Raw genomic sequence first — 101,728 nt, forward strand, 5'->3', positions numbered from 1 at the left:
TGCTCTTATCCGTGGTTTCATGATAAACATGAAATGTTTCTTGTAATTAATTAAAGCGGCATCAGTATTAAAACACTCGACCTGTGTCTTTCTCGTCTTCATTTTATGCGTAAGTTGTGTCCTCGGCCAGCGCTCAAAAGGTACTCTTTTAGAAAAGTCACATAGGAAAGAACCTGGGCACTAAAACCAAACTACCGAACGACCGATCCGCTCTCAACCCCAGTCCCCTTGCATCGGGACTGTGACTGTGTGATAATCGTCGGGTGTGCATCACCATTCCGCTCGAAAGGGAACATATACTACACATGATCTTAGCCAAAAAGGCCGAGAAGCGAATCGTTCTCCAAGTTGACGATTAGCGACCATTGCCAATTTGCCATTCTGACGAGCCGTGGCTGCAGAGATACCCGGATGTGACGTCAACTATAGTGTTCTTCGAAGATCGCCCGCAATATACCAGTATGCCGTTGTAGTTGCTGTGCAACAGGAAGTTGACGTATAAGGTAAGAAGTTACAAGTAAAACAATAGAATAGAAAATGTTATTTGCGAATAAAGAAACCAGAGGTGCCGAGACCCCAGGAACAATTATATTATCGAGCCTTGTACACTTTATATACACTTCATATCACCTTTTTTCCGGCACCCTTCGATACTGTCCAGGGACGCTCAATTAAAGCCGCCCCGACCCCACCCCTTCTCAACAGGCTTGATCGAAGCCACATTTAACGTGAGCATATATCTTGTTGTGGTGGCTATTATTAGCATATCTTTTCTGCATTTGACTTTCTTATTAAATGGTACCGGCACCTCTCTCTCTATCTGTAAACAAATTAAAGCAAATTTAACAATCTAAATCTCAAAAACGAAAACATCAACAACAACAACCAAATGTAGATAACTGTAAAATCTTTAAGAATGAGGAGCTCCATGTATGGCCGACATCTCACTGGTGACTACTTCATGTCATCTGTCTGACACACCGAGCAGATAAAGTCCCCGTTAAAGTAAATTAATCACTTTTAAAAGTATCCAATGTCACAAAAAACAAATCAAAATCAAACTGTTCGTCAAAAGAGGAATTATTCTGAAGTTAAAACAAATATTTAGGCATGTATCCCCTCCGTCGCCCTGTGATTTTTCCTTCTTGTTTAACAACTTATTAGGAGGGAACCGGTATATATTTTGAATGATTTCGGTTCCAAACTTGAGACCGGCTTGATCATGTTGAATTCTTTGAAAACGATCATTCATTCAAAATCCTAATATTTAATGCATTTCCACCTCTCGTCGCCCTACCCCGACCATCGGTTGCTCGTGGACTCTGCTAGGTGATGCCATGAGTAACAATTAATTTTTAGCCGGGAAGGACATTGATCATATCGTCTTTAAAATATCAAGGAAAAATAATGTAACCAATATTGCTTGCGTTGGTGACGTTACATACGTCTTTGGTGACGTCAAAGAAAACAATGATTACCATGATAAACAATAAAACCAAAACTAACACCTCGATCACTGCACATTATTGTAGGACATTGAATTAATGCAGTATACATATACACATACCCAATATATATATACAGTGTTATACATTTAAAGTGTCACATCGAACTCAAGGTACCAGACAATCTATAGGTTATCAATAGCCTAGTCACAATGCTTAACTGTATGTACAATATTTCTCTCGTGCTGGCTGTTAAGTCTATTACTCACACGTAAATCACATGACAAGAGCAATAACGCTTGGTACCCAAACATGGTACAGACTTTCTACAACTGAGAGCTAAGTGTCGCTACAGAATCAGGCATTTTCCTGATTCTGAACATGTTAAGTCGTTTGAAACTCGGATTTGTGTAAGCGTAAATGAATGGGTTAATAGCACTACCCAAGTAGGCGAACAACCGAAAAAAGAATCCGAGGATCACAATCGTCTTCCAATTAGCCGGCGATGTGGGAAGGGAGTGCTCTCTGCAGGATAACCACGTCTGGTAACCCTGGATTGGCGCCCAACTGAAGAAAAAGATCAGAATAATCACAAGGACCATGCGCGCGAGTTTGCGCGTTTGATCATCACTGCGACCAGAGTCAATGTTGGCGGTGCGCTTCAGTTTGTATCTTCCCCTTCTAAAGGTTAGAATGATTTTGCTGTAGCAAAATACAATCACAGAGAATGGCAGTAGGAAGATGAAGACCAACTTGAGGGCGGCAAATATCTTGGTTTCGACTCCTATGGGGGTAGGCTCGTAGCCGGTATTTTTCATGTAAAGTATGCCACAGGCCACCGGAATATACAGCAGCACAGACACTGAAACCAACAAAGATATAAAAAATAATAAAATAATAATTGTGGTTACGTCACTCTTGGTCATATAGTATATGGTATATGACTGCAAATTTCAGTGCGTTTTAATTGCTACAAAGTTTCGGAGGGTATCTTTGTTGGTAAATCTTCCCTAACTTCACATTAGTTTCTGATATTGACAGGCGCGGATCCAGAGGGGGGGTCCAGGGGGTCCGGACCCCCCCTGCTCTTGGCCCAAAAAAAAAGAGAAAAAAAAAGAGAAAAAAAAGAGAGAGGTGCTTTGCATGGCTAAATTGAAGGGGGTTCCCTGTTGTACTTAAATATCCAAGAATTTCACAATGGATAGAGGGAAACCCACTCCCTTTAGACCCTAGGATCACTGGAGGCCAAACCCCTCACCCTTCCAGAATCCTGGATCCGGCCCTGCATCAAACAGTGGTGACGGAACGGGAGGGGGATTGGGGGCTAAAGGCATTATGATTTTTGTATCATCTCAACTCATCTGATATGTATTACCATATTTCATAGATTGTTTTTTTCTCATCAATTGAGAAATTGCAGACATGAGATCCATATTTTCAGGCTAGGTACATGCAGCTTAGAATACTCGGGAAGTGCCGTTTCCGGCAATCTGGGGGGTTTGTAAAGCCAAAAATTTTCTGGTACGCTCCGCGCCAACCGATGGTGGCGCTCCGCTTAGATAGTCTTACGTTCAGGCGCGGCTGGACCAGTCAGACCCTCCCCCCTGTCACAAATCCTGCATCCGCCCCTGATTGAGGTTAATTAAAACCTTCCATCAAGAATAATGTTATTTGGAAACATAAATGTAAAGACATTTAAGAGTTGTGGATCAATACGTCCTTTTAAATTTGATGATAAGGAGAGTAGCGATGGGAGTGAGGTATAGATGAACAGTGATACCGTAGAAGCGATGTTGTATTATTTGTTTTACCTCAGCTTCCCCCTAACACCCATCCCTCCCCCTCCCCATCAATTCCCATGTGATTGTATACCCACATATTTAAACAAGGTATTTGTGTAAGGAATAGGATATACTTACATATCCAAGCTGCACCACAGCACATCCATACTCTACGTACGGTCCACTCTGCCTTGGCTTTGAGGGGGAGGACTACCATGGTGTACCGCGATATAGACATGATGGCTAAGATCAGGGCAGTGGCCTGTATGCAAATCTAAGTAAGACAGAAACAAGGTCACGTGTCAATTCTATGGAAATACTAAAAAATACCTATGTGGTAAAGTTACTGAGAACTATACATACCATAATGTTAGTAAAGTATAAATTATGAATATTGAAGAATCAAGCCAAATCTTGATATAAAGTTTTGAACGAGGCAATTTCTCTGACGTCACAGTGTCGACTAAAATATATAATGCTGTAGTAGGAATTGCTATGCACGAATATAAACTTAAAATGACGTCATGATGACGTAACATTGTTTAATCAAACTATGTTTATTTTTCATGGAACGTACACAATTTCTTTATAATCTACTTAGCTGGCTCACTAATCGAAAGTGGTTAGTTTGAAAGTTTAACCTCAGAGGGTAGCCCAATGTTTGTTTCTTTGCTGGCATCCTTGCTTTTTGTTATTCTTAGCCCTGGAATACTTTCAATAAACCATTAGCTACATTAAATATGTTTCACTATAGCTCGACATTCTGACTAACCCATTTTGACATTTTTGCAGCGTTCAACAGTTTAGCAGGATATGTAATTCTTGTTGAAGACACAAGGGAAGTTCCCTAATAATGTTATCTGAAGTCGAAACGTTATAAAACAGTGTAAAAAGGAACAAGGAAACAGGAAACAGGGTAAAAAGGTCACATTACATCCAAGAGCTCAGTGATTCCTGTAATCTAGTGACCATGCAGAGACGATATGATTGCTTGGGGGATGTCCCACCAGTAGTCTTAAGTTCGCACACATGTAACATTAATAGCTCTTTTCAGCTTGAATGTATATCTCGAGTATATATCTCTGCACCTCCACGTCGCTTCCGGTAAGAGGAGTAGCACCACCTCATACGAACTCCCTTATCAAATAATATATGTCAGTTTAGAGTGTCATCTTTTTTCTTTTTGGGAGAGACATTTTTTTTATAATGATTAATTCGTGACAATGACAAATACATGGAAATAATGAAATGATTAACCATAACTTATATAGGGGTGTGGGTAGGGTGGGATGGTGCGGGTGGGGGGGGGGGCACATTGTAACTCAGCAGGGAGCTGAGCAACAATTCTTTTGAAAATTTAACTTTTTAACTCATTAACTCTCATTCTAAGGAAATCCTGAGTTTATGAGAACACTGCTGATGGGGATTTAATATTGACACAAACCTGCCGTATATACTTGTAAGTGAAACGATCCTTATGTTGCAATAGCTACCACTTCCTATATTATCAAGTATATTGACATGAAATCATTTTTGACATTATTCTCTCATACAAATATTGATTTTGTTGACCTTTTTCTTAGCGTGGTTTCTGTTTTTGTTTATACCATCAACTTGGAAATTTTGATCGTTACACGGATTATCTAAACAAATAACGAGGTTCGTGTGCATGGTTACGCGTTCTCTCATATTTACAATTAGACGCAGAGACGAACAAACAAACAGTAGTCTATACATCTGACCCTCAAATCGTTAACTTGAATATTAGCGATCGATCTGTATTCACAGGTTGATATTAGCGTCTACTTTTCAAGTAAAAATGGTGTATAATTAAATAAATTTTACTGTAAAATGTAATAAGATGACGCAGATCGAATTTGGTTGACCAGTTAATTAGATAACGAATTATAAATTTGATGGGGGAGGGGGGGGGGAGAGGTGGATACGATAGGTTAAAATAAAGGGGTTTATTCTTAGAGGACGGATTCCGTAAAATTTGTGCGTGACCTTAAAATATGTACAGAATTTAGGAAAAAAAAAATTTTCTACCTTGTTTCATGTGTTCTTTTATCAGTTTTAATATAACCATATAGGGTGAGAAAACCCACTATGACTATTAAATTCGCCTCACGTTGTATTTTGATATCTGTCGTTACTAACGTTACTTCGCAATAACATTTAGTAACACAAGGTTGATCCTATATGGTAATACACGGTTGATCCTACAATAATAATAATACATTATAATAATAATCAGCGATTATTTTTACGGCGCTTAAGCGACCGCAAACGTGAGAGAATCCCGCAAGGGCTTATGGATTACAACTTACATGTCGGGTGGCTTCCAAATCAACATTTGAACTCAAATTTGGATTTTTTTCAATTTAGAAAGTCATTTCAGATGGGGAAAACCGTAGATTGCTCTTGGATGAAAAACTCACCTTACTATGACCCGGCCGGGTATCGAACCCGGAACTACCGGTAATGCAATGTTGATCCTACATTATAAGATAAATACTAGGTAGATCCTAGAAGGTAATCGAATGCATTCAAATGCATGTAGTCTATTTAAATGGAATATTTCGTAGCCTGTCAAAAACCTGGAAATAAACAATGATATTGTCTTGATGACATCATTCAATTCGCTGTTGCCAGATGCATTAATCATTTATCACCAAATTTGATAAATTCAATAGCTTCGCTATAACACATGCAATTGGGGCTCTGGCTTTGACATAAGGAACGAAGTAACTTTGTAGCATCTTTGTAGATGTCGAACACTGCATGGAGTATCATTTTAATGATATTGCCTTCTACCTGACGCACGCATGCAGTAACTCAAGTTTTTTAAAGCTACATTTACAACTTGTGCAACCTAAGAAAATTAACAGCAATGATTCCACAGCGCGTGTAGGGATTTAATGGGCTACAGTTTACGCCTTATACCCAACTTGTTTCTTATTATTTTCATTGAGCTTTCTCCATTCCTTCTAATTACATATACTCCAATCAATATCAGTTGACATTTACTCAATTGCAAAGTGAACCCCCTCCCTCCCATCCCCCTCCCCCTCCCTCCCGTCTCTTCCCGTCTTAGGTGTTCGTAGTGAGGGTGGGGGGGGGGGGCCTTTTTACATTGTAAAGCTTAATTCTGTTGTTTTTTTTTTGCAAGTAAAATGGTTTTAACGAACAGTAAAAATGACTATCGATGGAAAACTTACATGTTGAATGTAATTGATTGCAATCAATGAGACTCGATTTGTGAATATTTTCCACGAAGTGAAGAAATTGATGTTACGTGGTCCAATAAGCACAATGATCAATATCATATCTGCCGCTGCCAGATTTGTGATGAAATAATTCATAGGAGTCCGAAGTGTTTGGAATTTCAAAACCTTAAACAGGACCAATCCATTGGCTGCTATTGCGACATATGCTATCAGAGTAAAGATAATGTTTCCTGCTATATCAGAATAATAGCTCAAGAACGCCAAATTTCGCAAAGCCATTGTATCGTTGTAGAAGGACAAATCGGCATCCATTTTCTTATAAGCTGGCAGGAAATACAGGTACTTATCCAAGTAGTCTCAGGATATGGAGACAAAAATCAAAGATATAAATTGAAACTGCCTAGACTTTTTCAAATAAGCTTATTAATTGTCGCAAGATTCCACACGATCTGTTTGAACGTCGCTAGCGCTACGAATATGTTGACTAATTTTGTTTTGGTGTATCTGATATACGATAAATGAACGCATTTGAAATTCCAACCGTATATGTTGTTTATAATTAAGAGACTCAGCTGATTATGAGTTTATTGGTAAGCTGTACGCAAGAATATACCACTAGGCTATACCGATAGTGCACGACATCTGACGTCATTGTTGCGTAGTGCGCAATATGTGACCAGGCGCGTAGCCAGGAATTTGTCAAGGGAGGGGCGAAACTGTAGATTCGGCATTGCAAACTATCTAAGCGTAGCGCCACCATGTTTGGCGCGAAGCGTACAAGAACATTTTGGCTGAAAATGCCTCCCAGATCGCTGGAAATGGCACTTCCCAGGCCTTGTTAGTTGCATCTTAGCATTTTCTCTTTTGAAAATACTAGCGATATCATAAAAACATTAAAAAAAAAATATATATGCTCAAGGGGGGGGGGGGGCGGCTGCCCCCTTGGCTACGCGCCTGTATGTGACATACACGGCGAAGCGTAATGTACGGGCAACATACTTTGGTTTGAATTATATTTATAACTTACATGAACCAACATGTTATGAAAATTCCGCAGATATATATCGAGGTCAAAATATAGGTTTGGGGAGGATAGGAGATGGGAAGATAGAAGATGTGAGAGAATTCCGTTTAAAGCATTCAGATTTGCACTTTATACTAAATTATATATCTCAGCTAGAACGATGTAAAGAATGTGTGTCTGTTTGGCTTGGTATACGGTACAGGTGAATCCCAAACAAGCATGTTTAAATTATTGTCTTTGTGTAGGCAATACCGACTGGATCAAGTTTTGGCTTTTGTCAATATGTTTTATAATTATTGCTTTGTTCACAAACGATTCGATAACTAGGGATATCGATGCAACACTAATATGCAGACAAATTATAATTTCAGCGTGCACATATAGTATACTGAGCGACAGCTCTATATCGTTATGATAAAGCCAAGGGAGATGAAAATATCAGCTATATTAACAAAATCAAAACATTTCCGTGGTTTCTTTTCCGGAATCCTTGCATAATAATTGCTATTGTATTTTGATTTATTCCGAATTTTCTATAACGAGCTTATATTTGCAGTAATAGCAATACGTCAATGCAAACAGCATAATGGTTTGGTATATTCGTTACAGTACTGATTAAGCTATAGGCTACATCGTACAACACTGATTCGGCTTGCTTCGTAGTTACAAAACTTTGTGATAACTTTGGCCAGAACAACAAAAAAAACCGGAATTAGGCCTATCATTTGTTTTAGTCGATATCCGGAGGTCACTGAGCAGTATTTATAAAGTTGGATATCTATTTCCTTGCTGGAAGGAGGATTGAGGGTATAAAGTAGATATAACGTCACACTGTTTGTATTACAGAATAATCAGCTATATACAACACCGCGTACTTGCCAAAAAATCCGTGCGTTAACTCAAGCTGCTTGGGCAAATCTTATTTCAATCTAGTTTACTTAGTTTTGCATATTTTATCATAAATGTACTTCATACTAGGCCTACTTTTCAAGTCACTACGACATTTCATATCTAAGACTTACAGAAACCATTTACAACCATAACATATACCTGTATATGTTACACATATATATTTGGCAGACTGCGATTAATCCGCAAAAATAGGTTGAGTGTTTAGTACACTCTCACTCTCTCTGAAGCACACAGAAGCAAACCATGTTGAATGTTCTTCACCACATGTGAAGTTTACAGTACGTACATTCGGTGTATGGAACTTCAATTCAAATACTGGGGCTTTTAAAATCTAGTTATAAATTAGAAAGTGACCAAATTTGTCATCGCTGAATTAAAGCATTCAAACTGTAAATAATTATCTGTTTATGTTGTCTCCGGGCGTCCTCGACTTAACAATGACTTTCTTATGCAATGAGCGTGAATTATTTTCTCTATTAATCAAGTAACAGTGTTGCCCCTGTTATTTATACACAACTCTGCGTTTTAAGACGTTGGTCGTACATTAACCCTACCCGTACATTAACGAGATTAATAAAAGAGGTGTTTTAACTTCAATTAGACGCATCCAGATTGTATGTTATGTGTGGTAGTTTATTGAGGCTTTTACATATACGCTGATAGTCGAAGAGCTTAAAATCATTAAAAGACAGTAAAAATTGCTTTAAAGCCTGCACTTTTCTAGGAAATTTAATTACAAATCAGCGAGCCTATCTTGACTGCTGATAAGACGAGTGATTGATGAGGCAGAGTTGAGGGGGATGTGGGTGGGGAGGGATGATGAGAGAGGATGGGCCGCGAGGGATCTTTACTAAAGTCATACTGTCCTTCGCGTAAGACATGTATCTAAGCTAAATATAAAGATATTGTTTCATTACACATACTAACGGGAGAATGGATGTGTGATTGAGTTGTATATCCAACAGAAGAGATTCTCCTTGGAGAGAGGCTGTTGCTACAAAGATCAGAGGTTTTTGTTTGTTTCACTGGTAACCCCTTAATAGGGCCATAAGAAACTTACACATAATGCAATTCGTCGCCTGCAAACCTTGTCATGAACGTTCGTCCCGTGGTTGCCATGGTAAGGTCCAATTTGGTACGAATACACTGTAACCAGTCTTTCATATGCATTTTTCGACACGAGTCGACGCAAATGTTCTCTACTGATTTCAAACATCAAAACTGCAGGTTGATCGCTCGTATGAAATAAATATTGGAAACTTGCGGAATGTGTTTAATTTTGGGATTTAAGAGACGTATCTGTAGTCTATATTGATTTTAGGTTGTTCTATAGAGGACATTACAATGTTGCGTCGGCTAGTACATGTATAAACAGCCGTTAGTCACTTTTAAATGCAAACAGACCGGTGAGTTTGGCGGTGTAAACCCTCAGATCAAAACATGGTCTCATGCATGCTAGTTTTCATCATATGAAAGAAAATACTCATGATTGAAAAGAAAGACATAAACAACTGAACATCAAAACCAGACAATCAAATGTTTGAAATTGAAAATGATTAGCTGGGTACGGTAATTAAAAATGTGTTTTTGAGGAACTCTTTATATATCCAACTCAACATAAACACATCCCTGAAAGAAGTTAGTGCAAAATGTTGGGTTTTTTCAACTATAGTGAAGGATAAAATATTTATGTTAAATTAATTAATTTGCAGAGATAGAGATGGAAGTCCATCGACCCATTGTCATTACAAATGCTCCATTCTATATAGGTACTTACGTGTTGATATAGGCCAATCCTAATGATTGAAAACAATTGACGTGTTAGATCGCATACATTTATAATAATTCGTTCTACATCTGCACTCAAAACTGAGAATTGACCACAGAATAGATTGCTGACCCTTAGTCCGTATACCTCGGAAGACGCCAATCCATTTATCAAACCCAACAAAAGTAGTCTCTGTTCTACACTGTTTTACTTTCCACACTTACTGGTAGACATGGTAATAAACGCATCTGTTTACTGTTTACTAATTTTCGAAAATTGCTTCCGTTCGGGTGATATATCCTGTTTGGTGGTTGTCATGAGTAGATATGTTACGTATAGTGTCACTAGCATCTGAACAAGCCCCCCCCCCTCAACCCCTACCCTTCCCTTCTTCGTCGCGCATGAGAAGTTGTTACTATGCCTACATGTAATCAAGATGTATGCTTGACTACAGACTAACCATGCATATGATATCGAAGTGAATGGTTGCTACCGCAATATGCATGGACACGTGATAGTCAGGTCGAGGTAAACGGAACACGATGGTCGCTAGGTGTGCCGTTTCGCTATTGTATGCACATTACATCCGTGTCGGATACGGCTCATAATTTCCAAGAATTGTACAAATTCATTTCCAAAAATTCCGGATAATTTATTCAGGTTAAGAGTTCATATCACCATAGAGTTGACTTATATCGAATTATTAAAGTTTCGCTGTTAAATCTGAACCGGATTCTCCATCAAACTTCGACTACTCAGTAAAAATGTTCATAATATTAAACTATAACGATGAATGTATGAATGTATGCTCTGACCAATTAACGGTGGACAAAAGCCTATCGTCTCTTGCCTACGATAAAACCACTCAAAATACTAACATATTCAAGTCATGGAAACAAAGATATGTTTACCTATTTTTTCCTTTGACACCGGGATCAAAGTAAGCTGCATAAGACAATGGTATGCTAATTTGGCCATGATATATATATTATTAGATTAAAGCAGGACCTTCGTTGGCAATACTTGGCAGTGGAAAGTACAAAATGTAACACTAGAAATATGACGTTAGATAAGTACGAGGGGCACTGGTGGTATTAGTACCAAATAAACCATGACTTTATAGGAAGTGGCTGAAGGAGCAAAGAATAGGAAGAACGATACATATAACTTTGTGGAACTGGTTATATAGTTGTTTAGGGGTCCCAAGTCTTGGCCGGTGATGTGAGACTGAATATGAAAGATCCAATCGATTTCTGGAATACATGATAATAAACGCATCTGTTTACTGTTTACTAATTTTCGAAAAATTCTTCCGTTCGGGTGATATATCCTGTTTGGTGGTTGTCATGAGTAGATATGTTACGTATAGTGTCACTAGCATCTGAACAAGCCCCCCCCCCCTCAACCCCTACCCTTCCCTTCTTCGTCGCGCATGAGAAGTTGTTACTATGCCTACATGTAATCAAGATGTATGCTTGACTACAGACTAACCATGCATATGATATCGAAGTGAATGGTTGCTACCGCAATATGCATGGACACGTGATAGTCAGGTCGAGGTAAACGGAACACGATGGTCGCTAGGTGTGCCGTTTCGCCATTGTATGCACATTACATCCGAGTCGGATACGGCTCATAATTTCCAAGAATTGTACAAATTCATTTCCAAATATTCCGGATAATTTATTCCGGTTAAGAGTTCATATCACCATAGAGTTGACTTATATCGAATTATTAAAGTTTCGCTGTTAAATCTGAACCGGATTCTCCATCAAACTTCGACTACTCAGTAAAAATGTTCATAATATTAAACTATAACGATGAATGTATGCTCTGACCAATCAACGGTGGACAAAAGCCTATCGTCGTCTCTTGCCTACGATAAAACCACTCAAAATACTAACATATTCAAGTCATGGAAACAAAGATATGTTTACCTAATTTTCCTTTGTTCTGCCTGACACCGGGATCAAAGTAAGCTGCATAGGACAATGGCATGCTAATTTGGCCATGATATATATATATATATATACAAATATATATATATATATATATATATATATTATAAAGCAAATACACGTGTACTCCTAAGGAAATATTATAAGATTAAAGCAGGACCTTCGTCGGCAATACTTGGCAGTGGAAAGTACAAAATGTAACACTAGAAATATGACGTTAGATAAGTACGAGGGGCACTGGTGGTATTAGTACCAAATAAACCATGACTTTATAGGAAGTGGCTGAAGGAGCAAAGAATAGGAAGAACGATACATATAACTTTGTGGAACTGGTTATATAGTTGTTTAGGGGTCCCAAGTCTTGGCCGGTGATGTGAGACGAGACTGAATATGAAAGATCCAATCGATTTCTGGAATACATGATAATAAACGCATCTGTTTACTATTTACTAATTTTCGAAAATTGGTCCGTTTGGGAGATACCTTGTTTGGTACGTGGTTGTCATGAGTCATATATTACGTATGGTGCTGTAACAATGGCCATGGTGAAGAATCGTTCAAAATAATCTTTATTTGTACGGGCTACACTCATTGCTTGTGGGCGCACGGTACTTTGTTAAATATAGGGCCATCATAAAAGCTCTAATAAAACGACTCTTTTTCCTGGAAAACTAAACTTTTGCTGTTAGCCACGCCTCTGCCTATACTCTAAGGTAAAACATGAAAACATTGCATACATGGTATATACTTACATGTTGGATATACTGTATTACAATAAGAGATGCACGGTATGTAAATATCTTCCAAGTCGTAAAAAAGTTGACATCCCGTGGTACTACCAGTACGAATAGCAGAATCAGATCGGCTGCCGCTAGATGAGTGATGAAGTAATTCATAGGAGTCCGAAGTTGTGCGTGTTTCGCAACCATATAAATAACCAATCCATTGGCCACAATACCAACAATCGCAATAAGGGTGAAGAGGATACTTCCAGATAAATCGAAACAGTACGAAAAATACGTCAATCCGCTAAATACCTCTGTATCATTGAAATAGGCAGGTGTGTCAGCCATTTTATAACCTTGATCAGAGTCGTCAGTATCCACTCAAATAGAAACAAAACAATTTAAATAAGCACAAACCGCTGAAATTGAGATGGAGTTTATACCCCGTATATCAACAATATGGTAGAACTTTCGATTGCGAACAAATAAGTAGGAACTATACTCCCAGTCGATCGCTTTCAGTATTCGGAAATGAATGTACAGTTCAACCTATCGTCCTCAACTCATTCACTTCTATATAATCCTGCCGGTACTAACAGATAGTAGCTCAACTATGGTACAGTACGGAAGTTGTTTTGTAGGTCTTTGCAAGAACTGTGACCTCACATGCACCGCGTCATTGTGGTGGATATTGTTGCACTGTAGCTTCAAAGCGCTTCCCCACTTTTACAGTGAAACGGGTAATCAGGTAAAATTCTGGTTGAAAACAGGAATAATTCAGTCAGATTATTCTGACCTATTCAAGCAAAGGATGAGAGATCACACAGGATTTGACCTCTCTTTCATGGTGCGAGCTCTATCAATGAACAATTCTTGGACGTAAAAGATAGTTCTCGCTGTTACACAAGATATATAGAGCTTTGATCAACTGCACCGTTTCCTAGAATATATAGACGTACAAAACTCAACATACCATGTGACCGAGAAGTGGAAAATATCCCTCTCCTTGCTGCAGACAAGGTATAGCTATGGGTATAGCCAGGTATAGCAAAGTATAACTTTATACAACATTTTTCATCTCTCATATTCATAATAAAATGAAGATTTCTAGAAGGGGCTCGGAGACATATATATTCCCCCACTGGGGCCCGAATCTGGCTCTCTCGACGCCACTGCACGTGTCTGCAATAATAGTGCCAAAAGAAATTTCAAGTTTGTCGATATCGATGGAGGACTAAATAATTTGCTACATTTTTTAGTGTTGAACTAAAATCTGCCGCCTAAGATCGATAATTAAATTTATTTGCTTAATGAGTAATAGTGTTTCCGTTTTCGATGAAAACGCTTACCTCATCGCTCGACGGCAGAATGGTCATCATGCATCACCGTATACATGGACTACTTCCGTGATGTTGTATGAACGTATTCAAGTATAATGGTATATCCCTGCGCTACCTTTAGTAACGGACACTGCTGTATTAGTAGAACGGATTTTGTGCATTGTAGTTCCATGATTTGAGTATAGGCCTATAGTCATAGCATATGACTGGATGTAACAAATCCCAGTTAACGAGGTTATAGGTACCGATCGTGTTGCTCCAACTTTTAACCTTTCGCAATTTTGTACAACATGCAGCTAAATAGTGTGTAGTATAACACATGTTAACATGAAGTGAGGAGTGATTTACGATATCTTATCTTTTCGTAAAAATATACCTGAACGGTGAACGTGAAAGTTTTAGGGAAGACTACAGCACATATATCTTTATGTTGATCCCAATTCTACAGTGATTCTATTTGTTCCTGTCATGAATGTTCACTACTGATGTTAATTATAGTTGCGGTATAGATTTACAGCCAGAACCGAATCCAGTCAATGTGTAGGCTTAAACCTAGAAAATCTAGTTAAACAAAAGTGAGACAGAACTGCACAGTTGACAAAGCAGGAATACTGAGTTTTTACATGTGGTACCTGCGATGGTACTGTGATGGTACATGTGATGGTACATTTTTTACATGTGGGGTACCTGGTACCGAGGTCTGGGTAGTCCCATCCTCTCTCCGGCACTGGGTGTTTGTTTGTTTGTGCCGGGTGGAAACAAAATTCATCATGTAGAATTCTTGACTAACAACTGGTTAGCGTCCACTCTGGTCAAATATATTCAATTCAAGTGTTATCGATTTTCTGCAAGGAACATCAAAAGTTCAAAACTGAGACTCGACTCTGACTCGAGTCCATATGGTAGACTCGAATCAACGACATTGGTTTAGACCTACCAAAGGATTCCAGGAGATGCATGCACGGGGTTATCCATCCTCCCCTTCTCCCCCACTCCCCCTAGGGATGCAGAAACGGAATGTAGTCGACGGTACCCAGGATTTTGATACCTGATCACTGGATCTCGCATTCAGTCTTCTCGTTGGTTAGATTTTGCAAAGTATATATGCCTGTTGAGCCTATGTGCATGTATAGTCCTGCCACATCTTAAAGGAATATTGTGCGTCTATTCTGCCTCAATGGTTGTTCGCTCTTTACTGTTCAATTAATCATTCAATAAATCAAGCAATGACATATATAGCGTCAAAATCATACCGATACACAGCGTAGGGCGCTGCATGTGGCAAAAATAATATACTGTTACTACGGAAATGCGGTCTGGCATAGGAGAACGATCAGAACATTAAACTCGCTTTGTAAACTTGTATATAGTCTGCTTTTGATGGAAATTTTGTTCCGTGGTTTGATATTTTGCTTTAATGGCCGCCCATAAAGAAGTTTGATCGAACCATCAATGTAATGCTAGTCCAGCAACAATATAACATGTATACACCCTGGGTTAGGGTTACTTGTTGTTAGTATTGGTTACCTATCTTAACCGAAGCCTGGAATACTTGCTTTTGGAAGTTTTTAGGTAACCTCAGTACAACTTGACCTGAATCCTGCCTTAGCGTCTTTACTTTGCACTATCAGATGGTCTAAGTGAACAACACCCGTATTCCACAGAACTGATTGGAAAGGATCATGTCAGTAGGTATGCTACGCCAAACATAGCTTAGGCTCGGCCTTACGTTACTGTGTGCTAGTTTAAGCCTAAGGCTAGCCTACACTACAGTGTCATAACGTTAAATGTATATGTTCTTTGAATGCAAATAGCCCTGCCACTGTCGAAAACACATTTCTATGAAGGTAATTAAGTGTTTACTGCCTAAGCGGACTAGCAAAGAGTCTACTTAATCTCCGTTCTGGGTGATAGGAAAGTTTTATTTTGGAAACACATCTTTCCGAAACATGCACTAGCTCTGAGTGAGGCATTGGTGATATTAAATCAGTATTCTTCTACATAAATTAAAATAAGCCTACCATATGGCTGATCAGAATAACTGCATTGTTAGAACCTGTTCAAATGTTTACATTACAGTCACCTTGCTGTTCACACAAAATGGATATTTGCAGATGATTTTTGGTTTGAGATTATTATAATTATTTAAGTGTCAAGCCTTTTCTTTCTGTTTTAATTTTAAGCACCGAAACGACCAGACCCTCCTGTGGTTGGGAAGGTTACTCATCACAGCATTGAACTGTATTGGGAAAGTGCAGGTCAGACGAGCGATTCGGGAAAAGGCGATGGCCGACTCCGGTTTTGCTTGCAAGAGGCAGATAAATCTCAGGGATGGGGCAATGTGCACATGTGAGTCTGTAAGATGATATTGAATTTGACTGTAGTCTAAATTTGAATATTTCTGTTGTGTTGAATGTTGAATAAAGTTTAGGCTTCAGGGTCCTTTGTTGATAACTAGACTATTTTCTGATTTCAGTAATCCATTATCTGGTAAACTATTATTTGCAGACTTTTACAAATTATCGGATTACGTAAGCATATTAACGATAAGTTTTGATGCAGGTATTATTCTTTCATCAACAAGAAATAGGGTAGGCCTAATCAAGAAAGATGGTTTGTTGCAGGGCTGGAAAACCTTGCGAACCTTCCGAACCAGGTTCGCGGGAAATCCGCGATGCTCACGGGAAATCCAGCCTGGCTGGAGAAAAAAAAATCAGGGAAAAAAAAACAAAAAAAAAAACGGGATGAAACTTTAAAAAAAACGTGGAGCAAAAAAGTACATCTGTTAAAACAATAAGGAAAATTTCAGAAGAAAAGTTTGAGAAACAAAACAAAAATGTCCAGAGAGCGTGCTCGCAATTTCAGTCACAATAGCCTACAGTATAACGAGTAATGATGTGTCCCCATCCCACTCACAAAGGGAAATGTCAGACGAACACACACGACCCAGCGTGGGAAGGTTGCTGTAATAAATCAGCCAGGAAATGTTTTGAACAATATTGCCATTCCACATTTGTTTATACTTATATTGTATATTAGTTAGTAAACGTTTTCTTTCGTATGAATTTGACTTCAATTCAGTGTTCCCTCTAAGGTGCGGGATTCCCTTCAACTGACTCAGTAATCCCGCAAAGAAAACATTTGTCTGCTGGAAATCCCCGGGCATCGTTTTCTTGCATTCGCGATAAGTTTTATACTCAATGCACAACGTATTCACTTGACTGTAAAAAAAACTCCGAAAATCAGTAGAGAAATTACCAATTGTGTACGAAAAGTAAGTTGGTACACCTTTCAAATTTTACGAAAGATCCAGCAAAACACGAAAAATTCACGCGAAACTGGCATATCGTGCTAAATGCAACTAACGTCATGTAAACAAGGCTCTAGTACACCCATTTATGAATAAACCGTAAGACCACATCTGGTGTTAAGCGGGGGGAAAAGAAAGTATTTTCTAGAATTTCAAAAAATACGGAAAAAATAATATCCTACCATAGTTAAGTGCATAGCAAATAGCCTAACCACCTCGTCGGTTACCGATCTCACGTAACTACAAAAACACAACTAATTGTATTTTGTGAATTTGACGTTTTCTACAAGAACATGGAAATAATATTAAGCATTTAGTTAATCATGCCAAGTGGCCTAAAACATATTTTATTACAAGGTTTACTTTCATAAAGATGGCCATAGCTAGTGGGGCCTCGATGTGCTGCGTGTATCATGGGGAATACTCCATGAGACGTTTCTTGGAAACGTGCCAAAAATGTTAACAAACAGGTGTAAGACAGGGGATGAGCGCGCAGTTGTTTGGTATATACCTGGGAAAATTCGCAGCACATATACAGTAAGTAGCCTACCGTAGTATATAAGTAGGGTTAAACCGTACTGCAGTTGTAAACTGATGTACGTATAGTGTGTGCTATTCATTGTTAGGCAGTCTATAAACGGGGCTTTGCCGAACGTTGTTTGTTTCATAATATCGGAAGTTCTGTTAGTTAAACTTTTTAAAGATTGTAAGGTAGATTAAATCTTTTTTCATTTTATAACATAATATAGCTACTCTAACTTGTCATTTTCAAATTGTCATCAGCTTCATGACAATTTAAATTAAAAAAGTTGTCAGTATTTTGCATCCTCAACTGTGAATTTTTTATCACCAGACACGCAAAAATACCAAACTTTTCCGGGGTCTTTGCCCCCTGAACCCCACAAGGGGTTCCACCCCTTGACCCACCAGGGCCCTAGGGCAGGCCCCTGGACCCCACGCCTTTATGCTCGCACGCTACGCATGCTAGGCGTGTTCGCTGCGCGAACACCAGCGGGAAATCGGAAGTGTGTTCGCTGTAACATAATCATACTCGTAAGAAACTCTTTAATACTTTCTCTGTGGTTCTACACAGACTCTGTAAAACTCGATTTTCAATATACACGATTAAGATAAACGTCAATCCTCTCTGAGTCTCTCTTCCATCGTATTTATATAGTCTTACCAGACATCTAACTTTTACATGATGGCAGCGGTTCAAAGGTTACAACACCAGGAACACGCCGAACGTAAACACTGTCCTGGCTTCATCGACATACGCCAGAAATCAACGATTTTAGAGACGGTATCTCCGTAAGTACCACCGGAACGACAGGCCTAGCGCTATCACTCACAACGACACTACTGTGTATACAATACAACTGGATACGGCGATTCTCTAACGGGTGTCCTAACGATTGCCTCTCATACAAAGTTTGTTTTCGCGCTCATCATTAGTGTGGCGCTATTCCAGAACTCTTTAAGCATCCCATCACAGAGAATTGCCAACACAGATCAACCATGGCAGATAGTGTACCGAAAATGGATTGGAATTCATCGAACCAGGGAGAATCATTCAAGCTGTTCAAACAACGACTTGAGCTCTATTTCCAAATAAAAAAGATAACCGGAGCCGACCAAGTTCCCATTCTGCTTCTTGCTGTTGGGGAGGAAGGCTTACAGCGATACAACAGCTGGACTTTAACAGTTGAAGAATCAAAATGTGCCAGTACCCTTTTTGGAAAATTTATGGCACAGCTAGAACCAGCAGAAAACTTCAGAATTGCACGACTGAAACTACGAAACTACTATCAACAACCCGGGGAAAAGCTTGATGATTTTGTCAACCGTTGCAAGCTACTTTCAAAAAAATGTGATTTCACGAAAGAAGAAGTGGATGAACGTCTAGTGGAGCAAATCATTGCTAGTACTCCAATTTCTGAATTTCAGAAAGAACTCTTGAGTCAGCCAAAAGAATTTACGATCCAAAAAGCCTTAGAGCTAGGTCGTAGATATGAAGCAGCTGCAGCACACATCACTGACATACAAGCTATGCAATCGAAGCCAACTTCTCAAATTGCCACGATCAACAAGAAAGGCACTAGATGCCGGAACTGTGGTGGTGATCACGTCAAAGGTAACTGTCCCGCACGAAACGATCAGTGCAGAGCATGCGGAAAGATGGGCCATTGGGCCAAGTTATGCCTCACAACAAAGTGTAAAAAAGGTGGGCAATCGAAATCAAAGTCAAGACAGTCTCATTCCAGAGGGGCACACAGAAGTCGTTACAACTTTGACTCCCACAGTAAAAACCAGCCACGTACAAACAAACATATCGAGTCCATCCAACAGTTACCGGACAGAGAGGATCAGATCGCAAAGGAGCTGGAATCATTTTCCTTCAGCTCTATCAAGGTGTCATCAATGCACTCTTCTGAAACGAGAAATCAAGTACATGCCAACATTGACATTAAGCTCAACGACAAGCCAGGTGTTCATTCCCTAAACATAAAGGTGGACACAGGCGCAGAAGGAAATACCTTACCCATGAGAATCTACAGAAACATGTATCCTGAACATATTGATCATACAGGAAAACCAACACCGGGTTTTCTAAAGGAGACAAACTGTGTATTAACTGCATACAATTACGAAGTAATCAAATGCTTTGGGACTACAACACTCGAATCTCGTTTCCAAGAGGAATGGCTCCAAACAACATTCTTTGTGGTCGACGTAACGGGTCTAGCAATACTAGGATTGAACTCTTGCAGGGATCTACACCTCATCACCTTGCACTGCGCCATAACAAAGGAACAATCAAACATCAACAGTATTCAAGACCTGAAGCAAGCCTATCCAAATCAGTTTGACAAAATAGGCGAATTCCAAAATGAGCACAAACTTGTCCTAGATCCAAATGTGCCAAGCCACATAGACCCACCAAGAAAAACACCAATCGCTCTCCGAGGAAAGATCAAACAAGAGCTGGACTCAATGGAAAGCCAGAGCATCATCAGACGCATCGAGGAACCAACCGAGTGGGTCAGCTCCCTCACGTACGTCACAAAGCGAGACGGAAGCCTAAGGGTGTGCTTAGACCCAAAGCATCTCAACCAAGCGCTCATAAGACCTATCCACAAGACACCAACGCTTGAAGAATTAAACCACAAGTTCTCAGGTGCAAAGGTGTTTTCGAAACTCGATGCAAAAGCCGGATATTGGGCGGTCAAACTCGATACCGAAAGCCAAAAACTAACAACATTTCAAACGCCTTTCGGGAGATATTGCTTCCAACGCCTACCCTTCGGTCTAACAGTAAGTCAAGACATCTTCCAATTAGAAATGGATAGAATTCTTGAGAGGTGCAACGGAGCATGTGGCATAGCTGATGACATAGTAATATTTGGGAAAACGGACAAGGAACATGATGAAAACTTAATCAACTTCATGGAACAAGCCAAGAAACATGGCTTAGCCCTCAACTCAAACAAGTGTGTCGTCAAAACAAACAGCATTTCCTTTTTTGGAAACGTTTACACCAGCCAGGGTATACACCCAGATCCAGCAAAAGTCGCAGACATTCAGTCCATGACACCTCCAAGTAACAAAACAGAACTCCAACAGTTTCTTGGAATGATGACATACTTGTCCAGTTTTGTAAAGGACTTCAGCAGCAAAACATCCACACTCAGAGATCTACTCAAAGCAAACACAGAGTTTTTGTGGGAAGCTCACCACCAATCCACTTTCAATCAACTGAAGCAGGAAATTTCAGCCTCATCCTTGCTTCTGTACTACGCCTCAGAAGAACCTGTGTATCTACAGTGTGATGCCAGCCTCAAGGGACTCGGGGTGGCGCTTCTTCAAAAGAATGAGGATGGATTTTTGCAGCCAGTGGCATATGCAAGCAAAAGCCTCACACAAACAGAGCAAAGGTATGCCTGCATTGAAAGGGAACTGCTTTCAATTGTTTTTGGTTGTCATCGTTTTCACACCTACCTGTATGGCCGAGAGTTTCACGTGATCACAGATCATAAACCCCTTATCATGATCACCCAAAAGCCACTCATATCAGCGCCGCCACGTCTGCAACGCATGTTGGTAAAACTTCAAGGTTACAATTTCACCATCGAACATCGCCCTGGGACCGACAACCAACTGGCAGATGCTCTGTCAAGGTTTCCCAACCCAAGAGAGTCAACAACCATTGACCTTGACATTCGAGTCGACCTAGTGAGGTTCTCAACAGAGAGGATGGTACAGTTGCAGAGGGAAACACGACAAGAACCACTATTACAACATGACCTGCCAACAAAACCATGGAACACCATTGGTGTTGATCTATTTGAGTTCAGCGACAATCAGTGGTTGATAATAGCCGATTATTACACAAAGTATCCCATCATAAGGAAAATTCCTGGAAACTGTAGTAGTCACGCTGTTATCATTGCCATGAAACAGGTGTTCAGTGAACATGGGATACCAGAAAAGGTTGTCAGCGACAACGGACCTCAGTTTGCCAGCGAACTCTTCAAGCAATTTGCAAGTGCGTGGAGTTTCGACCATGTCACTTCATCTCCAAGGCGACCACAAGGCAACGGATTCATTGAGCGACAGGTCCGTACCGCCAAGTCAATCTTGACAAAGGCCAAACAATCCAACACAGACATCCACATGGCCTTACTAATGTGGAGAACAACTCCTGTCAGTCAGACTCTACCCAGCCCGTCCAAAATGCTAATGGGAAGGACACTTAAGTCAATACTTCCAGGAAAGTCCACAAACCCCAGCCTTAACTCAGAGCACATTAAGGAAGAACTGGAGAAAAGGCAAGATGCACAAAAGAGGCATTTTGACAAACATGCTCTCCCCCAGACACTTCCACCACTTTACCCAGGTCAACACGTCCATGTGCAAAACCAAGACACAGGACACTGGTTCCCTGCCACAGTAAGGAACAAAACTACAGAACCAAGGTCCTACATCATTGAAACTCCCAACGGAAAAGTAGTGCGAAGAAACCGTCAGCACATCAGAGAAGCTGCAGTCTTACCCACATTTCCGTCAACCTCCAATACAACAGACTCATCCCATCAATCAGGCAACGCAGACCCAGCCAAGCATGTGACGTTCTACACACCCGCTGCTGAGGCATCAGGTGACAGAAGTAGATTTGGAAGACTTCTTCGACCACCTCAGAGGTTCTCGCCAGATTGATCACCCTTGTAGACATTAAAAAAACATAGCCTGATGTATATAGTTTTGTTTTATTTGCTAACCATCTTCCATATATATTTCACTCAGCATCATCTTTTCTCGTTAGTAAATTCTTCAACATAACAACAAAAATCTTTTGATTTACCTTGATTCCATCTTAAACTGAAAAAGGGGGATGTAACATAATCATACTCGTAAGAAACTCTTTAATACTTTCTCTGTGGTTCTACACAGACTCTGTAAAACTCGATTTTCAATATACACGATTAAGATAAACGTCAATCCTCTCTGAGTCTCTCTTCCATCGTATTTATATAGTCTTACCAGACATCTAACTTTTACATTCGCGGGAAATTGAACAAGGTTTTCCAACACTGGTTTGTTGGTTCATCAGGAGTCATGGGTTAATTATGTCCAAAAGCTCCATTTGTTTAACTCTTTTCTGAAAATTCAGACCCGTTTCACAACTGACGAAGATCCTGTGGAAATGTTTGAGTTTACCACAGAATGTATAGGTTTAATACATATAGACTGTGTTGTATTTTTCATAAACAGTAACATCTATGTCTCTTATATGTTGCAGTGGTTACTCTTATTCTTATACTGTGACTGGATTGGAGCCCAGCAGTTCATACAAATACAGGCTTCGTGTTACCAGTGACCACGGCAATAGTGAATTTAGTCCAGCCATCACAGTTTGTACAACAAGTGAGTTGACATTGAGACCCCCCCTTCCCCTTTTTCCCCAAATAATAACTGATATTGGTTTATGCTGACCAATAAATATGGAATGTCAATTGATAGAAATTTTGATTGATAAGCAGCTCAAACATTTTTGCATACATTTCATCCTTCCTTGTGTCTTTCTATAAGTCTCAGTTTGTTGCAGTTGTAGATTCAAGGGTCAGGTAAGCCCGCCGCATACTGCCCAAAGTAAAAATAGATGGTTTATGTAGAATTATCTGCTTAATTTCAGAGGAGCCCCCCAGCGGCGAACAACTCCATCGCATCATCAATCTGACCCAAGACATTGATAAACTCAAGAAAATTCTAGAAACTGGGGACAACTTGATCGATGTGCCAGACAAATTTGGATATACTCCACTTATGGTTTGTGCTCAGAAGGGATTGACTAAGTGAGTCTAACATTTCTATAGTAAGACTTAGTCGATCACCCGCATGGATTTGGGTAGTGGGTACATAGATTATATACACACTAAACAGTAATAGTAGGCAGTATGAGCTGGTGAAAAATGCAGCATCTCTGTGTAAAAATTGTATTCTTTTGTTCCTTTTGGGTGCTGATCTAGGAGTGACTTATTCAGACAAGAAATCATAGTTGCTAGGTCAGTTCAAACTAGCACAGTCATTCAATATAGGTCGTATCTTAATAGTATTGTAGACCTTTTAAAATGCTAACAGATTAATTGGGTCGTAACGCTGATTGTCTTTGTATGTGACACCTCTGACTGTAAACACTCCAGAAGGATATCTTAGTTGAAATTTGCACTTTGTAAGAAGATCCCTTTAAGATGGTTTAGGAATTCTCTCTATTTTAGGCAGAGGCCAAAGGTCAACAGAGGTCATCATCTGAAAAGGTTTGCAAAGTAGATATAAGTCTAGTAGGATTCATTGGTTACACCATTTTAAGTCACTATTTTAATTGAATAAGGAGGGAAGAGGGGGAGGTGGAAATACTTCTTCGTAGCATTGCTACAGAACATCCTTTAATTACTTGAGCCAAAAATAAATGTATCGGTATGAATGAACTATATGGACATCGATGAAACCAATCATCTATTTGCAATTAACAACCAGGTTTAAAATGCAATTCTTCATCCTTATAAATCTGACTACCTAACATGTGACTTCTGAGGATTTAATTGATTATATGAGGCTGCGTGAGGCTTGATACCATTCCCGCTATGTCATCAATAGATCAGTTATCCTTCTTTTCATATTGACTGTGTTTCATAGCATCATTGAGGTACTCCTACCCTATGGAGCTGATGTCAATGCCCAGAACAGTAGTGGAAAAGATGCCATGATGTTGGCTTCATTTGCTGGTCATCTTGAGGTTGTCCAGCTGCTGAGAGCCAACGGTGCCCGCTATGACCACCAGGACAAAGGTGGATCAACGTCGTTACACTGGGCAGTAGATGCTGGTCATCTTAAGCTGGTTAAGTGGATGATTAGGGATGGTGCTGCAGTAAGTGAATGAGTTATTATAAGTATGATTTTTTTTATTGGGACTGGTTCCTCAGAAGTTTACTCATGTTTTATGTAATCAATATGATACATTTAATGTCAATTATGGGAAACAATCCAATTTAGGGTGAGATTTCCTTGTTTACCAACTTTGGACATTTTGACTTAAGTGAGATTCCCCCTAGATAGAGACAGTGTTTTAAGGCAGTATTTAGTGTTATTAAGCTTGGCATGATACAGACTAGGTACATACACAGAAAACTGCACACAAGCACTCCTACCCACTTACCGAACACATATGGTAATTGCAAAGGTTACAATTCTCATAAAAACATCAGATGTTAGAAGATTACATAAGTACTCACTAATTTGAAAGGCTCAAAGAGAGTAGTTACACTTTGCTTACTAAACTAACACAAAGCATCTACCACTCAATGTAGGAATGTTAGGAAGCATTTATTCTTGTGAAAAGTATATTGTCAGCTCATAAGTAACCCAATCACTTGGTCACCAGTACCATCACCATGCTAGAGTTTAATATGCTACTTAAGGTGTGCTATGGAATTGTTGAAGGCCCAAGAGTTGATGTTTTCGTAAAAAAACTTGTATTACTTTGTTAATTATTGAGACTCTAAGTTGATGCTTATGTGGTATATCTAACAGTTTATATTGAACTCTTGTATCTATCTCCCTGATTGGAGATGTTACAAACTCAGACCATCTACTGTTATAGATCTTACAATACAACTAATAAACCATCATTAACATATTGATATGAATTTATACCACCAGATTGATGTTGTGGACTTTAGCTCTAAATGGACGCCTTTGATGAGATGCTGCGCTATGTCAGGTCACGTAGAGGTCGCTAGGGAACTCTTCTTTGCTGGTGCTGAAGTAGAAAAGAAGGATAAAGATGGCAAGACTGCCCTCATGGTGAGTCTTAACAGACTAGCATGTACCTTCATCACATCTCCACCAAAAAAGTGCAATAAGCAATTATCTGGCATCTGGTTATGACCTCTTGGCTATAAATGTTGCTATATGAAAGAATTCACCGCCAACTGTTACATTTCTTGTAATGTAATAGCTACAACCTCTGTTTGTATGTATTAGCCTCTTTCCTCACCTGTATAGGTTAGCAACAGGCCACTCATCATATAAACCTGACCCTGCTTTAAAGATCCGTACATTATGATTTATTATCTTAAGACCATTTTAGTTTATTGCCAATGATCTGTTTTCATTTCAAGTTTTCATTTTGTATGTAAGACATAAATATCAAGACACTTATTACAAATGGGGGGGGGGGAGGGGGGGTTGATGAAGAGTTTTGGTTCCAGTTCCTGCTTCAAGGGATCTTAATTGCCTAGAATTTTCATGACATGGTAAAAGGATGATACCTGTTGAGAGTGGAAATATCCAGAAGGGAATTAGAAAAGAATGTCATGTGCTTGCTTTAGTGTTTAGGATTATTGGCTATTTATCAGAACAATTCATTAATAATTTGCAATTACTTAATTTAAAATAGATCGCTGCTTTGAACGGACACAGAGACCTTGTACAGCTGCTGGTGGAGAGGGGAGCAGATCCTTTCATGAGCACAGAATTTGGAATGTCAGCCTTAGATATGGCGAGGTCTTTCGATAAGAAGGTTAGTTCTGTCATTCTGTCTTGTTTCAAAGTTTCGGACGCAGCCACAGGAAAATATTTTAATGGTGCTGTGCTTCCGTTGTAGCCAAATTTCAGCAGGGTAGCATGGAGACAGTTTTGGGATGGATAAAGTACCTCTCCTGCAGGGCTAGGGGGAGTCCTTACACAGCACAATGTCTGGATCAGTGGAATATTTTCAAAATGAAAAGTTTATGTTTTATGATTATGTGATGATTTTTAAATTTTTAAATCTTTTGAAATCTTGCCAGGTTTATAAAAATTGGCCATTCAAAAAAATAGCATACTATGGATGATGCATTGATGTATATCATGGTATATTTTCATATTAGTGACATCTCAGGCAAGTGTGATTCAATGTCTTCACAGCTGATATAGTATTTCTTTAACTTACTTGATAGCACTGGGGTAAGTAAGTAACCTTTTACATTCTTATCAGGTGTAGAGGTCAACTTGTTAAATTTATCTATCTATAATTTGTTTTGGTGAAAACAAACCAAATTTATGAATGAATACTGTCCTAGGAGCTTAGGCTTGCCCCCAAGGCACATAATCAAAAATGTTACCTGTGTAACTTACTTGGAGGGGTTTTTTGTACTACTTCAGCTATCACAGAAGACATGTAGCTTCTCCTTATACAATTATAAGAAAACAAGTTTGAGCAAACACAAGCTTTTTCACTCAAAATAACTCATAAAACTATGATTACTTTTTTTCTTTATGCAGAAAGTTGTCCAATACTTGGAAGGTGTGATGGAAAAATCTCGCAAGGAAAAGAGGAGGGTGACAGGCGATGATTAACTCTGATGGTGATACAAGTGAGGGGAGGTCTATATCAATTGTACTTCAGGTGGATCATCACACATGGGGAATGAGTATCACATAAGGCTGGGGAAGGGGGGAAGCAGTGGTGTTCACTGGATTTCAGAGGGAAGGGGGTCAGGTTCTAATTTCCCATTCACATTCATGGAGTTATAAAAGAGTGGGTGTGGCCCGGGTGTCACTGAAGCGGATTCCCATTGGTCAGTCCATGAAAATAATGGTGCATTCTGAGACATAGTTAGACCATTAATAAGGTCTTTGTAATAAGCTATAAACGTAAGGTTGGGCTAGTTAATACTCTTGATTTTTTTGTTTGATGTTAAAAAAGGGGTGTGTGTAGCAATAGCAGTAGTCTAATTCCTCCGCAGCTGAATGTAAAAAAATGCACCACCTGAACCATTTTTCCCAGACGATAAGAGATGGTATGTGGGCTATGGCCCCACTCCCTTTGCACACACAACTGCGGAGTGAATCATTTACATACAGGGATGTTGGCAATCCACATAATGGGTGGGTCATCTGCATATGGTGGGTCATCCACATAAGGAAAAGTGGGTCATCTACGCATGGAAAAGTGGGTCATCAACATAAGGGAAAGCGGGTTGTTCACATAAGGGTGAGTGGGTTGTCCACATCTGTGGAATATGGATCTCCTGATATCAAATTATTAAATTTAAAAAAGTTCAGAAAACATATGTTGCACTTGTAAATTTCACGTGTCAACAGTTCACTAAGACTCTCTCAATGTATTAACTGATGTGTGTAAAACGCTTTCTAGAAGAATTAACGAAACTTTAGGAAGTGCAGTTTTGCAGATAAAATCCGTCCTATTTTAAAGTTAGAAGTGCCTTTTAAAGGCTTTCCAATGTTTATCGTTTTCTAATTAATTTTAATTCGTTATTAATCGACAAGATTACAACAAAGGTGCAGCTATTTATAATAAATGTTCTTATTTCAGTATTTTCATGATCCCAATTTATTGTGCCCATTCATAAAATATTCTACAGTATTTCAATGTACATAGAAGTATTGATCAAAATCATTTCTTTCATTTTTTCCAACTTTTTCTTTAATCGGGCATCACAACTTCAGAAACTCAGGAATTATATAATATTGCCATTATTTTGTTGATTGGTATGTGTAGTAGAGAAATGACAGTTGAAGCTAAATGTAACTTGGAAAACTGGAAGAATCGAATTCATCCAAAGTTGTTTTTGGAAACAAATCTCATTTAGCAGTTCCACACATTGTGTTAGTTCAGTGTTAGCTCAGACAGAATTTGACCAGGCAAAGTAACACATTCCTTCCAAGGTTAAGTTTCCAAGAGACGTTAGAATTAATGAAAGAATTGATGTATTGTTCTAAAGCAAACATTGGAAGGCTAAATGATATGTTAAAACATATCAACTTCTCAACCTGGCTCACAGTACTCGCTCACAAATGATGAAAATGGAATGTGATCAAAACAAGACATCAATAAAAGAACAAGAGGCCTATTGGAACTTTCTTACCTGTTAAGAATTTATTCACCAACCATCTTATCGAATTCAGGACATTTTATTGCTCACAAATTGAATGTGTGGTAATTTTCTCAGATTGCAACCTTGTGCCTCATTTTATTGCCCCTGGTGTGCTTTTGATGCATAAAGGAAACAGATTATGCTTTCAGGCAACTTTTCTTTCACAAGAGATATGTTATCACCAGTTATTGCCAAATTAAAAGCGCATGAGTAACAGTAGTATTACGTACAACACAGAGGGTCGCATCTCTGATTCTGTTGTTGTTATAAATTACCAAAGTCGATAGCATTAGTATTATTCATTCATTCCATGTATCTATTTTATTAATTCAACATTTGATCTCACCGGTTATTCCATTGTAACCACCAACAAAACCACCTGAATTTTGCAGAAGGCTTTTAAATCTTAACAGCATTAAATTTGTAACCAATGTTTTATTTAATTCAGACTTTGAACATCACCTTGACATCTAAACACACCTTGACCACATTCATGTTTATTTTGATACATGTTTAGCCTTTCGTAGTGATATTTATATTGTTTAGAAATTTAAAATATTATACCAATGAAAAACAATTTACGTCTATTGAAGTTTTTTTGTGTCCAGTTGTGTTATCAACAAAGACCTTCTGTTCATAGATTCTTACTTGCTTTGTTCTTTTCAATAAATTGCAAATCTGGCAAAGGGCTGTTGCATACTGTACCAGTGGATATTTTTGCTATAATTGATTTGAGAGAGAAAACAAACACATATTTGGGCTACTAAAGTGTTGCAATGCTCAGATGTAAATCACAGCAATATCCTGTTTCAGCCCCCCTATTTTCTGCTTTGATTTGTTTGGTAGATTATTATACCGATAGATTATTATACAAACATAAATCTGTTCCTACCTAATGAAACCCAACTTTACGACTACAATGGGGCACTCCTAATTTCCTTAAGTCCATCCATATAATGAATATTTAATCTAATTGAGTATTTGAAAGGAACCTCTAACATACCCTTAATGTGATTAGCTTACACTACTGCATTGGACTTATAACAAAGAGGTCACAGCCAGTTTTTCCTCTGTTTTATTGCCCTGTATGAATCTGATCATAAATTTTCCAGCTAATCACTTTATTAACAAATTTCAAACTACAGACCTCTGCATGTACACTACCAAAATGAAATCAAACCTATTACATAGCATTTTGCAGGCTTAAAAGCCATACCATCATGTAACAATTGTCCATAACATTGTATTTGTAATAACTTGGATGATCAAAGTCACTTTGAAAAAACAAACAATTAATATAATTAGGAAAACAAATTGGAGAACCAAATTACAATTGGGTAGATTAAGGAGGTCACTCATTTTCAACATATTTTTTAATGCACGTTTACAAACTCATGAAGAAATACAGCCTTTATGCAGCCACTTTGCTTACTGCAGTACACCTGGCAGCTTTGACAAGATACCTTGGGCAATATGAGATGAGCAAGTACCAGGCACAAGAAAATTCACTCTACTATACTTTTGAAATTGCTGTAGGTTGATGAGAAAGTAACACAACATGTAGAAAACTCAAATATGTTAACAGTCAAAGTCTGCTGGTGTGGGCTTCAATTTATCAATGTAAAGGTAGTGATGCATCTCAGAATCTGGTATATCTTCCTCATTCAGTTCTGGGCAGCTCAAGTCTCGACCTTTAATACTGTCCCATAGAAGCGAGTTAGCGAGAGGCTGAACAGTCTCAGAGGATTTGTGATGGTTTGTTTTGGGTCTCTTCGGCTTAAAGAGTGTCGTCTCGTTCTCTCCTGGTTCTTCCTCATCCGAATCAGACAGTTGGTTAGATAACTCTTGAGATTCCTGGTATCTAATAATATCGTTTAAATAATTTACAGCTTCCTTAGGCTTCACGTGAGAACTGTCTACCCAAGGTATCTTATCTAGAATGTGTTGAAACATTTTACGTAATTCTGCAAGGCGTTGTGTAATGCTTCTATACATGGCACTCGCTCCTTGAAGTTTGAAATCTTGGATATTAGTTTTGAAACCATTTGGCGTGCTATTCTGCCATGCCATGAATGCGGCTGCAAGGATCAATGGCTCGGGAATGCATCCTGTATGTATTTGTTTATCTTTAGCAAGTTTGATTATTTGAGAAATTACCTTGACCAAATCGGGCTTTTCTACTCCATATTTATTGAGGCATCCCTTGATGCTTTCTTTATCAAATGGATCAAGGGGCTGTATGTGGACATTCAAGATTGTCTTAAGATCATTCATAGCTTTTTGAAAGGCTGGCCCATTTGCTTGGACTACTTCCCAAATATTTTTTACTCCAATATTGACAGAATTTCTCTGACATGCGACATGCAAACAGGCTGCACACAGTCCTCGTTTATAGCCATCTCTCTTCATTATGATCACTTTGGTTGGTTCATTGTATGCTCTTTCAAACAAAAGAGTTGCTCCTTTAACCACCTCTGAGGTCAGTCTCAGTGCATCACCGCCATTCGAAATGATAGTTTTCCATTTTGAAAGGTATTGCTTTGAAGCTCTGTGTCTAAAATCTATCCTTCCTGAGGAGGCCAGATCTGACTGAATTACACCAGATGAGTTACAAAATGCACCTTGTGACTGGGGATCACTTGGATTCTGAAAGGTTGTTTCTTCTGTGCATGCCCCACATTTTGTGCAAACCAAGTGACCCCCATCAGCCTCCAATTCTCCTCCACAGTCTGCACATTTAGCTGCCATTTCCACAGTGAGGGTGCAGGTTCTCACCTGGAGAAGAAAAATAATTGATTTTAAGAGATTCCAATCAGTGACCTGTTGGGAAGGGGAAGGAAAGCTGCTCCCTTCTACTCCCTTCATCTGGCACTACACCAACATGTCAGTTGGAACAAGCAGTTCATTTTATTGAAGGCTACTGGGCTTAACTTTAGAATCCATACCATATGAATGGGAAAGCTTACTTTGAATCGGCAGAATAAGGTTAGGGGTTAGGAATTATGGTTAGGAATTAGGCTAGGGGTAAGGGAGTAGGGTTAGGAAGTATGGATTAGGGTTAGGGGTTAGGAAGTAGGGTCGAATGGTACGGATTCTAAATTAGTACCGGCTATTGCTCTGCTATCTGCTAGAGGTTTGGAATTAATCTAGTCGAGCCCAAACAACTAGGAGTAGAAGTGCATAGCCTAATGTGTTTCTATACCAACTAAGTTTGAGTTAGGCTTCGGCTAGCAATATTAGGTCAGACCATTAACTATAAGGCTAGGTGCAACTCTTACTGTCTTAGAGTAGCTTGACCGTCTACCTACTAAGGTTTTTGCAAAACCAATGTATACATATCTTGAATTAAACCACTGCCTGGGTTACTGTCTTTCATTTGTCGCAGAACCGGTACTAAAGGCCTATCGTAAGGCTAATAATTAAAAGTACAATAGTTAAATATTACAGTATTAGTTTAATATCAACGGTTTGCTAATTTACCTAACGTCGGTGACGTTGGGTTAACGAAACAGAACACTTAAAGTGAATTTTCGTGAAGTGAATCAACTGTCTCCTTAAATGTCCATAGGCGTAGCTTCCTTGCAAACAACGATGCGAGACAACCAGAAAACGTTTTACCCACTTGTAAATAATGTTTGATGTATCGATTTGAAGCTAGCTACAGTATCACAGGCTAGCGGCATAACATTGTTTAAAGCACATTACATGTAGTACCACTACCAGTTGCAGTACAGAGACAGTAGTATTACGGTCAATTACTTATGTGGTGGTAAACTTCGAAATTAATTTATAGTCCACGCAGAAGACACTGTATAACATTTTTGTTTTGCAATTGAAGAGGCTGCAAGAGAGGGTAACGTATTTCCGGGTCATCCTATCAGGGCGATAAATCGATTCGTTAGGCACACTGCCCAGTGGTATGACCCGAAATATCTACAGCCTAGGCCTAACTTAGCCGAGTTAGGGTTTGGGCCCATGCTACCAATAACACTACAGTTAGGCTGTCCCACTTGTGAAACCTTTGGACAAACCAAACCTACAGTAGTTGCTCTGACAATGACATCCATACCTAGCTAGTAACTTACAGAAGTTTTCTCTGACATACATTTATTTTCATTCAGTAGACAATGCTTTGCTATGAACGTGATTCCATGCAGTTGTCAAATATAAGTTTCCACTGTATTCACAATGTTATCAAAAGTGATGTGCATTTTTGATGGGGAGAGCAACAAGAGATACTCTTGAAATGGCTCATAATGAAGCCATCAAATTTGTCTGTTTCGTATGCTAATCCAATGTCCAAAATTTCACATTCGATATTCATGAAAGGACCAATATTTGGGTACAAATACCCACATCATCATGATAATGTGTACATTTAGCCCGCATGTTGTTGCAAGAGATGTTTTGTAGCTGTTCTAATAGCAGACTGTTAGATGTATGTATGATAATAAAAATATATACTCAATACACTGCGAGAATGTGTGTGACCTTGACTATCTTACTGGTTGTTCAGACAAACAAGAGAATATTGGGGAAAGTTAAACTTGGCTTTAATTGACTCATAATAGTTAAATACAAGTTAATGATATGAAGAAATATTATGTAAAGTAATGATATGCGGTATGCTTGTTGTGTTTACTCTGCAGTACAACATATCACCTTGACAATGCCATCCATCGCAGTAGTCCAGGGTGCTAGCAGAGGTATCGGCCTCCAATTTTGTCGCACACTCCTTCAGAGAACTGAAGTGAATGTGATAGCAACGTGCAGATGCCCAGACCAAGCCCTTGATCTGAACTGTCTATACAAAGAACATAAAGAGAGGCTAAATGTGATGAAGATGGATGTAACTCAAGAAGATGCAATTAAAGAGACAGCCGAGATGGTAGAGCAACAATTCAAGAAAGTAGATTTGTTGATAAACTGTGCTGCTATGCTCCATCCTTCAGGAAGAGGAGAAACAAGTTTGAGAGATGTGTCATTTGAGGTAAGAAACTGCACAATAATTTCAGCTCAACATTCACAGAACATTCAGTGGTATCAAAATTTATTACAGAACAAAATTTACCTTAACATAAAGCCTTTGGACTGGCTATTAGGTGTGAATGATAACGTTTAGACAGGATTGCACTATGTTGCCAATTTGTGGCTAAAGGCCCATACAATTCAATAAAACAGATAAACGGTTGTGTCTTTGCCAAAATTTTTGCAAGTTACCCCCCCCCCCCCCAAAAAAAAAAATTGTGCCTTTCAGTCAAGTGTTTTGGTAGTGCACAGTGGCTAATTATCTAATGAGGCAACTAAGTATTTAACTAATGTCCTTCCCAAAAAGGAATTGTTTTGTTCTTTAATAATAGTTCTTCTGTCTTTTTCTTCAGATTATAATGTGTGCCATTGTTAGTTTGTGAGATTTAAATTGTTATTCTCTTCACAGGGTGTTCAGGCAACTCTAGCTACCAACACAATAGGTCCTTTATTAATGGCAAAATACTTTTCACCGATGTTGTCCAAGGGATCTGGCTCTTTTGGCCTTCACAGTTCAAATAAAAAGGAAACCCATAGCGGCATATTAGTGAACATGTCTGCAAGAGTTGGTTCCATATCAGACAACGGTAAGTCATTAATGTCAGAAGAACTTCAAAGAGACACGATAGAATTAGCCTATCGATATCTCTGCAGAAGGAGTTGTCATAGTAACTACTGGTTTGGCCAGCATAGCGTAACATTGATACCTAAAGTACCGCAGTATTGTGCTATTCCATGGAAGAGCTATCCATCGATAACTAAAGTACTGCAGTATTGTGTTATTCCATGGAAGAGCTATCCATCGATAACTAAAGTACTGCAGTATTGTGTTATTCCATGGAAGAGATATCCATCGATAACTAAAGTACTGCAGTATTGTGTTATTCCATGTAAGTGATATCCATCGATAACTAAAGTACTGCAGTATTGTGTTATCCCATGTAAGTGATATCCATCAATAACTAAAGTACTGCAGTATTGTGTTATTTCATGGAAGAGATATCCATCCATATCTAAAGTACTGCATTATTGTGTTATTCCATGGAACAGATATCCATTGATAACTAAAGTAATGCAGTATTGTGTTATTCCTTGGAAGAGATATCCATCCATAACTATAGTATACTGCAGTATTGTGTTATTCAGTGAAATGTTTACTTTTTCTTGTGGTACATTAACAGTTTGCCATCAGAATTATACTGATTGTGACACAATTGACAGGTAGTCAACTATTGTAAACAATTGATTACTTATTGCTTTTGAAACATCTATTGTAAGAATGTTTAAGATTAATCAAACTTGCTTCATTCACTTAATTGCTACACACTAATCACCATCAGGACACCAAATCAGGACTAGAAGTACATCGCTTGAACATTTGTTGCCACACATGTAGAAAGTGAACAGATTCTGTTGTTATAGAAACTGAAAAGTACCAAACAATTAAAAAAAAAACAGGAAATAAGAACAGTGGATTGAAAGTCTAGAATGCCTTCATAAAAGTGGTACCTTTGGATGCGATTAAATCAGTCTACAATCATTCAAACTGTTTGTTCCCTTGACTGTAGAAGCTAAATATGCTTTACTATATTTGTATTGCCATCTCAGTGTCCATAATTAAACTTTGGACCACTAACAGTAGAAATCATCCAAGCCCTCTGAATTTTTAATTAGAAGTCATGGGTTTTGTTCAGTTTCAAATACCATGCCACTGCAAGAAGCAATCATATAGATTATATTATCAAACATAAACATTCCCTGTATTTCAAAGACAGAATTTGACAAATACCTGGAAAAAATTGACATTACTCATTACTTAATTTCTCTCTCAAAACAGATCTCTGTAAACAGGTATCTAACCACAAAATGACATTATATATTGTTTGTCACATGATTAGATTAGGTGTAAATAATTAGATTAGGTGTAAATAATTCAGAAAATCTGTCATGTCATTGAAAATTGAGAATTCTATAAGAGCCCAAATCATGCCTTAACATGGACACGAATTGCTCACAGTATCCCACACTACTGTACCATGTTTCCTGTTACAGGTCTAGGGGGCTGGTACAGCTACAGAATGTCAAAGAGTGCCCTCAACATGGCAACAAGGAACCTGAGCATTGAACTAAGGCGACGGTCAAAGGGGAAAGTTATATGCATCGCGTTACACCCAGGAACAGTAAATACAGACTTATCTCGACCCTATCACCGTAACGTCCCCAAGGAAAAGCTGTTTAGCACTCTGCATTCCGTTGAGTGTATGATGGCAGTCATATCAAAGCTAACGTTGATGGATTCTGGCAAATATTTTGCTTTCGATGGGACAAAAATTCCATTTTGAACATTTGGAAGATGTCATCGGCATTGGAGTGTTTTGACTGAAGCATCAGAATGAGAACTTTATTGAAAACTTCAAATTGGAGATGTGAAGTTTGAAACTTTTGCCTTTGACTGGGACAATTATTTGGAGTTGATACTCTTTCTGTTCTCCATCAATTCTTAGCCTTAGTGTCCTTCTTCTGTCCTTCTTCTGTCCTTCCTCTGTTCTTTTGTCCTTCTTTCTGTTCTTCATCTTCACTCCTCTCTTTCCCCATCCTCTGGTATTTATAAACGAAATGTCAGACAGGAAGAGTTTATTGTATCATTGCATAGCTTAATTTTAGACAGCCCTACCTCCTATAGTTTGCAGCACATTTTAATACAAGTTGAACTAGTTAAAAAAATTGATAGAGAATTGAGAACGAATGAAAGAAACCATTTGGTCTCTAATCTATTCACTAATCAGTGACAATACATTGAACAGAATTGACTTCAGGAAAAAGATTTGTAATAATATTTAGAAGTATTTAACATACACAGGGTACGAGAAATGAGATAGAGATATACTATATAAATATAGCATCATGCCATCTATTGATTTAAGAAATACATTAGTTGCTTAATAGTCATAAATGATTTTCAAACCTTTGATAAAAAATGAACCAAAGATTATGTATACTTCCGTGGTTGAATATGTGTGTGAACTATTTTTTTTCTGCCTGTGATATGACTTCTGTAAACTTTCGTAAATAGATTAATAATTACATAAAAAGTTTAAACCCTGACATAACCTTTTGATTCATCACGTTGTTACTCTGTTTTATCTATCAGAAAATCACAGGCTGATAATTCCGAACATGTACTGTACTCATTAATTAAGACATAACAAATCTTTAGTTATCATTTGTAGCATAAAATCGACATGATACTAAGGTAACTTCATGTGTGAACATTGGATACATTGTCTTCATATAGAATCAACGTTAATCAGATCTAGGTACGTGTAATAACAAATTTGGTGTGTCTTTCTGATCCAGAACAGCATCTCTGGTGGCATCGTTTAGTATGATGTCTCGGACTTCATCTGGTGTAAGGTCTGGGTTTAACCCGAGATGAATGGCAACAACTCCTAAAGCAAAAAGAAAACAATAGCAAAAAATTGTGTAAAACAAAGAAAGTCCATAAATCCTTTATGAAAACATAGAACTATTCACAATGGAGAAACACGGCAGTTTAAACAATAAAGCAAAAGAACATTGTATTTTAGCACCCACCCCCCCCCCTCGCCCTCCGTTTCTTTCCACTGGCGATGTCACTTCCCCACACATCTGCCCCCCAAAGAAATTAAAAATAAAACAAACTGTTAGCAAACTGCTTATACACTAAAGAGCCAGTGTAAGAGAATGTGTAAAAGTAAGTGGGCCTGACATTTCGATCCCGGCAGGATCTTCTTCAGAGGCTGCATGACACTTGTCATTCAGCCTTGTCATTCAGCCTATGAAGAAGATCCTGCTAGGGTCGAAACGTCAGGCCACACATTTACAAGCACAATAATGAACTGTTCAAAAGATTCACAATTAACTCATAATGAGCAGAATAAGGTCGACTGAACCTATTTACCTGCCACGTGTGGTGTTGCCATGCTCGTCCCACTCTTTGAAGTATAAAGGTTATCTCCAAGGTAACTGGCTGATACGATTCTTCTTCCCGGGGCGTAGATGTCCGTACATCCTCCGTAATTGGAGAAATATGCTCGAATATCATCTTCCTGAGACGCCCCAACTGTAATTGACTGCGGTACAGGGATAAAACACAACCAGCATGGTTATTCAAACAGCAATGTGTCCATGGTAACAGATATGCTAATGATGACCTTACATGCATGAACAAGCATTAAAGTATTTAAGGTTGAGTTTCGTATAACTAAACATATACATCACAAAATAGGGATGTAGATGCCTAGAGTCCTAGAAGTGGTATCTTCCCCCCCCCCCGGTATCCCCCCCCCCCCCCTCGGCACATGAAAACTTTGCTTTTAAAATTCAAGGTGATTTCTCATTTTGTATTTTTGTGTTTGTTAATACCCTATGAAAGAGCAAGAATGATCTGGGCTCCAGCAGGGCCTCATCATTGGTACCCCGATGTACCCCAGACTGCAACAGTATACCACAATGCGAAGTAGCCTTCTGCACCTCTACAAGAACTACGTATAGTACTACTTTTCTACGTACCGCCTCATTTCAGTTCTGGTTTAAGTATTGTTCCGTAGGGACACTGTTTGTATTTGCCCAGGTTTACACTCCCTCTTGGAACAAAAAAGGGTATCCCAGAGAAGAAAGTATAATAATATATCGGCCTAGGTAAGTTAGGCCTAGGTAAGTTAGGCCTAGTTTAAATTTGTAGATTTCTCTAGGTATAAAACTTTTTTCTTTTGCAATTCTTTTGCAATGTATTTAGCTTAACAGCTACAGGCTGTTCATTTATGGTAATATTTCTGGTTCTTTCTCATTTGGTTACAGTTAACTTTAGAAGATTGGCTGGTATGATGATGATTGATAATTTATGCAAATTGCAGTTCAAATGTAATCTTTATGCCACCTTTAATGTTACTTCAGGTAATACTACTCTTCTTAAGGACTAATATGCTGCAATATTTGTAGATATTATTATGGCCATGATGGTGATTTACAAAGGTTGTTAAGGAATTAACATGCCTCATAAATCATACCCCTGATCATAGATGCTGATAACGTAACGTGCACCAATAGAAACAAGTAATGTCAAGGCTCAGCCCTTATAGTAATTTTAAATAGGGACGGGCCATCTTGTACTTGAAAAAAATGCTTGAATTTGAAACGGTGCCTACGAGTAAGGTTATGACTATATCGAGGCGACACATTTCTTGCCGAATTAATTACTCCCAACTTAAATTGAACACTAAGGATGTGACGTCAGATAGGTGAACATTTTGGAGTTCTTGAGTATTTAAGGAAGAGAATGCAAGAAAAAAACAATAAGCTTAAAATCAATGGTTTAACGTACCCACGGAGCACGGGCAGGGGATCTGAAGCAAGCATTGTCATCATTGTTCGATGCTGCCGCCACTACTGACACCATGTTGTCATTAAGATATAACACTGCGTCATCTTCGACCCTTGACCCACTTCCGCTCAGTGACATCGACACGACGGCTGGTAGCTGACGGTTTTCAGCCACCCAATCCATACCTAACAAGAGTTATCATAATAATAATGAGAATATCATAGGAACATTACACTATGTAAGTAAATAGAGATTGTAAGTTAGCCTATCCTTCATTATCGCAAATGACTTTTGGCACAAAAATTAAAGTTGTGGAGCGTTTATTTGAGGAATGATCTTTTAAGCATCTCATCAGCGGCTCATCAGTCAAAGTGGCTGGACTACTTACAAACACACATATTACACACACACAAACACTCCATAAGGTCAGTTTCTCTTATTACACCTACCGTTAATAACTCCTGCTTTCGATCCTGAGCCCTGGCATCCCAGTACCCTGACGGAGTGGACAAATGCTTTCTTGGCAACACCATAATTCAAACCTGCAACAGTTCCAGCACAATGCGTGCCGTGGCCCTGACAGTCACCATCTGCGCCCTATACACATGAGAGAAACACTTAGAATAAACTCAAGCGTTGCGTTAATTGGAGGCGAAATATATTCGTAATTGACTACTTGTCATGTATCGGCGATTGGGTTGCAGCAGAAGCTCAGAGGGACAGTGGAGTACGTCACTTTGATTGGAGTGGGCAAAGTTACCTCAAAACGTTTTTTTTTAATATTCTTTGAAACAAAAGGAAAATTCGATTTCCTTAGTTTTTTTCAACAAGAGAGTACCCGGTACTTTATTATAATTTGAAACTTTTAAAAAGAATGCAGTTGTTAAATAAAAGGTGTTTTTTATTAATTGCATAAATGAAAAGGGGTCTTTTTTTTATCACCACAAAAAGGGCACATCAATGGGCACGTTTAAGGGTTTTCACAAACTCAGGAGGTTTCTGGGCCGTCCTTTGTACAGTTCTTGCAAGACCAAAGTTGATATTTTGCTGGCTCAGACACTGTGTTGTATTTCACATTCAAGACTTAAAAGCATTATCCTATGTACTTAAACATAGCAAATTTCATTCACCCCGACGTGTGCGGATAATGAAGGTGTTTCTGTATATTCTTTACGCCTGTGTTTTCATGACTGGGTGTGTAAGAAACAATATGTTGAATGAAGGCTGTCTGCTGCCCTCTAAAGTGCCTTTGATTCTTGTTATTTATGAAAACCGATTTTTGGGGAAGTTACAACTCTTTAGTCAGTGTATTACAGAAAGGCTCAATCATAAGGTCGCCATCTCATTGAGTCGATATTCGATACAAATTAAGGCTAGAAAGATACCCCTTTCAAACGCCACAACCCCCCCCCCCCCCCCAACCATTCGAGGGACTCGTGTAAATTATACCTATCATAACAGTATGTATCTTGATTTGTTTTATTTATTTATTTTAGTTTATTTTTCTCACTTTTACACTATTCCTTATCCTCTAGATAGGCCTAGTTTTGGGCCATGTCAAGTCTTATTAACTACATTTCCATTTTAGATACCTCGAGCTAAACTCGACAGTTACACGCCTACACTGACCGATCAAATATGTAGTATGGACCTCTTACAGGGATAAATGCAATCGTCGGTTACCATGGAAACTCACCGAACTGTTATATTGTAGACAAATGATAGTCACACCTGAGTAGTATATGTGACTATTAACTTTATTTCATCTTCAGGGGCTTCTGTAATTTCCAATTATGAAAATTAACTCATCTCTTGACATGTTCAAACTTACTGACTGCCTAGAGCTCATGTTAACCTTTTGACCTGTATCAACTCCTCCAGAATTTTCAAAATCGACACCTCTGTCTGAAAGTCTTAAAGCGATGTGATTTCTTGGTGATCGTGGCCAACAAGCTATACACGTATACAAAGCGAAGCAAACTACTGCTGCTATTCTGGTATAGGCCCGTAAACGTTGTCGCAAGTAAATAATACTATAGCCTTGCAGTAGGCGCTGCCTGTGAGACCCCCCCCCTCCCCTTCCCCCTTCCCAAGGAACATTATCTTTTACGTTTTTAGTATACTAAATTATCGCTGGTATACTAAGGACGTGATCTCCCTTCCGACTGAAATCTGCCAGGCCGTTGAAAACACTGTCGAAACCTTCAGAGAAAGTGATACATCCAATTCCGACCAACCATATTACTAATGGTTTCTTGTTTCTGTTACCAGTGTATAAATTCAGGGTGTTTGGTTACTTTAAGGTTCCCGGGTAAAATGCCCAATCTCGTCTTTAAACTGACTGATGATTAATGTTCCTAGGGACATATAGCCTAACGTACTATGTAGGGGACCATTTTGATATATAGCACAACATATACTACGTAGGGGATGATATCCCTGCCCCAGACCTATGCCCTGTATACCTAGAAATCAATGATTGGAAACAGCTAATCCGTCCGTCAAATTTCTTTTTGTCAGATTTTGTTGCAATATTTTTTTTTCCTTCCTTTTCCTTTTCTCTTTTTTTTTTCTCATGACAGGTAGGGGTACCTTTCTCCCTTTGATGTTCTTTCTACCGGAGGGTCTTTAGATTTTTTAACTTTTATCATCCTTTGGAGTTTTAAAAGTATCAACCGTTTTGCGTATACCCCCTCGAGAGAGTAGCATAGAAAACACAAATCTTCATCTAATCTGTGCGATTGGTATGGTGTATACATGGAAGGCTTGAACAATTAAGGAAAATGCCGCCATCTCAAATGCTAAAGGGGCGAAACAAGGAAGGGTATGGTGTCGTAGACATCCGAAGACATTTCTCATCAGCACGCAAGGTTAGTGAGTGGATAAATGGGTGGGGAGGGGGTGGGGTCGGGATTATCATTTTTTTTACAAGGAAATTTTGTTGGTAGTCTGCAGCTATCTTTCATTTATATAAACCTTAATAATTTAATTAATTTTATCACGTGACATGCACGACATGTGACGTCAGTAAGAACTTACGACACCATTTTCGATAGCGTCGTGATCTACGAACGCCCTCTTTCCTTCAAACTCTTCGTGAGTTGTACGGATGCCTGTATCAAGCACATACACATGTACCCCAGCTCCATCTCCTGAAAACGGAAAACGAGAGAAATTATAAAGGGTCAACCAGAAGAAAAGAGAGATGAAATTCAATTTTCTCAAGGGAACGATAAGGGGAGGGTTGGGGGGGGGGAGGGGAGGGGAGGGTTGAGGCTACTTGAAGATAGCAATAGTATGCTTCCTACTATTTGAAGATATGTGAACATTAGTTGACTTTCTAGATTATTTGTGGCAATAATGATAGCCTTTTGACCCGAGTTTGTTGTGTTGTGTCTGGTTCACCTTACAATATGCCATTTTATAAACTCATTACCTAAAGTAATTAGACATTATTGTCGTATCATTTAGTACGTTTCATCTCGCAGATCACTGAAGTACCAATTAAATATAATGTTATTAACATATGATAAGGAAATCAATGGTTAATAAATACTGTTTGCCATTTTATTAATACTTACATTAATTAGTCTGCGGTATAATTTACGAAATGATACTCTCTCATTATGTCGAGATATTACTGCAAGTTACAGATTATGTGACTCTTGTCATCTGAGCACACGGAAAGTACAATATCTACCAACCTTACAAATATTCTTAACCCGCCCCCTCACAACACCCCCTCTCCCGTTGATGGTTATTTATATATTCTTTGTGGGGGTGGGGGGGGGAGGTCGGAGTGTATTTCATCTTTGTGTATTATGTGGTTTGTAGAAGTGTCGCCTTTATCAGTTCTAACACATACCACAAGAGTTGTCATTCCCGCTGTTTTGTAGGAACCAACAAACTAGTATCTAACACGCCGGGAAGTAAGTGATATGCCGTATGTGCTGCCCTCTTTATATCTAACTTTTCAAACTAGTTTCTGGAGCCCCCAAATATACCACAGTCCACCGCGCTAAATGCGACCGCAGTTTTGCCTTAGTCGACTCTTTAAGAAGATAGCGCCAACATTTGACGTGTCTTGTTTTTTTCCTTCTCTTTGAACAAGATTTTGAAGTCGACATTTTGACAAGAATCATATTGAGGGATCGAGGAAGAATTAAACGAGTATATGTTTGCCAATGTTCAGGTAAGACCAAGATTTCTTATATGAATAAGTTCAGTGTATGGAAATGGAAACCAGCCGTTTGATAAATTAGATTTGAATGTTTAGGGGGAAAGAAGGTAGAATATAAGGTGTGCGCTGAATTATGATTAAGTCAACTATCTGAAGTCAGAATTTATTACGTTTTAATTAAATATCGCTTTTCAGTTATATAGATAAACAGTAACCTTTGTTTGCATTCGAACATGGCACGTGACTATTAAACTAAAACCTAGACATTTCATTGGGTAAAACGGTATCTTTGTTTATTTCCTGAGCTAATCGCGATCAAAGGAAGCGAATGACATTAGGAAAGATTTTGTAACTTTTTTTGTGGCTGCGTTATGTGAATACTGGATGAGAATTAGAAATTAAGGGAAATAACCAAACATATGTAATTTAATTTATGCAAATGAGAAGAATCGGTCTGCCTTTTAATAATGTGAAGAATTCAGATGAATATACCTTGTCAATAATTAATTAAATAAACGCGAGGAATTTTATTGAAAAATAAATAAACAGACGGAGAAAAATGAAGCAACCTGGAACCGATCTTGTTATTGCAGTGAAAGGTTGTCACATGCATGTAGCAACCACTATCGCATCATTTTAAAATTTATCATTATTTTGTGATTGATCTCGGGAAACCTTTCTAGAAAAATTTAATAACTCCTGGTTTTTACTGACGAAAAACTATCAACCAAACCGACTGATGACGTATTAGGTCACCACATCATCTTGACTGCTGGACACCGGCTACCCACCTCCTCACACCCCCCATGGTGTTATTTTTAGATAAATAGAAAAATAATGTTAGGAGAAATATTGATTGGTTTGAACTGTTGGGTAAACGTTGTAGATTATGTTAATATATAATATGTAAATTTAATATGAATATATTACTTTTAACAAACCAGATCGGCTGGACAGTCTTCGCGAAATATCATTTTTCAGTCTATGAATTGAACTCATAAAGCAAGATTGTTCAACTAAATTTATGATTGTAGCAAATTTAAATATTGTAATTTATTTCTGGTGCTAATCTTTTCAAACTGTATGAGTTATGACAGACCAAAAATTTTCTCCATTTTTTTTGGGGGGGGGGGGGGCTTTTGTGGGACGCTTTTCTCTAGACTGGAATATCGATAGAATAAGAACGGTTTTGTTTTTCCGATAAAAAATTTTACTTTTTAATTTTAACCGATACTCGATACAAGCATATTTTTTAATCTTTTATTAATAAATTAGTCGATTTATTTAATAAACCTGTAATAGGTCTATATTTTTAACAACAGCAAACTATAGTAACACAAGGTTGACAAAATACGTCATTATTTAGATGTTGTTTAGATGTAACTTACAGGACATTGTTACTATCATCAGCGCAATTCACCTATTCGCTCAGAGATCGTTCACGCTGAGATAAAAAGAGTTAGTTTCTGTATTCTCGTGGCGATTCAATTCGTTTGGATATCATGTACACGCTCTTTTCTGTAAACACAAGACATTGATGTAAAATATCATTTTTTTTTCGTGGCTTATCTCACCAATGGGTTTGTATTCGTCGTCCAATGGTAGATACCGCTGATCAATTCTGTCTAATCCCCAGGTTTCCTCCATCCTAACAACTCCATCCTCCTCGATATATTTCACTGCCTCGTGCTCTCGTAACTGAGCGAAAAGAACAATTATCAATAATCAATATTCATATTAATAATAATAATAACACAGAAAAAAAAGTTTTCGATTTTTTATAAATTTTCATGTTTGCTTTTCCATGTAACTTTGATACTGCAAATGACCCCTGGACTTCCAATGAGGTGGAAACGAACCTTAAAAATTTAGTCGGACGAGAATTAATTTACATCAATTTTTTTTAAAATTTTGTGTTTTGTGTTTTAGGGCTATTTATTACTTCTTCATTTTTTATTAAATCCGGCCAATTTTTGTTTAAGCAGTTGCATTTGATAATTTTAACCAACTTAACTCTCTCGTATATTAACTATCTTCTGTCTATTCCTGGTGGTTTTTGTCCGAACGAAATACGGGAGATAATAACAGGTTATTAAGTGGTAATAATTCGTTTTAACCGGGTGCAGCTTGCTTTCCGGTGACCAGTTTTCTTTGTCATGGTGCCTTTATTGTCATATGTATAGTTTTTTTTTTTTAAATTCTTTTTAAGTATATAATGTCCAGATGGGTGACAAACCTGCGACGGCTCACCCATCACTCACTCACAAGAAAATCGTTTGGAGGAGGTTTGGGTGGGTGAACGACCTCCCATTTACGCTGATTGGAGTTTTATTGCTTGAATCCAAGTCACACATATACATAACTAACGAGCGATAACACGATTAGGATCCATCACGGCGGCGTTTATACGCACTGGCATTAGATATTAATAGATACCTTAATGAAACCTCACCGGAACACGAGTCCATTACGCTAATTTACTCCATCAACAATTATTTCACTTTAAACAACACAAGAAAAGGAGTTCAAAAGAAGTTAAGTAGAATAAATTTGGTTTTTAAAGAAAAGGTGTTTTTTTTTAAAAAAAGAATGTATTTCATAGAAACTGAAAGGAAATTTTATTTTAATTCCTCATCTGTTTTCCCTTTTCTGATGGCTGAGGCCTTCCATAAATATTCTCTGACCATCATTTTTTTTGTCGATATAGAAGAAAAAGTCAAACGCAAAAAAAATCAATCATTCCCATTAAATGCCAAAAAAAGAAGGAAGCTATATTTTTCTAGTTTTTGTTGCTCCTTATCGATATTGAAGGATGCAGTTAAATCCAGCAATCACGTGAAAGTTATGGTGATTGATAACTTCAAACTTATGCTACAGCTAACTTCGACATTGTTTTATGACTTATACCCTAATGTACACGTATTGAATTTTACATGTTAATCAAATGGAAATATCTCAAATAACATTTTATCGGGATTTAAACTAAACTGTCGAAAGCAAATCAAGAAATAAAGTCTCCCTCTTTGTCTGTTATTCTTTCAAGCTAGTGCAACATTATATAAATGTCAATATTCAATTATGAATATTCATTTATAGTTATGACTGTAGATAATTTCTAACCAGAGTACCGAGTTTTGCTTGTGGCATTTCTCTTTATGTTAGGCTGATGGCCCTTTAAGCAGAAACCAGTACGAAATGCGTGGCTTTATCCATACCTGAGTGGCAACTCACCCTGTCTACGACTGTTTGCTTTGTAAATGATATTACTAATGGTCACTTTATATAGCTCGTGTTGGTAAGGTCTCCTATAAGTTCATCATTTGACTGCACCCCACATCACCATACACCACCATACACCACCCTACATCACCATACACCACCCTACATCATCTACAACACCACGCACCACCCTACATCACCCTACACCACCCTACATGGCTATGTATAGATTCATCGATATCCACGCGTTTTTACACTTGACCATGTCAAGTTAAAACCCCTGTTCATCGGTAGCGGTCATGTAAGGCTGTGTCACGTGGATAGTTTTATGGAATATCTTCATAAACCAGAAGAATCTTGTTCACTGGTATAGACAATGTATTGCCCATCGTGTATTGACATATTCATTACCTGCATTAGCCAAAAGAACCTTTCGGCGATATGGATCCTGTGTTCACTTACCAAAGGTATCAGATCCTTTCCTATTTCGGCATGGAATCCATTTATTGCTCTTCGGTAGGTCCTCTTCAGGGAGAATGCTGCGCCGTGCGACTTAGCTTGAACTGACATCCTGTTAGCTATAGATGACGCATCGAAGCCGTCCTGTCCAAACGCAAAAACAAATTTCAATCTTCCTTTGGTAAATGAGAAAGCGCATTTTTACCCCTTCCCCACCCCCATTCCCCTACCCCTTTTCGAAAACTGGCTCTCAAGAGCCTGCTGTAACAGGGGATTCTTATACCCTGATACAGAATGGCGTTAGCAACGCCTTAACAATTACCCAGGACAAAATATGTTAATATAATTTATTATTAGGACAGGCAGGTCAGGTAATACTCATGACTTCACCTCAGAGTATCAGTGCAGTTAGCATTTTATAATTTTAATCTCGAAATATTCGTCTGTCAGACTTTGAAAGACGCATAGATTATGTATAATTGAATTCTAATTTGTATGTGTTATAGGTCCATATAAAAAACCTAATAAAAGCTAATGTATTTTGAGAAGATGAATATTGTGGTTTGCAATTTCACTGACCATTATGGTGAAAGAATAATTAATATGACAGGGGTATAGATATTACGATGCCCAAAAAGGCGTAGAACGAAACTTCGGATTGGGTGTGACACACTTGGCTGGGAGTGCAGGGGTCCTGGTTTGGGGGGTATTTGGGTGGGTCCAGGGAAGAAACGACCAGACGCTGCAATAATTACAGATACGCTTCTCACGAAGCAATTTTCAAGGATAAATATACACGAAGGAGTAATGCACCTGAAACGTCTTTTTATAGCAGTGTGGGGGAGGAAATCTCCTAGCCCCACCCCTGTCAACTGGTGGGGTGTTCCCCTTCTACGTGTGTCATTCTCTATGTAGAATTTGTCAAATCTCAAACTACTTCTCACCTTCAAGACGATGATGTACTTGCCATCTATTCTCTCGGCATCTCTGTAGTACGGTGCCAAACCGCTCACTGCCGATACCGTCAATAAAAAACCGATTAAACCGCGCATCGTGTCTGCAATGAGAGAACATACAAGTATTCAAAATCTGAATCGTTTGTGGCCGATGGAATATCCAAAACCGATGAATCTTCTAAATAGTAAAAATAGACTTATTAATATCGGGGAATAATGTACAGATGCTATGAAATATAGAAAGACAAATATTATAGTTATAAAACGATAAAACAGATCTATTTATCCAACCAACCACCCCACCCCTTCAACTCCACCCTCTATCTCTCTTTTACCTTTTCTTAACAAGTTGACCAATATCAAGTATAGGTTATTGTATAATATAATATAACATAGAAATATAATTATTAAAAAGGTGTTTGTGAGCAATTGAGCGTTGTTGAAAAAAAAAAAAAAAAACATTAGAAAACTTAGGATATTGCCTCAATGAAAGTTCTTTATAGCAACATATATAGGCATATGACTGTTCCTTGTTTAACGTAAATTGAAGTAATCTATAGGTTATCGGCCAGATATTGCTTTGAGGTCATAACTATCCATTTTTCATTCCCATAAAGGCCCTTTGGATGGAACTGAAAAAAAGTCATAGAATTTCTTACCATCCAAAACAGTTCCAATAATGAAAACAATCACACTATGTCGACCTATCTCTTATGTTGCACAATATAGGCGTTGTTATATAGGCATTTGTATATGCCTATGTACAGTGTGTAAGGTCGGTATGAGACGTTATCTTTGCTAACGTGAACACGTACTACACCTTATATATAGGAACCTGTCACTTTTATGATCAAAGCTCATTGATCTTTGCACTTTATACAAAAGGCTAGAGGAAGAATCTTTGAAATCTTGATAAAAAATCAAGGATTTGGTTTACCTAAGCTTAATAAACTAATCTGTTTTTGTTTGTTTGTAGAGAGAAATAATTAATCACTGCTAACAATTGAGCTGGGATAACAGCGAGCCAGTAAGATTTTAGTGTTTACACCCATGCATGGGCTAGAGGCTAGCTAACTGTGAAATGATTAACAGACACGTAAGATCGACAACAAAGCTAAAGGAAACAGAAAATCTATGAACCAGTAGAACTATAACTCACAGATTTTAAACGCCCATCGGAATTATAGATAACATCTTCCTCCTCCCTTACCCCTGCCCCCCTTCCCCCCTCGCACCGCTCAACTGGAGAGGGTACGGTGGCGTGTCATTCCCTTCGCCCCTCCCATACCCCCACCTGCCCCTCATCGACCGGTGAGGATTGAGTAACGTGTCAGTCTGGATATCTGGTACTCCGATCACTCTTTTAATCTTTCGGCTCATATTTTGAAACCGTTATAACCAACGGGAGGGATGACTTTGCATAAGAAGCTACTATAAAGCAAACAGATTTGTTCAAGTCATGCGCTATATTTGCATATTAAACTTTATCTTTGATGGCTGATTAAATAAATTTGTATCTTTGAACTTGTAGCCTATATCCAGTAAGTCATAGATCTGTTGGTGTTTTCGGGTCGTTTCTGGTATACTGCTGACCCGAATGATTAGGATAGATTGATTTAGTTTTAGTATGGATTGGAAAGCCAACTGGACGTTCATTCGAAACGCTAGTTGATCGTGACACAATGTTGCTTGCGTTGGTGTCACCATGGAAGCAATACGCACATGGACATCTAAACGTTATCAAATACCAAAAAATACATTGTGCATGTTTACGGATATCGACAGACTTGCTAACCGACGATCAGGAAGAAATAGTCTATATAACTTCTTATATAACTTATATAACAATGACGAATTTGATATTTATATATATAAATATATAAATATATATATATATATATATATATAAATATATTTATATATATATATAATATATTATATATATTTATATTTATATATATTTATATTTATGTGTATGTGTTATGTGTATATATATAAATAAATTGTTATGTGTTATGTGTATATATATAATATATATATATATATAATATATATATATAAATATATATATAAATATATATATGTAATATATTATATGTATTTATATATATTTATGTGTATGTGTTATGTATATATATATATAAATAAATTGTTATGTGTTATGTGTATATATATAACTTGTATTTAAACTGTTTGAGAACTAAATCAATCCTATCTGTATGATGATAAACTGTAAGTTTACATCTATAGCCTGAAATAAACATAATCATACTAAAAATGTTATTTGATCTGTTTCCCCCAAAATTGCAGGCAGTTAATTGAAGTATACGCACGGTTGTATATAGCCTTTATAAGGCAGTATATGCATGTTTTATTATATTATCTGTGATTCATGCTGTAACGCTTTTATATTATGACGTTATATAGATATGTTATGACATTAACGTTCTAAAATTAAGTAAGATATGTCACCTAAATAAAATCAAATCTAATACAACTATACTTAAAGAGAGTCTATCACTATTCCATGACGGATAGCATATAGAACTATATAGGCAGTGAATTACCACAACACAATACATGGCGACAAATCGTATGGGAATTAATCACGTTGACAATGAACGACTCGAGATTGATTGTCAACTAATTACTTTCAAACGACTGTTTGATGACGTCTACGTTTTTATGTGACAGTCTATATAAGCTCTTCATTTCCACCGTCATTGTACATAGCGTCATGATCTTGCCGTCGTTTGTCAGGGTAGAACAGAAACCTCCCGCGCGTGTTTTTTTCGTTTCTTCCTGTTTGTTTGCGATTCATTCACCTGTTTTTCCTTCCACCCTCCGATCCTTGCCCTAAGTCTCCCTTGATCTACTATTTATACAAACAAGACATTTTATCGGTCTCCAAAGTTCATTTTCAACCGTTATTTACGACGACAATATATTTATCAAGATGAGCATTTGTAGTTTTGTTACAGCCGTTTCCTTCATTACTCCCATGAGAATGTTAGAGCGTTCAACCAATGATTTTCTGCTCAATTGACGGGCCTCATATACTACCCGTCCCCGTCAAAAACTACAATGGCCGTTGTCTTAACCGGCTAACTCCCCGGCGTCTTCCCATCACCAGAACGTCGCCACCTCGCTTGCAAATTTCATCACAATTATGATCCAATCAGCTAAACCGTGTTGAAAGCCTATTCCGTGCAATTTCTCCCCTAGGAGTCATTGCGCTAATGGTCCCGTGGGCATGCGTACACCGCATTCGTCCCAGCCATTCCACTGGGCGGCAGCTGTCCTGGTAAGCCAGATGGTTAGCTTATTTAGAGGGAAAAATACCCGGCAGACTGGAACCATTTTTAAGACCTTCTGTAATCGGTAAACAGTTGGTGCAATAACACGTTCCCGATGAGAGGATGTATGTAGCTTACTGGGAATTATCATGTGTCCCATAACGAAGATAGGAGCGAAAAAACGATAAACAAATATTAAACGGGGAAATAATCAAGCGAGCCAAAAAAAAAAAAAAAAGTTATAATAAGCTTTGATTGACGATCGATTTGGTATAGCTTTGACAAAGGATCCCACAACAATTTAGTTAATTATTGAATTCATAACCCCCCCTTCTCGGTTCATTGCCTTTGATTTAGGAAAACATGTTTAACATACCAATTCTAATTAAAGTTCCTACACACATGTTCGTTTCACATTTTAATGTTCTTTTCATTCTCTGACTTAAAGGAACACAATGAAAGCGACTAATAGGTACAAATTGGAAAAAAATCAACATTGTATCAATACATCAGTCGTATATATATATAGTTAGCACGAACAGGTTTTAGTTTGTTGCATTTTTCGCTGGTTGTTTGTCTGTTTCTTGTGCAGTAAGTGTCGAATTAATAAAGAAGATTAATATATGAACAACACTTAACTAACGTTTCATCTATAATTCATTAAATATTGATTATTGTAGTTTGCTTCTTTTTTTGTGTTTTTCGTTCTAATCAACAAACACAAAATTCGTTGAAAGGGTGAAGATAGAATAGTTGGCGCTTATATCATCATGTTTATTCGTGCAGAACTCATCATAACTAAATCACTACTTTGTTGAAGGGTGTGTGCAGGTCGGTCACGTGGTAAGGATAGAGAAAGATGGGTTGCTAGCCGGAAGTAGCGATTAAATTCAGCTGAAGCATCTTATTCGGATTCTCCGTTTCTTTCGGCTTCATTTCAACACAGTTTAATGATTCGTCTCAACGTTAAACAACTTCTACACATAATTTCCTCCGTGTACGAGTGCTTGTGTCATCACGTGATCTCTTTTAAAAAGTGATTATTCAAGTGCATGGGAAGCTACGAATGGTAACTCAAGTATATTTGAGAACAAAAAGTAAGCACCCTAGGATATACCGGTACCGTAAGAAACTGATTCCTGCTTAATTTTGTATCTTCTTTTTGTATGGGGGGGGGGGGGGGCGGGGGGTATTCTTTAAGTACGGTCCTTTAGTTCTCTCATGACGTCATAATGTTATCACAACCGTCAATACTTTGTCTTTTCATTGTTAATTTGATATCAGACAACCAATGATATGTAAACCTGCAATAAGAAGTCAAACAACGATATCTTTATTTAATGCCTATGACACTCCTCTAATGCACAACTACAGACTTCGTCAGTAATTGTTAAATATTTTATATGCGGATAACATTTACGAAGGATTTACATACTTTATTCACAAAGGTTATCTTCAGACAGTATATCCCACTAAAATAATGTGTCAACCCACAATCTAAAAATTTTTGGACTCAAAATGTTTTAGTAAAGCATACTGGTATATATATAGACGCATTCTTCAATTTCGAAAACTAACAGGCGACTTCGCATACTGCTCTGGTCACTGCAACTCCGTATACTAGTTGCAGTGTTATCACATGGACCTTGACCTCATTACCGTCAGTAAGCCAATAACAATTAGCCCACGAAAAGGGGAAATTAAGAAGCAATTTCTATGGTTATTGTAAAGGGCCATTGTCCGGTGGCTATTTTAGACGGTATTCGATTCGGTTACAGTTGGCATACACCGGTATCGCTTTCGAGGGGCTTATCTTTTCTGATACCGTAAATTAATACCTGGATCCTAAGGCGACTCTCTTTGTTGTGAACACCCATATAAATATTTCATATTTAATCCTTCTTTCATGTCATCTCTTAATGACTGTGGGCTATATCAGTCTCCGCTAATCTTCCCTAGCTGCAGCCAGACGCCGACACACACCACTGATACCCACCACCCTCACGTGTCAAGACTCTCTTATCCATAACCATTGGGACCGATCTCTATAGATTTCAAAACAGTTACATTTTTTTTACGGTTTCGTTAATTCAATTGACAATTTGTTCCACAAACAAATTTCGATTGAAGTTTTTCTAATAACATGCCCCAAGCGCCCTGCAGTTTCGTTGTATACAGCTAAGGTTCATATAATCACCATCCGCGAGCGCGAGTGATTCTGTGCACGAGAAGGAAACAAAAACGGATTTAAAATTCCTTAAAGATGAAGTCTCCAAAAAAACAAGGGTATATATAGTTTGAATAATATTTTGTGATCTTCAGCCAAAAGATTTGGACCCTGCTTATCACATCTGCCAGTGCATTTGTTTTTTTTATATTGAATCGATGGTTCCCTTTCGCAGGGACTAGTAGAAAATTTGAAAACAATTCTTCCATTACTCAAACTTATTTAATTTTATGTATAAATGCCGGCCACGAGCCCCGTATCGCGTCAGTACAGTATTTTCTCTGTATAATGTATGTATGTATATGTATGTATATTAGATCCTCCTGCAAGCAGGAACTCACGAAGAAGCCTAATTGGCTTATCAAAGCCGCAAGCTGACCGAAGTCAGTCTCTCACATTCATATTTAACTTCCATGATTATGAATTGTTAATTGTCAACAACTCTGTAACTGGACGACATACATTAATCTGGGAGTGACTCGAACCGGGGACCTTATGCAAATCTTACGAAATTCACTTTCTCTCCTGATAATAAAAATAAAATCATTATAGACAGTATAAAAGGTAGAATAAAGCCACATTCATTGTAAAACTGAAACTATAGGTGATAATTAACCCACTCTTTATGAAAAATTGTTAATGATTATTAAAAACAACAGCCCAACTCGTTATAAACCTGGTATCAAATATGCATGCACAAAGCAATGCCCAACTCGTTTTAAATGTGGTAACAAGTTGTAACAAAATATGATCTGATCCGGTATAGACCTGATACAGCAGACAGGACTTTGAACAGTATAACCCGTATATACTCATTATAACACCGATAACAAGTAGGCCTATACGAAATAGCCAAACTCGTTATAAAACTGGTACCTTAACAAGTATACTCATTATCAAATTGATACCAGTATGATATGTATACCCAAACTCGTTATCACAATATAGGATTTTAAATTATAACCAGTAACTTACGATTTCCATTTAAATTCTGACAGATTTGTCACCTGGCATTGTGATGATTCAATACATGCTGAGACTGCGAACACAGCTTAATGTCATCAATATTAACCCCTCCCCCACACACACATCCATACATACATGCACACATGCTATATATGCTCACGTACATACATGCACCCCTCTTAAGATGTTACGGTAACCTTTCAAATGATTCAACCTATACTCAATACATCACTGATGAGTTATAACGTTAGGCACACGATGCTATTTATTAATCCTGCAGTGCTGAATTATTACATACATGTAGTAGGCGATTGTAAGTTCTGTCTCCCCTGAACCCGTAGGGTTAGCTAATTCTTAAATATTTTTCAAATCATCCCGTTTACAAGAAAAGTTTTCCCATGAAAACAAATGATGTGGACAATAATTTAGTGTGGAAGAGGGGTACACGAGAGACAGTAAAAGAAGGTTAACTTTACCGTAAGTTTTGAAAGACGCCATCAAAGAGATTGCAGTTTGTGGGTGATCCCCCCCCCCCTTGGTCGGACCTTGGCTTCAACGCTATAGTTTCATACGCACCAAGTTAATAAGAATAAACAAAATGTCTTTTTCATTTGTGACGTAGTCATCGCTTTCATGACTTTTAATGTAACAGAAAGAGTTCGTGCATGCTTACAAAATGATGTCACAAACAAATAGCTGAGTTTTGGATATTTCGTTAGGTTTTCATGATTTTTAATGTAACAGAAAGATTTCATGCATGCTTGCAAAATGATGCCACATGCAAATAGCTGAATTTTGGATATTTCGTTAGGTTACTATATTACTGTATATTTTCTGATCATGGTTTCTGCGATTGTCTTTACATTTGATGACGTCACTCACCAGCACAAAATAGCAACCACTGGTATGCATAGCTTTCAAATGTTCCATGCCCCGTATGTAAGGCTGTTTTTTTTAGACTAAGCCAGGGGTCGGAAACGGGACGGGTATAGTCATTTCAATGTCATGTAGCTATTATGAACTGGAGTAACTCAATGTCTTCTAAATAGAACGATGAAGCACAGGTCCCTTTAAAGGGCTCAATTTTCTGGGTAGTTGTCATTAAGATTGACTTATTAACTGTTTACAATCAATAACAGAACATTATAATGAATTTACTTCAGTTAAATCTTGGAGATGTTCACAAACAAGGGCATACGGGATGATCAGTATGTCAAAGGTCACCGTAGTAATAGACTTGATCAGTCGTTGCTTTAAATCTCTACGACAGCCACCTGACCTCGTATAACGGTAGCCGGGTGGAAAAAAAAAACTTTCCTGTACAAAACTTGACAACATACCGGCGGTAGGGTAAGGGTGGGGGACAAGAACATCTCCTCTTTAAGTTAGGGTAAGACAAGCAACTCACCTCTTTAAGTTAGGAATTAACGCTAGAAGCGACTTAAGCGTCCCGCTGAATTTCCCTCACAATAGCGAAAACATGAACAAAGAACCAAGCGGCAGTTGATTCTTTCATAGATTTGGTAAAAGTCCTCCTTAAGTCGGACTCGGTTTGAACTTGCATACATATTGTATTTCTGGGGCCTTTGTCACTCAACACGTCATGTAGAAATTGGAACAAAGCGCCGCTGCTGTTATGCCTTCCGCTCAACTCAATAGGCAAAATTATGATATCAATTCTTAAATATTATAAGTAATGGCCTTAATGATCTCCCTTAGTTAACATAAAAATCGTCGACGAATGTGTTTGTTACTAAGTAATGTTTTTTTTTTTCTTCTTCAATATTTTGTAGATTGTTTTGAAGCTAAATTTTTCAGAATCTTGATCTTCTTACGAAGACCCCAACTGTGTGATAAAACTAACACAAAACAAGACGTAGGCTGTAATATTATAAGTGTGATTATGAAATGGTTGTTTAAAAAATCATTAAATTCACAAAACTTAAATCCACAAATCTCTAAGGCAACAAAAATCGGTCTATTGCCGAAGTTAGTTCTTCATTATAAACCTGCGCATTTATAATTCAAAAGTAACATACATTAGCTTATGCATTACTCACAACGGCACATGTACGATCGCGTGGAATCATTCATTTCTCTTGCCGGGATATATTCTTAGTTTTACATTAGTATTTGAAGAAAGCTTGTTTAAGCTGATTTGGGACTGGCAGTATATATAGGAGGACACTAGGCGTTTCTGCAGGAGGTGATTTAAAGGTGGGGGGGGGGGTGGGGGTAGCGTTTAAAAAATATTCTGTACAACGACAAGCAAATTACATCTAGGTTAAAATGGTGAAAAGGAAATTTAAGAATCAAATTTGACAACAGATAGTGAATAGTGAGGTTTGTCGATGTAGGGGAGATGTAGATATTTTAGTTACGTACACCATAGGGCACTTTCCATTTCTGCGTTGGTAATTTCAACTCACAAGTTCGTAGCTACAGGTATATAATAGATGGAATTGTATGTATACTCACCAAATGTATTTTCTTTCATTGTTATCCCCAATTCGAACATGCTTTTAAATGCCGCAATACTCCCATAAATTATAGTATACGTACGCATGCCAAATAAACAAGTAAATAAATGAATGAATTAATGAATTAATAAATGAATGAATGAATGAATGAATGACCCTATGACGTCATAATGAATAATGGTTTAACTGTATCTATTTTATCGACTCTATTGTTAAACACGCGTCTTTATTGTTTCTTCTGGCTCTGTTGTTTAAATGCCTATATTTTATTTATTGTCAATTGTCTTCATGTCTATACCGGTAGGCTATCTATATATAATCCATAGAAAGTATCTTTATTGTATCTTTTGTCTAATAGTTTAACTGTATCTATATTAGCGACTCTATTGTTAAACACGCGTCTTTATTGTTTCTTCTGGCTCTGTTGTTTAAATATCTCTGTGTTCTCTATTCTATAATTTATGGTGTCTATATTGTCTCCAAACGTTACTATTTTCAAGTATAAGACTATAAAGTTGAATTGTCTGCTGGTTGGTATTGCAGCAGTATATCCCTTTACATCAAATCCAGCAAAATGATGTAACGATATAGACTATTGGGGAGGGGGGGGGGGGGGTTTCATGGTGAGATGTAACCAACTCACAGATCTGAATTAACTTAAATTACTGCGAGTTCGCTTTTATTTATCCATCATCATTGTCCACATTTTTTACCCCGTATTTTTCGATATTCATATTTCCCATTTTACTGGTATGTCTTTTTAGTATTATCATTTTCATATCATTATCAATATCAATAATATGCATATCAATAATATCTATATCAATAATATCAATATCAAGAATATCAATATCAAGAATATCAATATCAATAATAAAAATAATAATTAATTTCCTGTTATCTAGCTTTTTTTCATCTGCCTGCATGCTTGTTGTCACTTGTCAGTCTTCTTTTGGAAGCGGTGTTTAGATTTTTTTCACATATTATTTATTTTTTCTTATTTCTCTTACTCTTTAATTTCCAAAACAAAATAGTATAACATCGGACAGACACATTATATAAACAAATTTTAATAACACAGACATAGCAATTAAGATTATGACTAACTTTAAGGTAAAAATACAAGAAAAAGTTAATTTATACAAATGTGAATATTAAGACTCAAAACAAGCCAAGGCTGAAAACTCACCCAACCACATTGTCTTTCTATTTTCTTCTTCCCGTAGTGTATGAGATGAAACACTTCGTATTGAATTGCTAAGTTCCCGTATATAGGTGTATTACAAGAATTAGTCGAGTTCTGGATTATATTTGTTAAGAAATGCACAATATTTCTTAATTATTCATAGATATTCATGACCTAGATTATCAAAAACAATTCAATATTTTAAGAATAAAACAGTTTGAATGAACAGCCACAGTAAAAGACGGCAACAGAAATCGATGATAAAATTCCGTGTTTTCTTCCCGTCCATAAATGTTTAATAGTTAAAACATGAAGGTATTTATGTTACAGACTATAGCGGAAGTTAAATACTGTATATACGGGGGCAAGTTGCATTTGCTGTCATAGTTTATTCAGAATATCGTATATTCATATAAAAGCATGCAGGTACCTTACTGAGAGCAACACAACTATCCACAAGAAAATATTCATTCTGCTGTATGAAGTTACAGGTTTATAATGTATTATACAGACTGGGCAGAGATGAAGTGTGCTGGTTTATCCATCGATGCTCATATATTAATATGAAGTTACAAACGAACATATTAAAATAGAGATAGTAGCCATCACGCAATATTAAAAAAAAAATACACCATAGATATTTAACGAACAATTTAAAATAGAGATATAAGCCATCACTCAATACTATGTATTAAACAAATAGCACCAGATATTTAACGAACAATGAACGAACAATTTAAAATAGAGATATAAGCCATCACTCAATACTATGTATTAAACAAATAACACCAGATATTTTAACGGAGAATTATGTTAAATCAGAATATTTTGAAATTAAATATCTATATAGAGCAACATGAAATACACATAATGTGTTACTTCTTCACTTACTTTTTAGTTTATAATAAATACTATGAATTAAATATATCACTGAACTACAGACATGCTTAGGACGTTAACATTTCACCAACAAGTTTCACCAACACAACTTCCCTTAGAGAGAAGATGAAAAACTACATTTTTAGAGCATTGTCCTTAAGAGCACAAGCGCCACTGAATGTTAATTTAAAAAATATGCTTGAAAGTTTCCTCGTTTTACATGAAGAAATAAAAACAAACAAATCCAATATCTCTCAAGTATCAAAACAATATTTTTGCCTCAGTTAATTTGTTCGTGGTTTTGGTATTTCTATCACCAATTTATTCGGTTTCGAGGTATAAACTATAGCTATGACTTTCAGTCCCATGCATGACTTTTGGACCGCTCAATATATCGACGTATTTTGCATGAAGCAAAGATGTATATACATATAAAATTAGTATTTATAGCTGTGCAATCATTTCGACCTATATCATTCTCCTTGTAAGTTTACAATAAAATTAAATATTTTCTTTGAAAGAAAAAGTGTTTTTTAATAAAGTGTTTCTATGATCGCCAATATTAATAGAATTAAATAGTCTAATCTTGTTTTTTTATGTTTTCGAACAATTTCAATTTCACGAAATTTGTCTTATTTCTTCATTTTTTGTTTTGTTTTAATAATTTAATTTAAATTGCGCCTTAATGGATTGGTCACATTGATACTTTACTCTCTTAAAATTGTAAAATTAAAAAGGTTTATTTTTCCAATCGATGGAAGAATTTGATTTACTTGGCGTCCTTAATGGATTAGCCTACATAATGTTTTGTCGGGGTGTGAATAGAAACCATAATAGTATCTATTTGTAACATCTTTTTCACATATTTCTACTTTCACGTTGACAAAACCATGAAAAATCCGTAAAACGTTTATTTTCAAGTTAGTAAGGTCAAATAGTTAATTCCAAATGATTATATAAAGAAATGTAATGATATATAGTTTTCAATCTATTTAATTTTAACAACCCATTAAAAACAAAAGTCTAAGTTCATTATTATGTGATGAATTTTTTTTTTTGACGGATGTGGCCGATTGAAAAGTTTGAAATTGTCTAGACTCACTAATATAATTATTTCTAATTATTACAGGAGTCGGTTGGTTCTTTTATATTGTAAGTTATTTCCAAGAAAAATATGGAAGTTACTAAAAGGTAGTCATTGGACATAAAATCACAGTATGGCGCTTGGTCGATTACGATCGAACACCCACCGTTACGAACTTGTGTTTCTAGGATGTGTATAGCTTCTGTCTATTTCGAATGACCGTGTGCGACCACTGTAAGACCTTCCGTTACGATTATAGGCCCGGCAACAGACTACAGTTATAATTCCATGCGGGGTGGTCGATAATTTCCTCGAAGTGAGCCCTTTGTCTCCAAAGGACATTCTGGCGTCGACTTTAATAATGTGTAAATAAAATCTCCAAATTAACAATGTTAAAAGAACTTAGTGTCGTGAAGTCAGCTAGGGAAGCCCCGTGATCTGTTATTGGACCACAGACCACTTCAAAGATGCATGCAAGTCATGGCTTACACCATGGGCGAGAACTCAGGAGAATTTAACTGCATGGTCAGCTTAGGCTGTTTATATTTCAAGCAAGCCCTAACCATCTCCCACTAGTTTAGAATAACCCACTCCCACCCACCCACTTAATTCCTGCCACTTTTTGGTGTCCTATTTATAGTTTTATGTTATTTATTTATTTATTCTTTACCGATGAAAAATAATAGTCTTAAACAGTTGAACAGTTTCTTAATCAAATCAAGATCACGTCCCTTCTCTGTTCCACATGTCTTGTTGGTGGTTAGAGGTGTGTATATTGAAGGAAGGACACTTCTTTTACAACACCAGAATTATGGTTTATTGTGGAAGCTATAAAGTGGTGCATTGTTGGCTGAAGTGAAAAGATATGTTTTTATTTCGACCGTAAATGTTATATATATATATATATATATATATATATATATATATATATAAATATACTTGTAATGAGTTATTGTACATCATGCATACACAATTAGCACTTAGATTTGCTGGCCATCTCAGACTCCTCGCGGCACAGAACTGACATTGTGTAGGTTAGTATACATTAGTGGAGGTATGGCACCTAGCAGAGAGTTGGGAGGTGGGGGTGGGCACAGCATAGGGTGGACTATCCATTGCTGGGTTGCAGGGTAAAATAGAATACCTAAACCGAAACACCGACGGGCTTGGTGGATATATACCTTGACATCCAATGTATTGCTTCATTGACTTATGACGTCATAGGGTCATTACGTAAAGGCAAGAAATGATTAAATAGCCGAAACTCTCATGTCCAAATAAGTCTTGTAATGTTTATAGGGTATTAATTCACGTAGAAACGTCAACGATCATGTGGTCAATGGCGGTCTAAGGTCAACATTGTGTGCTAAGAATTGTGTTGGGAGCTCCTATTAGACCGTACGACCCAGAGGGACTTTAAACTTGGTGTGTGTACCCCTGGACTTTTGAACCTCGTGTTGTGTGTTGTTATAGGGTCAAAGATCAGAGATCAAAGGTCATAATATCCAAAATTGTTCTTTTGGCTGTTATGCACATACTGAAATGACAAAATGACTGAAACTTTCATATCATCCCCATGTTTGAAAAAGAACGTCTATTGTTTACCTTATATTAATGAACGTAAAGTATCAAACGTTAGGTCAGTGAAATCAAAAGTTTCCAAAAAGTGAGAAAAAATAGCACCTTGAGCATGTATGTCACATGGGAAACTGTGCCCCAGTTAATGATGACGTCATATGTCGTCATCGGCCAAAGGCGACATACTGAACAGAATTTTCGGATGAGATCTGTAAATCAGTGGATTTTCTATTCGCTTTATATTTATCGTTTGTTTGTTTGTTGTTGTTTTTGTGAGTGTGCGTTTTTGTAAGCCACAGGAAACGAGCTAAAATCAGACGATTTGCTCTTTTAGTTGAGTTTTAACATTGATAAATTGACTTTCCTTTATTTCATCTAGTCACGAAAACGCAACACTGACAGACACAGTGGTTATGTCGTTTTCATTGTATACTACATACAGTTTAAATATATAGCCTATCATTTCTAATTTTCGAGATGATTTTTTTCAAAGTTACATTGTACTTTTAAACAGAAGTAAACTCGGTTGATATGGAATGGGAACTTGTGGCGGTGGGGACCAGTCGACAAACTATCGATATAAATTTAAATCCAGGACTGTGCAGACTATTGATAAATGCATCAGACTGTATATACCTTATGCTCTCCTATAATACAGTAATATAGTATTTTCTTTATTTGCCATACATGTAAATTAAACACTTAAAATTATCATACAAGTTGAAAATCAAACAAACTGTTTAGATTATTTTTTTGGGATACTAAATCTGGGATTTCCCTTAACGTTGTACTATAAGCACTGGTATGTACTTCTTTATCAACTTTACCGTGACCGACAATCACCCAAAGACGGAAGATTACAAACTTGAAAGCAAATATTCGAAATTTTTTGAAGGCATTCGGCGAGTTACTTTATGACAATTTAAATTTTAATGCGTTGTTTGTAACAAAATCAAACCATCGGAATCTGGTTAAGATGATAGTAATACGCCCGGTAATTGTTAGGTGCAACCTGTAGCGTTGCTAACGAGTTCTACACAAGTCCCTGACGACAGCTCTTTGGCAGTTTCAAAAATTGTATCCGATTCTTAATCGGCAGTGATGTCGGCTTGTTATTCGCAATACCTCTACACAGTAGGATACCAAAGGCTTGGCCTAACCATTCTATAGGCTAAGCCGTTGCCGCATGCGATGCAGGAGAGCCTTCGATGATGGTTTACCTAATTATACCATTTATCGTTTGGCCCTTCTGATCATGCCGCGCACCGACTGTAACAGTGTCCCCTTGTCTCTGCATCCGATTCGGAATTTGAAACTATTCTAATATAGTGTTTTGTAAAGTTCGATTGTCCGGCAAATCAACACGCTATACCAATTAGAGCTAATTTATTCGTAACTCGTGGTAGAACAAGATCTTACTGTGGTAGCGATTCATCAAGAGGCGTCGGAGTGACACTGTCGCACCATTCAAGATGTCACGATCGCACACTGGATGCTCGTGGCTTTAAACTTGATCGGGGTGGGGGGGGGGGGTGGGGAGGGGGAGACGTGAGAGGGGGAAGTTGGGTGTTACGGTGCCTGTTCAGCAAGACCAAATGCGACAGTGGTAGTAATAAATGTGTATATTGTAGGATGTACAGGGTAAGAGCACCATTGTCTATAAAATTATGGCCACTGTGACAGACCAATTGTGTACACAGGACAAGAGAAGATTGGGACCAGTAGTGTAATCAGGATAGAGTGAACAGCGACATGTTGGTTAACGATGTACTTCTTAGGTCCATTGTGACAATGGGAACATAGGACACTACACATAATGTCGGTACACAAAGTCCAGTACGACAGTTGGACGATAATCTGGGTCACGGAAACATCGGCGTCAGTGAGTACATCAAAGACCGAGGGGTAGCGCCCCCTGTCGTATGTCAAGTACGTATTATCATCTTATTACTGAACAGCGGGTTACAGCGAATCCGCCGAACTGATCTTATCCACCAGCAAATACCAATAACAGGAGGTGCATGCTACTATAACTAAAAGCATAACTTACATCTCAGATTTACAATTTCATTAAATATTTTGAATAACACGTCCCATAGACCGTGTGGAAAAACGTGTAAGCATTGACTTTAAGGCACTCATGTTAGAAAAAAGTGTGATTTTTTTTTTTTTTACCACTGACTTAAATATTTAGTTTGGTCATCAATCCAACTAATTCTATTTGCTATACGAAATTTCTCGACCAACCCCCCCCCCCCTCTCCCACCGCCTTCTCTCTCTCTCACCATAAAAAAAGTACGGTACCGTAGGAAAATAAAGGAAGCAAGATAAAATAAATGACATATGAATTATATTATGGGGTAAGAACAGATTTGGTGGTGACTTTGTTTCTAAATGTTACCTGTTATTTGAATATTTGACTCTCATAACAATATAGTACCGGTAGGGTATTAGCCCTATCTTTTAGCCTATTATATTTTGATAACTTCGTAAATTTGGAGACTGTTCGATATCCCTTTACATGTGATGATGATACATGGAAAAACAAAATGTGATTTTGCGACGAAATGTTATACAGAATTTGAATTAAATAATTTTTATGTCGTTAGGCTATAGTTGACGTTAAAAAGTTCATGAAAACATCTCAGAGGTGTTTGCTTAGTTTTAGTATTAAGTTTAAATTTATTTCGATAAATATTCGGTAGGTTTCAGAAATTACCAGAATGATCGGAGATGCAAAAAGTGCTGCTTTCATGTTGTTTATAAGGATTGAATGTCTAGAGGGTTGAGAACTGAAATCAAGTATATACTCTAAATGTTTCGTATATATTGACTAAAGTCAAACTTTTGATTGGTGACTTACTTGACGAACTTCCCGTGATCATCATGTATTGAAGTTTTGTTGCCCAGATATCATGAATATTAAGAATCCATCGATTGCTTAATAGCTATTTTTAAATCGACTTGTTATCTTCTGTTTCTATTGTTGGTCGAGTATCATGCTAAAGAAAGAAACTGGTGACGAAAAAGTAACAATATTGAAGTTACCTTTTACGATTGATCACAAAGTCTAAACCGTAACGATGAATTCACTGCTGGATTTTCTATCTAATAAGTAAACAGTGTAAAGATTGAAAGCTGGTAAACTACCCTTCCCTGATACCACCCCCCACCCCCACCCCACCCCACCGAAGACGTATTTTCGTCCCGCAATTTGCTGAAGGTCGCACCTTCCTTCCACATGCGAAGATGCAAAAGTCATCTATAAACAATCCTCAACGTAAAAGTCGTTCCATTTAGGTTAAAATTCGATTACTTCATTGTTCAAGAGAAGAGAGGGGATAACAGACAAATAACGAGTAGACCAAAACATCTTTACAAACTTTATCGATAATGATACCTTTAAGTCCACGTACAATCGACAATTAATGACACCATAATGTGATTCAATGCCAAGTGAGCAACTCGTGTAATCTCGCAATATAATAGCCCGAAATAATTGAAGTTAACCGTTTACTCAAAACAGATCTCAATTTGTCCCTGATTGGATTGATCTTTTCTTTGATAATGCGTCGATGGAGAGAGCCCAAACAATGCTTGTATATAAGTATACAAAACGCATCGAAAAAAGGAGAAGCGATTTTCACTTTGTAAAAGGGGGACAAGGTTAGCGATTAATTAAAGAGACAAAGAGAAGGCAAATTGTTGTCCATTAAGAAGGCATTACCCTTCACATTCATTCTTGAGAATGAAAAAGATGCGGCTAACTAAAGGGAAAAAGGTTAAGCCGTCTGAAATGATCTTCGTATTGAAATCGAAAGATTCACCCACTTCAGATCACAATTATGGAGGGTATTGTTGGGGTACAAAGGGGGTCTCTGTGTTGCCCTTATTGTTAAACACCGCTCACTATTGAACCAATTAAGCTCGTTAGATAGCGCCGCTGCTTCCTTTAAACTGAAAGATATGTCTTGGCTAATTACTGGATTAAGAGAGGGGGGAATCTTTTCAGGTTATTGCCTGCAGTATGCCGGGAGTTTCGGTCCATTGCATTAACAAAGCTTGCATTCCTAAGACTTCCAATGACGATTACAGCGGACGATAATAGTGTGTCTTTTGGACGACCGTTTGTCCTTATAATCAACTCTATTCAGGGCCAATTAAACTGATATCGTTGAGTATAAAGTACCGCATTCTCTGTCCTCTGCTAACCCAATTGGATTTTGGCGACAAGGGGGAGGCTCAACACACACTGGACAGACTCAGTGGCCTCGAAGATAGAAATGTGCATGCATGCTATACCTTCATTATAATTATATACATTTAATCTGATCACGTGCAGCAGCAGCAGCAGTATCTATATATTCCCTTTTCAAGACACTCGTATTGTACAGACCTGAAGTAACATCACAATGATCACACGACATTGTTTTTTTTTGCAAGTAACAAATATTTGTTTAAGTAGGAAAAAAAAAAAATGATTAAACTACAAAGATGGCAACATGAGCTTTGAACGCTTTTGATTACTTTCGAAGATACATAGAAACGTTTAATGAATTTCTTGATCTCTTTATCAAGCATTACATTTCATATATTTACATACCTATCACACTAACCATCGAATGCATTTAATATGGATAAAACGAGATTTAGGATCTTCGGGATAATATCTGCCAATTGGTAGAATCCAAGAGAGGATGTGATGGTATGGGTGTTCCATCTCGTCAACTTTGTGAACGGTCCATTCGTTCATTTATTCATGGAGTCATCCATTCATCATTTATTCGTTCATCTATTCATTAACCCATTTATTCATGCATCCATTCGTCATTCATTCATTCATTCATTCATTCATTCATTCATCTATTCACCTTTTCCATTTATTATTTTGAGTCATTCATTCATTCATTCGTATATTCATTCATTCCGTTCTCCACCCATCCATCCATCTGTTCATTAATCCAACCATTTATTCATGCATTCATTCATTCATCTATTCATTTTTGCATTTATCATTTGAGTCATTCATTCGTCTATTCATCCATTCATTGAGTCATCCATTCATCATTTATTCATTCATCTATTAATTAACCCATCTATTCATGCAACCATTCTTCATCCATTCTCTCATCTATTCATATTTTCATGTATCATTTGAGTCATTCATTCGTCTATTCATATATTCCGTAGTCCACCCACCCATCCATCTGTTCATTAATCCAACCATTTATTCATTCATCCATTCATTCATTTATTCGTACATCTATTCATTCATTTTTTCATTTATCATTTGAGTCATTCATTCATTCGTCTATTCATTCATTTCGTTCTGCATCCATCCATCTGTTCATTTATCCAACCATTTATTCATTGGGCATAGACGTTGTTCATAATGCTCGTGCATGCCGCACACTTACAGCGATATCTCAATGATAATTTGATTGATTGGTTATCCAATAAACTCTCCTCCTTTCTAACATCGAATGAGAGGATGATCATGGCATACAATTACATGTCTCGGGTTTAAATGCAAACACCGCTCATTTAGTTAATAAAGCAATACTCACGAAATCAAGATATTTGAAACATGGAAAGGTTTTTTTTTTTAGCAGCTATGAGATTTCCTTTGTTTTATTGTTCATTATTACTGTTTCTGTGCTACAATTCAAACTAGTTTGCTGCCACCATTACATCTTTACCCACTCAATACTTGTCCATGAGAATCAATAATCCAGTGGTGTATATAGGAATAAATTATCATTTTCAAACCGACATAAATTGTTCCAACTCTTTGAAGAAGAAAAATGAAAAGGTTTTGACCGACGTCGGATGTCTTCCCCCTAAAAGGAGATTATGAGACTAAAGGAATCAGAATATCGAAGCAAGTTATCCAAATGATTATTTCAAGGTCTCAAGTTATTCCGATGGAAATACTTTGCATAAAGGATGATGATACGTGATTTATCACGCAACAAAAGGATCCTCAATTAAAGGTCACAAGAAGTTAAAATGTTCATCCATTGTCCAAAATCAATTTATCTGGATTAACCTAAAGATCGGATAATGTGTGGCACATTGGCTCTATTATTCTTGTATTTGACGCCAGTTAGTTTCAACTAACAGGAAGTAAATTTATTCACAACGCAAGCTTACATTTCGTATTAGCTTGAGTTATGTGTTGTACTATGTGAGGATGTTATACACATGATACTTTTGAATGGTGTTTTCATTGCTAACGAAATGTCTTCCTATAGCGGAGGCCTTCTTCAGGGGTCAAAAATTGACAGGTTATTTCTGTGTGTCTGTCATGTTACCAGCTGCTGTTGTGTGCATGGAGGTCTTATCCTGACTAGGTAACACTCCCACGGAGACTGTGAGTGGATAAACAACAACAACAACAATAATAATAATAACAACAACAACAACCTGCTGGAACGAGAGCAAAATTGATTTGATTTTCCCCTTCGGCATTTCAGACGAAATGTCTCGGAAATTATAGAAAAAGCTGCCGTAGTTTAATTTTCCATATTGACATATCCAGTGAATAAATGTAGCAACCGACCCATTGCTGTACCTCAGTATATATAAAGTTATCTACGAAGCAGTATCAAGTTATTTACGGTACGTAGTAGTATCAAGTTATTGACATAACCGTATCAAATAATTTACGTAGCAATATCAGGTTATTTGTGTAGCCGTATCAAGTTGTTTGCGTAGCCGTATCAAGTTGTTTGTCGATGGTGGTATCAGGTTATTTCCATTGCAGTATCGAGATACGAGTGTTCGAGCAGTGACAGTTTCTTTTGTAGCAGTATGAAGTTATTCAATAGCAAATTATTTATAATTCCTTGTATTTACCTCACACCCCATTCACATTCATCTTTTGTATTGTGTACCATGGCAATATAGAAACGACACTTATACGTAGGACATGAACTTAGTTATCCCCCACCCCCCCCTCCCCCCCCCCCCCCGCCAGTGATTTCGCTACTCTTGAACTCCGAAAATAATTGAGGTTTAAACTCCGAAAATATATACTTGAAATTAAGACTTGCAAAAGTGAGAACTGGACCTATAGCACACTCTCTTTGTTTCTTCATAAGTGAATAACAATTGCCATACTTGATAATTTTTCAGACAATGGCAGTCGAATTTAATATGACGTCACAGATTGACAAGCAAGAGTTTCTGACGTCATTGATTGGCAGCAAGTCGATCCTACCATGTCAAATATTGTGACCGTGTTGAACCGATAAACAAAACAACCACTCTCTTTCTAATTTACTAGATTTAAACTGTTTCACTTTCTTTATTCATACTCAGATGTGCCGAGTATTGGATTACACGTAAGCACTACAGGGCGTTACTTTAAAATTTAAGTACCGTCCGTATATATAATCATATTTTTTTTCTGTGTGTTTTTTTTACACAATAAGTTATCTGTCGGATCCAATTGCCTCGTAAATATGACTCGAGTCGTTGAATGTCCGCCTCGGCACGCGGTATCCCGCGGAGCTTGCGAAAAAATTGTAACAGTTACAAGTTGACAATCGCTACGGGTTTGGACATGGAGGAGGAGTACACACAGTACACATGACTCTTGTACTACTGCACTGCTACCTCGCGTCCAAAAATACGGTAACGTGATTGGACAATTACCCCAGGCCGAAGCACTATGTAGGTTTCTTTTGCTCGATTTTGAGTGATGGCCTATTGAAAAGTAGCATTCATGCAGCGAATCAAGGCTTTGATCTCCCCGAATCATGGCGCCTTCTTAACAACTAGGGTTGTCTGCGGCTTAGAACACGATGACAAATAGTGACATATTGTTTGTGCTTACAATTAGCCTAGGCTTCAACCCCTCCGGTCATAATATTTGTTAGGGTTCAAAAATAAAATCGACGTGCAGCATTTCCCCCATAGACAATATGACAAATGAAATTATGAATGCGAGAAGTCAAATGATCTGAAGATAAAGCACTACAGACCGAAGAGACCGATATATTTCAAAATGTCTTTGTAACTTTTATTTCGTTATTGTTGTTAATTTTTATTTTTTGTCAACAACAGTTTCAACTTATTGTGCCAAGCTATTAAATTGTTAGTTAATTAAGTAAGTTCAGTATTTGTCTTTAAAAAAAAATGCTTTTGTATCCTAAATATTCCGCCCAATTATTCAATTGAGTAAACAAGTCCAAGTTAGGGCTAAATTAGAGTCACTCTCGGTCACAATCTTGATATTATCCAGTAAACAGATCAGAAACCTTTGTCAATACCGTGAGAAAATCCGTGTTTGTAGAATATTGTCTACATTCCTTTGCGAAATATTTCTTTTACATCGACGAGTCGCCATTGTTGCTAGTCTTTGTAAAAGTCATTTCTGAAGAAAACAAGCAAATTGCAGGGGTATTCCACATAAAACGTGATAATTAATTGGACTTTAAAAACACACTTATATAACTGGCAAATTTGTCTGGGATTAAAGCAACCGTTTGCGTTGTGGCCACGACGTTTCCGAACGTTCTACTGAAATATTACGTCTAAAGAAAGATCCCCCCCCCCCAAAAAAAAACCCCTGTTTCTTCACAAAAAGGATAGGTACCCATTAGTGATTCGTCAATAATTGTACTCGAGTCTAATATTATTCTACCGTCTAAATATTTCTTTCATATTAAAACCAATTTTTAAGACCTAATGCTAATTTGAAACTATCAAAATGTTCAACTTTTCTTTATTCTTTGATTATTGAAAAAAAAGAGTAGAAGAGTCGATGAAACTCAGTGAAACAATGACAAGGTTTGATTCAACGCAAAATTTGTTTTTGATTGAAAATAAAATTATACTATGAACTAAATAAAACTATAGGTCACATAACAACTGCATTGTTAATATACTTCAGCATGCCCTTCTCCCTTGAAATATAATATTTTGTTCTAAATTTGAATATTCATGTTCTTTTAATTCAAGTTTTACAATGATTAAGTCTAATCTTGAAGTGTAATACCATACATGATTCTAAACATTGATATGGAAAGAAACGTAATCGAGATTTTTTTAATACCCCCCCTTCTCCATTTTCCTCCTCATCACCCTCCCGGGCAATCGAAACCTCTCCCTATACGATTTGATCATGTCACTGTGGTCATTCAATAAACTGAAACTTTTGTCAGATTTTTGTTCATCGGTAGGTTGACAAAGTTTTGCACAGAAGTTTTATTGTTTAATTATATAAAAAAATTAAAATTAATTCTAAAACAATATCTTGTAGAATTAGGTGTGTGCTCCTTAAGCCTTACGCATACAGAATGTACACGGTGTTGTCGGGTCATATTTGATGTATTTGTGGTTTGTTTCTTCTAATCAAAGTCACATGTCCCACAGCCCTTTGAATTTTTGTTCCCCCTCCTCTTACCAGGTTGAACACTCTTCCACCACCTCTCGGTCATAGCACATGTCACCACCAACCCCCCCCCCTTCCCTCTCCCATCTCCCGTCTCTTTTCGATGTCACATATCTTGCTGTATAGATACATGTTGTTTTAAACTACATTTTGCCAAACCTTTTGTTGAAACTCAGCGGGTGGTCAGTGAAGTCATTATTGCACATGTTCCATTTGACTTTTTCTTTTATTGAAATCATTCCGGAATGTTTGCTTAGCTGTCGATTGTCGATGTCCTTTGCGTCTACGGGTTTCATCAAAGTTTGATTTCAGCTAATTCTCCCAATATTTATGTTTTGTAATATGATATTGAAGAACAAAACATAACACTTCATAAACCATGAAGTTTTGAGGCTGTCTCCTTTGGTATTTCCAGAAAACTTTAATGATATTTCAATGTCAGTAGTTTACTGGTCAACAAAATCTTTGCGATAAAAGCAAACCACAAAGCAGTCGGGATGCAGTTTTCTATTAGTGGCGCATAATTTGTTTCTTTCTTTCAAACGGAGTACACCTTTAATCGATAATGATAATATAATTTATTCAGGAACTATGAAATATCCGTAATTACCTGTATTAATTTGTGGAAATAATTAAGGATCAACTTCTATCATTTATTGAGGGAAAAAATGACCCCGGATGTCGATCCCGACAGGGTTAGTACTTGAAAATGTCTCCAGTCAAATCCTATATTTAAGCAATAAACCATTTTACAGTATTGTTTAAAAGGACTGTTTTTTCCACATATCAGTTCTTTCATCCAAGTGGTATTCACATTTAACGAAGTTGTCTGAAAACATGGATACTGCTATAGGCATACTAATACTTAATCTATGCGAACTGTGTACATCTCCATTGCTTGGATAATGCAAGTAGTAGGAACCAACATGATAGGGGGGGGGGAGCAAAAGTTGAGACCTAACTAATAAGCCCAGTCATCCACTTTATACCACTCATGCTCCTCCTGGCATTGAACAATTTATTACCTTCGGTATTAAAATTAATACCCAAAGTTACACAGTTACTGTAGTTTATATATGCCCTCACACTGTGTCAGTTTAACATTAAAACTCCGTATTGTCTTTATTTGTGAAGTTTTGAAAGGTGCGGTATAGACCAAGGGTTGTGTTTTGGTAGACAAATCATTAGCACCAAAATTGAAACAAATACGATCATAATTAGAAGAAGTCAAAGATCAAGCTATTTTCTTGTTGCGTTAATTTTCAATATTAGAAAAAAAAGGATAGCATTGTGACGTCACGGGGATTGATAATGCAAAAGTACAATGCCCGGCCCAAAGAAGGAATGCGGTTTTATCCGCGCTAACGTCACTGATAACTTCAGTAAAGTTTGTATCCCTCTATTAATTATTTGGAGTAACATGGTTTGATAGTATTGAGGTACTTCACAAATTTGTCAAAAAGACATGTCAATGCATTCAATTTTTGATTGACACATTCCATGTTTATACGTTATTTCTTAACTTGTCTATAGAAATTAACGTTGTGTTATTAAGTTTGTTTCATTGTAACCAAGCTATGGTACATCCACACATGCGTAATAGGAAGCTCTACAACTAAGGCATATTGTAAAAGACTCCTGATATCGAGCTATATCAATGGTTAAGTCACTACAGAAAACTTTGTTTCCCACAAATTCACTGTAATGTCTTGTTGATAGATAGGGAAAACTGTAAAACAAATTGAAAATTTGCATGCAACAGTATAGCATTGCTCCTGATCCAAATTTACTGGAGTGGAATAATAGCTTATGAAGTAAGGTTTTGTTGTCTTACAGGCTTGAAGAAAGGAGGGGCTAGGGAGTAACCGCCACGGGATCCATTAAGGTGGGGTCCGGCACAATATGGGAAAAAGAAACTTGCACATATTGTTATTTTCATAAGTTTTTAAAGGAAAATGAAGGGTGCAAAAGGGAGCCCCTGTGTCAAATGATTATAAACCCTCTCCTCCTTTTCAGTATTACTGCGGAAGCCGGATGCCCCCACCCTTTACCCCCAACCCCGCTAAATAACGCGATGACAGAATTTTGTAGTACATGAATTATTCGTCGTTCGGCTGATGCACACAGTGACAGACAGCTCAAAGACTCAACTTAAAGAAAAAAGAAAACCAAACAAGTCTCCAAGAATATTTAAATCAAATGAAATGGTTGTAGAGATGTTGTCTTTATTTGATGTGATCTTGGATCTTTCAGTGATATCGACAAGGCATCAACCCTGTTTATATAGAGACAGATGGTTATATTAGTCACACATGCATGTCTGTCTGTCCTTCGCTGGTAAAGATAATTAAAATAGTTTCTTCCCTCATCATCCTACCCCACCTCAACGTCCGATTTTCAACCACTGATGCACCTCGGCTTTACCCATAAAGATCGGCCCCATGTGGGCTTCATCATCAGACTTAACAACTTCACCCATAAAGAGGTTCATCATCATGATAGCCAATTGGTCTACAGTCGTAACAAGCTCAGTCAAATTAACGGTCATAAAAGTTCTTCCCTTCTTTGAACAAATGACTTTTCTTTTCAATTATCATTTGAGGGGGAAACTTTCGTAATGCTCTATCTAATCGGACATGGCGGCGGGGTCCTCTGAGGAACTTCAATCAAAAGGGGCTGAAAACCGATCTAGGCCCGAGACAATGTTACAACAATAGGATAGACACAGAAGGCTGGCAAGATGAATAGAAAAACGGATAATTGCTTTTAGATTGCTGGATCGATCCAACACGCCAATAAGATTTGTCTCCAATGAGTTGTGTCGGCCCTCCTATTCATGCCTTTCGTTATATCGAGACGATACATCTATTTTCACTTGAAGCAATGGTCCTCCTAATTTTCGAAGTACTCACAAACAAACAAACCTAGCCAAGCTTCACGTTGCAAACAATGATACGCACCTATTAGCGAATGTTTCTCCAATGAGATTCCAGACCGTATATAGTCTTATCTTAACTCGTTTAAATATTGTGCACCCCTAAAAAAAAAAGAACAACATTGAACAATAAAAGTCGAATGTAAGTCCTCGTCAATAAAAAGAATAGACGACCGAGAAAAAAATTAACAAAGAAAATGATGATTCCGTCTATGACTTCTAACTTTGGGAAGTTAACAGACTCCGCCCACTTTTTTCCCTTCTTCATTCAAGGTTCCCCTACTACTACTACTACTACACACACAGAATAAAGTAAACGCCAAGCCAGTTATCGTTGGCGACATGGCATAATCGCCACTCGGCTGGGTATACGTACACATACATTGCTCTGATTCGTCGGTATGCTATGTATCTTGAAAGTTGCTTGTGGTTAGCCCGGGTTTCACAGCCGCTTAGCAGAAAATAACCGCTTGAATGACAAGACAACAGCCACGATCGAAGCGACTGAGTTGTTTATGACCGAGAAATGGAATTGTTATCAAACGCTACAACATATGTTTTGGGTTTAACTGTTTAGTTGTAGTCAAGTTCAACGATACAGATCATAAAAAAAAAGGAGAAGGAGATTTTAAAAAAAAACCGATTTATGATTCTTTGTAAAAACTTTCTTCATTTGGATGACCGTCAGATATAATGTTCTTTTATTTTTTGATGGACAACCAATTTTCATGATTTGTTTTTGATTTTGTTTGTTTTGAGCGCATTTCTATTTCTGAGCCAATCAGCGGGACGGATTCTAATACTTAGTACTTTCGATCAACCCTCTTGATTTTTTTTCTGCAACAGGCAAAGGGTTAATATTTGCGTGATTTATCAGTTCGGAGGAAGTTATAAATAAAATACAACCAATTGGAAGCAGTATGATTTTAAGCATTGGTCAGGAACGATTCTTCTGGACGGTTTTGTTTTCATGGAACATTTGCTATTGACTGTTAGATGTTGGATGTTTCCATTTATAAATCTGTTCTTTTAAATAGTATTTGTCGCTTTGTCAAAGGTGTTTGACCCAAGAATATATCTTTAGTTTCTTAGTCACATGGCAAGTGATAATTTAACCATGTACAACTGATTATTGCTATTGCTTGGGTTTTCTTTTCTTTTCTAAAACCCAGGGGAGAACAGCTAAGAAAGCGATAAACATATACCGCTCTTACGCATGATGTCCAATACCTCTTTACCCGTGAGTAGTACATCAGCCTTCTCAAAGCCTCAATCTTCCTGCCTCTCGACAAACATGGTGACCTCAAGCCCATGCGAGGAACAACCGCTACCTGCGACATGTGACTCTTTACACCATCTTCACCATTCACATCACCATCACCACCATCATCATCCACCCTCTCGACCTTTCTGTATGGACTCCCTTCTTTCCCCTGTCACGGTTTCGGTGTCCCCCAGACGGTCCCATCACTCGTCCCCCTCTCACTCCCCTCGGAGTACAGAAACGGCCCAGGTGGACCTGCCAAGGCATCCACCATCCTCTCCATCGGTCGTCAGTACTAAGACTTCAAAGTCGTCTCCTAGTTTCACGGTAGAAGGGATCCTAGCCAAACCGTCCAATTCGGGGAACAAATCGGCAACATCGAGTCCTACTACATGTCCCAACTCATCAACACAGACCTATACGTGGACACCGAACGGGTTCCCGTGGTTGCAAACGCCAAAGCACCATCCAACGACCGACAGTGAGTACCGTTTGTTTTCATTTCTACCCCAAGTAAAGTCATATATGTACCTTGTGTTGAGGGGTATAAGGCTGTAGCCTGCTCCCCGTGCATGTTTTTGGCATTATTTTCACCAGTATACCATATATTTAAATAATAATAATAACAATTTCTTGCCATTTCAAATAAACGCAAGATTGGACTGATCTCTTAATGGGACAGATTGTTTTTTTTTTACCGCGTGATTATCCTACTAAAGTATATTATCACAATAGTAACAAAAAGTGTTCTATTTATTGATAAGCTCCTTTTTTTTTAGAAAAATCAATTAATAGTTAGTAATAACACTACTAATAGCAATAACGTTTCAAATAGTGCTAGGAGTTGTATAAGTGAACATTCTAGAACCAATTTAAAATTTCAACTTATTTCTTATTTATATTTTCTATATGTAGGCTAAGTTAGTGACATATATATATATATATATATATATATGTATTACATTGATAAAACTTGTATATATGTTGTTGTATAATGATCAAGGCCGTAAAATGTCTATAGTTACCCTATCAATGAAGGATTTGGACACATAAAAACTGTTTTGTTTGCATCCTGTGTGTAAACATTTCTTTAAAGCTCGACCAACTGAATTCGTAAAGATTATATGAAAAGACATTGACACTCTTGTACCAGTTTTAAAAACCCTATTGGTAACTTTAAAACGATTGTGAAGCAGGCAAATTGTTTACAGATAACTGAACTTCAAATCTGACTTCTTTGTACATGTAAGCAACAAGCAACGATTTTTTTTTTTGCTTACTGTACATGTTTTATTTGTTCAGACCAAAAATGCTTCGTATGTTTTCTTTCTCCTTGCCTCCCCCTTTGGGAGGGGGGCGGGGGGGGGGTGTTTACGTTCCACTGAAACGTAAAGTAACACTTTAAATAAGGAATTGAAATTCTCCTTACGAAAAGAGGAATCAAAAGCTACCGTATATGTTTCCGTATTTATAAAATACGGCTATTTCTATAATTAAATATCGATTTTAAAAATATGTAAAAGAAATTTTATATTAATTTTTAAATAAATCTTATCTTACAGTGCCACGAACTTAAAATAACATTAACATTTTAAAATCGTCAATAGATTGTGAAGGGATTTTAGAAGGATTTTTTTTTTGTGTAATATTTATTTATTGACCGGTATTCCTTTTTTTTTTGGTCATTTATTTATTTTACGTGTGATGTAACAAATTGCTACTCCATCGTACTCAACCCTTTGCAGTCAGTTTAATTAATTAATTATTGATTTATTCATTAGGTTTGTTATACTTCTTTTCAATGGTTAGTGAATAGAGATTGCGGGAACCTGGCAGGACTAACTTTTCAAATATCGTCCATATTTTGCACCTTAGGAAACACATATAACGTTGAACTGAACGACTCTACCGTATGACATTTTCTACAATGTAATATAAACAATTAAAATTTATATCTTCAATTTGCGAGCTGCAACTTACAGCGAGTTGTGATCATTCTCCCTCGTCTCGACTAGACAATAAAAATAAAGCGATTTATCGTTAATCCTTGTATCGGAAGCTGATCAAACGTCGAAAGTTGATAAAAATCTATATCACATATGAAAATTCTCAACCGGTAGAACTTAACACAATTTGAAAACTTTCAAAATATTGACCGAATTTTTAATATTGTTCAGTTACAACCGTACGGTCATATAACCCCCCCCCCATCCCCTCCCCATTTATTTTTAATCGACTGTTAAGTTTTATACTATCTTGTAAAATATCTATATTTACTTTTTTACATCTCAAGTGGACAATGTATATTAGATATATTTTTCATAGAAAATATATTCACCTAGCACGTCGATTTATTTTATTGGTCGGGGTGTGAGGGGGGGGGAGGGGTTGCTTAGACAATAATATTACTGTGAAGGAGATGTCGAAGCAACAGCTATACTGCCATACCGTGAAATATTAAAACCAGAATTAGTGACCAACACTTTGCTTTCTTGGAGTATAGAAATAAGTACAAGTTAATGATAATTTTATAATTATGATTTTTGTTTTTACTCAGAAGACGTTTTATTCCAATTTAGAAAATCTCAATCTTTCTTTAGACATACATATCTGTTCAGTTTTTTGATATTTTTGGGTCTTTGTTACCCCTTCCCCCTCCCCCGGGCCACTCTCAAAAATAACAAATTTGCACGTGGGCAAATTCGAGGGAAAAAAATGACCAAAAAAATTAAAAGGGTAGGTAACAACCATTAATTACATAAAGTTTGTCTTGTTTTTTGCATGAAAATATACAAGTATATCGCCAATTGGTTTGAACCACTATTAGATTAGATCTTTTAGTTAGGTTCAAATTTCATCCTGTTATATGTTAATAATGTTACTTGGTTTTGACTAAAGTGATGTTAAGGTTCCTCCAAACCAAAAACCGCTTTCCTATGAAACTATACCATGCTAGGTAGCAACCGTTAATTATATCAATTTGTCTTGTTTTTGCATGAAAATACAAGTATATCGCCAATTGGTTTGAACCACTAAATTAGATCTCTTATATAGTTATAGTTATATGTTAATATTTTTACTTGGTTTTGGCTAATGTGACGTTAACGTTCCTCCAAACCAAAAAAAAAACGCTTTACTATGAAACTATACCATGCTTGGTTAAAATCTTTATTGATATAGCTAAACTATAAACGAAATTTTAAAATATCTGTAGAATATGCTTTCGTGACTAAGAAATAGGAGCTTATATAGATCAATATTACCATTTCTATATCTCTACGTATAAATTTATTTCTTTAAAGAAAAAATTGTCAAGCAAAATGGTTGACTTCTAAGAAATGAGGTATGATATGGAATCCAGACTAACTCAACGATGATGAATCATTATTACTTTACAAACTTAATTTTCATACTTTATATCCATCATTAAATCTCACTTCCTTAAAATATTAATAATTCACTTGCTGGTGATTGAAAAACATTTTCAATCACAGCCCCATTACTGATTCCTTAAAAAAAATCTCCGTAATTAATTTGTAAATTTTTATGGTTTAGAAAATTCGTTTTAATAAAACGTAAATTTCTAGTTAATTGGAATTAATCACTAACATAATCAATTAAATATTTGAGAGCCACTTTTTTTTTTGCATTGAAACAGTAATAGTTTGTGGGGTACTTGGTCATTTCGAAATTGCCGCGATGTGAATAGGAAAATTGATTTAGAAAATTTCCACTACTAATTTTTACATTCGCATTACACATGATGCAATATATTTAATGTCCTCTGCACTCCTATAGTTATAATGTTTTTATTTTCTGTAATTATTATTATTATTATTTTGTGTGTTTTTGTTGTATTCGTATCCGTACACCTGAAACAGTTCTCTGTTTACTTTCAAATTGTCTATTTATTTGTATGCTTGTTTCTTATCCCGAGTCGTGGTTACAAAATCACTCGCCACAAAGTTTTGAGAAGAGTAGATTATGTTTCAAATAACGAAACTACTTCATTCTTGAGTTGATCAATATCAATTTATTTATTTAGTTTATTTGATCTGTTTTTGTAATTTTTTTGTACTTATAAAAAACAAGATGGCACTTACAAAGACAAAATTTGACAGAAAATGAAAAAAAGTTGTGGTATCCGCTTAAAATGAACTGCTTGTAACATTATACAGCGAAATAGAAAAAACTGAAGGCGCTATAGCAGGCAAGGTGAAATGGCGTCCGTGTCCCATGAGACTTTCAGACTGCGCGATGCCACGCGTCCAACGCTGTTTGCTTATTAATGGACGAAAGACAACTTTATTCAACGTTCATGGTAAGAAGAAAGCTATAACACGATTAATCGTTTAAATCGTTTATTCGCTAAAAACTTGTAAAAAGGAAAGTAACATACCAAAATTAAATTGAAATAATGATTATTTGATGCCGGCAGTCGTGATATTTTTCTGGGAGATATAACTATCTTTTTGGAACTTTAAAAGTGCGTCTCCAACTTTTTGCATACTTTTCGAAAGTTTCGAAGTTACTTTACGAAGAGGCATTCATAATCATCTCTATGTTGTTGATTTTATTTAAAAAAAAGAATAATTTTGAGCGTCATTTACTGATTTTGAGGACAAGCGTTCCCAAATTGTTTAGGCCAAAAATTAGTAATCCCCGCCCCCCCCCCCAATTTGCAACAAATTATTCCATAAACTCGGGTCTATCAAAATCATAAGTGACCGCAATGGTTTGTGTTGGGGGGGGGGGAGGGGTTGGGGTCAATGGAGATATCTTTGTGCTTCATGGATGTAATGGGGGTAGGAAATGTATTTACACATGCATGGGAGTGGAGAGAGGGGGAGGGGAGGAAGGAGAGTTAATTGTAGGGAAAGAGGTGGGAACGAGAGAAATGGGTTCATTAGGAGAAGAATTAGCCAGGGGTGAATTTATGAATCTGGATGCACTAACCTAATCCGGATTTAGGAATGGAAGAGGAGGGGAGGGGGGGGGGGATGGCTAGCCTATCCATTGACGGGAAACAAAGAGCTAACATCCATATTTTAATATACGATGAATTTGTTCTGCTCAGACATACTAGATATAGGCTAATTAGTAATCAGTCCATTATTTGACTTGTCTTAAAAATATATTGCCTTTGTAACCTGTTATCCATTTATTTGATAGTTTTGATTTCCCAGGGCTTAACGTTATATATCAGCAGTTAATTTTTACTATATTATATCAGCCACCTGGTTATCCATGAGACCGGTAATCACATATTATCCCGTATACCCCAGGATATTTCAGTAAAACGAACACGATCAGTTATGTTATCTGACGTGCACGTTTGTGGCGATTTACAAGCCATTAGCTAAATAATTTCCCAAGTAAATCAAATTTGTCTTCTTACTTAATAATAAATACCGGATTTGAAATTAATAACAATTTTATGGATGAGGCACTTGAAAACACTGATTTGGCATAAATATACCAAAATTGATTAATTTGTGTCCGTTTCTGTCGATTCTCAAGAACGGTGGCAGTGATGGATGGGATGATGGAGGTGGTGCTTGTGAGTTGGGGATGGGGGGTAGGAGGAGGTGCAACCCAGGAATCCCCCTTCCCCCCATAATTAAAAAATAGTTGAATTTTCTCGCCAAGCTTTTAACTGCTGTACAGATCGAATGAATAACGTTGTCTGCTTCCATAACTCTTGAGAGAATATCATTATAAATTAACTTATTAGATATTACACGCACACCAACTGACTGACTAACGAAATGATTAAATATACAGAATAAACTCATATACCCACTTCTGCACTGTATATATTACATACAATTTGCCAAAAATTTGCCCTATCTGCGTTCGTGACGTGGCCATTATGTATTCTGAATTCATGTTGTACTTAAATTAGCAATGACTTAATGTACCATAGCAGACTTAAAATCATTACCGTATTTATTTTTCACCATACGTTGCAAATCTTTCTCCTTTTGTGACGTCACTCTTACGTGTTCTGTATTCATGCTGTATGTAAATTAGTTTTGACTTATGTACCGTTGCAGACTAATGTCTCCAGAATCCCAGACATAATGCATAATATTATTATTATTGTGTTTATTGAGTTGCAACGGAGTATGATTAACATTATCGCTCTTGCTTGAGTTTGGAGAGCTGACAAGATTGAGGGTGAAATTTGTGCTAAGACGAAAGAAAAAAGAAAAGAGGTCGAGGCGAGGTGAGGTGAGGTGAAAATGAAACAAAAGCAAACCCATCCCATAAAATGCGATTAGGAGAGCGTATAGTTGCAAACAATTGTATACGGTATTTGAAGAGACATATAAACGTAAAAAACGATATGTTGCCTTTGATCAGCATTTGCGGCCACTTTACTAAAGCCTGCTTATAGTTTTACTCGAAATAAGATTAAAAATTGATATATCTATAAAACCTTCCATAATCTGTTTTCACCTAATGAATATTAAATAGCTGAAAATAATTCGTCACCCGGATACTATTTATTGGTAGATTTGAAATTATCATACAAAACGGGGGAAAAGGCAAATCCGTCTTCACTTTGTGAAATAAAACGTTACCAATTAAGATAATGCAAGTAAATCATATAATTTAACAATGAAATATTCAAAAGCAACTAACTATTTAATTGACTTAGTTCAAACAGCTTGAAGTGTCGACGCTATTTATCTCGGCATCACACCAAATACACGGACAAACATATGAATGTTATACACGAACAAACTGTTATATTGTCGGTTAACATTAATGTTATACAACAGATGTTTCTTTTCCCAAGAAATTTATTTTCAAAATATATATCATCGTGTAGTGTCGGTCATTAAATGATATTATCTGTGTCTAACCTAATTAGCATATAACATTCAAGGTTGAATCTAATATTGTCATCGACTGATTTTGATTAATTTACGAGAACTTTGAAATACGCCATTTTATGCTAGTCTGTTGATATAATTTAGAGGAGTCGACAGGTCTGGAATTAAACTAAAGTTGTATGATATTATCAATAAAAGTCAACCGATTAATGACAAGAAAACAGAACAACCTTTAAGTGATAAAATCAGTGCTTTTAGTTTATTTTCTGTTGTGTAATATGAGCATATATCACCTCGGTGACGTAACCCATACAGATGTTGTAACCCAAAGAACAGATACAACAGCTAACAAAATGTCAGAACAATCCACAACCCATCAATTATTTCGGAAGGTTAAGAACCCTATCTGCGGTTTCCATTTCACCTCAAAAAGTTAACTTTTGAGATAATTCAACAATTAAAAAGCTAACTGAACCGTAAAATTATCCAATTGGATTTAAAAACAAAGATTATCTCTGGCTTAAATATTTTCAACCAGTCTTTAGTGATGGTTTGTCTAAATTTCCCGTAAAGATGAAAAAGCAAAGAAAAACAAGTGACTAGAGATGATACTAAAAGGCATTGTTTACTGAACAATTGTTTGATTGTTATAATCGAGTTATTGTTTAATATCCTTTTGATCACACCGCATTAAGTGGTATTTATCTCATTATGTGGATTCCTTAGAAAAGGTCAAGTAGTCAGCTGTTTTGAAAAACAACTCAAATTGAGTTTATGTTTTATGCCTTGAATTTAGTAAACGGTTCATGACTAATATCTCATATTTTAATATTTGCCAAAGTTCTTGAGGTTTAATTCCTTGATGAAATGAATGTCTGTTTCTAATAAATATTTTTATTTGAACATATGGTATCAAGAAAGTTCGAATATAGGAGGAATACAATATCTGAATGGAACTTGAAGGAACCAACAGATTTGACAAAAATTTGGTCACGAATTTGATTAAATTTGATGTTTTCGACAACTTAGGTACTCTTCAGAATTCATAAAACAAAGACATGAAGGAGGGGTTGAAATGTTACAGAAATATGTTTTTAATTTTTACAATGATGGAAGTTCACACATTCAGTTGGTCAGTTTATAACCGAAAGATAAACTAATTCCGTGACTTACTTTGGAACTGGGAATGTTCAATGTATCTTAATTGACTTGATAAAAATCTCATTAGGTAAATATAAATTAATAATAACTACAAGAGTGTACTTTGCACAGATTAATTTCTCAATCAATATAATCATTTCTCAACAATCTTTTGTAGAATTCTTACGTTCTGGGCTAAAGTTCTTTGAGTTTCCGTTGTTACCAACCCTTTTCTACAGCTTATTCTGGTCAACAATTTTCTTCAACTGTTTGAATTTATACATAAGTAATACACCGCTTTGAACAGCTCATTAACCTTATTAGTCAATGCATTCACCTTAGCATATCTGCTTTTCCAAAAAATCCATCCAAAATCAGGTCGAACCATTTGATCTTTCGTCTTTTAATTGAGTATTTCCTTAAATTTGGGAAAGAGAAAAAAACAGAAAATAAATCTGTTGCGCTTCTCTGTGTCCCTCAGTAATGCGCTGGAGTTGCTATAGGCATAACATAAGAAAGTGTTGAAGCTTCTTTTTTTTTAAATATAATCGATGGCTTGGAATAAAGGAAAAGGTCTCGTAAACTTTTCGTATATTTAAAGAGGTACGATTCGAGTTAAGAAGAATGATTATCTGATTAAGAGAAATAAATTATCATCTTTTCTTAAATGTTGCACACATAACCCCCCCCCCCCTAATTTTGTTTTAAGATAAATAAAAGTCATGACTTTAGTTCTTTAGATCCAGAAATGCGAACATGACAGTGTTTGCAGTTGTCCCAATTATAACACTTAAGTAATTAATTATCAAATTTTATGAACCAGTTTTCGGCCTGCGTGCATGAAATTTCAAATCAAAGACATATACCAGTAGTTACAAAAACGCGTTTTAAACGCGTTCAGCCACAGTTAAAATTTGGCCTTCGGTCTGTGAATATTTCTGTATTTGTAAATGAGCTGCTCTGACGTCTAAAGAGGGAAAAATTAATCAATCTACACTTTTGAGAGTGTGCACGAGGAAATACAAATCACAATTATAGCAAAAACTGTTTTCACTCTTAAGTTTGTCTCATACCGTCGGAAACTGGGTGTGGGAAGGGGAGGTAAGGGGGAAGGTGAGGTAAGGGGGAAGGTGAGGTAAGGGGGGAGGTGAGGTAAGGGGGTGTAGTTTTGTTCACGGTATGTTTCATTTCTATTTTTGTAGTCATTCGAAAGATCTCCAAGGTGAGACACCAATGTTGTTGAATTTTAAATCGCCAAAGTTGCAACAATTTTAAACTAAAATATCATATTGCAGTTCTTATAAGGTTGACCACTCAGCAACTTACATTTCAGAAAAGGGGTGGGGGGGGGGGGGAGAGGAATAGCGAAACTCGTAAAAGAATTCGGTTTTGCTGTTTGCATGTTTACGACTGTTATGTCAGCTGTTAAAATTGTACGAATGGAATAAAATGATGAATTACTTACTAATAAACTTTCTTCTGGTGGAAACATCTTGCAAGGAGAATGTAAGAGTCATCAATTTAAGTATGTTAACGATACTCAGATGGTTCGGGTCAATTATTCTTCCAAACACAACACAAGTTGGCTTTTACAGTAATCCGTTAAACCTAAAATGATACCGAGTATCAAACTATTAATCCCCTTTTTAAGCTACTAATCTGAATTGTATAACGAGATCAGAGAGATCAATGGACGGAAACGAAGAATTGAGAAGGTGGCAAAAAGTTAAATAAATCCGTGTGTCAATTTTGTGGGACACAAACTTAATTATCTGTGGACTTAAATGCTAATTAGGAACATCCAGATAGTTTTTGCCTACATTTATCTCAAACATAATATGGGGAATCCAATTTGTGTAAATAGGCTATTATATAGGCTATTGCGGTATATAGGCTATTATATGTAAATAGGCTATTATATATTATATCTATATAGTCTACGCGATGCTGTTTATTTGCTTTTTTTGCATGGTAATGAGGAAAATGTTACAACCGTATGTAAGGTTCAACGGAAAATGCCAAAAATTAACGCAAAATTGCATATTGAAATTAGGTGATTAATAACTCAACGCTCAATTAAGAAACCAACTGATTATAGTCACATACCTTACCTATTGTCGTTCTATAACTATAGACGGCCGATTTTATATCAATTATTTGTCAATATTTCAAGGCTAATTGCTCTCACATCTTTCTGATTTGTCGCTGGGTTAAAATTCTCAATCTGAGAAAGCTCAGAGGAGAAAATGATGGAGATGAAACGAGTCACGTGACACACCTTATACCTTTTGACGGAGGGTTCCCGTTTCGATAGAAAGTTCGACTTTGTTCGTATAATTACGTGATATCATTAGGAAACGCTGGGCCCTTTTCATGTCGGTATGAGCCCTGACATAATAATTTAAAAAAGGCCTTATTTCTAACTCTACGGGCAACGTAATGTTAAATCCCAAATTTTCACAGCACGTCGTGCAAAAGAATTAGGCTATGCATGCAGTGTTTATCTCCGTAGAATTTTGTTGTAACCTAGCAATGGTTTGCCTCATTGGTTGTTTTACATAATCCCATGTGACGTAACGGCGAAGAATTTGTTACCCGCGTACACGTGTTAAAATGTTGTCTTTTATATATATTACTGAGTTATACTCGGACAGAACATCATTTGTCAAACACCGAATGTCAGAAATTGCTCATTTTATTTTAATAAAAAAACATTTTGTGAGTCCTTGTAAAGCAGCAACATATATATTGACGCAGCAAAATAAATCTCCAAACGCAGAACAGAAGCGAAATTGGAATATGTAGAGCGTCGTCCCATATGATAGTTGTTTTTCTTTCTCTAATAGAGCCGATGAAAAAGAAAATTGCAATTTTGCATTCTAGTCTAAGAATGAATATATATAACGCTTAACATCACAATATTATGTCTTTATTTGTTTCATATTTTCTAGTGTTGTCCTTTTTTAATAAAAAAATATTCATATATTTATTTATTTAGTTATATATATATATATTTATTTTTACAAGTTCATTAAGGTATGATTCGTTTCCACTTATAGTCAACGATTGATGGCTTACCGCATTATATAGCCAACAACGTCAACAAAGTTTCAAGACTATAGAACACGACAAAGAAATATTGGCTGGTACTTTTCTCTGCATTTAGGATTAGGTAGTTATTTTTTTTTAGTAGATATATATATATATATACTTATATATATATATATATATTTTATATCATACAAGAAACCAATTATAGGGCATATGATTTTATCTTTATCTAGTCTCATGTTTCAAGATTTAAAAATGAAATTGGAATATGTTATGAAGTTGCAAGGAATGCTCCTTCAAGACAACTTTAATGATGATGTCAGTGGCTCTGTTATTGCCCTATTCGTTGTTTTAGTTTTAATTAGGCTTTCAAAACAGCTGGTCTAGTTTAATTAATTCCGTAACCGGTGACTGGTATACACAAGGAGGAAATACAGTACAATTTGTTATAACAAGTTTACAATTCCTTGTGATTATTTTTAGCCACTCAAGTATATTCACTTTAGCTATACGTTTGAGAAGCTGATGTAATCAGTCTATCTGGTAGACTAAGCATTGCAGCCGCTTTGTCGATTTGCCTCTTTATCCTGAATGTGTAATTTCCTCAACAACTGTTTATAACGATGGTTATCACCTGCTCGGACTCAGTTGTTTCTAACCGTTATCTAGTAAACAACAAAGTTAGTTTCGTGTATACTAGCGTCGTCCTAAATAATGCACGTTCACGGTATTGTTTCGTAGTCACGTGATCAGGGTGGATCGGCAGATGGGTTCTATTTTTTCCCACGAACTCATTAGCTTTTATAAAACGCAGAGCAGTACTAACTTCTAGAGTAAATATGAGATATAAAAAAAAAAAAAACAGAAACTGATTTAGTGAATGCTGGCTTTATTCCTCTGATGTTGATATCCAACAATCGCCATTACCTTATTTACTTCCATATTCTTCTTTTCATTTCTCTGTTCTTTGTTTTTAATCTGGTGTCCCCCCCCCCCACCCCCACCAAAAAAATGTGCAGCATTATTCAGCAACGGACGATTGCAATCAACTGACTAGACAAATGAGGTCAAGAAGAATAGATTTAAAAAAAGCGAACGACTTACTGGACAAAGAATCATAGTGCATGATAAACTGCCCTCATTGTAACATATATACTGATGATCCATAACTAATAACATTGATATTCTGAGATCTTTGACTCGGTTTAATAAATGAGATGAGTTGAATGATGGATGAGGATGCAACAACTGCAGCAACAGAGTTTGCTGACTGATCGGGCACAGCAGTTCATGCGCATGCACACAGACACACAAACAATACGATGTTTAACGGAATAGTTTAGAGCCATTTGACTAGGAAGTTAAACTCTTATACATCTTGAGAAAGCTTCATTCAACATTATAAATTGTAGCCTTTTAATGATCTTTGAGATCTCGAACATGGAATGTAGGAATTGAGTGAAAAAAGTGTGTAAAAAGAAACTGAACTATATCCTTTGTAATGTTCCTAATTCTGTTCGACTGGGACACCTTAACTTTAACTTTACTGCAATAGTCATCCATTTTGTGAAGGATGCATGTGTTTAACATTTCACCTAATTGCTGTTTTAATTTTGTTTCTCTTCTTCTTCTTCTTACAGGTACGACGGAACCAAGGCCCTTCACTAAAGTCCAGTGCACCCTGCGCAAACACAAAACAAATCGGAAACCAAGGACACCATTTACAACTTCACAATTACTTGCATTAGAACGAAAATTTCGACAAAAACAATATTTATCAATCGCCGAACGGGCTGAATTTTCGGCGTCGTTAAGTTTAACAGAGACTCAAGTGAAAATTTGGTTTCAAAATAGAAGAGCCAAGGCAAAGCGACTTCAAGAAGCCGAACTAGAAAAACTCAAAATGGCAGCCAAACCATACTTACCACCGGGGATGGCAGTCCCTCTAGCTCCTGCAGCAGCAGCAGCCTATTATTCAGCTATTTCACCGTTACATCATCACCATAGACCTCAGCTGACACCAATCAGCCCATACCATCTAGCACCCTATGCCTATTTCCCTACATGTACCCAAGCAGGTGGGTTGGTATACCCATACCATACTGGAGGCATGTGAAGATGACGACGACGGCGCATTGATTGATGCATAATACAACTATACTGCATTGTCTGGTATGGATTTCTCTGTGGATTGTCTTTTTACTGATTTGTGTATTCCTATGTTTACACGACGAAGACCGTTGGATGACTCTCATACAGATAACGATACAAGATTCGCGACATATCCTTCAGTGACGAAGTGTTTACAGGTTGTACCTATAGAGTAATCTCCAGTTGAATAAAATAGATATTCTTACTTCCTGGATTGAATTCAGCCATCATGATGAATCTGCATGTCTATAGAGGAATATGTATTTAGCTTGAATCCACATTTGGTGGGAATGGAGTTGTAGTGGACAACACCTAATGAACCCCGGATGCATGCAGTACCAAACACTATAATGAATGAATAAAGTGCATCCATAGAAAATTGGTGTGCAAAAAAAATGTGTGGTTATGTATAATTATGGGATGACTCTCCAATAACGTCCATGCACCCTCGAAGGCAGGAGGACTACATAAGCTGCAGTAGATTCCAATACATTATAACAGAACGTTAACGGCATCGCTTCCTAAGGAAAGCAAAAAGACTTAAAACTGAAATGGACATTTTTTTTTCTTGAATTTGTTTTCTTTTTAAAAAGATAAACAAGTCTATTCTGCCAGTAGTTTGACTGTAGTACATTAAGATCACAAGATGCACTATAAATGATAGAATGGTAAAACCTATAAAAGTAATAAAAATTGACATATTTATGCGGAAAACCTCAAATAAATTGTTCCTTTTTTATCCTTGCGAAGAAAGTATTTGTTGAACGTGTATTCCTTATTGTAAGTATTCAGTCTTCTGCCATAATAGCAAGCAACTTAAAGGCCTTAGCATTGCCACCAAATATGCTAGAAAAAAAATATGAAAAAATGGTCTTCCTTGCTCACTCTGCCAACCTCACAGTATGTTTTTTTTTTCGGTCTCATATATTTGTCTTACTTAACGCTGCTCAGGATCGCATGTGAACAATTTGGAGGCTCACAACATCCGGGATATTACATTTTGAATGTATTTCTAGCCATTTTGAACAGGTTAAAATTGGACCACTGTGCCAGAAGAACTTTAACCACTTTGGATGGTTCTCTTGGTCAAAAATAGGAAAACTTTCTGACAGTAAGTTGATTGTCGTCTACACAGAGGGTTTATCCCATTATAAGATGTAATCTCAAACCATTATGTAAAATTTGTATACCTTCCGTTAAAGTGTTTATCCCATATGTGTAAGCGAAAGTCTGCAATATATAGACCGGTAGACTGCTCAAAGTATATATAAGCGAATAACTATATTGTTATGTGGAAATGCCAATATTTCGTTTAACAACCCCCAAAGTTAAACGAACGCGTTATTAGGCGTGACGTGACTTCCTAACTACACAAGAACCAGTCATTTCACGCCTAATTGTGTTCTCTGGTGTTTTAACTAGACCGTGTATGTCTAAAGCGTCTCTCTAGAAAACAGTTGAGTCAATATGTAACACTCGGCGGATCTTTTACTTGACTTTACCGGTGAAGTTTTCACATTCTTAAATGAAACGTTTCATTTTCTAAGGCTATTTTAATATCGTCAAATACTCAAGGGTTTGTCAGTCGCGCTATAAGAAACGTTCACTGATTGGTTTATGTTCTAAAGTTTGAATAATTTACTTATTAAGTCGCAGTTTTCTATATCCATTACAGAATTTTAACGACTAGACTCAAGGGAAGTTATATTGCTTTCGGACAAACTACATTATAAACATTATCTTCTACCCTCTTTTCCTCCTTTTTTTAAAAACTTTTCTGTAGGGTTATTACTATTTATTTTTTGTAGCTCGCTGCCTTTCACATTAAAATTGCTTCTATATCCACCAGACATATATGCTTAGGTATGGTATGTGTATGGATCTTTGCCCTACCGTGAATAATTTCAGAAACGTTTGTTACTTCTTTTACACAGGCAATAATCCACAAATCAAACTAACAAAAGGCGAAATAATGGGATAAAATTATAGAATAATTTGCCCCATTTTCTCCATCTTAGCATGAGGTTCACTCAAGTTTGCCAGTTGTTACTACGGTTAGCATATAAAAACATCGCAACATTACTTGGACCCTTTTCGACTTTATATATTAGAAATACATAAGCCAACAGAAGGGTTTATGTTTTGTCTGGCTGTATTATTTTGTATTGCATTATGTTTATATATATATATTTACATATATATATATATATGTATAAATATATATATATATATATGTATAAATATATATATTTATACATTTATACACATATATATATATATGTATATATATATATATATATATGTATAAATAAATAAATAAATATATATATATATATATATATATATATATATATATATATACTAGATATTATTACCTGCAAACAATTAAGGGTGAACAGTGAGTGGATCGAATTAATTTTGATTATATCCTATAACAAAAAGCTAAATTAATAGATCAATATTTTGGTGATAACTGAACAAGAAATTATAACAAAACTGTACGGAGGATCTGTTTATGCATATTGCACCTATCTTCCAGAGATGTTATTTCGAGTCTGGTGATAGCGATGTAACTGACAAATTGAGAAATTAGGAAGAATTACAAATTTGAGTAATATAATAATACTTGCATGAGCGCTTAACCAGTCAACATTGAAATGACAACTATTAGACTTGGAATTATTTCTATCAATCATAAAAACAATAAAACAATAAGGGTAACTTCTCTGATTGCCGATGAACTTCTGTATTTATCTGTATATGTATATATATATATATACATATATATACTATTAACTGTGTTAGAAATAAATCTTCTTCTCCCTTTAAATGTTCTAGTATAAATTTACTAATGGCAAAGTAGATGAAGGTAAACAGTACACACATGCCTGACTTTTTAATATTTATAGTTTAGCATGCGTTGCGTTGTGGCTTAGTACGATATATACCCACTAGCTCTTAACTGGGATATATCTACACGATTTCTTGGTTTTTTTTTCTGTTTTTTTTTAAAGAAAATAAACTGATAAGTGATAACAATTATCATAATTATCATAATTATTACAATTAAGAAGACTTGAAAATGTACATATATATTATATATACCGATAACCGGAGCGACTGAATATTTGAACACTGTTTTTGGTTCATATACTACAAACTTGTTAAATAGTGTGAGAAATAAAGGCAGATTTATAAATATATTATTGGCTTTTTAGCTAGTCTAGTCTAATTTGTCAAGCTGTCTTTGTGTTGTAATGATTCTATGACGCTATTCAAAGTTGGTTTAATGTCGTCTGTTAACCCTAACACCCTTTGCCAATTATTGTTTCCAGTCCATTGCGTAGTAATTGTTCGTTTACCAATTCTTGGCTCTAGAAGTTACCGTCTGCTTAAAGCGATCTATGAAGGTCAGACGTCCTAATTTTAATTTCAAAATTGCAAAAAAAAAAAAAAAAAAAAAAAAAAAAGGAGAAAAGACGAAAATACATGTTACCACAGAAACCATCCGTAAAATAGTGGATCCCGACAGATAAAACAAAGTTTATACGCCGGTTTGTTTTGCTATAAAATGGTTTATCTTTATATGGGTGTATATTATAGGAGTATACATTTGACCTACATAAACTCATATAGGCCCTATATCTTTTAATACTAAAGACGTCATACAAAGGCTAGGCTATATAGGCTAGTTACGTTATTACCGCATTCTCCCATACGAAATTTAGTGAATATTCTCTCCTCACCCCAAATGTGCAATTAAACGTAATGTAATTATGACAATATAATAATTTCACCTATAGTGAACTTAACGCTAGTTCGAACAACCCTATGTATAAAGGAAAGTATGGTGCGGTTTGGGGGTGGGGAGGAGGTGGGGGTGGGTTGGATAGGTAGGTGCACCTGAGGTCTATTTTCTGATGAGATATACCAAGTGTGAGTCTGACTGGTCCATTACCATTGGTCAACCATGGAAGAGCGTAACGCACTGGTAGTGCAAACGTACATACTATACGTCACGAGATCTGTCCAATGTATTATTATACCTTGTCAGTTGCACCATTCTAGCAGAGTGACATCATAACTTGCAATTGGAGATGTTTGTTGCGATTTCTTAACTTAACAGCTGAAAGCCGTTATATACGGTATCTGTTCAGAACCAAACTGTTTTGTTGTGTTGTGTAGGTACTCTTATAGTACAATATACTCTAGCTATTGCGTTGACAGTTTTGCCACGGAAATATTAGGGTAGTACTTCCATAGTTTTAATACTGCACGGTTTATTAGTGCAACTATCACAGGATGAACTACACCCGCCATTTCCTTGGGTTTTGGGTTTATACGGCATCCTGGGGGCAATTGCATAACCTTCGAACATTACCAACACCAACACCTATAATTGATACAAATTGATACAAAATTGATGCAAATAGCCCTTCCATTGTACCAGTGCATCCAAACTAAAATACCATGTGAATGCTTGTAATTACATGAGTATTCACTGAATGACCTTTCGTGACCTCAGGAAACCTTTGTGGTTTACGAAAATTAGCGCAAAAAGTGTAGGCCTAGTTTTTTCTATAATAGGTAGGTAAAGGTAGGTAGGTATACACACATACATACAAACACACACAGGAGGCATGTGTAAATGAACCCCTGAGAGGCTACAAAGATTGATTTCTTTTTCGACAGCAACAGGAATATCACCCAGAAAAACAATAACAATCGTTTGTCACTTTCTACCTCTACGGAATGCTTCAATTAGGCACATTTTAATACGCGAGAATTGTAACTACACTCCCGCCAATGGACTTTACCACGACAGGCGTTCCATGAATTTAACTATAACTATGATGTTGTTCCCCAACCCTTATGACGTAATCAATAACTTTCGATCTGGTGAGGGAGCTCCAGTACCCCGGAGAAAATTCAAGTTTCGCAAGTTAAGTTTGCCGACCAGCTATATCTTAATGTACTGTAGCAGTATTCCATTTTGAGAGTTACTCTCCTTCCTTTCCCTCTCCTCTCCTCTCCTCCCCTCCCCACGCCCTTTCCCTTCCCACTCTGTTACACTATGTATATCTACTCCGTATCTTGCTGTGCATGCGTTATTCCAACTGATATAAAATGGATCACTGTAGGCTCGTATATACATATTCAGTGATATATATTATACTTTAAATTGTTGAATAGATACCATATTCTGTTATAGATAACCTGTACAAATCACCCATGATACATATACTTCTATATGGATTTCAACTTCATATCAAATTTAATACGTTCCTTTAATACATTGGCGTCTGTTTTGCATTGAAGTATTCCGCCAAAGGCGACCACAATACAAAAGCATATTCGATACCAACATGGATAGTGAACGGTGGCAGTATGCGACCCCAGTGCCAATAGTATCCTTGTTTACAAGAATGCTAATTTTAGCGTGAAATTGCGATTTCTTTCCTAACAATAGACAGTTAGTTTTCCATCTACTTTTCGTGATCAGGCATGCGTAATCTATTCAGCAAAACATCTCTCACTGAAGGGGTGAATGATCTCTCAATTATTTGACTTCAGCTGCGTTTAACTTTGATCAACAAAATTGCTGGTGACTGATTTTTTTTTTTTTAAAAGCAACAACTGTATCACAGAGACTATAGCTTCAAAATATTGTTTGTAGACTGTGCGATTTATAATCACCAAAGGCAATGCCATCATAACTAAACAGGTTAGTCAAATTCTGTGGCACATCGTTATGATTGAAAACCTAGAATAGATTTTGCATCATCCTCAAAAAGTTCTAAATTTAAAGATGATGAGTATGACCCACTGCAAAAATATGGTAAATGGTCGCTCATTTTCAAACATAAAAATGTCGTTTAACTGCCACCCACGGGAATTTTCCATCACTTGAAATATCTTTTTAATCAGTGGAATGGTCGAGGCTTGTACTGCGCGTGCGTAGCTACTCTTACTGTTTAAACCTAACGGTACTTTGTGTGTAGGCCTACATGAAAGTGTTTATGTTGCAACTAGGCTTACTTTGCTCAATCTTTGCGAAAAGGGCTAAAATCTACTGGAAAAAGTATCTCATTTTAATAATGTGGTTCTAGTTTTAGGATTCCTGTGAGACTGGTAGAGAAAGGTTTGACCGTCAGGACAGTGACCGGTGTCACGGTGTGTCATGAGAACGCAATGGGGCTATAAAAAGGTGCTGAATGTTGTATAGATCGTCAGAACCCTGCCGAAGTACAATTGGAAACTGTTAGCAATTTAAGCTTGCTTTATGGTGGTCACAAGACTGTTGACCTTTAGTTTCAAAGACTGAAAGAACTACGAACGTATGATCAGAAGATCAGAAAGCACTGTGCACCAAATTGTATGACTGGGCCAGTTTCACGAAACTTAAATTTTCTATAGTGAAAGATGTACTGTACGTAATGGGGCTCTAAACCTGTGCTGAATGTTGTATAGATCGTCAGAACCTTCCAGGTAGGTACTTGTGGAGCTGTTCGAAATGTAAGCTTGCTTTATTGTTGTTACAGTATTTTTGACCTTTAGTTTCAAAGACTGAAAGAACTACGAACCTATGATCAGAAAAGACTGTACTCCATATGCTTTGACTGGGCCAGTTTCACGAAACTTACATTTTCTATAGTATATAAGATAAACGGTACGTTCTGAAATTTAAATATAGGCTAAGCATCCAAGCATTACGAAAAAAATACCCGGTGACATCATACGGTCGTAATAGTGTACTCCATTAGCTTCAGCAGCCGTGTTCTCTTTCAAATAATGACGAAATTCAACAATTTTGTAAGCATCTGATGAGATTATACTAGTTAACCCTCATCAAAAGTGTCTGTACCCAAACAACATAACTGATAGTTAATATCTCAAGAGTACCGTATATATGGTACTTTCTCATTCACATACGAACAATAGAAACAACATATGATATGTTAGATTTATTATTACCGATTATAATTGATTATACTCAACTTTCATCATTATGAAGCAATCATATTTTGATACCTAGTTTTAAGATGCAGTTTACTTCGTTTTTTGGTAAAATCTTGTCAGATAGACTTGTTTGTGTGTGTGTGTCTTCTTTTTTTTTTGTGCTCACTTCACCTCAAATGTTGCGGTCTTGTTTGTGACCGTCGATGACTCGTGAAATTAAAGGAAACCCTGAAATCCGATTTAAGGATATAATTGTTCGTGACTACATCTGAATGTTACTTACTCGGGTTAACATGTTATAGGCTACCTCTCATTGTTGAACGTTGTTCTACAAAATAATCTGAATTTATTTTGATATAAGGTATAAAATTCGGTCACATCTAAAGGAGGGTATACCAGGTAAACATTCCTTTGACTTGATTAAAAGTTGTTGGGTAAATTTCACAGATCAATGCATATCACATAGAACGCAAATAAAAGACCAGACGAAAATGTTTGTCCAGGGTACACCCCTCGGGTTCCGATGTAGATATATTTGTATTTCCAATAAACATCTATTCATAGCAAGCACGACTTTTTAACAAGTTCTTTGATAACCGATATCTAGCATAAACGACATGGTAATCGGAATACAGGAAACAGGGTCAAAAACCAAACGGGATTTCAAGTCTGAATTACATGATTCAGCGGGCTTTAACTTTAGTAGATTGTGTTATCATGTAGCAGCAGAGGTGTACCTATAGCTTTCAAACTGCATTTGTGTTGCGTAGGGAGTTCGTGTCATACTAACAAAGAGTAATATTCACATCAAATTTCATATCGACCTCATTTTATATGGTTACAACCATTTGGCTGCTCTAACTTAGCGGGTTATTAACCCTGTTTAATAAATGCTAATGACTCAACCAAAACATGTTCTTCTAAATACATGTGAACAACGGAGCAGACTTGGATGACATTCACATTTACACAAACCTGAAATGCAGTCAGTGTGAACATGTTATTTGATTAAATACCATTGTTTTCCCTTTGAATTTTGTATCGCATCCGAGGAACTAATCCAACAGTCTATGTACTAGACTAAGTAGTCCAGCCCCTTTATATGGGCCACAGATGCTTAAAGGGTCATTTATCACCAACAACAAAAAGTAAGTGGTATAAAAATGCAGCATGAACTGACAGCAGTGATCTTAAACGTTCTACAAAATATCATAGCTTAAGTTTGTACCAAGTTAAGTGATTCTTTAGCGGCAGAGTGCCACCAGATTGTGGACATTTTAAGACAAACTTATTTTTCAGCTTGAAGATTTATTCTTTTTTCAGTGGATAAAGTTTAAATCGACTGTTCCGTGCCCTCTAAATGAATATAAATACATCGGCATTTAAGCTGGGTATACAAGAACGCTGAACTTTTATCAATACGAAGAGTGTAACCCCCCCACCCCCCCCCCCCTATAAAACAGCAGGTTACTAAATAAAAACAAAATCGTCTTCTGGGATAACTTGAAAACAGACTTTCGTATTTAAGCTCTTGTATTTTTTTGGAAGTTGAATGAAAGCTACGAATGAGAGATAATTAACTATTATATAGCCCACCAGGGCTTCAATCAACTTTGGCTGTTCCCACTAGATTATTTGAGCATCTCAAGGGACTATACCAAATTATGTCGCAGAACAAGACTTCTCTGTTTAATTAATTGTTTCCTTTTGTTTTTATCTGTCGGCGAAACCGACACTTGCGCCAAGCGATCAAAATTTTCTGTCTGATTTCAGTTTGCCTACAGCTTTATGTCTCTTCTTTGAGAATGTGTAAGATGTAATCTGGTAAATTACCCGGCGTCTGTAAAATCCATAAAACTGATCTAAGGTTATAGCCCTAAATTAGGCTTTACCGTTGGAAAAGGAGGAGGGTATACACAAAACAGAGAAAGATCGAAACATAGGGAGATGAAAGTTCTAAGTGAATGAAAAAAGTGAAAGAACAGAATGTAAAAGAAAGGCTGGTGAGGGTGGGGAGGGACAACCATTACGATCCCTTATTGTAACATAAACTTTGCGTGTAGCTGTAATGTAGGATCGTTCTGTCTTATTTAGGCAGGTAAAACCTTCAGTTAGATTGGGACACTTTTATCCTGATTTTTTTCAGATATTATAATATTAATTCAATTAAAGGAGCACTGCCTCCACATCGTACGTTCGTCCATCTGACATTTTCTGCATCAGTTGCAAGATCTGTTGAAATAAAAGAGGCGGCCTATACAACCATTGTCAATTATTTCACTTCAAACGTCTTTTTTTTCGTGTGAAAGAAAGTAGGATAGAAACGAAATTCATCAACATTGTGATTTTTTTACTGGCCTCACAGTAAAAAAATACTTTTCGCTTATCATGCAAACCTTTCTGTTTTCAAGTATCGGTAAACCCCGACACTAGTTAAATAAGGTGAAAACTTCGGTTAAAGTAAGAGATTCCCGCCACGCAAGAAGCGTGATCATTTTTTCCACTTGTTTTGAACAAATTTTATGTTTACAGTTACTTTTTACTGACAAAAGAAATGGGTGACGGTGGAGGGTACAAATTGTATGCTTGTCTAACCGGATATGTTCATTCTCTTGGTTATTAATTAGTTTGATTATGTCGCGTGGTCTTACTATCGTCAATAACGTTGGATGACGTCAACGTTTGAAACGGTCAGTGAACAGATCCAGGACAAAACACTTGCAAGATCGCGTAGTGTACCGACGTGGAGGCCGTGTAGCCCGCGTGAACTTGTGCATGAGGGTCTGAGTTGACCAGAGCTACATTATAGTATCATCAGAAGATAGCTTTTCACTCCATACCTCCATCTGGCCCACAATTCACCAACAAGGGAAATTGAGATAGGGACTTTGAAATGACCTCTTTGGGATAATTATCACGTGGAAACAACTCCTTTCCACCCACACCCCCACTCGACGCCACCAAGTTCTCCAAAATAAACATGGATTTGCTAACGAGGCAGTGAATTTAAGCTACATATAGCACGATTGATCCCACCCCTCCCCTCCCCTCTTCTTCGTGTAGCATTTGTTTCTCAACTGTCAACTTCCACCTTGGTTCCTTTTCGTATCGGTTCTAGGGATGATACCGAACCATGCAATTGGCTGCCAACAACTCACCAATTGAATTCAAGTTAGAGCTGGACTCAGTCTCGTTCGAAAACGTTGTACCTCTGTTTCGCTAGTGACAGACGATAAACAACAGAAACTGAACCGGTATGATCTAGATACCCCTTGTCACCTTTTTGTTTTTTGTCCTTGTAGGTTCGGTGACACGAATCGCCTTTTACTACTATACCATCCTCTGGAAAACATTGGACACAGATTTCAGTGTTTTCAGTCACATTTTTTTTGTCTAGATGGATGCAACCCTTCCAATCAAGCCAACGGCATTCCCCGGCTATCCGATTCCGAGAATGTTACCAATTGGGGCTGGACCCTCTCGGTCTCCCGGGAATAAAATCGTTACTTTGCCATCGTTTGCCCCGGGGATATGATATGAATGTTGAGATGACAACAGACAGAGGAAGTACCGCTCGCTTCAATTCGATCTGCCTATGCGCCTCTAACCTTACTGTGGTCTGTTGTATAATCCAGGTTAGGTTTCTTGTTTGTGTGTTGTTAATGCTCAATTGAGTTATTTCACACCTATAGACAGACAGAGCGGTACAATAAAGTCCTCTACCTTCTTATTTTGGGATATGATTTTGTTGGTGAATGATAACATCTGAATTTTAAAGTGATATATGCCAGTTTATAGTATCCAGACTATGAACAGAAAATATCATAACAGATTCACGGGCCTTTTTTTAAAACAAACAAACGGGAATTATAAGAAAATGAGCACGTGACATTTAGGCTATGGATGATCATTCATGACAATGCAAAAAAACTCAACTTACAATTCTCAATACAAACTTTCTTTCCGCGATCCTTTGAAGTCATTTATGGGTATGCAGGTGTCCAATCCAAGGGAGGGGGTCTACAATGAAGGGACGCAGCAGGGAATAAGGAACAGCTGGGGAGCTTAGTAAGGCCACCAGTTAACAGGGCGTGAACTTTGCAAGCAGGTGATCAGCAGATAACAGTCTCTAGACTCAACTCTATGGACTCAGCCATCAAGAGAAGGGGGTAGGGGTAAGGGTAAGGGTCGTCTGCATTCCCACTGAGCTTATAGATTTACTTGTAAATAAATTTGCGTGCAGTGTAGGCTATATACAGCGCGCGTGATTTATATGTGATGTTGCATCATTGTGGAAGAAAATTTTCCCGAAATGCATCTTCTCCCCCCCCCCCAAAAAAGAGAGAAATAGAAAGGAGGTGCACCCCTTCTCTCTTACATGACCGCCTCCTCATAAAACCTCTCCACAACAAGCACGCCAGGTAAATTTTCAACCGCAACCATAAGCCGTAAATACTTTTCTTTTACAAATCCTACTTTGTGATCATCACTGTATATGGTTTTCTTCTCTCCAGATTTTAAACAATTAACTCGTAAACAAAATGTTGATTCCATGGTGTAGCACAGCTTTTCGTTTTTATTGGACTGAGGAAAATAGGAAACAACTAATCGACAAAACTAGTAACTTAACCAGTATTCCAAAATCATTCGAGAAACAGTTGCCGATGACTGCATGAGCAGACAGACATTGGCAGTTATGATTTATCGATAAATATAGAAAGGAAAACTGACATATATTACTTTTTCCTTATATAATTTGTATAGGTATATGTTTATTAAACTTGAAATGTGGTATGCCTTCAATAGCGGAATACATACATATGCGGTTTATTGGCTAGGCGGCAAAGAATTGTTTATGATAATTAAAGTGAAATTGATGTAATAACTAGTAGGAGAAAACGAAATGTTGATAATAATTTGATATCGAAAAGATAATCATTCAGTTTGTGATCCTCTGGTAACATCTAAGTGAGTGGCATTCGGTTACCATAGGGTATATCCTATAATCTCAGATGCCAAATTCTTGATTTTCGTATATATTAAAATTACTTCAAGGCCAGTAGATTTGTGCCCACATGGGTGCATACATATGCTCAGTAAACTAAATTTGTGCTTCAAAAAGGTTCGAAACGCTGCATTTTTCATCTCTCTGTATTTATATGTTGTGATCATATATATTAACTAAATAGCAGGTTATGCTTAACACAGCGCGTGCCAAACAAGATTGTTAGAGTGCGCGCTGAGCCCCCTCCTGGTCATGAGGTTATGATCTCAAACCACAGACCGGGTCAAGATTACAAAAGAAGAAGAAGAAGACATAAATAGAAATTGTTGCAATTCTAGTTTTATACTAAAACAGACAGACAATACCAACCTTATCGGAGAGACAAATGGGTGTAATGTTACAAATTAAGTCAACGCGGGTGGGTTCCACGTTAATGTTTCAATTCTGGTTATGAGAAACGATTAGATTCTTGTAGCTCTCTTTTCAAGGATTTATCGGACGGCCCGCTGCCATGACAAATTTAGTGATATCAGTAGCTTGGCTTCACTTCCTCTCGCTGTGACCATTCCATGATTGAAGAGAAGGGATTTGACGTATTCATTCAATGATTTGTAAAGTAACATGTCAAGAACGCTTCGTCGATGTTGTATGTTACCGTTGTGGGCGGCCAAGCACATCACTGTACATCAGGGCGTCCAGGACTTAGAACTTGTCGATAATAGTTAAGTGCATTTTTGATGGAGAGGTTTACCTGGATGACAGATTATGTCTATGGATGTATGAAGTATCCAAGCAACATGTCATATCGTCTCAGACGTTTAAAGATATTGTTCTTGGATGTACAAAGCATTCTCGGCGATCCGTGCAATGATATTCGATATATAGTTACCCCATGCATGGTTACACATAAATATATGCGAATTGGCTATTGGATAGGCCGGGCGGGACCATCACGAAGATGGCCAAACGTAAGCTTGCCACAAGTTGATCAAGTGTTGATGACGTCATTGCCGAGATTGTTTTGTCAAGTGCCCATATAATACCTTTCATCATACCAAGCCGTAATGTGGTAATACTTCTATGGACTATTGTAGCCGAGGGCGCGAGGGGGGGGGGGGGGGTTAGGGTATGTTATTGTACTATCATGGT

At 37.0% G+C, this 101,728-nt stretch overlaps 6 protein-coding genes across 7 annotated transcripts; 3 read left to right on the forward strand and 3 right to left on the reverse strand.

Annotated features, from left to right (window-relative positions):
- Positions 1-1,005: 1,005 nt before the first annotated feature.
- Positions 1,006-13,719, reverse strand: LOC139967540 (G-protein coupled receptor 54-like). Its single transcript, XM_071971446.1, has 3 exons — positions 12,871-13,719; positions 3,365-3,500; positions 1,006-2,307 (listed from the first exon to the last, which is right to left on the reverse strand). The coding sequence occupies exons 1-3, from the start codon at positions 13,189-13,191 to the stop codon at positions 1,772-1,774; spliced, it is 993 nt and encodes a 330-aa protein (XP_071827547.1). The 5' UTR covers positions 13,192-13,719; the 3' UTR covers positions 1,006-1,771.
- Positions 13,720-15,643: 1,924 nt separating this feature from the next.
- On the forward strand, positions 15,644-29,508 carry LOC139967538 (fibronectin type 3 and ankyrin repeat domains 1 protein-like). The gene is made up of 8 exons (XM_071971444.1): positions 15,644-15,875; positions 16,367-16,532; positions 23,294-23,418; positions 23,687-23,846; positions 24,688-24,919; positions 25,711-25,854; positions 26,450-26,572; positions 27,316-29,508. The coding sequence occupies exons 1-8, from the start codon at positions 15,866-15,868 to the stop codon at positions 27,388-27,390; spliced, it is 1,035 nt and encodes a 344-aa protein (XP_071827545.1). The 5' UTR covers positions 15,644-15,865; the 3' UTR covers positions 27,391-29,508.
- LOC139967532 (transcription factor IIIB 50 kDa subunit-like) lies at positions 27,752-32,567 on the reverse strand. The gene is made up of 2 exons (XM_071971434.1): positions 32,412-32,567; positions 27,752-31,706 (listed from the first exon to the last, which is right to left on the reverse strand). The coding sequence occupies exon 2, from the start codon at positions 31,677-31,679 to the stop codon at positions 30,510-30,512; it is 1,170 nt and encodes a 389-aa protein (XP_071827535.1). The 5' UTR covers positions 31,680-31,706; positions 32,412-32,567; the 3' UTR covers positions 27,752-30,509.
- A 64-nt stretch (positions 32,568-32,631) lies between these two features.
- On the forward strand, positions 32,632-36,557 carry LOC139967543 (C-signal-like). 2 transcript variants are annotated; one of them, XM_071971450.1, is made up of 4 exons: positions 32,632-32,784; positions 33,581-33,921; positions 34,369-34,546; positions 36,012-36,557. In XM_071971450.1, the coding sequence occupies exons 2-4, from the start codon at positions 33,601-33,603 to the stop codon at positions 36,299-36,301; spliced, it is 789 nt and encodes a 262-aa protein (XP_071827551.1). In that variant the 5' UTR covers positions 32,632-32,784; positions 33,581-33,600; the 3' UTR covers positions 36,302-36,557. The 2 variants fall into 2 exon arrangements, with proteins under 2 accessions (XP_071827551.1, XP_071827552.1); XM_071971451.1 differs by having other exon boundaries at positions 32,713-32,848.
- A 293-nt stretch (positions 36,558-36,850) lies between these two features.
- LOC139967533 (aqualysin-1-like) lies at positions 36,851-48,954 on the reverse strand. The gene is made up of 9 exons (XM_071971435.1): positions 48,795-48,954; positions 48,124-48,236; positions 47,183-47,323; positions 45,076-45,199; positions 42,361-42,473; positions 39,771-39,918; positions 39,322-39,506; positions 37,900-38,071; positions 36,851-37,408 (listed from the first exon to the last, which is right to left on the reverse strand). The coding sequence occupies exons 2-9, from the start codon at positions 48,229-48,231 to the stop codon at positions 37,263-37,265; spliced, it is 1,137 nt and encodes a 378-aa protein (XP_071827536.1). The 5' UTR covers positions 48,232-48,236; positions 48,795-48,954; the 3' UTR covers positions 36,851-37,262.
- LOC139967539 (uncharacterized) lies at positions 41,951-90,799 on the forward strand. Its single transcript, XM_071971445.1, has 4 exons — positions 41,951-42,191; positions 43,433-43,513; positions 75,339-75,911; positions 88,104-90,799. Exons 3-4 carry the CDS (start codon positions 75,383-75,385, stop codon positions 88,577-88,579), a joined length of 1,005 nt encoding a protein of 334 aa, XP_071827546.1. The 5' UTR covers positions 41,951-42,191; positions 43,433-43,513; positions 75,339-75,382; the 3' UTR covers positions 88,580-90,799.
- Positions 90,800-101,728: the final 10,929 nt, after the last annotated feature.

Source organism: Apostichopus japonicus, chromosome 5, assembly GCF_037975245.1.
Source record: "Apostichopus japonicus isolate 1M-3 chromosome 5, ASM3797524v1, whole genome shotgun sequence".
NCBI lineage: Eukaryota > Metazoa > Echinodermata > Holothuroidea > Aspidochirotida > Stichopodidae > Apostichopus > Apostichopus japonicus.

Excerpts from the sequence above, each read along its gene's own strand:
- LOC139967533 (XM_071971435.1), bottom strand. The coding sequence starts at position 48,231 with ATGCGCGGTTTAATCGGTTTTTTATTGACGGTATCGGCAGTGAGCGGT. Across the intron at positions 47,324-48,123 it reads AGTACATCATCGTCTTGAAG|GACGGCTTCGATGCGTCATC; the intron begins GTGAGAAGTAGT and ends GCGTTTGGACAG. Across the intron at positions 42,474-45,075 it reads CGACGAATACAAACCCATTG|GAGATGGAGCTGGGGTACAT; the intron begins GTGAGATAAGCC and ends TTCCGTTTTCAG.
- LOC139967540 (XM_071971446.1), bottom strand. The coding sequence starts at position 13,191 with ATGGCTGACACACCTGCCTATTTCAATGATACAGAGGTATTTAGCGGA. Across the intron at positions 3,501-12,870 it reads TAATACAGTATATCCAACAT|ATTTGCATACAGGCCACTGC; the intron begins GTAAGTATATAC and ends TGTCTTACTTAG. Across the intron at positions 2,308-3,364 it reads CTGTGGTGCAGCTTGGATAT|TGTCTGTGCTGCTGTATATT; the intron begins GTAAGTATATCC and ends TGTTGGTTTCAG.
- LOC139967539 (XM_071971445.1), top strand. The coding sequence starts at position 75,383 with ATGATGTCCAATACCTCTTTACCCGTGAGTAGTACATCAGCCTTCTCA. Across the intron at positions 75,912-88,103 it reads GCACCATCCAACGACCGACA|GTACGACGGAACCAAGGCCC; the intron begins GTGAGTACCGTT and ends TTCTTCTTACAG.
- LOC139967532 (XM_071971434.1), bottom strand. The coding sequence starts at position 31,679 with ATGGCAGCTAAATGTGCAGACTGTGGAGGAGAATTGGAGGCTGATGGG.
- LOC139967543 (XM_071971450.1), top strand. The coding sequence starts at position 33,601 with ATGCCATCCATCGCAGTAGTCCAGGGTGCTAGCAGAGGTATCGGCCTC. Across the intron at positions 33,922-34,368 it reads TGAGAGATGTGTCATTTGAG|GGTGTTCAGGCAACTCTAGC; the intron begins GTAAGAAACTGC and ends TTCTCTTCACAG. Across the intron at positions 34,547-36,011 it reads TGGTTCCATATCAGACAACG|GTCTAGGGGGCTGGTACAGC; the intron begins GTAAGTCATTAA and ends TTCCTGTTACAG.
- LOC139967538 (XM_071971444.1), top strand. Across the intron at positions 16,533-23,293 it reads GGATGGGGCAATGTGCACAT|TGGTTACTCTTATTCTTATA; the intron begins GTGAGTCTGTAA and ends TATATGTTGCAG. Across the intron at positions 25,855-26,449 it reads ATGGCAAGACTGCCCTCATG|ATCGCTGCTTTGAACGGACA; the intron begins GTGAGTCTTAAC and ends AATTTAAAATAG.